Source organism: Carassius auratus, chromosome 45 (genome assembly GCF_003368295.1).
Source record: "Carassius auratus strain Wakin chromosome 45, ASM336829v1, whole genome shotgun sequence".
NCBI lineage: Eukaryota > Metazoa > Chordata > Actinopteri > Cypriniformes > Cyprinidae > Carassius > Carassius auratus.
In genome coordinates this window covers 7612854-7720718 of record NC_039287.1, presented here as the reverse complement: position 1 = coordinate 7720718, position 107865 = coordinate 7612854, and the positions used below count along the sequence as shown (strand labels likewise).

General features: G+C 37.0%; 3 protein-coding genes and 1 pseudogene across 7 annotated transcripts; 1 reads left to right on the top strand and 3 right to left on the bottom strand.

Moving 5' to 3' along the window:
* Window positions 1–3773: 3773 nt before the first annotated feature.
* On the bottom strand, window positions 3774–42317 carry LOC113062687 (androglobin-like; annotated as a pseudogene).
* Window positions 42318–47972: 5655 nt separating this feature from the next.
* On the bottom strand, window positions 47973–64374 carry LOC113063099 (ras-related protein Rab-32). The gene is made up of 3 exons (XM_026233274.1): window positions 63875–64374; window positions 52131–52408; window positions 47973–48918 (listed from the first exon to the last, which is right to left on the bottom strand). Exons 1-3 carry the CDS (start codon window positions 64086–64088, stop codon window positions 48769–48771), a joined length of 642 nt encoding a protein of 213 aa, XP_026089059.1. The 5' UTR covers window positions 64089–64374; the 3' UTR covers window positions 47973–48768.
* A 351-nt stretch (window positions 64375–64725) lies between these two features.
* Window positions 64726–90077, bottom strand: LOC113063098 (metabotropic glutamate receptor 1). 5 transcript variants are annotated; one of them, XM_026233269.1, is made up of 10 exons: window positions 89971–90077; window positions 87678–88534; window positions 83326–83575; window positions 75830–76065; window positions 75597–75605; window positions 72297–72543; window positions 70912–71083; window positions 70240–70366; window positions 68387–69329; window positions 64726–66917 (listed from the first exon to the last, which is right to left on the bottom strand). In XM_026233269.1, the coding sequence occupies exons 2-10, from the start codon at window positions 88411–88413 to the stop codon at window positions 66173–66175; spliced, it is 3465 nt and encodes a 1154-aa protein (XP_026089054.1). In that variant the 5' UTR covers window positions 88414–88534; window positions 89971–90077; the 3' UTR covers window positions 64726–66172. The 5 variants fall into 5 exon arrangements, with proteins under 5 accessions (XP_026089054.1, XP_026089055.1, XP_026089056.1 ...); XM_026233270.1 differs by having other exon boundaries at window positions 87678–88531; XM_026233271.1 differs by lacking the exon at window positions 89971–90077 and adding an exon at window positions 89533–89652.
* Window positions 90078–93518: 3441 nt separating this feature from the next.
* LOC113063097 (sialomucin core protein 24) lies at window positions 93519–107238 on the top strand. Its single transcript, XM_026233267.1, has 6 exons — window positions 93519–93720; window positions 95306–95377; window positions 102967–103038; window positions 103222–103263; window positions 103743–103799; window positions 103879–107238. The coding sequence occupies exons 1-6, from the start codon at window positions 93645–93647 to the stop codon at window positions 104037–104039; spliced, it is 480 nt and encodes a 159-aa protein (XP_026089052.1). The 5' UTR covers window positions 93519–93644; the 3' UTR covers window positions 104040–107238.
* Window positions 107239–107865: the final 627 nt, after the last annotated feature.

Below are 107865 nucleotides of genomic sequence, written 5' to 3'. Positions count from 1 at the left end.
TCCCAGCAATACTGGACCCCACTGAAATTCATTGTATGGACAAAAATGTTTTTTATATTCTACAGATGAAAGGAAGTCATACAGGTTTGGAACAACTATCCCTGGAAATATCAATTATATTTGTGTCTCATAGAGGCCCATGACTTGAACAGTTACAGAGACTGAATTTCTCCTCTAATACATTCTATTTCCAAGAAAGGAATTTCTGCTTTGGGTGGTTAAATTTTGTAAATGCAAGTATATAATTTAGATGGATTGAGTTTTCTTTAAAATCAAACCATATGTATTTAGAGACATCGAGGTGAAATCCACATTTGGGAAAATAAGTGTTATAATTAGCATTGCATGAAAACAACAGAAGACTACAGTATGGTAGAGTATGTCCTCACTTAGTTTACCAGGTAAATGTGTGTGGGTTTACACATTTGACAACTAAAAAAGTCAGTGCTATGAGCAGGAACATTAGTAGAGACGATGTCTGATTTGCACTCATTACAACACATCTGATGTGATAAGACACCCATCAACAATTCTCAGCACACACACACACACACACACACACATACAGATGAACTCACTGTGATGACTAAACTGCAGGCTGCAGGCAATGACTCTAAAACACCCATCTTTGAGCTCTGGGCAGGGGGTGGACCTGTAATGTAAATAGCACAATAAAATACAGAAGGACAGTAAAATTACGCTAAAAATAAAGGAGACTGTTTCGAATGACAGAGGAAATATAGACATATTATCATGTGCTTGATTAAATAAATAATAGAAGAAGTATTATTCATACACACTGGACTATAAATCCTGTGATTGACTGAAGGGTCAACCTGAACTGATAAGGTCAAATATGGAGTGTAAAATGTACATGTTTGAGGTGTTCAGAGTTCTTAATTTGAAAAATTTGGCCTGATATGGTCTAAAGTGAGTTAACTGTGAACTCCCGGGCCTGTATTACACAAACTTTCTAGAATCAGTCTGTCTTGATGACTTAATTTAGGATCTCATTTTAGACAAAAGCTATTACAGAAGTTTCTGTAATATGGCTCTGAAAGCAGTATCTGATTGTACACCATCTAAAGCACAAAAATGAAGAAAAGTGGAAAAGTGATTTCCAAAGGTTGAATGCCATGACTTGTGTGTTGTCAGGGTTTAAAATAATACCATTACAGTTTCCGCTTACAGCACATAAGGGCAGCCAGCGTGACCTCTGTTCTTTCAGCTCTCATCATTCTTGGCCAAGTCAGAAAACTATTTCAAAGTTTGCAGTCAGCAACTCTCGGAACAAGTATAAGGTGTTAAATGGCAGTATGTAAGGGCATTTTCTAACATCTTTACATATAATTGCCAGCAACCAGCCTGATCAAACACCTCCCTGGTTTAAGATAACTTTAAACGACAGCAATCAATCACTCAGTCTGATGGGAGAGACAACCTCTCCACCCTCTACCAATCTTTCTATGGTTTCTGTGGTTGAGACACACTTAAGGTTAATATTATATGACTGATCTTCTCAGACTGTATGCTTCAGCTAGAGATGAGAGGACAAGCAAGACAGCTGACATTAAATTTAGTTAGGGTTTAGCTAAGGTGAATCTGTCAATCACAGTGAACTGTAGGAGTCATTAAAAAACCTTGGCCATGTCTTCCATTCTGTTCCACTTAGGAAAAATAAATGGTTTTATAACCAAGGGTTAAAAATGCTAGCAATCCTTTCAAAATGATGAGAGCTTTGGGCCATTACTAATGCAGTTATGAAACCTTCTCAATTAAGTGCCGTCATTCAGATTGTGTTATCAGAGGCTATACATAACACACTTCATAACACACGTGCCCAAATGATGCACCATTCCAGATTGGGATTCTGTCTTATAGCTGTCAGCACACAATTATTTTCTCATTACATAAACAGCAGGGATTTATCTCATAAACCAATATTGATATAGGTTCACCTGAATATTTAGGTGTCAATTTACTGCTTTGGGAGTCTATGCACCACACACATAAATATTCCTGGTGTAAATTATCAGGGTTTAGTAGCAGATCTTCTTTAGTATAAAGTTATCATTTGATTTCATTATTAACTGAGAAAAAATATATTTTAACAATTAATTTTTGTGTCTCTTAGGATTCAAATGTAAAGTAGTGCTAATCTTACCTCCACTCCAACATGACACAAACCATTATAATGTCACTCACTGCCCTTGTCCTGTTCCTGTGATAGAGTTGAATTTGTGAGAAGACAAAGACATGGGGGAAAACATAGACACTACAATTAATATTTGTACTCTTTGTCTAATCTCCACAGTGTCATCAGAAAGAAGGCCACGTCTGGCTAATATGAGACATTAATGATTTTATGTTTTTTTTTTTATTTATTAATTCTAGTCCCTGAGTGCCAAACCACAATTTAAATAAATAAAACAAATATATTTAAGTTGTGGTGTGTGTGGCACTCAGGAACTAGAATGACATCTTCCTCAAACCTTATACTGAGCCGACTGGACTGCAGTGCAAGAAGAGAAGTCATGTTTTGTGAGTACATGTGGTTTAGTGGATTAGCTCCATCATATGATTTCTGGGGATGTGAGGGTTGGTATAGCTGGAGGAGAACAGATTGCAGACTGAGGAGAAAAGGGAACACACCTACACACACATCTCCCAGACCCTACATCACTTCAGATGTCTTGCTTCACAGACAGAGAGAAAAACACCCCAACTCAGGTTTGTGTGTGTGTGATTGTTTTAGGGATGAGAAAACAACAGAACAGTGAGATTTAACCTCAATTATTCTTATGAGCAGAGGCATTTTATGGGAGGCTGTGAGTAATGCTCTAACCGTCAACTGGAATGGAAGAATATCTTGTGGAGCAGGCCTCCCAAAACCTCTAGAAAAACAAAAATACAACTGCGACCTTAAAAACAACTGAGGTCACTTTGCTAAATGAAGGTGGCAGGAAATGTTCTTATTCAATGCAGCATTCCATTTAAAGATACACATTAGTGTATCACACATTAGTCTGAAGTTGAAGCAGAGACATCAATGGCATCAATCAATATATTGTCAAAGAAAAACCCTCCTTGACCAAATTAAAATAGGAGTTTTGCCATTTATATACACTTCATGTTTCTGGAAAATGATCTAAAAATGTTGATGACTCATCCTGCATATATGCACTTTTGTCCAATCGAATTTACATTGAGCTTTCACTTAATATCACCTCAAACTTACTAGCATGTCGTACAATGTTCATGGCTGTGACATAACTATAGTCGGTTAGCTTTGGTTTTAACGGAGGATTCCATTGTTATGCAATTCTCAAATATCAATAGAAAATGTCAACACGGGAAAAAGAAATGTGCTCATCAATGGATATCTCATGGTGGCTGTGTGGTAGAATATATAAGCTTTTTTCAACTAGTACGTAATAAATTGCCATTTAGAAATAAGTGTAAATGTAGGAACAATAATATTCCGGAACTACTCTTGCCGTGTCTTTTGAAAAACAATATCCACCACTCTGAGACAGGCTGTCCTTCAGAGCTGCTCAAATCAATCCTGACAGTAACCATTTAAATAAAAAAGCACAGAAGAAGACAACCTGACAGTAAAAGGTGACTCTGCATGCTAATCTTAAAAAACTGGAAGAAATTCTTATCTCAATATATTTTCAAAAAGGACAGACGATGCAATATTTGTAATAAAATGAAGAGCAATAGACTGAGTGACTGACTATTTTATTTCTATGAAGTTTTGGCCGTTCAGATCACTTCCTCTTGCCCCCACTCTTACATCCACTCAACTGGACCACAGGGATTTTCTCATGCTCAACCTGTTCAACTGTTAGGTGGATCTTCCATTTTCTTATGTGACAGCTCCTTTAGGATGTGTGAACAGAATGCCTCACGAGCCTGCAGCATCTTTCGCCAATATGCATCCATTGGGTCCTATATTGTGCTTTTTTTCCTTCAGCACAATATTTAATAAAATGACTGCACTATATGGTACAAATACCAACAATAAAAAAACAAAACAATTTTGTGTGGTGTAAACTGCAATTATAGTATCAACACGTCACAAGTTTCCAACTGTCGTTTCACCATTTTCCTTAAGTGCAATTTTTTCCTGTTTATGCTGTTCCAGAATATTGTCCCAGATCAGGCGGAAACTTTGGAATGTTTCAGAGCGTTCTCTCCTCTGCTGCTTCTTTAACACTTCATCCTTCAGACGAGCCTGTGGCAAAGACTCCCTTCAAACAAAAAGAGAGTGAGACAATGAGAGAAAGAGAGGAATATTTATTACCACTCAAACCTTTGTGGTCTGTATTTAAAAAACTTTTTTTTTTCATCAAGGAGGGATTAAATGTTATTAAGTATTTTGTATGTTGTTTGTTGTACATTGTTGCATTTTTTATTTAAACTAAATGCTCTTCTTTGATTCTTCAAAGAGTACTGAAAAAAAGAACGCATCACAGTTTCCACAAAATAATAAGCAGCACAACTGTTTTTAACACGTATAATAATAAGAATTCTTTCCTAAGCCCAAATCAGCATTAGAATCATATCTGAAGAATGATGTGACACTGAAGACTGGAGTAACCATCACAGGAAATAATTACATGTGTGTATGTGTTGTACCTGATAAATGGTGTATAATCAATAAAATCTTTGTCAGTGTTCTGCATGAACTCTTCACTGGTTGGGAATGAGGTTGAGTGTATACAAAATCCAAACATTAAAAATATCAGGCCGTGCACTAAACATGCCCATATAAACTGTATTAGTCTGACTTTGTGTTTTTTTCTGTGTAACCTGTCTCAGCCATACTGGGCTCTTTATTCTCTGCAAGTCCTTGCAGCTTTTTGAGATGGGCCTGATGAGCCTTTAAACCAAACCAATCACATGCAGGATTGTTTGAGCAAACAGAGCAGATTTACTTTTACCTTTCCAGTTATGTGGTACCTTTGCCTCTCTGCCAGGCTCAGCTGCTTCCCTGGCCAGTATCATGGCTCTGATCTCCTCTAGTTTCTCAGTGTATGTCCAGTGGGGCTTACTCACATCCAAACTCTGCTCACACACACAAACAAACAAGCTATCATTTACACTAAAAGTTTGGGGTCGGTTAAAATTTATTAAAAGAAGTGTCTTAAACAGCATTTTTTTGATCAGAAATAAAGTAAAAACAGTAATGTTGTAAAAATGACTTTAATTTGGTTCTTTTTTTATGATATGAAATAACATACAACATTGTTAATTTATTCCTCTGATGTCAAACCTGAATTTTCAGCAGGCATTACTCCAATCTTCAGTGTCCCGTAATCCTTCAAAATTATTTTAATATGACATTTTGGTGGTCAAGAAAACAGTTGGAAAACAATTATACATTTCTTTCAAAATTCAATTCAAGTTTATTTATACAGCGCTTTTTACGATACAAATCATTGCAAAGCAACTTTACAGAAAATTACGTTTCTACAATATTTACTAGTAGCTTATCAGTGGTGACTGTCAGTTTATGCATATGACAGCAATTTTCTGAAAAATGAATACAAGGCGTAGTCAGCCAGAAGATGAACACTAGTAACAGCAATTATTATATGATGCAATCACACTTGTAGCAATATTTGTTAGTTCTGTATTTTGTTACAGGGTTAGCATTCCTCAATTCTTTTATAAATATTAAGTTCAAAAGAACAGCATTTATTAAAAAGAAGAAGAAAAAAAAAACATTTTTTACAATATAACTGACTTTACTGTCACATTTGTCAATTTACTTGCTGAAACCAAAAAAACTAAAAAATGTCTTTAAAAAAAAGAAAAAATGACCTCAAACTTTTAAACAGTAGCGTATGCTTACAACTCATCCTATTACAATTTGCAAATATGAAGTCTCTTTCTGACAAAGAGAAACTGTAACAGAGCTTAACCTCAGAGACCTCAAATGTATAAATTAAAACATATCTTAATCCCTGCAAAAAAAAAAAACTTGTGGGAGAGAAATTTGTACTTCTGTGGAGCACAATGAACAATATTTCATGAGAGAAGCTCTTTCTGCAAATGAATTTGGGGGCAAATGTTAAACATATGGTGGGAGTCGATACTGACATTAAAATATATGCACAGACACATACTTACTTTTACTAACTTGCTCTATACTGGAGCTTGACTTAAGGTTGTTTTCTTCTCTCTCTTTGTCCTTTTCTGGTTCCTTGTGGGTTGATTTGGAGCAGATTTCTGGCTCTCTTTGTTTTGTTGGTCTGCACTCACAGATGTGGATGTGCCATCAAAAATATCCCCAAACACCGCTGATGAAAACTGAGATCAAACTGACAACATTATACAGAATGGAAAAATTAAATAAAAAAATGCTGAGGCTCAATCAAAAGTGTGCCAAAGTATGTCAAAAGATTATTACTAATAAAATGACTGTCATTTTGAATACATAATTAATACATTTATTTAAATACAATATTTATTTTTGTAATTTATTTTTGAAGGATAAGGCATGTCATTTGTCAATATTTATATTAACAATTAAGTTCATATTAATAGGTACATTTAAGTAGTTTTATAATAAGTACAAAAAGTATAATAAGAGTTTATATTAAGTTAATTTACATTAATAAGCAAGCCATTTTTAGGTTGATAAAAACTTTGCACTTGGCATTGATGTCAACAAGTGTTAAGCATCATAAAAACAGTACTTATAAAAAAAAATGTGAATGTAATAACAAAAATAATACTTCAAACGTTTAAATGAAAGTGTTTTTATACAAAGCCTCTCAAGGCTTTTAGAAATGTAAATGCAGATGTAAATCCTGCTAGGTGGCAGTGTTACTCTATTTAAAAATATATATATTCTCTTTCACCTTCTTCAGTTATTCTATGTGTAAGGGTACATCCTACTGGAAGGTTTATTTAGGGCACCCTCAGTTTCCATAAGTACACCATCATCGAACCCTGATCACTGATTTAATGACGCCATTCTGTACTGTATGTCTAGCAGAATGTTACTTATTCTACACTTACTCTCTGTATATCCCAGCTCACTGAGAATATGAGACTAAACAAATATAAAAGGAGCTATCATGGGTGTCTGAGTGTGGATAGTCTATTGCTTTTTAACAATCATGCTTTGATTAACTAAAAAAAATACAGTCATCAGCAGGGATTGAATCTGTACTTAATTTAAGAGAGGTTTTGCATTTAAGATATGAACATTCATCAATTATAATTAATTTTTACATATGTGAAAACAACAAAATCCAGCACAAATCACAGACACAGGGCATAGAAAGCAAACATGGAGGTCTTTCCAGTCAGAAGCCCAAAGGGCACCCATACTGTATGCCTCCCATATGTTCCTGATGAAGATCAGGCAGAGCTCAGTACACTGGGCCTTGTTTCCTTGTTCCCTTGTTCCCATGTGCATTTATTGATTGGTGTGTGTAGTAACTCTTCAGGGTGGCTCTTGCTCCACTGAGAGCCACTCAACTGAGTTAATTCAATTCTCTTTCCTCCAGAAATACTTCCCAGGGCACCAGAGGCCAAGAGCCAACTTCATTCGACTGACCCATTTACACAAGCTTATCAGGAAATTAAATGAGAGGCACGTGTGGATTGTGATGCACATGCTTGCGAATGTACAGTCACACACACAGGATCTACAACCACCTAGATTATTTTTAATTATGGCTTCACAGTCAAACAAAACCGAAAAAACACAAGGAATACATTTAATATCAAGAGATCATGAAGACAAAAGAATATTAATAGTATTACTGAAGCCAGGCCATCATGCAAACTAGTTCATCTCCACTACCACTTCACAATACACACACATTCAATAGAGTGTCTGTCTCATTTCCTCTCTGTCCATCTCAATTCTTCCCATTTATATGAGCTTCCTGCTTATTTATTTTTCCTCACTAAAAGCAAGGTTGTTTTCAGCTCTTCCACAGAGCTGACCCACAGCAAATGACCTTATATCCCCCATCCAAGGGCAAAGTAAATCCTTTTCCCTTTTTCCACAAGCAAATGAATTTAGTAGGTTTCCATTATATTTTTGATGGCCAGCTCCCGGTTAATCAAAAGAAGCACAGGTGGGACGAGAGTCAGCTTATTCAGTATGCTCCAGACTGAATGGGAAAACATGAGCAGAGATTCAAATCACACACAGCCAGAAGAGTCCAGGACAAGGTTTGAAAAAGAAAATCTATTATGAAGACAAAAACAAGCAGTGAAAAATGATGCCATTAAATATAAATAATTCAATTAAAAAAGTAAATAAAAAACAAATAAAAACAAGAGTTTCACATTATTAATACTAGAACTAAGACAGATCAAATTCATTCTTTTTTTTTCAAGCCTGGCTTCTACTACTAAAAAAATAACAAGACTTTAGAATCCTGTTTAGCTGATGCAAACAACCTCAAAAGCGTGAGATCTGACGACATGAACTTCACAAATTTCAGCAGGCAGTTGTTGGCTAAACTGAGTGGATCAAGTCTGAATCATCAGGGCTGGATCAACCAGCAAAGGCACATTTTTAGCACATTTCACTGTCAAAAAGTACTGCAGTATGCAGTATTGAAGTGCTTTAGCAAAAAGTGACTGAGTCAAATTTTTATTGTCATTTGGTATTATTCCATGACGCATTAATGAAGAAGTGTCACATCTGTCATTGGTACAATTTGAGTAGCTGTTATAATCAATGGAAACTAAATATAAATGCAAAAAGTAGTCACTAAAATAGAAACAAAATGTCGTTTTTTCTGAGTTTCTGGATGAATGAGGAGAGAGATTCATCTAAAATGTATATTATAAGTTTGACCCATACAATGTATTTTTGGCTATTGCTACAAATATACCCCAGCGACTTAAGACTGGTTTTGTGGTCCAGGGTCGCAAATATAAAAGAGATCAGCAATCCAAATACAAACAGACTGACTTCAATATATAAACAAAACCAGAAAAAATTTACTTATTCTTAGACCTATGTAACTAGAAGTTCAGAATGCTAGCACACACACACACACTAAAGTGACAGCAGAAGCTGTCTGTGATGACAGATACCAGTATGTCTGTAGGGTGTTGGTCACTCTCTTCCTTTCCTCCGCCTCCTCCTGTCACTCTTCCTTCTGCTGTAAGGCTGCCCTGATCCTGCCTCGCCCCTGACTGGGCCACAGAACCTCCTGCAACCAATACACACACACACAAGTGAACAGTGTTGTGGGTACTTTTTTCCTGAAATGTGTAACTTAACGCGTTAGTTTTGTGCGTAAGTAATCAGTAACTTCGTTATTTTTTAAAAAAAGTAATCCGTTATTTTAAGGAAAGGAAAATCCCGACTGCAGCCTGCTTTTTGTCAGACAGTAGGCCTAGGTCTAGTGTGCCACCTGCGGATGTATCAGCGGAGCTGAAGCTCTGTGATCGTAAAGTCAATGGCTTGTGATACGTCTGTGCCCTGCGCCTGACCCTGTGTGTGGGTTTTTTTTTTTTTTTCGAACTCCCGGCAAGATGGCAGAGAGGACATCGTTTGGTTTATGGAAGTACGCACATTATTTTCAGAAAAAGAAAAGAACATAACGGTAAAATGCACACTCTGTGAGTGACACTTTAATAATAATTAGTTCGGCTATTAAGCGATTTGTCATTTGCCTGTGTGGCAGTGAAGGATTTAATTCGGTTTGTTATCATTTTTGTCTGACAGGCAGCTGTTAATTTCTGTTAGATCGTTGGCTGGCTGGTTATTCAGTATTTCTAAATGGATTTAAATCTGCAAGCCTGTTTAAGGTTGTGTTTACAAGTAAGCATACTTGTACTTTGATAACTGCATTATTTAAAGTTAAAGAAAAATCAGGAGTTATCTTGTGGTGCTCATAATATACAGTAGCCTAGGCTACCCGGGCTGGGTAGGTGCGAATTTTGATTAATAATATGTTCTGTGATAATAAATAAATAAAACGCCATGTGGAATAGCCTGTTGCTGACTGTCTTTCCTGTTATTGTTATCCTGCAGTGTTCATTTAGTCGGATGACTGACGTTATTCATTGTCGGGAGTCACGACTTCTATGCATTTAAAGGGGCCGGGGGCTGTGTCTGTCATGCGTGAGCTGCTGCAAACGGATTTTAATTTTTGGTAATGCATGAGTACTCTAACGCGTTACTTTTATGAATAGGTAACGCTGTATCATAACTGATTACTTTTAATTGATGGTAACGTTGTAACCTAACTAACTACTTTCCAAAGTAACTATACCCAACACTGCAAGTGAACACCCTATAAATACACTCTAGAGCTGGCAGAGTCAGACTGTAGCTAAGTAACTGAGACAGCGACTTCATAAAGTGAATATGTATTAAGACAAAATGTGGAGTGGGTGGACAAGAAAGCTTGGACTAAAGGAAAAGAAAGGAGTACAAACTATACCTTAGTTTTTGTGAGTCTACAGGAACATCACAGTCTGTGGGTGACAGACTGTATCTGTGATTTATTCAAGTGTCGAAATATGTGCATATTTGAATGTGTATGTTTTAAAATGCCTGCACATCTACAGTTGCCCCAAAATTATTTGGACACTTAAGGCATACTGGTTTGCCAACAAGTATGTGTATGAATACTTTTTCTTGATTTTATCTTTGAATTATAATACATTTTACATTTAAGTTGATCTAAAATTAATTACTTTTTGGGGCCACTATATATACACCAATGGTCAAGTGTATTTGTTTGTTTTTTTTGTTTTTTTTTTAAGAAATGCATTTATTCAGCAAGGATGATCAAAAGTAAAAGCATTTAATCTGACAAAATTTAGCAGCATCTGCAAATACAGTATAACACCATACCAAAAACACCCATATATGTGTGGGTGTGTGGGTGTGTGTGTGTGTGTGTACAAACCATTGCTGGCTGAGAAGGAGCAGACTGGAATGATGACATGGCCTTTGCCCTGACTGCTGGCGACCTCTTTCTCATGGTCTAGGATACTGAGTTTTATGTAGACATCTGATTTTGAAGTCTGAAACTGCACAGTAGCACTCTGATCACTGGAAACCTTTACCACATGCCTGACAGGAAAAACACACAAAGTTAAGATCAGTCTTGATGCAACAACTGACTATCCAAAATATCTGTTTCACTGTAATAGTGTGCAAAGCTTAAACCTAAAATGTAACTTAGAGCTCTGCAGTGCTTACACTTCAACATAATATATACATATTAGCTATTACGCTTTATGTGTGTGCTAACCTGCAGATGATGCTCTTCTGATTAGGGATGTAGTAACTCTTTTACAGAAAAGTTGCCATTCGCCATTTTCCAAACCCACACTTAGTACTGGATAAAGATTCAAGCGGACAAAAACTGAACTACGATACCCAGATTGTCAAGAGTCGACTAGGTTAGGCTACAAGCGCTGAGAGAAGATACCATCCACCCACTGAGCCAGACACATGCCCCATTCACTCCCCAGGCCAAAGCTCACTCTCTACAGACTGTCCCTGCCCGCATCTAAAGCCAGACACACAGGCAGTAAACAGCAGATGGGACCACTGAGAGACACAATGGAGGAGAGAAATGATTCTTCAAAAAGAATAATTCACCTCAGTAAAGATACGGCATGTTTCTCTAGATCTGATTCCATGGGAGCCCACATCTGCTGCAGAGTTTTAGCAACGCTCAAATGTTCTTTGGTGCCTAAGAACACAAACAAACATGAGCGAACAGTAATAAGCACTCATAAAAGCCCACCACGTTCACCTTGGAGCTGTGAAACCGGATTGGATAACATGGTTAGATTTGTCCCAGTTTTAGATGAAAAGATGATGCAGAAAAGCCTCTGTGAAAGATAAATGAACTCAACAAATCTCTATCCCTCTGTTTCTATAATGCCAATCATTTTACCAGCTAGGTCTGGTTTTGTTCATTGAAAAATACTTCTCTCCTCTCACATAAAATTATATTTATTATATGTGCTCGTCTACTGTCAAATGGAGGCTAGAAAGAAGAATGCCCCTAAAATGAAATTAATTTCGCACTAGCAGGTAGGAGACAAACAGTTCTGAGACTCATTTGTGAATGGAAGTCATAATGACAGAAACGCTTATAGAGAACGATATACAGAATATCATCAGCCAAGGAGAAGACACGTTTTGAAGTAATTTAATGTGCTTTTGTTATTTATTTATTTAATTTTGCCATTTCATATTTGTAGTCATTTTAGTACTTTCGAAAAACAAAATAGTTAGATGATTAATGAGATAAATATTAAGACCAAAAAGATATAAAAGAATGCAGCTAGTTTTGTTTCATACACAACCAGCTCATAATACATAAAAATGTGGAATAAATTCATAGTTTACTGGCAAATCTTTTTAAATGCACTGGTTGAACATTTGCTTCAAACACACAATAAGCAACCAGTCAGTTTTTAGTTTTATTTCATGCAGTCTCTGTTCTGGATATGCACACAAATTGCATTGCAATAATTTCCCAAAATGTAAAATGTGTGAAGGATGTTAAAGGGGGGGGGGGGGGGGGGTGAAATGCTATTTCATGCATACTGAGTTTTTTACACTGTTAAAGAGTTGGATTCCCATGCTAAACATGGACAAAGTTTCAAAAATTAAGTTGTACATTTCAAGGAGTATTTCTGTTCCAAAAATACTCCTTCCGGTTTGTCACAAGTTTCGGAAAGTTTTTTTCGAGTATGGCTCTGTGTGACGTTAGATGGAGCAGAATTTCCTTATATGGGTCTTAAGGGCACTTCTCCCGGAAGAGTGCGCGCTCCTGTATAGCAGAGCAGAGAGAGGCTGAGCACAGAAAATCACTGATCAGAGCGAGAGCGTCGCGAAATGTCACAAAAGTAGTGTGTTTTTGGTTGCCAGGGCAAGACAACCCTGCACAGATTACCAAAGAAAAAACAGCATTAAGGGACCAGTGGATGGAGTTTATTTTTACAGAGCATCAACGGAGTTGTGCAAGTGTTTTTGTTTGTTTCCTGCATTTCTAAAATGCTTGTTTTACAAACATGGCCCAGTTTGACGATGGATTTGCGTATCGTTTATTTCTTAAGGATGTTGCAATCCCAACGAAAAAGGGTCACGATCGTGTGTTGGAACCACAGGTGGTGAGTAAAACTGCTTAAAATATCTCTGCCTCCTTGTTAGTGCGTCCGCCTCCCATCGGAGAACCAGGTTCGAGCCCCGCTCGGAGCGAGTCGTTGTTGCTGCTGCTCTCGTTCAGTTTCAGCCTCGGGATCTGATTCTGGATCATAAATAAACGGCTGAATCTGACTTTAAGCCATGGTTTGTTTTGGATGATGGTTTTTTCCTCAAGGTAATGTCAGAGCCGTTAAATATGTTTTTCAACGGCTCTGGGTAATGTCACAGCTTCCAAACGCTCTCAACGCAAAAGCCTACTGGCGCTCGTGATTCTTTAGCTCCGCCCACACATCACGCCTCCAGGCGCTCGTGTTTTTCCGGGAAAAATCGGTACAGACTATCTTTCTCTTATGAATATAATAAAACTAAATACTTTTTGGAGTTATGAAGGATGCAGTACTACTCTATAGGTACTCAAGATTAACATGATATTGCGTGAAAACGAGCATTTCACCCCCCCTTTAACAGAGGCCAGAGACTCACTGAAGATTGATGCAAAGAAGAGAGCAGATGCATCAGTAGAGAAAACTATGTACACAGGCAGTTACTGTTAGTAATGCTTGAAATATTGGACTGAAATTATAAATATTAAAATTAGTGGTGGACCGTTATCGTGCTGCGTTAACGCGAGACTCTCACCGGGCGATAAAAAAAATATCGCCGTTAATCTATTTCTTAAAGTTGGGTTGGGAGCTGGGTCAGCGACACTGAACCGAGCTCTCTTCTGCGAAGTTCTCCTCAAAGTCCCTCCTGCACCTGAACGAACAAATACAAATCGCAGTTTGAAACAAACAACAAGATGTGAAAGAGCCCGATTCAGTACTCGCGGTGTTTTGGTGTTCAGGGCTCACGCAGAGAAAGGCGTCTCGAGACGCTAAATATAAGCGTTTTCAAGTGTTTTGATCAAAACACTTGAACATCGAATTTGCTTATTTTTGCTCTAGTGCCGACAAATACATACGAAATATGTCAAAATATCCACCTTGGAAATTATGCTCGAAAAAACGGTCAGTTATTTCTTAACTGAAAGTAAACAGTTGAGGAAAAAAATGGGATGTGTATTATATTGGATGCATTCATCGTCTCTTAAAGTGACCGCGCCTAATTTAGCGACTGACTGCTGTAATGTTAATCCAAGAAAATGAAAATGTAAATCACTCACTGCTCTTGACTACTTTGTAGTTTTAACAGTCAAACCAAAAATTATTCAGACACCAGATATATTTTTTGATATATATAGCAAAACTGTAATAATGTGAGAAATGTTGAAGGTGTCTAAATAAATGTAGGTTTCATTGTATATTTGTATATAGATTAATCTAGATTTTAAAAATTAATCTATGCCCACCTCTAATTAAAATAGAGGTGGGGGTTTATATGAATGTTTCTCTGAAGGTAGTTTTGGCAGTTATGTTTTATGTAGCATAATTTCACAAAGGAAGACCATTGTGCTTTGGCCTTAAATCTTGGAATCACTCAATCTTATTAAAATAAACTGTTCATGCTGTATGTATAGAGCATCTTTGGTTTTCTCTAATTTCAAATGACTACAAATATTCATATTTAAGTCCAGTTCAACCTGTAATAGAGCAAAAACTTTTATGCATTCCTTTATTCATTCTTGTCTCTTGCTCAAACAATAAAAAAAAATGGCAACTATCAGAATCGGCCCATTTGCTTTGAAAAAAAAAAAAAGAAATCTGATTCAGCTATGGAAAATCATGATCCATCCATCCATCCGCACTTTCAAGTCTATTAAATAGAGTCCAGTTCATCTGTGTGTGACTGCTGGATCTACACTGTAATTTTCACACAATAAATGAGTTGTCTGAGGTAAATAGAGCTTGATGAGCAATACTTGGATCTTTAAAGACTGCTTGTTTTGACTCTTTGAGCTTCCCAGATGCTATTGCTTCCTGAAATATTCATTTTCTTGTTCATCTCACATTTTTCCTTCATCCTTTCCGACACTGCTGAATCATTCTTTCTCTCTCTATTTCTTTCTCTTTCGCTCTCTCTTTCTTTCATTCTTTCGCTCTCTCTTTCTTTCTTTCTTTCTTTCTCCCGGCCACTCTCCCTGTCACTCATGTTGTCAGGCTGAGGATGGAGTGATGCTTGGAGGTATTGAGCCAGATGGACAGAGAGAGATGAAGAGGCGGGTTGTTCTCTCTGCTGTCATACTCGCTTAGAATGACTAGAAGCTACATTGATAAGTATGAGCTCCAGGGTCTTGCAACTCTTTCTCTCTCAAGAACATAAAACCCCACAGAACAGATGTCAGACATTACTGACCACTAGAGAATGGTTATGAATCAGATCGCAAAGACAACTTGAATTCACGGTCTATACTCTTCCATCTACACCAGGTATCATTATATATATTTCAGGTAAAGCTGGACTTTACCTGGACTTGGTGCAGTGAGGATCTCTCTGACTTACATAGTCCTTTCCAAACTGCCTGCAACACTGTGGCTGCCTGCATTTCCTTGCCTCTGGCCTGCCTGCCATTCCAGCCCTCTGGAGTGTCATTTTTTAGAGGAAGAAAAAACCCATAAGTACATAAAGTCAGGATGAGCCACATGTTATGATGCTATAATAGGTGAAAGAGAGACTCCATAAGCCTAGCATTCACCTGATTGTGCATTTGAGACTTTATCATTGCTGCCATGTGGTGATGGGTCTCCTGTCAAAGTCTGAACCGCAGACAGCTCATCAGAGGTCAGTTTCTGCCCCAGAGCAGAGCAAAACATATGATACACATCCTCACTAAACACCTGTATGAGACAAATATAATAGATGATATACGGGTATGCATAATATGTATGAAAGCAATATAGAGTCAGAGCCAGGACAAATAATGCTTTGGAAAAGATTAGCAATGAAAATAATGAGTCATAAAGAGCTGAGCTTAAAATTCTGAAAGAATTAAAATAATGAAGGTATTTCAGTGGCTGTTAAGATTCAAAAGGAAATGCAAAATAGTTTGTTGATAAACTAAGTTTTGGTTACACAGTGGTATGGTGCAAGATGCTGTCCCATAGCACCAGGCCCAGTGTTGTGCCTGAACGCGTTCATTGAACGATAGTTCATGAACTCGTTCACATTTTGGGCCGAACGTGAACTGAACGTTCTGTATTAATGCCTGATGAACGTTACTGTGAACTCGTTCATTCTGGTGTCTGTGAACGGCACGCTCTCTCAGGTTAACTTCGTTCAATTGGGTGCCAGATTTCTATAGAGCCTTTCAGGCGAAAACCCGGCTAAAACACACCGTAAATGGGTCTTAATATGTAGTGGAAAAACACCCAATCTGGCAAACACCATCCCCCAGTGTCACACCGCCGTCCGCCGCATGTGTGACGCGTCATCAAAAAAAATAAAAATAAAAAAAAAAACATGCAGGCGACAGCAGCATTTAGCAAGAAGGCGTATGATCATTTAAAATAATTTTATGATGTTTATGACAAGGTCGGTGAGAATGGGAGACAAAGCATTAAAGCAACAATGGGGAAATGCTGTCCCCTCAATGCTAATGTAAACCCTGGTTGGATAAGGATTCAAAATTGGATATGAAGACGAAATCTGATGCATAGCTTCATTGTTAAAACTGATAAAATAATTGCTGTCTTTTGTGATTCTATATGGACTGTGGCAATAATTGTGAAAATATAATAATAGCTCGCAGCAACATATGAACTAGTTCATTTTTGGAACTTAGTGAACTTAGTTCAAAATTTGTATTTTGAACTATAAACTGAACTAGTTCATTTTAAAATTTGTGAATTGAACTTTGAACTAGTTCATGTAGAAAGTGAACTTTCCCAACACTGACCAGGCCTATGTGTATAACCCACCCTTTGTTGCTGTATGCCTACACCATGGGTCTTCTCAAGTTCTTTGGTGGTTGATGGTAGTTTCTCTGGACCTGAGAAGCAGCTAATCACTCGATCATAAAGCAAATGACACCCTGAATTTGTTTTGACAGAGGAATTATCATACAGTTGCCGCTATATAGAAAAGGTGCTACGTTGCAACTTAGAGTGTATGTACAGTATGTGTTAATTTATGCATGCCTTGTCAAGGTGTGGTATAACAGTCTCCTCATTACCAAACACAAAAGAAGACATGCTGAAGAGATGCAGGTGGACAGCCAATGAAGCACTTGTGTGCACATGAAGAACATGATGCCTAATGAGAAAAGAAAATAGATTAGAAAAGATCAGTGTGACATTTTATAATGCTTTTTAAATAGTTGATGCTCTGTAGTGTTACATTGTAAAACTGAATACAGTAAGTTTATCTCATTTTTATCTTATTTAATCTATATGAACTATTCATATCTGTTTTTATAGTCATGTCTTCACACTTATAACCAGGAGTAAATGCTGATGCTAATAGAATCATTTTTCTAGCATGTGATCATCATGTGGCTGAGAGTGAAGCACATATGGCCTCAGAATAAATCTAATTCACAAACTTCAAATTAGAATCTGCAAGCTCATGCACTGTTACTAGTGATGATGCAAGGATTTCGTACATGTACAGCAGGTTGCAGTCAGCAAAATCTCCTCTGCTTATAAAAGCTATTATTACAATTTCAACTGAAGTTGCTCATATGCATTTTAAGCACCCTCATAAACCCCCTCAGAACTGGGCCGGCTCTGCAATAACATATTAGCTTTACATAATTTGTTGATATAAATCAGGATTTCTCATCACTGAGGAGTTTAACAGAACCGTATGAGGTGGAGACAGAGGAAGAGAGAGCAAAAAGCAAGAGATAGCCTTTTGGTAAAATCCGATTCTTTTTCATTTTTTTCTGAATGTATGATCGTCAAAAATACATAAGTAAACATGTGTCTACACTTGACCCTCCTCTTCCCTCAGTGTGACTTCTGAATGTAGGCTTCCAGCTTTTAGGCCACTATGCTGCTAGAAATAGCAGACTGTTTCTTTCTATATCTCAACTCATCGTCTTATTCCTCTCCTCTGTTCTGAGCTCCTAAGTGAGAACGCAATACAATAAATGATCCTTGGAAGTAATTTTGAGAGCTTTTTGGTTGGATTTGAATTACTATAACAGTTCACATCACAATGTCAGCTAAAAACAATTCTGTTTTTCAATGTATATATATATATATATATATAACACATTACATAATATATCATTCAATATATTAGATTGCAAAATATATTAATATGTTCAATATCACTGCATGATTTGAAAATGCTCCAAATTGCACCTTGAGCTCCAACAGATGCAAGCACATCTGGCATAATATTTTATATGGATGGAAATGAGGATGTATTTGCAATGGTGAAGGTCCTAGATCACATGTCATTTTGACAAATCACAACTTCCAAAGATGTTTTATGGAGTTTTTGTCTACTGAAAATCTTCTGGAAAATGTTTTGTCAGCTGAGAAATTAGCATGTTGAACACACTATACTTCCATTCCTCACAACCTCATTTACATTGCTGTCAAAAATTAAAGATGGTGCTACCTTTACTAAGGTCTATTTGATCATATAGTAACCTGAAATAGTGCAATAGTTTTTTTGAAATAGTTTTAATTTTACATCACCACATTTTTTAACTATAACTTCCTCTAATTTTGAATCATTGATTTTATTGTGTCTCTTGGACATCTGAAGTATACTTACAAATACAAACTTTTTTTTTCTCTCTCAAAAGTAATGAATACTTTTTTTTTTTTCTTTTTTTTAGCAAGGATGCATTAAGGATGCATTAATTTCATAAAATGAAACTGAAAACACTGAAAACAAGTGTAATGGCTCCTGAAAGTTCAGCAAAATATATTCAGCAAATATAGTTATCCAGGAGGAAGCCAAAGCAACACAGCTTTACTAGCAGTAGTTTGAATCTGAACCACAGGGAGTTCAGAGACGATGCTGTCCCACGAGAAAGGCGTAGCTGTCAGAGAACCAGGCCTGGCTTATGACTCCTTTTCTGAACACAGAACAGACACACACTTTAGACACGATCCTTGTTGTTGTGAACAGACAAACTGAGTGTGTATAGCATGTCTATGTGTCCTTACTCTCTTCCACACTCTTTCCCCAGTGCACCAAAGCTGAGAATCAAATTACTGTGAGTAACAGACTATCAAAAAAAAGTGAGTACCTTTCCCATCTGCAGACTGAGAGAAGCAAGAACAATGGACAGAATGGGACAGCATAAGCACATTCATGCGTTTCAGTTTTGTATGCATCTCATAAGACAATAGAATACACAAACACTCACACACACCATTACATAAACTCTCACCTCACAGTAATTGCCAAATATTAAATCAAACCACATGTTCTCAGGGGATACCATTTGAAAATAAGTCCAGCTCACCAGCATTAGAGCAGAATGGGGAGAGAAGAGCAAAAACAGCACGGTAATCGAAAACCTCCCATTGTGTGTGTGTGTGTACCTGTGTGTGTACAATTCCAGTCAAATCAGGTTGTCTAGCAGGAGCGGGCACAGAGTGGGTGGAGGCCGAGCGTTGGACAATGCAGCAGCAGACAGTCGAGAGGAAATGGAGTTCTAACAGAGAATTGAGTCACTTTCATGTTCTTTCTTAACACAAAACATCCCTCCCACCACAGATACCATAATTATACCAAGCACCATTACAAATGCCACAACAACAGGTTTAGTTGATCTTTGCATTAAGTGTTTTTATGATAACATTTTCTGAATGTCATAGATACAGTCAGAAAAGAGGTCCAGCAACCCGTAGAGGAAAACAAATTATAGTTACCATAGCTACAGGCTCATGGGGAAAATTAAGGGTAATAGGTAAGTACACTCTAAAAACTGCTGGGTTGAAAACAACCCAATTTGGGTTATTTTGACAACCCAGCGCTGGGTCAAAAAGGGACGAACCCAGCGCTGGGTTGTTTTAACCCAACCAGTTGGGTTATTATATTTAACCCAGCCTGCTGGGTTGCCTTTTTATGGTTTAAAATGACTATATTGCAGGGTTTCAAAAACCAGAGCGGGTGTTTTTTTATCACTGTATTTCAGAAGGAAAACTACTGTATTTAGAAAATGTTCGATATCATTTCGCATATGCTTGATAAGGCAGCGTTTGTGAGCTCAGCACCGCTCTGCAGCCGTTACCGGAGAAACCTACCTCTCCTGCTCTTAGCGCCTCCTGCTGGCAGAAAATAAACTCGCAGAGTGCAGCCATGTGGGGAAACAATGCATTTCTACGTTAAAATTAACCCAAATTGAGCTAGGCATTAAACCTACAAATGTTGTTCATTTTAAATATCACTTTTACACACAAATAATAATTACCAAAAGGAAAATATTTATTAAAAACAAGAGAAAAGTCAAAAAGTAACATGTTAGAAGAAAAATGCAGAAAAGGATGGCATTAACAGCTACAGAGTTCATAAACAAAGCATTGAACATTTGATGAATATAACTTAAGATCAAATTGGACTTTGTTCAATTGTATAAAAATATACGAAAACACGTACAATAAATTTACAATTAGTTAGTTTTTTTTCCAACTATTCTGGCATGACAGTACACAAATAAATCACTACATTAACTTTGATATTATAACCTTTAACAGACGCATGTGTGTGTGTGTGTGTGTGAAAGAATGTGAGCAGGTGTATGAATGACAGAGTGTAAACTCTTCTACTAAACAACACAGAGAAAGCATTTAACTTTTTTTTTTTTTTAACTAATTATACACTTACAGTTTGTTTCATAGTCCATGAATACAGATCATGCATCACGGTCAATTTTCATGATGTCTTTAGCATAACTGATGTAATCATGAAGAAACCCCATCAGCACAGCATGTGACATCTTCTACATCATCCAGGGCAGCGTCCTCCTTTAAAACCACCGCTGCATCAGTTTAGGGGAAAGAAGATTCTCCTCTCTGACCAGCATTCATCCCAGTCACCGCCTGCTCTTCATCAGTGGCCTAAGAGAAACACATTTGAAAAAATTAAACATTTAAACTATCCATTTTCAGGTAGAGGTGTATTCACATCCGTAAGGATAGGTAAATAATCGGTTTTAAAGTTTCAACACTTTGTGCGGTTGTTTAATGTCTCAGTCCACCACAGCGCTCCAGGAGGCTATAATGGCAGCACTAGTGTGAGGACATGCGATATTGTTTGAATAAATATTGCTTTCAGAAAGCTTCTTTACTGAAACATTAAAACAGACATGACATTCACATACCTCACAATATTCACGTACATGGAGGGCTGCTCTTCAAACCGTTAGTTCACCAAATAATTAAAATGTTCATAATTTACTCTCCCCATGTTTTTCCAGACTTATACAAACTCTGTTCATTTTTTGGAAAACATATGAATATATTTAATATTCTCTTTTTGTGTCCTCCATTGCTGGTCTGGGAGACCAATATTTTATTTTGAACATACATGTTTGCTATAATATAATTTAAGATGTATTCATATATAAATATCAGAATTTACTTCTACAATAACTCTATATTTATGAAGCTTGAAAATACTGATTATCCAAACTATAAATGGATTAACAAATATTATGAGAAAACTAAAAATATATTAATTTATGTTTTAAAGACAGACAAAAGTCTTATAGGTTTGGAATGACTTGAGGGCAAGTAAATGATTTTTTGTGTGAACTTTACCTCTAAGAGCGAAGACCAAGAATAATGACTCTCCAAATCAGACAACTCCAAAGTTGGTTTGAGTTCTGTAATAAAAAACACAGACATCAATGGTCTTAATGAAATGAGCACGTAATCACACTGTTGTTGCATCAAAATGTGAAGTAAACTGGCAGGAGACAACAGAAAAATTTATTTTCTAAAAATAACTTACATAAAATCTCAAGGGAATGATGATCTCCCATGTCTCTTGCTTTTTACATCTACAAAAACAAAAAACAAACATTATTTTACTCTTAGTAAAACACAACAACAACTGATAACATGAAATTATGAAGTTTACTTGCCTTAAACTATCTTTCCCTCTCTTCAGAAGAAGCTGAGTAAACCACTTCCTCACACAAGCAGACTTCTGTGTCCTTAACTCCAGTTAGTTTGAGTTCTGCAAAGAGGGACATCAATGGTTTCAATAAAATATTAACATATACATACATACATATATAAAATCACACTGTTTTTGCATCAAAATGTGAAGTTAACAGGCAGGACACAACAGAAACATAAATTTTCTAAAAAAAAAAAAAGTAATAATAATTTAACTTACATCAGTCTCAAAAGAATGAAGTTATCTTGTCTCTGGATTTCAACATCTAAAAAAAACACACACATTATTTTAGTCTTAGTAAAAATAAAGATAACTTGATGTTATTCTGAAGTTTACTCTCCTTAAACCGTCTGTCCCTCTCTTCAGAAGAACACCTCCTCATCCTCACACAGGTCTGTGACTCCTCACACAAACAGCTTCTGTGTCTTTAACTCTCAGCGCGAGGACAATGAAGACAGGAGCTGGACAAGTCTAAAATATTACATGTAAAACATACTTTTAACAGTTACCACTTCAACAGCCTCAAAATAATTATGCTAGTCTTTACTACACAATGCCGTTTCCTTTAGGAGACAAACATACATTCAGTTTAACCGCGAAAAAAAAAAGACAAATTCACATGAGCGTAACCGTGACCATAACCGTCTGTTAACGCCTCAAAGAGAACAGATAATGTAAAATCTTATGTAAATATGACAAAATACATTCACAGACGTTATATTAAAAGTACATCCTCCGTTCAGTAACGTTACATGAGGCAGTTAAGACCTCCGTGTCCGAGGCGAAAACCGCGTCCGTTTTTTTTATATAACGTTAGATATAACGTTAAGCTCCTTTGTTTCCGCCTTTCATAAAACCTTCCGCCTTTCATACAACCGGGTAAACAATAAAAGATAACTTTACATTTTGAATATTTAACGTTACTTACCATAGTCTTTCACTCGCTTCTCGCTTCTATCACGCTGAGAAAATGGCGGCTGCCGGCTGCTCGCACTGGAGAGACGTACGATTTTGACGTGACGTGCGTGCTCTCCTTCACGTCCGCGTCCTCAACCCACCCCCGCTGGGTTAAAAAAGATAGTTATTTTCAACCCAAACTTGGGTTAAAACATCCCAAAATCCTATCCAACGGCCTCAATCCAGCAGTTGGGTTGAAAAAACAACCCAGCGTTTTTTAGAGTGTATGCATTTGATTTAGATAATTAAGTAAACCGTTTGTGTTTGGTTGTAGCACTTTAAATAAACAGTTTTTTAGCCAGTCAAAAAAATAAATTAAAAAAGCTAAAATAATAACTCTAGTTATCCCTAAATCTTGCCCCTTTTAAATGGCATGTTGCTTACTGCATCCATCTACAGAGGTTTATATTAGTGTAAACAAATACAGCAAGGGCACATTTACAGTATTGTTCAAAATAATAGCAGTACAATGTGACTAACCAGAATAATCAAGGTTTTTCGTATATTTTTTTTATTGCTACGTGGCAAACAAGTTACCAGTAGGTTCAGTAGATTCTCAGAAAACAAATGAGACCCAGCATTCATGATATGCACGCTCTTAAGGCTGTGCAATTGGGCAATTAGTTGAATTAGTTGAAAGGGGTGTGTTCAAAAAAATAGCAGTGTGGCATTCAATCACTGAGGTCATCAATTTTGTGAAGAAACAGGTGTGAATCAGGTGGCCCCTATTTAAGGATGAAGCCAACACTTGTTGAACATGCATTTGAAAGCTGAGGAAAATGGGTCGTTCAAGACATTTTTCAGAAGAACAGTGTACTTTGATTAAAAAGTTGATTAGAGAGGGGAAAACCTATAAAGAGGTGCAAAAAATGATAGGCTGTTCAGCTAAAATGATCTCCAATGCCTTAAAATGGAGAGCAAAACCAGAGAGACGTGGAAGAAAACGGAAGACAACCATCAAAATGGATAGAACAATAACCAGAATGGCAAAGGCTCAGCCAATGATCACCTCCAGGATGATCAAGGACAGTCTGGAGTTACCTGTAAGTACTGTGACAGTTAGAAGACGTCTGTGTGAAGCTAATCTATTTTCAAGAATCCCCCGCAAAGTCCCTCTGTTAAAAAAAAGGCATGTGCAGAAGAGGTTACAATTTGCCAAAGAACACATCAACTGGCCTAAAGAGAAATGGAGGAACATTTTTGTGGACTGATGAGAGTAAAATTGTTCTTTTTGGGTCCAAGGGCCACAGGCAGTTTGTGAGACGACCCCCAAACTCTGAATTCAAGCCACAGTACACAGTGAAGACAGTGAAGCATGGAGGTGCAAGCATCATGATATGGGCATGTTTCTCCTACTATGGTGTTGGGCCTATTTATCGCATACCAGGGATCATGGATCAGTTTGCATATGTTAAAATACTTGAAGAGGTCATGTTGCCCTATGCTGAAGAGGACATGCCCTTGAAATGGTTGTTTCAACAAGACAATGACCCAAAACACACTAGTAAACGGGCAAAGTCTTGGTTCCAAACCAACAAAATTAATGTTGTGGAGTGGCCAGCCCAATCTCCAGACCTTAATCCAATTGAGAACTTGTGGGGTGATATCAAAAATGCTGTTTCTGAAGCAAAACCAAGAAATGTGAATGAATTGTGGAATGTTGTTAAAGAATCATGGAGTGGAATAACAGCTGAGAGGTGCCACAAGTTGGTTGACTCCATGCCACACAGATGTCAAGCAGTTTTAAAAAACTGTGGTCATACAACTAAATATTAGTTTAGTGATTCACAGGATTGCTAAATCCCAGAAAAAAAAATGTTTGTACAAAATAGTTTTGAGTTTGTACAGTCAAAGGTAGACACTGCTATTTTTTTGAACACACCCCTTTCAACTAATTGCCCAATTGCACAGCCTTAAGAGCGTGCATATCATGAATGCTGGGTCTTGTTTGTTTTCTGACAATCTACTGAACCTACTGGTAACTTGTTTGCCACGTAGCAATAAAAAATATACGAAAAACCTTGATTATTCTGGTTAGTCACATTGTACTGCTATTATTTTGAACAAAACTGTAAATCGATCAAAAGTGATAGTAAAAGCATTTATAATGGCAAAAGATTTCAAATTTCAAATATTGTTCTTTTGAAGTTTCTAATCAATGGTGAATTCTGAAAAAAAAGTGCATCACATATTAAACAGCATACTTTTAATTATAATTGTAATAAGAAATGCTTATTGAGCACAAAATATGTATTAGAATGATTTCTGAAAGATCACATGAAGACACTGAAGACAGGAGTAATGGCTGCTGAAAAGGAATATTTATTATAGGAATATTTATTATAGAAATTAATTACATGTTAGGATATATTAAAATAGAAACTAGTTATTTAAATTCCAATAATAATTCACAATATTAATGTGTTTACCGCTTTTTTAAGTTGATTTTGCTAGTCAGATGATGTAATTATAATCAAATGTAATCCCAAATGTAAAAACACAAAGAATATTTATTAGTTTAAGTACACACTAGTAAAATATTACTATGCAGGCACATATAAATTTAGTATTTTCCTTAAAAAAAAACCCTACCTTAAAGCGTGATGTCTTACATTGATGTGCATACATATCTGGCTTGTGAGAAATCAGCAACATCCTGCAAAACACATGATTATTAGCATATTGTAGCCTGCAGCTTAAAAGGAATTTAAAAACGAGGAGTTAATGTGACAAAATAGCAAAGGATTTGCATAATATGGCTTATACCAGTAGTTCTCAATTCCAGTCCTCACGTACAGTACCACCGCTCTACATATTTTGCATGTCTCTCTTATTTAACACACCAGCTTGAGATAACCAGCTTGTTAGAAGAGAACTGTGTTTTCAGATTGACTTAGTCCCTACACAGTGTTTAATGCTCCCTACTCCCTGAGCACAGAAAAGTTTATTTCACTTCAGAAAATTCATTCATAGATTTGAGGTATGCCACTACCTTTAATGTCTCAACACAAACAGACAAAACACAGAATTGTGACATAATATATCTGTAAATAAATAAAAATTTCAAGTCTCGCACACTTTAATGCCATTTAAATATACGCTCCTTTCAAACTGGAATCTTGGCAGAATATCCAGCGATGTCCACTTCGCAGAACAATTACAGTCAACAGAACAAACATCTGAAATGACAGGAGAAACCTACAAAATGTGCAGAGAGGTGGTACACAAGGACTGAAATTGAGAACAACTGTAGACTATTGCAGGAGATGATTGAACCCTACTGGAAGCATTTAGTGAAGTTGAGCAGGTCCACCCAGGTCTCCAGAAGCAGAGGTTTGTCTGACACTAATGCATTCTGGGAAAGAAGCAATGCACCACTGGACTCTTTGGCTGTCTGCAGCCTCTCCTTATCTTTTCTGTCTGTCTCTTTGTCAGGGCCTAAAATTGACTCCACTTCTTCCTTATCTTGGAGATTGAAAAAAAAAATGTTATACAATAGTCTACTACAAAACAAGTAAGCAATGAAATGCTGGTAGGAATACACATTAGTGTTCTTGCCTTTGTCAGTGCTGAAATAGTAAGACTGTATTAAAATATCAAGTAATAAAGGTCTGAAGTGATATGTAAATTTCTAAGGAGATGTTTAAAATAAGATTCTCTAAATAAACTACGGACAAAAAAAAAGTATTTAACTTTTTACAGCACTTTCAAATAAATCAAGAACATTTTCTGTAAAATAAAATCTAGCTGTTATTATATTACTATACAATGCTTTTAGAAAACAGTGATTTTTTCATGTCATGACGACTGTATATATGTTGAAGTTTAGGCATTCAACTACTTTGAGAATAAAAATTAAACATTTTAAAACCAGCATAACTGTTTACTGAAAAATTTAGTTAAAGTTAGCAATAACTCTCAAACATTGCAAATGAGTCATAAAAAAGCCTTTTCAGGAAGATACCATGATTAACTCAGTGGTGCCGATCAGTAAAGCTCATTTAGCCAATCAGGCACTGTATTGAATTTATAAATGCTCTTTTATTGGTGTCACTCAATTCATAATGCCAATTTTGCAAAACACTGTTATATATTGCAGCTTGAACTCACTGCACTCAGTGTGCTATGCTGACGTACTAGACCATGATAATATAGATGCTATAGCAAAGCCATTCACTCCATTTACTTATCCACAGGTGTAACTAAGCAACACACTGGGCTCTCTGGGAAAGCACATAATTGGCCTGTCACGATGAGGGGCGAGCACATGATCATGATCACAGATATAGAGATGATGCCATGCGTCTATGTGTGTGTGCATTTGTATTTGTGCTGATGAAGAGAAGATGGATTGGATGGAGGAAGAGAGGGATAAATGAGAAAGGGCAATTGTGAAAGGCAGCCAGCTATCATTTTATTACAGCAACTATTAGCCTCACTGCTCTGATAGCTAAACAATGACTTGAGGGAGATAAGTGAGGCAAATTATCATCTGCCTTTACAAATTAATTCTTTTCACTTCACTTTTATTGTATTGCAGGTTGTTACAGAAGCACTCAATTGAAAATGAGTAATGCTTTCCCAATCTTCAACTGAAATTGTAAATGATGGCATGGATTATAAAAATTATTATTTTCTAGGACAGCTTTTAACCTCAAAATTACTGCTAACTGCGAAAGGTAACACATTTCCACCAAACATATCTGGTGAATATGAGCATTATACATATACAGTATAGTAAAGTGAATGTCATGTGTTTGAATGACAGGGCGGACTAAGGCATAGCATTGCTTACATGCCTCACCATTGGCGATGCTGTCGTCCTTTTTATTGTCCTCTGCTGTTACCTGGGGGGAAATGGAGGGATAAAAAGTGCACAGGGTTAGCTGGGAGAGACATGGCAGAGGAGGGCAAAGGAAAGCAGTGTAGACAGAGGATGTCCACATTCATCCAGTCAGCATGCACTGAGCACGCTCGGGCTCCAGAACCCGACGAAAAATCCTCTAATCTAACATCTGGAGTCGAACCAGAAAGGATTTTCTCTTTCAATTAACTGCTCACAGGAGAGTGAGTGCCATAAACATTAAGGACACCAAATGGTAACAGGGAAAGGCAACACAGGTTTGATAAAAAAAAAAAAAAAAAGAGCTGACAGGATAAGGGGACATGGGTTTGATTAGCATGGCAGTCTTTACTCGCTAACTGAGACACCTTTTTAGAAAACTATTTCAATTCTCATTGTGTTACTTTTTAAGTGACCTGTTGTGATTCTATGGAAACAATCCAGCTTAAGGCCTTAAAAATTTTCCAGTGTGCTTTTTTCTCCATGATTGAACCCAACCTTGTGTCACTTAGAAAGCCTTTTTGAAGCCCAAGGAGTCATCCGACTGTGCAATTTAAATGTGGAGGACAATTAGGGGCTCTCTCTATGCCATGTCTAACGAACGACAGCGCCAGTGATTCACAGATAGACTGTGACTCAACACAGATCTGAGGTGAAGAGAAGGGGAGAGAGGAATGGAGAGAGGAGGGAAGTGAGTGGGATAGGGAAAAGAGAAGAGAACCAGCAGTCTAGCAATTTTAATGTAATAGTAAACACCTCAGGATGCATTTCACACATTACTGCGGTAAACCAGCTGCTGTTCATACCTAATGCAGCTTACATTATCAAAAACACATTAAAGATCTAAAATATTTTTAGGTGACTTTCTTCTCTCTGTGAAACATAAAATAAATTTTGAGAAATGTTTGAATCTTGTATCCATACAATGGAAGTCAGTGGGCTCCAATGTTTGGTTGCCAAAGTTCTTTAAAATATTTTATTTTGTGTTCCCCAGAAGGAAGAAAGTCCTACAGTTTTAGAATGACACGAGGCTGTGTAAATAAGAAAGAGCATTCCTTTATTGTCCTCATTAACTGAAACTCATACTGTTCCAAACCCCTGAAACACAAATTAAAAAAAAGAAAAGAATATTTGGTCACTCTTGAACATCTATTTTTTTTGCTAAGGTTTAATTATTTTTATTTTATCATGTATTTTTGACATTTTTATTAATCTTTTGGGGGGTTTTTTTCACATTTTTCATTTAGTTTTTTAAAGTTCTTCATTTCAATTAACAAAAATTTTAATATAAAAAAATAAATAAAAAAGAATAAACACTGTAAATAGGCTGGGTGTCATAATTTATAAATAATGAGTAAGAAACAGACCAAAACTTATCCAATGGCTTCAGAAGACTTGAATAAGTGAACAGAAGTCGTATAGAACTATTTTTAATTTCTTACATGGTGTTACAGCCCCAATTCATTTATTTTCATTATATGGAAAAGAGAGGCCAGGATAAATAATCAGTCAATTTTGTTTGCCACAGAAAGACATAAGGGTTCGGAAACCACTGTAAATAATGTAAGCAAACGACATTAATGATTTTATTTTTTTGTGAACTATTCCTGTAAAGGTCCATCAATCCAGTCTGATCGCACAGGCATACATGGAAACTCTCTAAAAACTCACAGAAGCAATCTGTCTTAGTCCGATCTAAGCTGAACCACTTGTGAGACATCCACGCTGATGACTGACAGGATAATTGTGCTGCTTTTATATCATTCCAGTGACATGACACAGGTGTTTTACCATTCTCTCTCTCTCTTATTCCATATCTCTCTAATGCTGGATCTGCCAAAGGCGTTCTCTTGATTAGAGAGACAGGAAGAATGACATTAGAGCTAGAAAGAGAGAGGCGTTAGAGGATGTCATAGCCTGTCTCGGCCTTCCGGCCACCAGTCACACTACAGCCAGAGAGCAGAACTTTCTGATGCACACTGCTTGTACAGATGGCATAAACTGAAACACACAGCCACACACAGTGCCACCCCTGGAGTACGGTCGAACCCTCGACTGCATCTGTTCAGAGAGAGAGCAGTCACCATTCATTTTTTATTAGATTCTAAATGGTTATTTGAGATTGCAATAATATTCCACAACATTACTGTTTTTGATGTATTTTTAATTAAATAAATGCAGCCTAGGTGAGCATAGGATATTTTTTTTTAAAACATAAAACATTTGAATTGTGGTGCACTGATCACATAATACCTTAGGGGCTTGAGTGGCGTCCAGTGTAGCAAGACTGTTTTAGGTGTTCTTAGTGTTGTCATCTTCACTATCATCCATTTCAGAAAATGAGGCCAAATGTAGAAGTTATATATTTATATTTATATATATATATATATATATATATATATGTTTGTATCCTAAAAATATGTAAAACAAAACCACAAATTTTTAATCAATGAGAACCTCAGCAAAGTCTCTGTGGTTTGACTCTCCCACACAACCAATTACTGCTATTGGAACTCAGTGTGCCAATGTAATCACACGTGCAACTGAATACCTGGAAATAAAACAAACCTCATATTCAGACACTCTAAATAATTCATGTCTGGTGGGTAGAAGGCATGCCAATTTGGTTCAGTTTTGACATATCAAAACTTTTCCATTAGGTTCAGGTTTTCCACTGACAGATCTGTGAAATTGATTGATATGAAAAAGTACCATCTAGTGTACTGAGAAATTGACACATTCATACTTTATATACATACATACTGTTAAGAATCAGAACTAGCAATGTCTGATTTGCACATACATCACTCTTTTGAGTCAGTTCTTTCTAATGACTCACAAATTGGTTTGCAATTCAGTATTATGGTTTTAACTGAGTAGTTATGTTTGTTGAATGAAACAGAAAAAATATTTAGAAATTTTTATACAGATTTTAAAAAATATATAAAACAAAGTGAAACACTTTTGGAAAATCATGAGTGAGTAAATGGGTTTTTATTTTTAGGTGAACTTTTCCTTTGAGCTTCGTCACACACCAAGAGTTTCTGGTTGTCCTCCCCTGACAATGCCTACATTAAGTTCTGAAAACTATCCCCGAAAATGCATCCTATGATTTGACAGCAATAAAGGTGTTTATTAAGTTACATGTGAAGCCTGTAAATGATTCGATACTGCAAGTAAATACATTAACGACTTTCTCTAAGGGATAGTTTTCAGCTTAGCTTTGCTAATTTTTCTGTAATGTACTGTAATTGGTAGCACAGTCTGCAGTACACACACACACACACACACACACAGACAGACACACAGAGCTCACATGTCATGTGCAGACATTGTCATGAGTTTGATGTTGATAAAAGGGCTGGAAATTTCAATGAACTGCTCTGGCTTCTGAACTTGGGGTTCTGAAGAGCATAAACATTAGTTTGATCCAACCAGAGCAATTATAGATCATCATTTTTAACAATACTTATTATATGAATATCATAATATATATCATAATAATTACATGAGAAAATTAAAACATAAAAACAAACATCTTACCCTTGTGTAATGTTACTGATGAGTGTCATCAGCTGTGGCCTTATGGGTAGAGAGTTGATCTTGTAACCTGAAGGTCGCAGGTTCAAGTCTCGGTGCCAGTAGGAGTTGTCGATGGTGGGGAGCCAATGAACAGCACTCTCTTCCACCCTCAGTACCCATGGCTGAAGTGCCCTTGAGCAAGGCACTGAACCACCGGTTGCTCCCAGGGTGCTGGATATATAGCTGCCCACTGCTCCAGGTGTGTGTTCACTTCTCACTGCTGTGTGTGTGCACTTGGATGGGTTAAATGCAGAGCACAAATTCCAAGTATGGGCTACCATACTTGGGAAATGTCACGACTTTCACTTTCATGTTAGTCTGCTTGAGGGCTGGATGATTTTCCATTGAGGAACTGGGGGAGCTTTAGAAGGAGTCTCGAGTCCAGGTGAGCAGCACAGTGTGAATGAAGAGCTGAGAGACCCCATAATGCTTCAGACTCCCAGAAGAATCAACCTGGAGAACACACCACCCACCACCATTACATAAGAGAGACTTAATAACGGATTAGACAGCCAGCGCTGATCCAAACAGAGCCATATATTTCTTTAGAGTAAGATAAAAGGAGGGAGAGTAACATTTGGGGCAGGATTGCACATTAATGAGCTTTAATGCATGTGTGCTCAGTTGAGGCATATCAAACAGACAGATATTGGTTTAAAGCTAATTGTTGTAATGAGCACATCACATTAGGTGACTCAATTGTCATACTATTCAGTGATGATTGATATGATATGATATGATATGATATATGATAGTAACAACAAACAGTTTGTATTATATTACCGTTGAAATGTTTGGGTTCTGTAAGAATAGTTTGTGTCTTTTTCTCACCAAGGCTGCATTTCTTTAATAAAACATACATTGAAAACACTAATATTGTAAAACATTATTGCAACATAAAATAACATTTCTATTTTAACATTTTTATATTATGTATGTATATTATTCCTGTGATAGTAAAGCTGGATTTTCAGCAGTCATTACTCCAGTCTTCAGTGTCTCATGATCCTTTAGAAATCAATGTTACAAATCAGTTCTAATAACAGCATTTATTTGAAACAGAAACATTTTTAAACATTATAAATGTCTTTACTGTCACTTTTAGTCATTCTAACACATCCTTGCTAAATTGAAGTATGAATTTATAAAAAAAAAAAAAAAAAAAAACCTTGGAACTTGTAAAAACTAGTGTATATTCTATATATTCTAAACAGATGCTTACCGTCCTTGCAAGCACTGAGGTTCTTTTGTCCATCAGATGCAATGGATGGTAACTGGCACACTCTACCATCTGAGGAATAGGACCAGAGGCTAAAACAGAATATATATATATATATATATATATATATATATATATATATATATATATATATATATATATATATATTCATGCAACAGAATTATGCATGAAAGAGGTGTCATTTCTACTTTACATGCATGAAAAACTTTGCAGGCCCTCAAAATCAAAGTTTAACTTTTTTCCCATTGTCAGGTTTCCATCTCTTTAATATTTAAAAAGCATAACATAATGAATGGAGCACAGTCTATTTTGAATAAGAGTAAGAGAGAAGGAGTGGATTGATCAAGGCATGAGTTTCAAAGACGAAGGCGTGAACAGCTGAGAGGGCACTGTAATCTGTCAAACCATATTTTCCTAATTCACATAGCACACAAATTTCCAGTGTAGAGGAAGGAACAGAGGCACTGCAATATCAGTGTTTGATCTTCATCTCCCAAGGCCATCTCTGATCTCTTATCAGGCCATCAGTGCCCTGACTGTTACATGACCAAGCTCAAGGCCAAAAGAAAGAGAGGGAAAGAGAAAAGAAAGAGGCCACTCAGCTTGTGGGTTAAATTACAAAATTAATTTGACCACTTGCTCTTCATGTTAAGAAACAGAATATACTGCAAACATTTGAATACCACAAGGCACTATCCATAAAATAAAGTATAGTTGGTCACTGGGTTCCCCCATCTCTCTCTCTCTCTCTCTTTTAGCAATTGAGGAACAAGTTACTGTATTTGTATTTCATATATTTCTTTTTTCTTTTTTTAGCCGGCATCATCTTAATTAATCTCTTCAGCAATTTTATAAACACTAAAATGTTGACAGTCTAATAACAATAACTAACTAAATGTTTTATATCATTTTATATGTATAATCAATTTACTAACTAATTGAATAATTTTTTGCTTCATTTCAATGTTATTTTCTTAGTTGTATTCTTAGAAATCAGTATTTTGAGCCCAAACTAGCTAAATCCCACAGAGTGACAGCTTAATTTACATTGAAACTGCACTTTTTCTATGAATAATAATAAATAAAAAAATAATAAACCTTATTTAAGCTTGTCCTAAATTTGACAACGGGGTGAAAAACCTCAGAAAAAAAAAAAACACTGAAATTACAATAGATCATATAATATTGGCCCACGGATGTTGAAAGTGAACATTTTCTAAAGGTTAAGCACTTCCTTTCTGTTTGTTCAAAAAGAAATGAAAATGACTTTAAGAAGTGCAGGACCTATTTTGTGTCCTATTCATGGAAAATGCCATAAATAGAATGAACAGCGATCATGTGTGTATGTTTCAATAAAAGAGATACCGCTTTAGGCTCTGAAGATCTAGGGCATGGTACCAAGTGATATATGTCAAAGCATGTTATAATTTCCAACCCATTGATTAGTATCAACCACCCAGAGGGAGCGAGAGGTGGACAGAGGGGATGGATTCAGTAAATGGATTAAAGGACCTATAGATAAGGGGACAGAGCTAACAAAGGAAAGACGGAATGTTTACGCAGGATAACGAGAGAGAGTGAATTTCAGCAGCAAGCACTGCATTATCCCAGTGTAATCTGAACCACTCACTTGCAGAAGCCAATTATCCAAAACGGTCTATTTGAACTGCAAACCATTAGTCTCAATAGACTCATCAAATCATTAGTCTCCACAGACCTGTCGGAAATCCATGTTTACATGCATACTGACAATTACACCTGCTTGTCACAACAGCACTGAGCTTTTCAAAGCAGGTCGCTATAAAATGTATGCATACTGTGTGTGTGTGTGTGTGTGTGTGTGTGTAAATGTGTTTGCATGATAAACTGCTCTTTGCTCTCCTTGCATATTTCAGTAATTGTAGTAACTGCACAGTGACAGAATTGACAGTGCTCTACTGAGGTCATGCCAGATAATTAAATTCAGATCACACTACCTGAGAGAAAAACACTGGCGCACTGTTCAGTGTGACACTAGCACACACACACAGATTAACACTTCTGCACACTTCTTTGGGGTAAACACAAATACGGTTATGCACACACAAACACAGAAAGGGGGTTGTTTTATTTATTCATGCTCATGATACGCATCTGGCAGTGGCGGCTGTGGCACTGATTCCATAATACATGAACCTGCAGAAGAAGTGATGCATGAAGATGGAATAGGGTGCTACTTGAAGACAAGCAGGGAGACTAGACAGACTGATACATATGGGTGTTTTACCCTTAATCCGCTACTTAACAGATCTCCATTGTTTTACAGAAAGCTCAATTCCACATTGGCTGCAAATTATTAATAGCCGTTAGAGAGAGAGCATATAGAGTGTTTCCTGTATGAGGATCAAATATTCATACCTCAACTATATTTTTCAGAGTGAATAATGTACGGTTAGGAGATAGGAAAAAAGATCCAGAAATGAAAACGTCTATATGCACGCACACGTACAACACAAAAAAAGAGATTTCAAACTCACTGTCATTGCACGGATATAGCTGCATTGGGTTGAATGGTCTTTTTGTCTTGGTCCCCAACTTTATTTTAATCTTTGACAAGAAAAACAGAATTTTAATAGCAATCCGTAAGGAACTTCTTAAAAGACCATGATTTCCATGATTTTTTTGTGATGACCGAAAATGAATTTTCAAAAAGAGTTATCATACTCACAAAGAGTACTTTTTAATTTAAGAAATAATTTGAGCATTACAATTATTTATTTATTTTTGTCGATATCCATGACTTTTTAGGATATTATACATTTTACATGACTTTTTACATGACAATCACTATTGCAATTTACATGTCTTTTAGGGGTAACATTTTCATTATTTTCATAATATTACACATTTATTATATATATTTCCTTGACATTTTCGATGATATTCATGGGCAAATAATTAGTTTGAGCATTAAAACAAAAAATTTGTTTTTATCAATTTCCACGACTTTTCCAGGCCCTGAAATCGGATACTTCAAAAGTTTCATTTATATATCTGCTACAGAGATCATTTTTATCAACATTTAGGTGTGCACTAGCATGTAGATGATTAAAAAGCCAATATACTGTATACAAAATGAAAGGCTTCAGACTGATCATGTGAGGCCTTGAAGATTTTAAGCCTAAATGGCTAATAATCCCCCTTCTCTCACTGAATACTGCCATTGTACCTTCAGTATATGCACAAGGTCAAAATGTAACCACTGTACTGCTAAACCTCCACACTGCAACATTCAGAATAAAACATTTTGTGAATTTATCGTAGAGTGTTAACACAAGGTATCATAGACTGAGAAGACTCAGATACTTGTTAAACATTTGATATTTAACACAGTCAAACTTAAATGACTTTGAATCATGAAGCCCTCAGACCATTTTAAAGTTTAATCAGAAAACTCTCAAAAAAAGAGTCATTTACATGGAAGGTTGTCTTTGCATATTGATTCTCTCATTTACTCTCTCTGCTGGTGTCTTTTGATCAGACATGTCACATACTGTTAATAGACTGCAATGTGTGTGTCCGGGTCTGTGCCTTTGCTCTTAGGTATTGTGGGAGATTCGCTCTTGATCTCAGTAGGTCAAAAGTCAACAGTCCAAGCTCTCTTCTTCCATCTGGAACTGGGGAATATTGTCCCTCAGAAATTCCCAAATTTTCCCTGTATGCCAGGATTTAAAAATGACATTAACACATGGAAGATTACAGTCTGATGTGTTCATCCCCATTGCCTAATGAAAGTTTTACTGTGAATTTATCTAATAATCTCAATTGTATCAAAAGGCTTGTATCAATTTAATGACCAGTCACAGGATCAGTGGATAAAACTAATAAAGCTGAATAAACAAGCCTCTGCGCTTTGGACCAATCATTAAACAATTAACTAGTACTTGTGATCACTACAGCTTGAAAAAAGGTCTAAACATATCAAAACAAATGCACACAACATACTGACTCGCTTGTTTTAACTTGAGTCTTAAACATTTCACTTAGATACACTACTGTTCAAGTTTGAGGTAGGTAAGATTTTTTAACAGTTTTTATTTATTTATTTATTTTTAAGTCTCTTTAAGCTTACCTTGGTTACATTTCTTTAATAATAGACACAATAAAAACAGCAATATTGTGAAATATTATTATAATTAAAAATAATTGTTTTCTATTTAAACAGTAATGTATTCCTGTGATGGCAAAGCTGAATTTTCAGAATTACTCAGTCTTCAGTGTCACGAGATCCTTCAGAAATCATTCTAATTTACTGAAATGGAGCTCAAATAACATTTCTGTACTGTGATAATTTATATAGGATTCTTTGATGAATAGAAAGTAAAAAAAAAAAAAATCACTTTTGATTTAATGTTCCCTTGTTGAATAAAAGTATAAATTACTCAAATCTTTCTGACCTCAAACAATAAAAAAGTTATTATCCTTGGTAATCTTTGAAAAGTTTATTTTCTTATTATCTGCTCGCCCATGTTTTTCCAATTTCATACTGAAATGCTGACAAAATATTTGGGTGCTACGTGGATTTCTTGGAACTCTCTGATGTTCTGGCAAATATGTGAGCTGCAATGAGATATGACTACAAAATCCTGCAGGGCTGCAACATGGAGTAAATGACCACAAGAGACCCTACTTTGATACACACACAAGCCAAGCATTGAAAAAAAAGGATAGCCCTCTATTGCAAGATGTGTGGACTCATCTCACAGCAATTTATTTCTACAAAATACGAGCTTATACGTTCTCTGAATCTGTGTACTGGTCTCGGAGGAGTCTATGAAACATGGAAACTCATCAGAGCGGAAATTACAAGACACCACGCCGTGTTTTCCAAAACAGAGCAGATGTGAGAATTTTGCTGAGGAAGTGACAACAAACTAGAGACACTACAGAAGAGAAAGTTGCATGCACGCTTCACAACAACATTCCTGCAGTAACTTGATAAAGCCAGAACGGTGGTGATGACCAGCCATTTGTTTGCAGAACAACAACGTAGTGTCCGAGCCCATTTCCTCCTAATAAGGCTGGCATCGTTGCACACTGTGAGGAAAACAAGGACATTCTGTGGATCGCAGAGCACAGCTTAATGAATCTTGTTAACACAAACCACAGATATAGAGACAATAGGCTGAGAGAATGAATAACTATAAAACTGGTGAGAGACAATGTTAAACATTGAATGCATGAACTGAAACATATACAAGGATGAACTGTTCACAATTACATAAACATGCATTCAGAATCGGGTGAATTTCTTTTTCATGTCAGCATGTTGGTTGTTAAAAACAATGCACATTGTCTTATACCGTATAAACCATGTAAAAATGTACAGTGCAGAATAAACGTTTAGAAAAGTAAGTTTTTTGACAATATCAGTATAAATTCGTATCATTTGAAATAACTTTGCATTTATAAGGGACACCACAAACTTCATCCATACATTCTCCAAACTGCTTGTAGCTTTGTAGGGTCACAGGGAAGTTGTGTACAGACCTTAATTAGCAATCAAACTGTGAATCAATGAACGTATGCTGAATCATCCAAAAAAGAAACCTGGTAGCAGGAAGCAGCAGGTTATCAGCTTTGTCAAATGGTAACATGTCATGAACAGTAATCTTCCTCCAACTTCCCTAAGAAAGCGGAAGACAATTCTTGTAAAAAAATAAAATAATAAAATAAAATAATAATATAATAATAATATAATAATAACAGCACTGTTAACTATCTTGGTATAAGTCTGAACTGAACACAATTGTTGTGTGCTGCAGAAAAGTTCATGAAATAATAATGACACATTTCATCTGGACAGGCAGTTAATAAAGCAATTTGTGAGTCTCAGTTTTGTTAAATAATAATATTGATTCACTTATATACCACAGTAATACAAAATACAGCTTTTAATGATCTGCTCACTAACAAACTCATCGTAATATAAACAAAACTAAAGGTGCATCAAGTCCATGGTTCTAAAGGCTTTAAAGTCCATGGTTCATTGTCTGTTGTGCAGTGATAAACATCAACTCTAATGGAGTTTTATTAAAGAGAGTTATCTTAGAAGATCAGTCAGCAACAAAGTAACTACTGCCCAGCACACAGGCCTTATCTTAAATGCTCTTGTGCCTGAGAGAGTGCTAGTTTACTATTCTTTGACATCAGCTGTCAAACAAATCACTCTTAACAGTGTGTAGGTCAGTGTTTGCTCATTTAGTACTAGGAGCTGTTAAGGTAAATAATTGTTTATCAGTTTCTTGTGCCCAGAGGATAGATCAATCTGACAGTCATGGTTCTACCGACTCTCTTGGCTCACTGATAAGCATTGTGTTCTCACTTAATCACTGCCTAAAGGACACAGCGTCCTTCTAGAAGGAAAAGGAGAACATTTGCTACAATAGGTGTTGAGTGGCCTGTGTACATCTGTCCTGTAGCCAGTCCAAATATTTTTGGGTATATTTGTCAATTTGGTGAATCCAGAACCTCTTGTTCATTCAAGATTATTTTGTGTTCAACAGATCTAGAAGAGTTTTTTTTTTTTTTTTTACAAAACTCTTCTAGATAGTCACAAAAAATATTCAACATTTTAAAAAATCTATAGCTTGTCATTGTTTATATATGTGTGTGTGTATTTGTGTGTATGTGTGTGTGCTCTTGTTTTTGTGACATATCAGGACACAACTCTGTATAATGACATGGGTATGACACAGGTATTACAAGGAGAGGGTGACTTTGAGGACATAACCCATGTCCCAATTTTTCAAAATGCTTATAAATCATACAGAATTAGTTTTTTTTTTTTTTTGAGAAAGTAAAAATGCACAAAGTTTCCTGTGAGGGTTAGGGTTAGATATGGTTGGTGTAGGGCCATAGAATATACAGGTTGTACTGTATAAAAACCATTACGCCTATGGGATGTCCCCACTTTTCACAAAAATAAACGTGTGTGTGTGTGTGTGTGTGTGTGTGTAAATTTATCTACTTCGGTGTTACACAATACAAGTATTACGGTGTTGATGCTCAACCTGACTTACCATCTAGTAGAGTTTAATAACATACTTCCCATAGGCATTATAGAGGAGCATGTGATCCTTTGCTGCTTTACAAAGGGAGTAGATGTGTTCCCAGGGTATCCAATAGTTGGAAACTGTTTCTGTGGAGATGGTCTTGTCCTCTCCTGTGGTACAGACTTTCCACAGAAAGCAGAGCTCATTAATGACCCATTGCATGAGCTGTGAAATCGCCATGCAGAGTTAATGCCAACTAAAGTAATTATTGTTAGATCCAATCAGTAATGCAGGTCATCCAACATTATTTATTGACTCCCTTCACTTGAGAGTAAATGCTCATTTGCTGAGGTGAGCATGAATGCAGTTTCATTTTCCACCACAACAGGAGTCTGATTTAAAGGATGTGATACATATTATGTCAGTACTGTAATTCCATTTCTAGTTTCATCTCAACTCAAACAAACACAAAGTCAGTGTGAATTAATTTTATTGTTTATTTGTTTGTTGTTGTTGTTTAAAGAAATTAATACTTTACAGCATGACTAACAAGAAATATTTATTGAGCAGCAAATCAGCATATTAGAATAAATTCTGCAAGATCGTATGGCACTGAAAATTGGTGAAAATTCAGCTTTGCCATCACAAGAATAAATTTAATTTCAAAATAATTCAAAATAGAAAGCAGTTCCTTCAAACTGTAATATTGTTTGACAATTTTATGTTTTTTTTTCTGTAGTTTTGATCAAATAAATGCTGGATAATTTTTTTCATTTTTCTTTCCCACTAATATCACAGATCCTTTTGACGCTGTGAGGAACATGAATCCATGAATATTTGATAATGTTCTCTTAATGAAATTTGAATCAAATGTAAATTGAAAGCTCTTAGTAGCTCTCACAGACTTGGAGAGAAGAATCACAGCTATCATCTTTTTATCCCAATTGTTGCCATGGACATGACAACAGAACTGACCTTAATTCATTCTGTCAATTAAACATTTTAAATACAGCTAGTCAGATAGCAAAAATATTTGGTTTTAAAACTCTAGTGCCAAGCCTTGATTCCCTTGTGATTTTGCTGCTTGTTGTGACTTTTTAGCATCCCATGACTTACCTAGACTTATCAAAATAGAGGAATAAATGTAAAATGTTGTGCTGGGCATGAGGTAATTTAATCACAACCCAAACTTTTTTAAACCCTTTTTAAACCCTTACCTTACTGAGTATGAACTCTGGAGGATGTTTCCAAGTGTGTACTCTTAAGGAGGCAGGAAGTTCAACCTTCCCTTCTGTATCATCAAAGAGCTGTTGACAATGTTGTTACATAAAATGCTCAGCATGGTTTTAGATTCGTATTCAAAGGAAAGCAAATACAAAATACAAAACAAGAATAAAAGCAATTAAAAAAAATAGTGATCAAACTGCAAAGTGCCAACCGCTGACTCATCAACTGAAATTCTACATCTCTCAATCTAAGCAGTTTGCCTAAACAGATTTCTGCTCTCACCAGCTGACCAACAATGACATTGCTCTGTAAAGCTTTATTTTTTTCACCTCGCTATCCTTAGAGGCTTTGGCTGCATCCCATTTCTCAGCATTGACCTCAGTATCACTCCACTCCGGCCAGAGAGAGATCAGACCCTTCTTTGGCTCTTCAGGACTTTCTGATGCAATGGCCAATGAAGATGCTCTAGAGACAGTACATTCTTAATGTCATCTATTAAAAAATATGACTACTTAATATAATTTCATTTGCATAATATTTTGCGATTGTTCTTTTCTTTTTCCTTTTTTTTTTATAACTGAACTGCATATTACTATCAATCTCTCTCAATTCATTATTGTTTCATTGGCATGACTGTAAATAATACAATATTCCCAAAGCTTAGTATATATGTACAAAAAGATTACACATTTTTTTTAATATAAAATAAAAAAATAATAATAATAATATCTACCTATATATAGGCTTGAAACTTGTTTTTTTCTGGAATTGGGGTTGTAATTTATAAGATTGAAACATTCATTAATAGAAATTTGTAAACTATGGGCATTAACCTATGAATAACCACATATAAAAAGCAATTGCATGTTATTAGAAAAGTAGGCTCGTTATTGTTGTTAATACAAATATACACAACAATACACACACAAAAAAAATTGTGTAAGGCGCTCATAAAATATGCAAGGAAAATATAATACATAAATGTTTCATGTTGTTATATTCAAAACTGCCAATCTGCAATATTTGACTAAACATAAACCATTTTTGTAAGCTAATGACAAACATAACACAGTAAAGATAGAAGGTGAAATATGTTTTATTAATTATATTATCTGTTATTTATCAATATTATTTAAATACCATGAATGCATAAACACAGCGAGGTTGTATTCTTTAGCCAGATCTTACTCTTTTTCTGGGAGGGTGTGCAGTCTTTTTCTTGATTGACTTCGACATTGCGAGTGTACGTAGGCCTTGTTTCTAATCTAAGGGTTCATAGTTTGAAGCAGCATTTGTCTGACTAAAGCACGGAAGATAATGATAAATATGAAAAGATATCCAGGGTGAGACAGTAATGAAAGTTTGCCATGTTGCTAGGTGACAGGATCGCTTGGGATTGCCGACAGCGAGCGCAGGATGAGCCCTTTATCCAACCAACTCACGCCAGTGAACTCCCCCTGACCTCCTCAAAAAACCTTTAGTCTATCCACTGTCATTAAGTTGACAACTCATTTTCAGGGGAAGCTGCTAAAGGCAGATCGATTTGTTGCTCAAATTTGCTAAACGACGTTGTGATGTCATTGCGTGATTGCGTCATTGCCTTACTATGACACATAACAGATTTTTAACAGTTTTTACGTAGGATACATAAAAATATTATAAACATAAAAATTTAATTGTAAAAGTAATATAAATATCTTTATGATCTGATTTTTTACAACATTTAATTATTGAACAGTTAAACATTTTATGTATTTTCTTAGTAACGCTGCATATTCTGAACAATTATAGTTTTAAGCAGTGTACTACTGGTAGTTAGTTAGTGTGCTACAAAAAAAGTCTGTAAAAATAGGACACAAATGTACTATAAATATAAAGGAACAATCTGTATAAAAAATTTTTCACGGGTGTTTTACCTGTGTTTTAAATTCCACATTGCATTTTGTGTTTTACGGTTAATAGATAACATCCTGGCAGAAAAGGACTAGTACCTTTTCAGTTTTTCATGTATTTTTTCTTACAGTGTACCTGACTGAACAACAATTATATATACAAGCTAATAACACACTGTATCATAAATGTGCATTTATTATTGACCAATTGGAAATAGAAACCTAATACATATTTAATATTTGAATTGTTAAGCATCCTTCTCCAGGTTGGTGTGCTGCTTGGCTGCCTAGCTGTTCAATGGTTTCCTCTTTTTGTGTAATTTAGATGAAAAACTTTACAAAAGTTGCTAAAAACTATTTTAAAATAGCTAAATTTCTTGCTAGGTGTTTTAAAAGGAAAGAAAAAAAAGTGCTAGTCTGACAAAATTGCTAAGTTTGCAACACTGTATAATCATTTAGCAATGGGAAGAAAGCCTAGTGTCTTTTCTCCTCTTTCGAAACAGTTCGTTTCAAAAAACCTATTCCAAAAACTGAATCAGCTTAGTACCTTTTACGCCACCACGTAACTGCGTCATCAGGCGACAGCTGACATCTCATCATATCTTTTTTTTTTTTTCTCTTTAAGAAAAACGGTCTCAGGTTACGTATGTAACCATAGTTCCCTGAGTAGGGAACGAGACACTGCGTCCTCTAGGGGGCGCTTTGGGGAACACCTCGTCGTGACCCGTGTCTGAAGCATACAATGAAAAAACACCAACTTGTTGGCCGTCGACAGCCTCCGACGTCACTATCGGCGCGACTATAAATCAGCACCGGGAGAGCACGTCATTATCTTCTTCGTCTGAAGCTTGCGTCCGAAGCATGGCAAAGAGCTAGAGGACGCAGTGTCTCGTTCCCTACTCAGGGAACTATGGTTACATACGTAACCTGAGACCGTTCCCTTTCGAGGGAACTTCGAACTGCGTCCTCTAGGGGGCGCTTTGGGGAACAGTATACCCACGCCGCCATGCTGAGGGGAATGCAGGCCAGAATCATGGCGAGCACTAAGTACCAACTCTACCATTACTATGGGAGTTGCCCCTGGGACGTTTAGACGGCTGTCTGTGACAGTACCCCTTATGGCCAAAAAGGCCTAAGCTACATACCCAACTTAATTGTTAGGGCCTCGGCCCTGGGTAGAGCTGAAGGCTTGGAATCAGGAAAGATTCCTTTAAAGGGATACGGCTAAGAACCTAGCATTTGTACCAAGTCCTGCCTGTCACACAGGGGCTACCGCTAGCTTACGCATAAGCTTGCTGAAAGAGCTGTCTCAACAGTTCTCTAGTAGCAACACCCTGTTTAGATAGGTATCCGAGGATACATAGGGGGAGTGGCGCCCAAGATGAACGGGGCTTTTACCAACTCAAGAAAGGGCACGAAGCAACCGCGCGAAGCCCTCACCATATAGGATTTTAGAAAGAATGCAGAATACTAGCGTGCAAACTTACCACAGTGTGGATTTCAGAAAATGTGCAAAGACTACACGTGCACACTTACCATAGCATGGATTTTCAAATACTGTTCTAAGGAGGGGCTCTCGTGGCACTCTGATAGAGCAGCTCATAGATGGAATGTTGCATCTTAAAACAGTATGATTGAGAGTCATCAACTCGATCTATGGAAACAATACTGGAGCACTCTGGGAAAAAAACAGAGAACTCCGTCTCGTACGAGAGGAGAACTCCGAGCTCAGAGTAGCGCACTCATAGGTGACCCATTTTTTGGAAAAAGGGGAGCGCTGCTAAATTACCACGAGAATCAATAGCCCCTCATGTTGAGAAAAGCGATGCTTGAGGTGTATAAACAAATACACACTGGCTGAATGGAGCCCAAGGAACCAAGGTCTAATCATCTCAAGAAAGGGAACGAAGCGTTACCCCTCATCGTACAAGATTTCAGAAAGTTTGAAGGGTCTTGCATGCAAACTTACCACTTGTGGATTTTTAGCAAGTGTGTTCACATACACACTGACCACCATGTGGTTTTGAGAAAGTACACAAAGCTTAGCGTGTGTACTTAAAGGTTCCTAAGCATCGTAGAGGAGCTGAATCTCACGGGAGAGGCAAGCTCAATTTTACAAACCTCGGGTGAGGGGAGCATCACCTGAGGCAGCATATACAAGAAGACTTCTGTAACTGCCACCTCCACTTCCCGGTAGATACGACAGCACCCCTAAGCGGCCAGGAGACCCCTCGGAGTGACCTGGCCAGACATCCATGAAATTCCCTGCAGTGCTGTGCCAGGCCTGATGATCAAGGAGGCTCCCTCAGAAACCTGTGATCTCAGCCGAATGGCTGCTGCTGACGAATGTTTAGTAAACACTGTAACTGAGCACTGCAAAGGAAACTCAGACAGAGTTTATTAGTAGACACGTAACCACCAGCAATTAAATACACATAAGTATATACAGAGAGGGTTACATGTACTCACTCACCCTCCTACGCCGGAGCCCCGCTCAAGGGGTACCTCCTTTTAACCTGGACCATCAGTTTCAGGTTGGTTGCTATGGACATAGAACCATAAAAAAAATATTATAGGTCCAGCATAGGAGACTGTTATGCGAGAGGTTTCCACCTAACCTCGATCAGGTGGAGAGCTGATGGTTACAGGGGAATTAGGAAGGGGAGTATAAAAGCAGAAGTTAACCTTTCGAAGTCGATTAACGCATATACGCGTTTGTCTTTTCTTTTAGTAGATACCTCGGTATCATTCTGATTTGGACGAGAACGCTGCCTCGTCTAGATCATACCTCTTAGGTTCTGCTTACCTCCTCGTGACCCACGATTCCTCTAACCCCTGCCCGCAGGTGGGGGAGGAGCGTGAGTTGCGACACTAGCCTTCTGTGCCCATCTTTGATCCTCAGATCGAGACAGGCCAGGACCCCTATGTTGTTTGGGCTCAGACCTGGACCTTCGTGGGACGAAGGATCTGAAAGCAGCAGAGCGCGCCTTCGTCTCCCTGAACTTTTCAAATCGCCGCCTCAACGGAAATACCAAAAAGTTCAGAAGGCGAAACCTGAGCATCGGGCAGAAAGCATTTTCTTTCCTCCCGATGTCTGTTCATCCACAGATGTCTCTCCGCTGCCACCATGGCCGCCATAGTCCTGCCCCATGGCGGAGGCGGCCTGCTTGGTATCATGGAGAGAGATCCATGGTGTGGCGCAGCTCAGCTACCAGATCGGAAAAAGGCCCCAGCCTCTATCCAGGTCTCTTAGCAGATCAGTCTGATATGCTTGAAGCACCAGCATTGTGTGTAATAAAGCCTCAGCCTGACCTGCTACTGCGTATGCCTTGCCATTTAAGCGAGATGATTTTCTGAAGGGGCTTAGATGGCAAGGAGGGAGAATAAGAGAGGAGGTTTCCCCTGCTAAAGAAAACATTTTTCACATATAAAAATTTATAAATTATTTATAAAATTTTTTGCTCTTTCTACAGGGGCATTCCCTCCTAGCCGCTTTCACGCATCACCTCGATGTCGGCAGATTACTTTAATGCCGAAACCGATGGATGCAAAAAGAAAACGGCATCTTTCATTTCTTTTTAATCTCTGTATGGAGATCATGCACAAATGAAAGGCTCACCTGAGCTGGAGGGTTATGGTCAAAAGGTAATTTTCGCTCGATAACCTCCAACAGCTCTACATACGCAGGGCAGGAGAATTGAGAAGGCTCAGCCTCAGCTTCTTCACCATCCTCAAATATCTCCTGCTTTTCCTGGGTAAAAACCCAGCAGAGCACTAACCTCAGTATGAGAAAGTGTTAAAGATATAACATCATCCTCCCAAGGCTCTCTCTCGTCCGCCGCCCCTTTTTTTTACGATCTCGAAAGGGAAAGTCCCTCTTTAAACCATTCAGACAGATCCATATGTATTCTCACGAGCTCATTTTCTTTCCTGCCTCAGCGTGGACAGATCCTGAACCGCGGGAAGCAGATGGCTTGCCTTTTTTTTTTTTTTTTTTAGAAGAGAGACGAACGAGAGCGGAGCTTTTTCCATTGAAAAAACGCTCATAGTGCACGCAGATTGCCTCCTCAAAGACATCGCGTGCGTGCTCTTCACCCAAACAAATGACGCAAAGATCGCGTGTGTCATCGGGTGTCAAATAACGCCGACACGGATGCACACATCGTCTAAACGCTTGCTAGTTGTCGCCATGATAAACAGAGAAAGATCGCCCTTACCGGTTCTTTCAGATGCACGCTTCAAACAAAACAGTCAGTTGAAGATGAAGAAGATAATGACGTGCTCTCCCGGTGCTGATTTATAGTCGCGCCGATAGTGACGTCGGAGGCTGTCGACGGCCAACAAGTTGGTGTTTTTTCATTGTATGCTTCAGACACGGGTCACGACGAGGTGTTCCCCAAAGCGCCCCCTAGAGGACGCAGTTCGAAGTTCCCTCGAAAGGGAAGTCTCAGTTCAGTGGGTTCCATTCAAACAAAACAAATATTATTTTATATTTTACCTTAAAATGCTCAGTTTCCGACTTATTCATTCGGATACATTCGAATAATACAGATCTCAGTTCTATGAGTCAGTTGAGTTGTTGAATCAAGAATTGTTCAAAACGGCTTTGTGAACCCACATAATCAACATAATGACTTAATGACCCATTCTTAGTCCATCTACCGCCTGATACATGTATGGCAAGAACACTGCTTGTATGAATTGTTTTTTCTGAAATGTATGGGACTCTAGCAGTAGTACAACACCTGCAAATTAAAACATGTGTATTAACACAGCCAATCCTTAAGATAATGACCTAAGGCAATGTTTCAACTGCAATTAATACAGGATTTTAATAGCATTCTGAATTTTCATGCTGCTTTGAAAAGACAACCAATTACTACTGCATAGAAATCTTCATATTATCATAATTATAATATTGTTAGGTTTTCGTTAGAATTTAACATTTTAAGGCACATCCTCTCACATATTCTTTGAGATCATACAAGGAAAGAATATGAACGGTTTAAAAAGTTTTATTCTGTCATTATTACTGCAACAAACATTTATTTGCAAACTCGACAAATTCAATCCAGCATATTAAATTATGTTTGCCTTCAGGTAATTCTAGAATAAAGCCATGGACAGAGCAAGTGCTCAGATCCCTCATTAAGTACCAATTTAAAAAACAATTAATAAAACATATTTTAACATTAACATGTACAAGCCTGAAGAAACCCATGATCTTATTCTCTTTTTTTTCTTGATCCAATTATTTTGTGGTAAGAGCTTCAAGACTGATGGTTGAATCTTCACAACAGACTAAATGCCCTGGGAATATGTACTATTTTGCCATAAAGTGACATCTCGAGAACTGCGATTCCCAGCAGCAGATGCAAAAAGTCCATGATACATTAAAAACAGCTAACCCTCTGAGACAAAGGCATTCGTTTAATCTAATTTTGGCTAAGAACTTTTACTGTTATTTGCCTGGTCCTATGACACCCATTTAGTTTAATTTGTTTTGAGCAGTATTACAAGCACATACTGAAGTTACTTGCTTGACACTTTTAAAAAAGACAAACAAGGCACATAAAAGTGAGAGAGAAAAATTAAATGCATCAGATGATTTCATCTGATCTTCTGTTCTTTGGCAGTGATGTCTTCTCCCGTTTTAGAGCACAAAACTGTTGACCCCTGGTTATGTATGTGATCTGTGGCAGGGGTTTGGGATGAGGTGAGACTGGGGGATTTGTTGAGCTCGGTCCCTGGCTTCCTTTCCACAGCAGATGATGGGACGCACAAGAGCATCCACACTAGCAGCAACCTGACTTGGTCTCAGCAAGCATTGTTTGTTGGTCCAGTTTAATCTTGTCACCATTGTTGTCTTCATATGGAAGACCTTTATCGTTGTGAAGGATTTTCTCCACCAGAAACCGGGCAGCCTCCTCAACATTAATGTTTTCCTGCAGTGAAAAGAGACAAATGATAAAGGGATAGTTCACCAGAAAATCATTCCTCATGTTGTTTCCAACCTGTATGACTTTCTTTATTCTGCAGTACACAAGAGAAGATATCTTGAAATTTTTTCCTGAAGTGTATTTGCAAATGAAGTCAACTGCATCCAAACATCAATGGATCTCACTGATTTTCACTGTATCAACACACACAAACACACTAAGACATTCTTCAAAATATCTTCTTTTGTTGGAACAGCACTGGGACCTCTCAAGAATACTGACATCTTTTACCGAATTGTCAGTATAGATAACTTGTTAAGCTAAACTGAGTGCTTACTGAAGCTTTGAGAGGTACTTCAGCATGAAGCTGGATTGATGGCATCCGCCTACTTGATCTCTCTATTCTCATCTCCATTTACATGCATCTGTCCTTAAGCTGTCTGTGGCTTCAAAGCGGAAGAGAGTGAATGAGACCAAAGGGGAAAGAGGAAAATGGCAGAAAACCGAAAGGTTAAACAAAAGCCAACCATCAGTATTTGTCACTCACCCAGAGTTCTGAACACAATACAGCTGGCACGGCCATACTGAGAGACAATTACCATTTCTATGAGACAACTGATGTCCAGCAGTATGGAGAGCAAGAGAAACAAGATGGTTAAAAATGCAAATACATGGGCCTATGGAACACTACCTGCTTGCGGTGGCCATTGTAAATAACTTGAATTTTCAAGCTTGTTAAGAACACCATGAGACCGTTTTGAGGCATGTCAGAAAGTGTTCTTTGCCTTTGCTTGTTTTCAAGGGCAGTGACCTGTTGTGACCTCTTTTTGTAGAAAGGATGGTTTAAACTATTGCCATTTAGAGATCTACATGGGCCATTAAGAAGCTTGCCTAAAACTTAAAGGGTTGTTATGATATTATAATGATTGTCAATTAAAACTAAAGAGCTCACGGAAGCCCTGTAGGCTACTGGTCTGCCCACACACAGTGTAACAAAACTGCAGAAAATGTGCAAAATATTTGCCCTATTACCTGCTAAAAATGTCTACAAAATGTAAAAAGACATTTTCTTTAGAAGCAAAAATTCTGCATAAGACACTTTTTATTCAAAGAATATAAATTGAATTCAATTTAGTTTACTTGCTTAATTTGCACTTCTTTTAAATGTCTTCAGATTTATGCTTAAAAACAATTTGGTTTCTAAAATAAATTTATTTTTACAGATGTTTAGTCAACTTAAAAAACTTTTTAACTTTAAAAAAAAACCTTTAAAAAGTTTTTTTTTTTTTTCATCGGTCATCTCACAATCATTTTTTTATTTCTTTATTATTTTTTACTCGGAGGCAAAATGGTCTTCCATAATTTTACAGCACTATCATTTGTTCCAAAAAGTGGGACAAGGTGCATAAACAAAATACACATGCAGTCTCCTGGGAGAGGAGTGATAGTAGCGAGAGACAGAAACAATCTTTAGATCAGTTAGCATCAGAGGCTTGATTGAACACGCGGAGATCCCAATAGATGAGAGCTGACACATTTACCATACACAAACATGCATGTGTACAAATACACACACATTTACACACGACAGGTGCCTGAGCTCCCTGCCAGACATCTTTGTGCTCGAGTCCCTAATGGAGAGATGCATTTCAAATGTGCTTATGCAGACTGACGGAAACACCTTCTGTTAAACAGTTAAGACCAGACACTTTTACAGACAGAAACCGAACAAACACTTTTTAAGTAGCAAGACAAAATCAAGATATATTTAAAGCCAAAACATGCGATTTCAAGGGGTAACATTTAACAGGGAGTTAAATACCAAGACAGAATTAACAAACAAACATTTCCTTCTCCTCCTCTCTGTTCCTCTTTTCTTCTCTCATCCCAAAATATTTCTTTAGCCGACTTGATTAATCCAGACCCACCTAGCATCCCTCAAATGTGTGTTTGAAAGAGATTAATGTGCAAAATATATTGAAGAAACTGCTGATGTAAGACTCTAAACAACACACATATTTCATTACCTTTTGCAGAGTTTAAGTTTCAGCTGATACTGTAAAATATGAGACTATGAATCTTAGTCAGGAATGACAAACATTTGTAATAGAAACCGTGTGAAAGTCAGCATACTGCAGAAAAAACTTATCTAGACAGGGTGACTTCCATGTCACAAACACAATAATAATGGTTAAATAAATCATAAATATTAGTAGCATGAATATTCAAAATACATGTTTTTTGCTGATCTAGACTGCCGATCATATACTTCATTCCTATTAATGTCAAAAAGCAAAAATGCACTACTGTTCATTTTGCGCTCAGGTGTTTTAATGTTTTTAGATTCTAGTTTCTACTTTCCACAAAGGCTGCATTTATTTGATCAAAAATACAATAAAAACGTAATATTAAGAAATATTATTATAATTTGAAATGTAAATAATTTAGTGCTCAAGAAACATTTCTTATTATCACACTTGAAAAGGGTTGTGCGGCTTAATATCTTTTGATATTCTGGATTCTTTGATGAATACAAAGTTCAAAAATAAAGGATTTATTTGAAATTTTAAAATTTACATCTTTACTACCACTTTTGAGCAATTCAGTGCATCTTTGCTGAATAAAGTATTAAATTCTTTCTAATAGAAATCTTAAATGACTCCAAAGTTTTGAATGGCAGTATAATTTAAAAACTAAAACTAACTCCTTTTAATAAAAGTAAATTATAAAAACAATAAAATAATATATGTATTGCAATTTGCACTCGGTCAATCTGTAAACATAGCTGTATCAATAAAATCTGATGTTCAAGTTTTGGTAAATGTACTAAACGTTGTGCCACTATCAGCCTTTTAAATAAGCGGGCGAAGTTTCAGCAGTTCAAGCTGCAAAATCCCATACATCCTGCAGCTTCACGTGATGAGTTGCACACTGCGCATTTGACATATGTCTGGTGATTCAGCCATGAGGAGTGGCTAATGTTCTTAAGACTGCCGCAGTGGTGCCGTTTTGGCCCTAATACTTTGGAGAATGTCAACCATCTTAAATACTTGATCTAATATGGCAGCTTTCATGGTCGTCTGAGCTGATTAGAGAGGAAAGGTAGTAACAAGCTTCTATTCTTAGCAAAAATGTCTCGTGACAAGTTCTCCTTCGGTCTGACCCAGCACAAACAAACATTTAAGTGGCTAAGTGAACACAGAACGAGCTTATATTACCTTAGCTGATGTTTCAAACCAACCCAAAAAGCCAGCCTCCTTGCAGAAGTTGTCCATAGTTGTGGAATTGTTGGATCCATCTTTATTCTGGTCACATTTGTTGGCGAGAAGGACAGAAGGGATAGGGTTGCCATTGGCCAGTTTCACCTTGCTGTCCAAATCATGCTTCCATTTTGAAACAGCTTCAAATGTAGAGCCTCGAGTAATGTCAAAAACAACAAATGCACCCACTGCCTCCTTATAGTAAACTCTGGTCATGTTCCCAAAGCGTTCTTGACCTAAACATGAGACAAACATATGATAAAAGCAAAATTATCTGGAGTCATAGAGAGGTCAAAGAAATATGTAACAAACAAAATATGACAATCACAGCTTTTAAGCCAAATTAAATGGTTTATTTTATAACATATAACAAAAAAGATAATACAATAAGTAATACTTATACAAGAAATACAATTGAAATTTAATTTAATAAAAAAATTGATTAAATAAGGGAAGATTTATTTAATAATTAATTTTGTTGTTGTAATAAATAATCAGGTGTACCAAACGATCAGACTGACAAACTTGATTTCAAAATGGATTGGAAAATGGCCAGTGATTGGCTTATGATATGGAAATAAAACAAAAAATATATTGCCTTTTCATTGTTTTTGTCAGCAACAGTTCTTGAGTGCTTTTTTCAGCAAATATTGATATATTGATCAGTTGTGCTTAATCAGCATGTGTATGTGTGTGTGCGCATTTTCTTTCTTTTTTTTCAAAATTGTAATTCAACCAAGTGAAATTCAGCATGTTCCATACATTTTTATACTGGGAGTTAGTGAGAGCATGTGGTTGCTTATTAAAGCAGGTTTATGTTAATCGCTCCAATACTGTGCTCTTGCGTGCCAGCCCAGAGAACATAAAGTCTGAGTGATTCTGGTCACAATCAGCCTGAGATGTGCTGCTCGGTCTCATAGTTCATCTTGCCTGGGGAGGGATAAAGCCTAGCACAACGCAAAATCTTTGAAAGCTAGATGGACAGAAAAAAGGAAGAGTGGAGCGAAAGATTCGCCCAGCAGTAGTTGCTAATAACACATCAAAGAACTGACTCAGTGCACACCTAAATTCACCACACTCGCTTTTGCCATTTCATATACTGCTTTGATATGTAAAAATCAAGAGAATACACCAAGCTTTTATATTCAAGTATACATTTCTAAATGAACTAAACAGCACATTGTGGAAAGCAGTTATGGAAGAGATCAAATGAGATATTATGAATGGAGAAAAACTGCTGTTAATTCTGACTAGCTTAAAAGAAAAATGAAACTTGACTTCCCTTTTGACACAACACATTAAAAAGAGATGGTGACAAGAAGGGAAGACAACAAGAGGGTGACAAGAAATAGGCAATTAGAGAAAGAGAAAATGGTAGAAAGAGACTTGCTTTACTAGATACCAGATTGGTTCTTATACTGAACTAAAGAGACACGCTATGCCTGTCACGATTAATTGAACTTATAATTTACAATTACTGTGATTAGGGATAGTTCACTTGTAATGAGAAGTGCTTATGAACCAAATGTTGTCCACAAAAGATAAGCTTTAAAGACTCCCTGTGGTTTTCTGTCAAAACAGTAAAAATGAATATATATATATATATAGACACAAACACACACACACAATCACTTACAGGGAAGAGTAACCTAAATAATGATGCATTTCTACAATAGCAAGATTAACTAAAGTTTTTTGCATAATGCTGCATTAAATTGGTATATTTTAATAGTATGCAAAGCTAAAAGCTATTTTGTGAACAACTAGTGTCAAGTCACTTAGGCCCATTAGAATGATATCAGTGACTTGTGGCAGTGTGCCGTTTCCCACAGGAACAAAAAGACTACAGAGCAGTTTCATGAGTCTAGAACGTTGTAGTCTAGTGTTTATGCAGCATTTAAGCCAGAGCCCAAACCACTCTCTCAGATCAGAGTTCAGACAGAGGAAGACTGTGATCACAGGGCTGTCTGTAATGCCTGACATCGCTTTGTTCTTCACTCTCTCGCTCTTTCTTCGTCGTGTGAGAGAAACTGGGGAAGTGCAGCGAGGCAGTGCGTGTGTGCTTGTGATAAGAGAGAGATAGATAGAAGATTCAAATCTTTCGCTTCTATGACAACAAGCTGAAGGATATTGACATTTCTGTGTACAAACAGAACTGAGAATGTAAAATTCATTTAATCAGTATTGTAGGCAAGCAATATTATGCAAATGAGAATGCTGTTTTTGCAAAAATCATGGCTGGTCATCACATCCTGTTATGGTAATATTAGCAACCAACAGTATGATTGTAAGTGTGTTGTCCTTTTTAGAGCTGTTCAATAAACAGCAAGTAGTTAATATTGAATCCTTGCTACTGTTTATTTTTGTTTTGGCAAAGAAAAAAATGGAGAAAGTTAAGTGAAGGATTCAATTGCTCGCCCATAATATCAGTCATATGATTAGGCCTAATTACTGAATGAATCAGTGTTGTTGAATTAATTGGTTGAATTAATGACTTACTCATAAAGACAATCACTTGTCGCCATCTACTGGCATAATTATATAACTTACAGAAAGAGTCTGAACGAATCCCCACTCCTAACGTACAAACTGACAAAAAATTTTTTTTAATGAATTCAATAATTAAGATGAATTAAGTCTGACAGAATGCAGCAGTCCATAAATTCCATGTTTTACCCTTTTTTATTATTATTGCAGTAAATCTAGTTATTGCATCCCGACTCAAAATCAATGCTTTACTGTCAATTGTGGATTTATATGCAACAAAATAAGCAATATCAATATAGCTAACCATATCTGAGAATTAGAAATAATGTTTTGATAAATATATTATAAATTTGTGCAGAGGCGGACAGAAATGAAGTATTTTTACTCCGCTTTAAAAGTATTTGAAAACTTTACTTTACAACATTCCAAAGCATAATATTGTACTTTTTACTGCACTACATTTCATATTAAATATCATTTAATACTTAAATACATTAGAAATATATTATTTTCTTTCTTTCACTCAAGTACAAGTAATTCAAAGATTTACTTGAGTACAAGAAAGTACTACATTTTTAATGTTCTCAAGTATTAAAGGTAAAACAAACAACAACTTTTATTTATTTATGTAGTACAGTAAAATTATGACATTATGCTTTGGAATGTAGTGAAGTAAAGTTTAACAAAGAAAAACACTGATAAACTACAGATACTTTTTAAATTTACTTGAGTAAAGTAAAATGACTTCACTAGTGTCCGCCTCTGGATTTGTGTTGTTTGTTTCAGATGTAAAGGCCCTAATCAAGCCCTCAAAACATGGGCCACAATGACTGGATTTTAACAGCTAAATTAAGTCTAAAAATTTAAGGCTAAATTTTTGCTCCCTGCCATTCATTTCAATAAAGTAGGTTTATAGCGTGTAGACCTTCAGATGTACAGTATGTACCGTAATTCCTCAAATAAAAACCGGGGCCTTTATTTACCTGAACTGCAGAAGGTAACAGGCTGTTATTTGAAGCAGGCTTTTATTAGAGGCGGGCCTTTATTTCTAATTCCATCTTTTTGATAAATAATTGTTTTAAATAAACAGTTTTATATTAAAAGTGATAGCGTTCCAGGACAGAGATCATAACATTACCACAGAATCAGTTCAGAATCAATCACTAAAAGAACAAGTTCGGTTCCCACACGCTGTGTGTCAGTCTGCTTTCCGCTGAATCACACATGCGCCGTATCATCAGATCCTCAGTTCTCAAATCGGATGCATCCGACAGAAACGGTTCTCAGTTCAGTGTACTGGTGATCCGAAAACCGATGCAACCGGTTCTTGACTCGAGAACAAGGACCGCTCCAGCAGTGGGCGTCTGGCTCTTATCTGGCTCTGATGATTATCCACATCAGATAACATATTTGTCCGTGTTGACCACGCCCCTGGCCGCTATTAGAGGCCCGGCGTTTATTTGACTACCGGTTTTTATTTGAGGAATTACGGTATTTGGTTTCCAGTGATCAGCACTGAAACAGAGTAGGTCTCTCAGCAGCTAATTGCTCTTGATTGCTGGTCTAAATTTAGACCATTTAACCTCAGGTGAACACATCAGAGGGCTGACACAAAAGACGACAGAACCTAATTTTTGGGTCCCAGTCCATTTTTGGCACAAAACCCTAAAAATCTTTCTTTTTTAAAAAACATTGATAAATTAAAGATACTGATTACCCAGAGATCAGACACATCTGAACTTGTGAACACATTTGGTGCGCTGGGCCAGCTGTCACAGAGCAAGTCAAGAAAGAAAATCTCAGAACCGCTTTTAATTCAACACCATACCAAGGGCCAGAATCGTACAGCTGATCAATACTTTTCGCCACAATTTGCTGCGCATGCTGTTGAGAACTGGCATTTTCTCAGAATTAACGGTTCTCTGTGTGTGGCGCTTTTATAGAAAAATAGAAGACTAGAGAAATCTGACTGAGCAAGACAACAGTCCCTGCAGTGCTTCACAGAAAGTCAGCTACAATCGAAAGAGAAAATGAGAACTGCAGAGAGAATAGTGTGAAAGCTGAGGCTTAGCCTGACATGAAAAAGGCAAATGGAGTAGTAAGCCCTTTTATTAATGGAGAAAAAGTCACAGTGTGATTTAAGAGTTTCTCAATGAAAGGTGCTTTCCCTGGTCCATGGCTCCCTGAGGGGTATAAAATGAAGACACCAAGAAAATACATTTTTTGAGGTCATCTAGTTCGTGCAATTCAAAGAAATGCACCTTTTCTTTGATTGTGAAAATTATTTGTAGTGAAGTTATGCTTTTAAGACTTTTACTTTCTCTATAGGGAAGTAGTCCTGATTGGCCTGATCTGAGGACACATATCCAACTTGTTCGGTTGGTTTATTTACTGTATGTGTGTGTGTGTATGTGTCTGTGTGTGTGTGTGTGTGTGTGTGTGTGTGTGTGTGTGTGCGCGCATGCATTTGTAAAAAATGTTGCTGCAATAAGTTATAATTTAAAATTTGTTAAAATCCATTTGTTAAAATAAATTTAACTAAACTAAAGGTTAACTAATTTAGAATTTTAAATCAAGAGCAGAACACTTTAAGCTGAAACAACACATTATTAATTAATGCTGAATTTTAAGTTATATTATAGTAAGTTAAATATAGATTGATAGACAGACAGACAACTAGAACACACTCACACACACACACACACACATATATATACATATATATATATATAAACATTCAAATTAATTCCAGACCATGTTAATATCATTTTGTACCACTTTATGAACACATTTTCTGGAAATGTTTACAGAAATATCCAGTTAATTCCATGTTCTGTAAACTTTTCTTGAGGTAGCAACAATAATCAAGGGCAGCTCAGGATAGAGTCAACTGTCAAAAGTTTGTCCTTCTCCTACAGTATGTGATCAAACCTTTACAACACTAAAATTCATGATCCTTACAATGGTTGACAAAACAGGGCTTATTATGCAGCACAACCACAATAGATCTTTTTGACAGGCTAGGTACAGTGATGGTGAGGTTTTAGGTAATTTGTATTATTTTTCATAATTTTCTGAGTGCTTCTGATCAATAATGTAGACGCCCCAAACTGGCCATGCAGGGAATGAGAGAGTCAGAAATGATGGTGTCGATAATTGTGCAGTGGGAGACCTTATTCTCCCCTCTGGGGAAGCAATGTCAAGAATCAATCTCCATTTATCACCAATCCATGGACTTGTCTTTACAACTCACAAAAGAATCGATGGGATGTAAACCCGCCTGTAGCATGTGCAAATATAGCACAACACAAACTGACAGTTTCTCAACAGTAAAAAGGGACCCGAGGTAAACAAAAACTTTGACTGCATGATGGCAATAGAGATGGGCCAATCAACATTTTGAGAGCTCAATAGCAGTTAATGATTTACAATAAATATGATTAACAATGAACAGTTTTGACAACACTGAGTGAGTCTTAATGAAAGTGAAGGTTAATTCAGTTTCTAGTACTGATAGCAGTTTCTATTGCTTCCTTTTAAAACCACAACAAGTGGAACTGGCTTTATAAAATGCACTATATTAGTTGAATGAGGAATAATTGCATTCGCATTATGTGGAACAGAAATTCTGTTAGACTCTACAGACAACTGATCTTTGCATCTTTAGGAAATGGTGTGCAATGTGAGTAAAACTGATCATTTAAAAAATAATAATAATAAAGTAAACAATTTTGAAATTCAGAAATTAAAAACATGCCTATCATAAAAAATATTTATTAAAGTCACTGTATAATTACATTTTAATGCATTTTTCAATAAATTAATGTATAGTATAGTTATAGTAACCTGACTATTGTTTCATTTCTTGGTCAGACATCACAACTAATCTGCATGCTTAAGACAGTGAGAGGAAAGAGGGGGTTGTGGCATATACAGGGAGACAAGGATACTCGCTGTCCATAGCCATGGCAACCTGAAGTTTCTCCTGCACGGCCTTTATCAAGATAACAATCTTGTGGGTGTGTTGCTATGGCAACAATCCAAGCCAGACAAGCCAGCTGCATATTTATTTTTTATTTTTTGGCACTCAGTGGAACATCAACACACTTCAGACGCTTTGGCCCACCATTACTTCCCCAACCAACAGTACAGCTAATGACCAGAGACAGGCTTCACGGCACTGGGGCAAAGGCTGTCTGCAATCAGCACCACCAAAGAACCCAGTACTGACAGAGACCACTGTAGCTGTATTTTAGAAAAGTTCTTGACCAAAATAAATAAACTAAAATAAAACTAATAAATTAATTTGACTGACTTGACTGATTTCTGGATGAATATGTGACAGTGTGGAGTAACGGCAGCTGAAAACTCAGTTTTTCCTTTACAGTAATAAATTATATTTTAAGATATAATATTATTTTACAATATTACTGTTTTTTTACGGTAATTTTGGTGAAATAAACGCAGCCTTGGTGAGCATAAGACATTCCTTTCAAAAACAATTCAAACATCAATACATATTTAAAAGACAAGTTAACAACATGTAAAGCGAAGATTAAATTAATTAATTCAATACTTTTATGGATATATAAAGAAAGGTTTTAATAGATAGCACGCTAGATAGAATGATAGATAAATAGAATGAAAGAATAACAGACTGATAAATGATGATGGACAGACAGACAGAACGACAGACACAACGACACACAGACAGACGTTCTAAAACATCTAGGTTAAGAGTTTCTTTAAAGCTCCATGTCTGTAATAAGCATGACAGACAGACAGACTAGGGGATTGAACCACCAACCTTTTGGTTTGTAGACAACCTACATGAACCACTGAGCCACTGCCGTCTAATAAGCGTGTCCCTTTCAGACAGCCCCACTGGAGCACTGCTATTCTAGGCCAAGGTAGGTGGGTGAGCCCCTGGCATCAGTCAGGGTCCGACACATATGTATTTGCAGAAGGCCTTGATTACAGTCATCCAGTTCAGGGTCATTATCGTAATCGCTAGTCGGTGCGGGTATAGAAAAACAGCGTACTTGATAAGTACCACTGAGCTACCAATTATGTGCATGATTAACAGGGTTAATTATCAGTGTAGAAGTAAATGCGTAAATGGGGCAGACTCTGATCAACTTTATCCAGGATCATACAGGTCTGGACTAGTTTTGGGAACTGGGCCAGTATGTCACAGTGAGCAGTTGAGAGGCCTGTGTTTTTTAATTGTACATCAGTGATATGGTACACCACACAGTAAAGTACAGTATTCCAGCTTTTCTCCAGACACATTCACACATGCACCCACATACAGACTGAAAGAATGCAACCTGTGTAATTCACACATCGTTGACGTTTTCCTTGACTGGTGTGAGAGAATACAAGGCTGAGAGGGAAAGAAATGAAGAAGAGGAGAACATAATCTCTATTTTAAAAGAATGTTGCGACTATATGAAGGTCAATACATGGCTAATGAAACACTGCACTCAATCCCCTTAAATGCATTTTTATATCTCTTTGGCTAGAGACACTGTATATTTGAAATTATATGAAAAACTCGAACTATTAAAACAAAAGTGTCTTGTTTACAATTACTTTGCCTCCATATATGAGATCTACAGAAATTAAACTAGACAGGTCAATGTATTTCAAAGGCTAAAAACAAAGTTTATAGCTCATTGGCTGAGGACTGTAATATTTGTTTGTCACTCTATGATTTACAATTTTGTTTTATACTTTTTACAAATATATATCCATGCTCTATATATGTTTTTTATTTGACATAAAATATACCTAATCTTATTTATTTGATCTCCACTTCCTGTAACATAACGAGTTGTTTTTCCCAGGCTGTTGGGACTTTACTAATTGTTCATAATTGCCTGGACGTTGTCCTCAAAATGTCCAAATGCTTAGTGAATAACCAGAATGTCCATGTAATTGTCCCAGTAGCAATGTCTATTCAAACCATCTATTAAAGAAACATGGATACAAAGAGCACATCAAGGATATATTTCAACTTGAAAATACTTGTATCATGCCAAAGTACAGATTTTAGAGCGCAGTTTAGATAAGGTGTTATATCATTATTAAGACCTATAAACCATCCCAGCCTTACAAATCCTCATGATTCAATTTCACAGGAGGCTGATGCACATGACACTGAAATTAGTTGTCCATTAGTTTGCTGTGGACAGTTGGTACATTATATTGAATTACACATGCCTCCATGGTCCTATTGTACTCAGTGAATACTGCAGTGGAAAGACATAATCTGTCTTTGGGGAAATATAGAGATCGCAGTGTGGGTCTACCAATGGGAAGAGAGAGAGTGTGAAGACATTACAGACAGACAGCTCTCCAACGTCTCACAGTCACTTAAGTGTGAAAATGTTATTGTGTTATTGTGAATTTAGTATATTATTAAGCCTATAAAGCTAGATCATATCTGATACATTAATTTCTAAGGCCTCACAATTATAAACATGATCAAACCTTTGCTGAAAATCTTGTTGTAATCAATCTTTTACATGCCATTCACCTTCTGATTGATATTCCGTATTATGAGCAAAAGTCCTTCTAGTATAATTCAGTACTAGAATCCTATCCACCTTTTTACTGGGAATCCTTTAATGATTTGTATAAGTTTTATATTGTAATACATTTTTTTAAATGAACATTTACTGGACTGAATAAACTTAGGTTTACTTGCTAATCCATTTATGGATGGAATAAAATTGTATTGCAATGTATTTATTTTTTGTCTATAGGTTAAAATATTTCAGAAATATTACTATTATTATTATTATTATTATGTATGACACTGTATTGTATGGGTGGGGAAAATATTGCATAGTAACATATTAAACAGATTTGTGGTATATCTTTTATGGTATATCTCAGATTTGTAGAGACCTGTGTGTAAAGTGCATAAAGAGTCCACAAGCAGTGTTACAAGAGCGGTGTTCCTTTTTCATGTGGTGTGCGAGGCAATCTGCAGAATGTGGTTTCATAAGCAACTGAAGGCTATGCAGTTACACAATTCTCTCATTATCTGTCATCTCACATGAAAGAAAGAATGAAAGAAAGAGAGAATTCTTGTTTTATGACTTGCTTGCATTCCATAAGGTCAAACAATGCATTCTTGTTTTATGACTTGCTTGCATTCCATAACATCATGTCAAGGTTTTGGTCTACACTTGATTTTACTTCCCTTTTCACTCTTTAGTTACACAGCACTGGTGCGACTGTGGGTCTGTTTGTACCATCAAATCAACAAAGATAACACATATGTGGAATTTGATAACTTGCAGACTGGTAAACTTGTGCACATTTAGGCTGCGTCTCAAAACCCAGTAAGTTAAAACAGCATTTTAAGTACGTTCTTGGCCCTGATGGTCTAGATAGGCAGCTCACAAAGTCTTAGTAGTGGTATGAAGAATATTGCTCCCCTCACTTCTCTCTAGTGTCACAACATGACCTACATTGCGTTAGTAATTATTTGCGCTGTAGTGATCACAGCAAGCTAGAGCTCTAACTTATTCTGGGCTTTAAGAAAAGGTTTAGTGCATTCTTCCCAAACTGAATTTTTTTTGTTTTTTCCTGGTCATATAGCCAGGATTTAATTTTTTGCATTTTAAGTAGCTTTGGAGTATCTGACTGGGAGCAGATCTTGATTCTGGAATCAAGGCAATGTCCGAATTGATCTTCGATTGGGATCTTTTCAATGATACAACTGAACCTGTTCATTAATGTGGTCTGAACGATTCATTGAATCTGTCCAAGCGGGTTTTTTTTTGTTAAGAATTATACATTTACAGAGCCCCGCACATGACATGCAGGAAAAAAATAAATAGTAGGCTAAATCGTGTGCACGATTTACTAATTTGTTCCCTCAATGTACTAAAACGTGCACACGATTACTATTGCGTTCCCTCGATTTACTATTTCGTTCACTCGAATTAGTCAATCGTGCACACTATTTATTTATTTTTTCTTGCATGTCACGTGGCTCCGTATAAATTAAATATAAGATTTTTTTTTATTTTTGAAGTGGTTTGAGTCACTTGAATGATTCTAATTAACGGATAATCTTTTTAACATTATTTTGAACATAATGATTCGAGAACCGGTGAGTGGGCTGATAGTAAGAGGATTAGTCTTAAAATGTTGTGGTAAAATGTCACAAATGATATTACCTGGAAATATGTTTACAACTAAGTAAAAGATTTAGAAAATTTCCAAATGAGAGATAACTATCATAGTACATGTTGAGCTTAATTTTTTTTTTTTTTTTACATTTTACATTAAATGCTTTACATTTTCGGCTTTGAATAAAATGTAACTGTAAAATAACAAACTCAAACTATGCTAAAGACTTTATATTGTCTTTATTGGAACGGTTAAAGCTGCGGTCTGTAACTTTTGACGCTCTAGTGGTTAATAAACAGAACTGCTTGCGTTTTGCGGAAGAACATTGTAGCCGAATCTACTTCTCTGTTTATGTCTATGAAGAATCACAAAGGTACTGGGTTACTCCGCCGCGGTACCCCCGAAGCAATCTAAAATAGTCTGAATATAAACACTTATTATAGGTGTACCCTAGTGATTCAGGACAGGCTAAAAACACGGTTTGGAAAATGGATTCATGGTGTACTCGCTTATTATATACATTTTGTAAATTTTGAACACATAAAAAAGTTACAGACCGCAGCTCTGATTGGTTGTTTCTTAACGGGAGCGATGTATTCCTGCAAATGGCAATACGACCACTGGGAGGAGCCAGAGGAGCTTGATTTTTTTCACAGATTATCTGTCTCATATTCTACTGTCAGGACATAATGACAGGTTTAACAGATATGTAAAAATACATTTTTACAAAAAGTTACCTACTGCAGCTTTAATGTTAATCACATGTGCTACGTCAGGATTTAGGAGACAACGCGTCGACCCAAATTCCGTCATAATTTATAAGAGAAGTTGAACTGTTCAAAGGAACCGAATCTCGGAATGAACTCGGACTATCCATCATTAGTCTCTCAAGCCCAACATTCCATCAGGAGTCATGTGCTACGTGTGCGTGCCTGAAGACTTATTTAATTTTTGTCGAGACAAGTAACAAACCGTAGAACTTTTATAAGGCTCTAACACTTTAAACTGCATCTGTGTATTAAATGAAACCTATTTTGAAGACATATCCATTTACACGTCCTTACCTGCGATGTCCCACAGCTGTAGCCGCACTAGTGTTTTGCTGTCCCAGTGGATGACTTTGAGCGCAAAATCCACTCCTATGGTCGCTCTGTAGTGTTGCGAGAAGAGTTGATGCACGTATCGCTTGATGATGCTCGTCTTTCCCACACCAAGTTCCCCGATTACCAAAACTTTAAACAAATACTCCTTACACTCCGACACGGATCCGCCTGCCATGCTGCCTAAAGTCAGTTATGAGAGAGGAAAGTTTTAGCAACCTTGAACAAACACTTCCCCTCTACTCATTCACTCAGAAGTGTTTTGGATTCAGGGACGAGAGTAAGGAAAGTATTCAAACAGAAAGCACACGCTCCCTCTCCCTCTCCTCCCACCGGACAACCACCTGATAAGTCATAGGACCCGGAAATATCACGCCTCGATTGGATTGCTTTGCTTTTCACCCGCTAGGGCTTTAAGGGCAAAGGAAATAAAGAACACACACATACTCATGCGCTGCGGTCTAGTGAGTTGTAAAAGTACAACAAAAGAGGTTGAATTTCATCATGTACGGTTCCTGAGCGGGAGATACGACTGCAAAGATTGCGCAACATCATACGCAGACGGAAACGAAGAAGATAGAATAAAAACGTGATGTGGCATTTAGAGTGCTTACAATGTGAATAAACCACATTTATGGTGATGTGGGGTTAGAGAATGATGCTTTTATGAAGTAACACATTCGAATCTAATTTCAGAGATATTAAAGATAATGATACCATGACATCATAAAACTAAACTCATACTAAACTGTCTTTAATAGTGTATTAAACACCACTTGCATTTGTAATTTGTAAGACAAAAGAGCATAAACATTTTGAAGCCATAAACCCATCAAGTTCTAAAACTGAAACTGGTGAAAACCAAAATACAGTTTTAGATATAAAATATTTATTTTACAGCATGATTTGTCCTGGCAAAAAGAGCATTTTCCTCATTTTTAAGTTTGACCATTTAAACATATGATCTGTCAATTCATTTATATTAAATAAATGATTCAGTTCCAAACAATTAACACTAAAAGACCTAATATCACAATCCATTCTAACAATTACAATATGTAAGATATTCAAGAATATTCTTTTGAGAGTTGCATTCTAATAGTCCTGCGAAACTTAAAGCGTAACAGTTGCAAATTCATGTGATAATCCTATGCGAGATTGGCAGTAAATGCTACAAGTTACCACTAGAAGCAACTACTCATAGATACAGTTTAAAAATGGAACACTTAAAAGTGTGTAAAAGTTGCTGAAATAATACTCCAGCTTCCGTTCCACCATGTACGGTACATCCCTTTATCACAAAGAGCAAGTTATAAGACATTGTTTTTAAAACTTACAAATATCTCACATTCTAATCATAGAAACATAGAGCAGAAATACAAAGACACCATCTCTGTGGAAAACAATAGATGGCGGAACGGTATACAAACCGTTGGAAAACAGCACTCCCTTTTTCAAAGGTTCAAAAGTTCATGCATGAGACAAAGTAAAAAAAAAAAAAAAAAACCTGTTTCTTTTATTTACCATGGCTCCACATTTCAGGTAAAATAGTATTCTATACCTAAAATTACAATCAGCATTCTTGCCTTTGCCTCACAAAGCCAAAACACTGAAACATTTGGGAGCCACAAGGAAATTGGAAAGCATTTTAGAGGGAAATTCCAGATTTACTCACTCAGTTAACCAAATGAGATTTATTGTGTGCAGATGGATTCCATGTTTCACTCTGACTTGTGCACAGATGCTGAAAAAAAAAGGAAATCACATAAAAAAAACAGATACACAGCAGCCCAATATGAGATATGATTCACTTGTATGCACTTATACACTTATGTGTCTGTGCCGTCGACATCCAAAACACTCATTTTTTCCATGGTTGTTTTTCTGCTAGCAATAGTAACTAAACTGCTTAATCAGAACCAAATCCAGCTACATAGTTCAAAAGCACATACAATCCCAGAAAGTGTGTCAAGAGTGAAATTTTAAAGCAGCAAGCTGGCATTATCACTCCTGGACAGTTGTGATGTTACTAGCCAGTGGATTTTGGGCACAGCAACACAATAATTTTTGTCACTCCAACTTTCTGCAGCATTTTGGAAAACGGATGCTGCCAGTGCTACCTCGGAGAAAAATATTACCAACAGGATGTTCCATTTGTTCATTTTACAGTTCTTCCTGCTTTCCAAAACATTTTGAAAGATGGAAGCAAGTGAAATCTTGCAGAGTTCGATTAACAAACAGCGCCGTCCTGAGCATGTACTTTTATAGCGTAAAAGAGCTCTGTTTTGGGGTGTAGTTCATATTTTGGGTGAAGGGAGGGTTGTTGTCAGAGCCGGGGGATCCGGGAATGGACCCCCCTGACTGAAGTGAGTCCCTGAAGGGAGAAGGTGGAGTGAGCAGAGTCAGCTTACTCTGTGCCAACTCTTCCTCCACACATTCCTCTTCCTCCTCCTCTTCTTGTGTGGCACTATCACACAGAAACCCCTGAATGAGATTGAGAGCTTCCATTTCTGAACCTACCTCAGGGGACGCCTCAACTTGCAGGGGAAGAGGCAGCTGATTGGCAGATGATTTATAGGCGACGGGGCTTGACTTGTTCCCTTTGCCGATAACAAATTGGTCAAAATCAGGAACCGTAGAGCTCAGAGTGTCCACTGGCCCCTCTTGAGGATAATCAGTGCTGTGGTCTATTAAATTAGGAGGGGAATAGGAAAGTGGTACCCCTCTCTCGTGGGTTGTAGGATGTTGGGGACCCCCATCCTGCCCCTCTCTGAGATTGTAGAGATCCTTGTCGTCGGGGTGAGAGCCATTGGGGGCTGTGTTGAGACCAGCATCATGTTCAGACTCGGGGGGTTGTGAGGCATTAGTTAGGGGTCGTATGACCGCCGTCTGACTCTGGCCGACCGCTTGCCTCCTCACATGCACAGACAGTCTGTGGAACACGCTCGACCCCTTCCCCTGGGGCCTGGCACCTGATTCAGACCATGACACAGACTTTCCATTAGGACTATGAATGAAACAGAGACCCCACGGTATTCCCACGAAGAAACGCCAGAATAACCACACCGAGACAGAGAAGAACATCACAGAAAAATTATCATTATGCGTGTTATCATTCATACAAGTCATACAGTTATCAGCCATAAAACTCTCATGATTAGGGTTAGCATACGATGCATTACTCAACATTGTTAATTCATGAAGTCTCTGACAGAGATCTCTCAAGCATGCTGATTGTGTATCTCATAATGACCTGCTTACAGAGCATTATGAAAGCCACGATGGCTCTTTCTCTGCCATCCCTTCTCTGCACTGGTCTGCTCAAACTGAATGTCATGCAGTATGAATAAGAGCTTTACGGAATTCCACTCAGTATCAGATGAACATGGCATTAGCTGTCCGCTCTAAGTGTAATTAAGTTAACCGGACAGAGAGGCCTCAGGGCTGAAATCTGCATCAGAATCAAGGGGTGTTCACACTGACAGCGATTTGCAAAGGCAAAATATTCCACATTCAATGTGCCAACTATCGATGGGAGCCAAGTTTCTTCAAACGTTTACATCTATGCAAGTAAATAGCAAATCAATGTAGTAACCAGTGAATTCCAACAGGAGTGAAGTTTTTGCAGACATTTACTTTGATGCAAATAAGCAGCGACTTGACATGAAAGTGAAAACTGCTACAAAATTTTACATTTATGCAAATAATTATTAACTTAGTGAGGCATCCAGTAACATGTCAACCTTAAGAGTTGGTTATGCTTTTGCAAATGGGCAGCGACGAGTCTGATTCATGCAAAATCGTTCAACTTGTTCACAATGCACTATGACTTGCTGTGATCTACCAACAAATATTACTTGAAAGTTATTTTAATGGTTTAATGTTACTTTTTAGCAGCCAGATTCCTCATCAAAATCTTATTTTTGCCTGGAAAGAATCTCATTTGTAATCAGATTTTCTGAAGCCCACCATCAGCACTGAGGCATCCAGTAGTATGAACGTAAACGAGAAAATTGCTATCAGTGTGAACAGGGCAGTAGAAGGGAACTGGATATGGTAGCTACAGCCTCTGCAAGAACTGGGTTAAAGTTTTAGTCAGGAGAAGATTTGGCATGGGGGGAGGAGGCACACTGAAAAGTGGGTTAATACTGAGGAGGAGAGAGGGACTAAGTGGATGGGTAGTTAGATGAAAATTAGGTTAAATTTTAGATGAAGATTCAGCACAGATAAAGGACGGCCGGATAGCGTCTGGCTCTAGCTACATACATACACTTGGTTTTGCAGCAGGTAGAAAAACATAGGAGAGACTCAAATACACACACATCCTAGAAATAACTCTTTTATTGCTATCGCTGCAGTCCAAAATGTTTGTGTGCTACTGAGAAAGAAACACTATTATTTTATTTCCATACGTTTCATAGCCTATGTGCATTAAAACAGAAATGTGACTCAAACCTATAATTATCTGTCACTCACTTGGTACTGGCAGTTGCGTTGTTGTTCTTCTTCTTCCTTCGAAACATGTTGAGGATGCTGTTGCTCTGGCAAGGAGCTGCCTTCCCGTCGCCCACGTGCATACGAACCACGTCTGAGGTTGTAAAGGCACTGCGTACGTTGCGCTCGGGCTTGGAGATGATGATGTACATCTTAGGTGTGAACATGCAGCCCAGTGCTACAGTAACACTGAGACTGACGGAGAAGGAGGTGGTGATGATCTTGTAGTTGGAGCCGAAGTAGATGGGCACAAAAGCCAGCCAGATAATGCAGGTGGTGTACATGGTAAATGCAATGTACTTGGCTTCATTGAAGTTGGCAGGCACGTTGCGGGTTTTGAAGGCATAGTAGGTGCAGCTCATGATGAGCAGGCCGTTGTAACCCAACGGAGCCACTACGCCTACATTACTTGTGTTGCAGATAAGGTACACCTCACTGATGCTGGGGTAGCTCTTCACCGGCTCAGGGGGTTCCAGCACAATTAGTGTAACCACCACAGCCAGCTGGAAACTAATCAGGATGAAGGCGATAACCACTTGGGCCCAGGCGCTCATGAAGCGGGGCTTGCGAGTGCAGATTTTCTTCTTGCTTCCAGCCAGGATGCGTGCAATGCGGTTGGTTTTGGTTGCCAGGGCGGAGTAGCACATGGCGGACGACAAGCCCACTAGAAGGCGCTGCAGATAGCAGGAGATCACAGTGGGACGTGCAATGAGAGTGAAGGGGCAGATGTAGCCAAGGAAGATACCCGCCAGGATGATGTAGCAAAGTTCACGACTGGAGGACTTCACCACTGGCGTGTCACGGAACTGGATGAAGACAAAGGTGACGAATAGTGTTACCAGGATGCCGAGGCAGGAGAACACCACTGCGATGATGGACTCCACACTGCTCCACTCCAGGTATTTGAGTGGAAGAGGCTTACATTCTGGAATAAAACAAGCAGATAGGAAGTCAATAAATGAAGAACAGGACAAAAACAAATACAGAATTTCAGGATTGTTGGACTTCTGAATATCGTTGTAATTAAGTTCAAATGAAATTATGGTATAACTGTATTTTCAGCTTTGCCATCATATGAACAGCTTATGTTTTAAAATATATTAAAATAGGAAACTTTTTTAAATTGTAATAATACTGCACATTGATGATGCATTTTTGATCAAATACATCTTTCAAAAACATGAAAAAAAAAAAAAATCTTCCTGACCTCAAACTTTTCAACAGTGAAGTATGAATTGCATTTTTACATTTTTTTTTATGAATGAATAGAAGAACGTCACATCATTGTCCCTTAAGCATCATATGCCCCACTTTTGTGTGCATTTCTTTCTATGCATTCTGAAAACTCATATTCTTTATGACAGAGCCTTCTATACATCCTCGAAGTGTCTCTTTCTCTCATTCACTATGACAGAGCTTTTTCTCTATCTCAGATCAGTCTGTCTCTCTGGTAATCAGAATTCCCTGTTGCTCCTCAGGTTCCATGGTGAAACTGTTGAGCCTGACACACGGCTGCTGAGTACTAATGGGATTCCAACCTCACCGTTATCCAGCTCTGCTCGCTGCTGCAAAGAGCTGTCAAAATAATGTGCAACTCACAGCCCAGAGGAAGAGAAAGTGTTTGGTAAGGAGGATGCGAAGGGTATAGAGAGGAGTGATAGGAGAGAAGCCGAAAGGAGATATGGGCTGAACAGAATCTAAAGCATAAATGTTGGTGGAATACAGCAAATATTTTTTCTGCTATTCTCAATGAAATAGTAGTGTAAGTGTTTAAATGAAGAGATATTTTAATTGATAATTAGGAGGATGAAGGAAATGTAAACAAAGTCTCTTACCTGCCAGTTCATCATCAGGCCACCAGCCCAGGTCACAAGCTCTGCACGTGAACTCATCCTGAACATATTCATTATCTTTACATGTAGTGCAGATCCAGCAACAACTCACTTCACCTTTACGGATCACCTACAATCAAAATATTTATGTTGATGCCAGCTACAGAAACACTTCACAACTGTACAAGTTTCACAAGTTAACATCAGTTAATTCATGTCACAACAACAAAAAATGTAAATAAATAAATTAGTATAGAGTTACAATTATATATATAAAATTTTTGCCAATGCTTTAAATATAAGAAATATGTATCTTGCAATAACCCATCAGTCTATCAATGTATAGATGTAAAATAACTTCTTAACGAGTTATTTTAGTAAAAAAACTTTTTCTAAAAAAATGTTGTATCTAAAATTCTTAAATTGATACATTCCTTCAGATGTTAATTTACACTCATTAATAACCATTAGGGGGTATTTTATCTTACTGTACTGGTAGCTTTTTCCATTTGTTTTGTGAACTTTATACTTAAAACACGTGGAATAAATCAGTGAAAAAAAACTGTTTGTATACTAATCTGAGACATTAGAAAGCATTTTTTTTTAAATCACACTTCAACTGTAAATAGTTTCATCTGCCAATACAATGAATACATGAATATGCTATATACACACCTTGATCTGTCCCTTAGAGCACGGTTCGCTGCAGACGGATCTGACCATACCAGTGCGGTTCGTCATGAGTTTGTAATCACTGATGCTCAGAAGACCTTCGTGCCACGACCCCACATTAATGTAATGATAGCGGCCAAGCTCCTCCACATACTGAAGATTCATAATATCATACCTAAGAGCATAGAAAAGGCGAGAGAGGGGTAATGATATGGGTAATGAAAAAAAGAGAAAGAATAAGAGCAAGTCTGCCATAATTAGTAGTTCGGCACTGCAGAAACCTCGGGACTTGCAAGAGGCAGAGTTCACACTTTTACTATGTTCACACATCCAAGTCTCTCAACTTCGCATCTTCCACCTGGGATATGAATCCACAACCTCCTGAGTGCTGTCCACTCATCCATACTAATGACACTCCCTAGCTTACAGATGAGGCAAAGTGTCACAAGCACACATGTGTACACAAGTCGGTGGCAGTCTTGGCAGAAGTGGAGCTGTCATCTTTTGTTGGTGTATAGCCAGGGTGACAGGAGCTGGCCGCATCAGGGTATTGGGGTGGAGAGGACTGAAGCATCTCCTTGAGACAGGCAATCTGTTCCACTCCAAGTCCATTACCCTCTGACACGCATGTTTTTGCACATGTTGGCTAGGGTACGAATGCCAAATCTAACCGGAGAGAATGTGCGATCAGTTGTTGCCGCAGAGAATAGGTATTCAAAATGGTCCTTGTCACACTGGCCATTCAGGTGTGAGTTGTCATATTGACATTAAACTAGTTCTGTTTCAAAACCTGGTGGGCTGACTTGGTACACTAGTAGTTTCCTTCTTTTGCACCTCCCTAACGCTCTCCCTCATTTAGAATGTGCTACATATAGACACATTAGACAGCAATTCCAATGGCAATTGTTTGATGTTTAGGGTGAACATAGGTCCTCTTTTTTCCATACAAGTTATGGACAGGATTTTAAAATTGCCTATAATGTCAGGACTTTACCTTTGTTTTCATACTTCCCTGAAGGTAAGGAATAAAAATAGTGTGTATAGGCACTGAACATAATTGACCAGTCTTGGTGTTGGATATACAGATAGCAATCAGCAAAGCAAATATGTGTACATATAATTTCTGATGATTATACAGAGCATGTTATTAGGAAAGCAACATAAAAACCTGGATTTAGAAATCCTATTCACGAACATACGGCCACCCTAGTAGCATGTTGCTAAGATAACAGTGTGATCTAATCTTAGCTGGTATCCCAACCTGTGGTGGGGTTTGTTTTACAGTGGTTTTTGGGCACATTGACAGTTATGATGCTTCTATAGGTAGATAACTAGGTTTTGAAATAAGACACTAGTTCTTGCACATACAAAGTATTCTTATCATTTACCTCCCAGGGGAGTCTCCATTTACATCAAAGTAGATTTCCTCCCCAGAGACGCCAGTAAAAGAGGTCTTGAGAAGATAGTCCAGCAGTTTACTGCCATCAATGGGATCCATTGCCTCGCACAGGCCGACGTGGTCTGGGCACAGCTCTTGATGCATGTCATGAAGACCATGAGCCATTGCATAAATCGCATTGATCACGAAACCCATCTTGCTATCCTGGACATAGTTGTCTTTCAAGCTCTCATTTCCTGTCAAGAAAACATTTTAAACCAATGTAAGCAAGATTAAAGTGAGGACAACAGTCGTATTTGTGCCACTCTGCCTCCATCCATCCAGGATTTGTCTTTTTTATATTTGTTTATTCATTGAATTTGTTAGCAATTTAACAAATAAAAAATATGGATGCTAAATGAATTAAATTAGCCTGAAAAACTAAGGCCTACAGCGAAAGGCTCTGTGCTTTTTAAAAAATATATAAACAAATTTATCTGCAAATTTCTGATTACTATAGAGTACTAAAGGGCAGAACTTTCTCTTTTCTCTTAATGTAATATATAATTTTATGCCCCAACATTAAAATGAGATGACATTAATCACACTGAAGAGGCTGAATAAAAGGAAGGAGAGTCCTGCTGGCAGGCTGGCAAACTTCATTGAATTTCATATCTTACGAAGCACTGGCAAGCCACTGGACAAATGCCATACTCATAAGCCAGCCGATGGAAAAGCCATTCCAGTGCTACGTATACATTCAAGAATAATCAGAGTCAATAAATATACAAAAAAATCAGAAGTTTCTGCACAAGCTTTTTTTCAGTATAAAAAAAAAACCTTCCATCCTTAAAACAGAATTATTTCACCTAAAAAGAAGAACTGCTAGTTTTGGGGTTTTTTTAAGCTTAAATGATCAAATGTTAGTAAGATTTAAGCATAAAACAAGAACAAACTTGCCAATGGGGTGAGATTTTAATCAGTTTAATTAAAAATGTTATTCATGCAGTTTTGCTTCTCATGTAATGGTTTTTGTGTTAAGCATGTGCAGATATTTGTACAGAAAAAAAAAGAGAAAAATATTGACTCAGAAAATTATATTTGCAGTGTCTAAATCAACCAGGTGAACTCTTCAATCTCACACACATGCAAACAGTGCGGGTAACTCGTTACACTGTGATTGTGTCTTCTCTTTGTGCATTCACACAGTTTCACTCACTCACAAACACACACACACACACACACTTTGTGACGGCTTATTTCCTCTTGTGCAACAAGATTCTCTTGTGCTCTCAGTGCCATCAAGCCTGCCCTACAAGCAACACAGGAAAGTTGGACTGATATTTTATCTAGGCAGCATAGTGTCTGACTTTGCTTGACTTTTAGACTAAACTGAAGTCTTCTAGAGATACAGCTCATCAAAAGTTTATGATCAATATCAATCTGATGCTTTTCCAAGTGCATGGTCAGGATACAACTATAAAATATGAGACAAAGAAGCCTTGAGATAAATGTTCATAGTGTTCTGGAGGATAAATATATTTTGCAGAGCTTTTTATAATGACAATGATGAAACTAGCTGATTTTCACTGTATGTGATGCCTTTCTGGACTGCACATCATCTTCAGAGAATAGCTCTGCTAGTCAAAGAAGCCAAACACAGTCCAACTTACTGTGCTGACTGTTGCCATAGTGAAGTGCTTCTTCAGTGCAGGTATCATAACATCATAACTTCTCACTTACCACCATGAGGGTCTTTCAGAAGAAGAGAACAATAACAAACTATAAGCTCTTGTAATTTATTAAAACACCAAAAATTAACCTACATTACTACCAGTGTTGGGTATAGTTACTTTGGAAAGTAGTTAGTTAGGTTACAACGTTACCATCAATTAAAAGTAATCAGTTATGATACAGCGTTACCTATTCATAAAAGTAACGCGTTAGAGTACTCATGCGTTACCAAAAATTAAAAGCCGTTTGCAGCGGCTCACATATGACAGACACAGCCCCCGGCCCCTTTAAATGCACCTAGAAGTCGTGACTCCCGACAATGAATAACGTAAGTCATCCGACTAAATTAACACTGCAGAATAACAATAACAGGAAAGACAGTCAGCAATCGGCTATTCCACATGGCGTTTTATTTATTTATCACAGAACATATTATTAATCAAAATTCGCACCTAACGTTACCCAGCCCGGGTAGCCTAGGCTACTGTATATTATGAGCACCACAAGATAACTCCTGATTTTTCTTTAACTTTAAATAATGCAATTATCAAAGTACAAGTATGCTTACTTGTAAACACAACCTTAAACATGCTTGCAGATTTAAATCCATTTAGAAATGATGAACAACCAGCCAGCCAATGATCTAACAGAAATTAACAGCTGCCTGTCAGACAAAAATGATAACAAACCGAATTAAATCCTTCACTGCCACACAGGCAAATGACAAATCGCTTAATAGCCGAACTAATTATTATTAAAGTGTCACTCACAGTCACAAGCCTAAATTCGCTTTAACACAGTCCTCTTACATTTACTCTTCAAAGTAGTGATTAAAACGTAGCGTTAAATTTGAGGTAGAATTTTTGGCGGTCGACAGAAGCTTTTCACCAAAGCAGAGTGTGCATTTTACCGTTATGTTCTTTTCTTTTTCGTTGACAAATTGAAAATAATGTGCGTACTTCCATAAACCAAACGCTGTCCTCTCTGCTATCTTGCCGGGAGTTCGAAAAAAAAAAAAAAAAAAAAAACACACACACACACAGGGTCAGGCGCAGGGCACAGACGCATCACAGCCATTGACTTTACGATCACAGAGCTTCGGCTCCGCTGATACATCCGCAGGTGGCACAATAGACCTAGGACTACTGTCTGACAAAAAGCAGGCTGCAGTCGGGATTTTCCTTTTCTTAAAATAACGGATTACTTTTTTAAAAAAATAACGAAGTTACTGATTACTAACGCACGAAACTAACGCGTTAAGTTACAGATTTCAGGAAAAAAGTAATTAGAGTACTCTAACGCGTTACTTTGTAACGCGTTACCCACAACACTGATTACTACACAGACTTAGATATTAGGCTTTGTTGATCCGGTTGCATTATGCAGAATTACATTTGTAAAAATATATACTGTAGTAGAAGCTGCATTTTTTTCCTTTCAAGTGCTGTCTGAATAAAATAATAAGTACTACTAATATAATGTTTTAGGACAAAAGATGTTAATATTTCTATGTGGAAAGGCAAAGAGAACAATTATTTAAAAAGCACAAAAGACAAGGGGACACATCTCAGATTACCTAGATCACCTTTTAAAGCGCCGACCAGATGATAATTACATGGGGGAAAAAATGGAGGGAAAATATACAGAGATACCATTAATCATTCAATGAAGTATCATGCATAAAATAATATTCCTAAAAAATTATTCATTCAATCAGACTTTATTTTAATTAGAGTTAATATTAAATGTTACTGATTTCTTACATGTTCATGTTGATATAATTTGAAGATCTTCTGGTTCTTTGTTTACCTGTGCAGATTTTCTGGTAGTTATGGTTCTCCTGAGGATGACCAGGAATGCGGCACTGGAAGCGGTACTGCCAGAACTCAGCAAACCACGGGTTCCTTGTGTTGGTGTCCAAACGCAGCTTCAGAAAGTATTCATTAAATGACTGAACTTCTTCCGTTTGCAGCTTCATTGTGATCCCCCCATCTGCTTCCTCCTCATATCCTTCTACCACCTCGTCACGATCTGCCCAGCCATCACTTTATAAGAAGAGAGAGAACATAACATGTCAGATGATGAGGAATTTGTGTCATAAAGATCCAGCTTCTTTGCATAAACATGGCTTCCATATTACTGCATGCATACAAATGAGATTCGGTTTCTCTTAAATCACCAGTGTGCACCAAAGCATTTCAGTGTTGGGCTGTGAGTGCTTCTGTTTAGCTGATATAATGTAATCCTGAAAGAAGACTCAACATTTTAGGATTTTGTAAATGTATGGAACCTTTGAACAATTTAATCGATTTAAAAGATATATTTCATATTCTACACTATTACTAACTAGAATCCTGGTGTCATTAAAGTAAAAGAAAGACATGATGTCTATGACATTTTCATTTTCCAAGCTATTTTAACTTAAACTCTTATGCTGATTTTCTACATTTATTTATAATATAATACAGTTATTATTAAATTTGAAAAATTTCAAATAGAAGCATTTTTATTAGTCACTGCAGACTTCAGGACCTCCATTTTCTTTCTTACTCATTATTCTCTGACATATTTCTCCCAGTCAGCATGTTTTGCTTATTATGTTTCATTATACAGTTAAATATCTCATGAATCCATTTCTTCATCATTTTCTACTTGCCAAGCTTCCCTTCTTCCGTGCACACCGCAGTATTGTGGTGTCATAGGCAAGTTTTATTTATTTTATTATAGAGCGAATTAGACAAAATTATACATCTCCCTAAACAGCTTTGCACCCCACAGTGGAGCAGAAAATGGCAGAGATTAGATAGAGCAGAGCTCTATAGAGAGTTTTATTACCTCTATGAATAATGAAGGAGCTGAAGCACAGGTAGACTGTGCTGCTATGATAGGCAGATATGGCAGTGTCCTGAGGCTGAAGACAGGTTAACTACAGCAGCGATGGCACATAAGGTAGGAGAACAGGATCTTATTGATTTCATCCCTAATTCTCTGCTTAGATTCATCTCAAAATGTTCACCTTCCCCACATCATTTAGGATTTTCTCGCTTCTCACCTCATCTCAGTGCACACTTATTACTGTGCCCGGTTTTTTTTACCATTCCTAATCTTGTTTTCCTTTCTTCTCCCTTCTCTCCTCACCTTCCCTCCCTTTTTGCCCTTTCATTTAAATATATACAAAATAATTGTTATTTTCAAAATATATTACAGTAAATCACAGCAAAGACATTTATGTTACTATACATATATATATATATATATATATATATATATATACACACAGTACAGACCAAAAGTTTGGAAACATTACTATTTTTAATGTTTTTGAAAGTTTTTGAAAGTTTCTTCTGCTCATCAAGCTTGCATTTATTTGATCAAAAATACAGAAAAAAATTAATATTGTGATATATTATTACAATTTAAAATAATTGTTTTTATATTTATTATAATTTAAATTATCATTTATTTCTGTGATGCAAAGCTGAGTTTTTAGGATTTTTAGGAAAAAATATTAATGTTCCAAACTTTTGGTCTGTAGTGTATATATATATATATATATATATATATATATATATATATATATATATATATATATATATATATATATATATATATATGTGTGTATGTATATATGTATATATGTATCTATATATCAATCTATATATATAACAAAGCTGTTCTTGAACTTTCAAAAGTTAGAATCAAAGAAAGGTCCACAAAAATATTAAGCAGCACAATGTTTTTAACATTTATAATAAGAAGGAATGTTTCATGAGCACCAATGCAGCAAATTAGAAAGAGTTCTGATGGATCAAGTGACACTAAAGACTAGCGTAATGGCTGCTGAAACTTCAGTTTTGTCATCACAGGAATCAATTAAACTTTAAAATATTAAAATAGAAAAATAAAAAAACATTAAATTGTAATAATATTTCATGATATTGCTGTTTTTACTTTAGATGTTTTGTTTTTAGATATTTTATGTTTATATAGTTCTAGTTTGCAGGAAGCCATGTAAATAATTTATTCTCCTGCATCCTGCACACACATGAGTGTCTATCAGCCGCATCCGCATTCACCCATCAAGCCTCGTCCCACGCCAAACGAATCATTAAAAAGAAACGGTTCATAAGAATCAATTTTGTTTAAGAATTGAACCTCACAGCTTGTGCTGTGTTTGTTGTTGTGTGCAGAAAACACTAAAGATCTAAATATGTACTCAGTTAACCTCACCAGATGATAAAACAGCATATGGATGAATAATACTAGACACCCCATTTGGTCATCCTCTTTTTTTTCTATCCATTCTGTCATTACTCATTCAAATCCAGTATATTGTGGATGTGTGCTCTGGTTGACTGTTGCTCGATCCTCTCTAGAGGACTGAGTAAGACAGTGCAGGCTTAGGCTGAGGGCCATTAGAACTCATCCAGAAGCCTTTACTAATTCATGGTGCTCCAGTTAGCAGCAGCCTGGCTCTGTGTTTCACAAGCACCATTGCTGCTGGGAGCCCCCATCACGCCTGCTCTCGCTCGCCCCGCACCAGCTTTCATCTGCCTCTATTACTCTCTCTCTCCATCTCACATTCACATACACACATGACGAGACTTTGTCATGTCCTCTCTACATGTCCTTTTTTCCCCCTCCTAAACACCCCAAATCAGTCCATTCATACCCCAAACCTTTCAATGCCAGCGTCTCTTAAATATTCTTTGAATTCACACGGGACAAAACTTGAAAACATGTATAGTGACATGAAGTAAACAGTGTAGAATCAACCTCTTACACATTACAACAGCAGTCTGAGCACAAACAGATGTGCCTCAAGTCCCATGGGACGTGGTGTAATACAGCTCCAATGACAGGGCTGCTGGGATGCCTGCAGGCTTTCCTTGATCTAATGTAGTTTTGCTGTAGCTGTTTGAATCTTAAAGACTTGAAAGTGACCTCAGAGCGCTTGTTAAGTGCTGCAATAGACTGGCAGGTCAAAACAAACAGGTTTATATCTGCAGCTTCCCAGAGTATATTATGCTAATGCCGATTCAACCCAGCTACCTTGTTTTCTAGGCTTGTTTTTGTGTCAAACTCTCACTCTCACAAAATTTTTTTTTCTCATTTCTTGCATCTTTTTTCTCTTTTTACATATCCACATTAGGTTTTATTCTAATGAACTGATTGTACAGCCAAATGTTGAAACTTCCTGTATGCAGCCATTTGGAAAGCCTGTTAAAGTCAACCTTTCTCACTCTCTGCTCAGCCTCATGACTAATAAATCTTGTAATAAATTTAAAATAGAGGGCCAATGAGAAAGAGATCCTGATTTCCTAAGAATCAGCCTCCGCAGGCTTTACAAGAGTGGCCCTCTTACAAATCCGCAATATCTGCAGATGATAACTTTTACAAGGAGGTCCCAGGCAATCATGCAGTACTAAATGCACTGAAGAATGCTGAATGCAATTCTCCACATTACTTGAAGAGAAAATAACCTCAGAAGAAAAGCTATTTGGAGTGTTCAAGCGCACCTACAAGTAAATGACCCACTTAAATACAAACGTGGTAAAGAATTGTTCTTGTGTTAGCCTTTATGAAACCATAAAGGGTAACACAAGAAGCAGAAGTGAATCCAGGACTGAGCTCGAAAAAACACTATGCTTTATTAAAAACACTGATTAAACCCTGTTAAACTCCGACAAAATGAGGTCAAGCACTTTTAAGTCATTTTATCATTAGCGGTGGTTACAGGGTCATAAACAGACATCCTTTTCCAGTTTGAGTGATTTTTAAAATGTATTGAGAATTTTTTACAAATAAATGAAATGTAAAATGTGGGCATATAATTATGCCTTTAGAAACAGAATTGTAATCTTATATTTCTACACATAATTACTTCTTAATTATCAGTTGTTTATCTTACAATACCATGGTAACAGTGTTGACATTTTAAGGTTGCCCTCTACTGACAAAGACAAAACAAAAAATAACAACATAATAATTTTTGAAAGAATGATGCGTGTGTCTGTGTGTGTGTGTGTGTGTGTGTGTGTGTTTGTGTTTAGACCCACCATCAATAAATGCATACATGTATGCATACACACACATTGATAACAAGATAATGATAATAATGTTTCTTGAACACCAAATCGATATATTAGAATGATTTCTGAAGATTATGATCACAGACAGGCCATCATATTCAGAGAACAGGCTTTCTAGGTCAGAAATTTGTGTCTGGAATCTGGATATTTGTCTGTTTTCATATTTCCATGACCCCATCTCATTCAGTTTTCTGCTGGGTTTAAGTATATAATAATTGCATGAATGTGATATAAAACAATAACCATCACCATAAAAAACTTTAACTGGTGAACTTTAATTTGGAGCAAGAGAAAAACAGGGAGTGACTTGTGAAATGTGCCAGAGGTGTGCCACTTTGCTCACAGTTGATTGGTCCAAAACATAACCTGCCCCGCTGATGAAAAGCCGAGCCACTAATGGGACACACTGACAAGACTACTAATTTCCATCCATGACAAGACACATCTCAGAAAACAATGACAAGATGACAAGCTGATTATAGAAAATAAAATCTGCTATATAAAGAGACGGGGCATCTCAGGGACGTAGTTGCAAGGAAAAACTTAAAGAATGTACAATAATAACACAAAAATGTGTATATACTGTACTAATTTATATATCACCTACCAAGTGAAAGCATAAATAATTGTGAGAGTATATATCCACCACCTATATTACCAACCACCTAGCAACCACTTAGATCATTCATAAACTGCCCACATTAATCTATCACCATGGTACTGAGTTTGACTGAAGAAACAGTCATATACTCTTTTCTGAATTTTCCTTTTCTTTCTTCTTTATCTGAATGTGTAATGAGAGGCGAAAATTAGTTTTTGGAGGAAAGCGCAAAAGGATTATTGGGACTGGGAACACAGAAGGCACTAGGGGAAGAGAGTGCTGCTGTTTAAACATTTAATTTGGATTCCTGTCAGTGCTTGAAACACAGCTGAAATACTGAGGAGCTGATGTTGTTTTTCCTGTCCTGACAGCAATAACATGTGACTATGAAAATATCTATGGGGAACATGCTGTATGGGACTCTAAATAAGGAGTAAAAAACATAGTGGGAATGAAGCATGATCATTAAGAGGCAGAGGCAAACACAGTTCCCAGTATAGTCTGACAACTTCTGAGGAATCCAATGTAATAAGCGTTTAAGAGAAGCTGCCTGTGAGACTGTTGATGTTGATTAAAACATTTTAATTCAATGTTTTTCTTCTCTGGAAAATGACATAGATTTGGCTGGCTAAGACCAAAGCAGAGGAAAAGAACACCTGGACCTCATCCTCTTTTCACAGAAGAGCTCTCCAAACATACTCCCTCTGTTTCTCTCTCTCTCTCTCTCTCTCTCTCTCTCTCTTCTTAATCACTCTCTCATTCATTGTCTATCTCAGACACACATCATCAACTGTCTTGGCTTGAAGGCTTGGACTCAGATTATCATGACAATGCATGACGTGTTTTAATGAATAAATCTCCATCAGTACCCAGAAGCAGTTTTGCTCTCTGTCTCTCCTATTTTCCCATTTCCTCTCCAACATCTACTGTTAAAAACACACATGTTCAATTCTATTACCCAGCTTAATGAGATAGGGTCATGCAAATATGAAAACAGAAAAAAATCCAGATTCCAGACACAAAGTTTTGACCTAGAAAGTCTGTTAACTGAATATGGTGGCCTGCCTGTGATCATACGTGGGTGGGCTATAGATGTTGCCTTGATATAGATTAAACAAGATAGCTGCTACAGTTCATTTCCAGATCTTCAAGTCTGCAAGGATGCCATCTGAGAATGTTATCCAGTGTTGCTCTGATTTCACTATCAGAGAGTTTGACTGATCAGAGAATAGCCTTTGTAAAACAAACTGTGTATGACAGATTGATATGATATGATGATAGATATCTTAATACACTGGTTACCCATTTGTCTATCCCCTTAAAGATACCCGGTGGTGGGGAGTGGATGGGTGTCTTGTATCATCATGAGGGTGTCTCTTTTTTGTGATTGACTGACTGACTGTACATTATTCACCTTAATTACTCAGCAATCAAATTGGGCGATAAATTAGGAAACACTGGACTGCTTGACCACATTGTCATGTCTGCCTAATTATTATTCTCATGAGGCTTGATAAGTAGCAAAAAAAAGAACTAAATATTTTATGAGGGTACGCCTAATGATGACTAGTGTCTTTTTAGTATCTTAATATGGTATTTATACAATTATTTTCAGTTTTCATGTTTAATTTTAGTAATTTTGTTATGTGCTTTGGCCCTTTTTCTATATTTTTATATTTCTATTTAGCTTAAATGTATTTTTGTTTAAGCTTTAGTTATTTAGTTATTTCAGTAGTTCAAATTTTTCATCTAATATTTATAATTTAATTTACTCAAATTACTATTTGATGTGCTTTCTTATCAGGTGTGCTTACTAATATAGTAGACAGAATATAGAGTAGCAGAATCAAATATGGGACCCTAGCTGTATTGTTGCAGCATATGGCACATTCTTAATTTCCAAGTCATAAGCAATTGCATGATGCATTCACTATTGGGAGACCAAGGATCATCTTTTGCTTGCCTACTGCTTATTTGGCATCAAATACATTTCCTGTGAGAGGCTGTGAGATTGAATATTTAATACCCAGCCCACAGCACTTTTCCATCCCTATCTAAAAACAAGTGACCACCCTCTCTCACCCAAACATAAACTCAAACACTCACATCACATAACACAATGGCAGGAGGCAGTTTCCAGGGATTTGTGAGCCAGCTACTGAATCACAAAATATTCATTAGTGGTGAAAAGTGTGAAAAGCGCCTCTGTTCACAATGTCCATATTTAATCTCATCTGGATTCCCTAGGAAACTTGTCTATTCCGTAGCAACACTTATTTCCAATTCCGATGTCTCTTCTTCTTTCACAATAATAAGAAACACATGCCTAGGCACTTAAAGCAACACATAAATTGTACTAATAATTATTACAATCATTAGAATCATATTTGCTTATTTTGCACACAAAATGCAAAAGCATCAAAGATGGTGCAGTTGTGATATAACCATGAGCAAGACAATGTGGGTGTCATTTTGACTTCTTTGCCCTCTGTGTCTCATTTCAAAGCTTGCAATTTATTCCTCTGACATGATCAAACATGATCAAATTATATCTAAGCATCATTAGTGATGTAGTTTCTCCTGCCTTGAAACGGAATGGTTTTCAGCCTTACCTTCCAATTAGCTGGAACTCTCCAGAAACCCCACGGCGCCGCATGGCCATCAGCAGGCCACGAACAGTCATTCCCTCACAGAAGCAGAGGACCACGCGGGCTTTGGGGAGACGCTCCCGCAGTTTCTTAAGCAGACGGTCAAAGTGCTTTTCGCCAGCATTACTGTATATCTTATCAGAGTGGGCAATACATAGACCTTCCTCTGCGGCCAACTCCTTAAAGGCCTCCATGCCACTCTCTCCATAGTTACCTGCGTTCAGATAGAAAATGTTGGACAATTAATAAAGGATACGCTAAAACACGTAGGAAACTAATCAAAGACACAGAATGGAGGATAGATTACCACTACTGATCCAACACCTGTCAGACCAGTCAGAGCCCAGGATAACAAATGGATGACAGTTGACTATAGAGGACACAAAATGACAGGCAGACAGGCAACTGAAAAACATGAAATGGAGAAATGGTCACCACCATTTTGGATACAAATGGTGTCATACATTTAGAATGAAAAACACATAAATAAAAAAACTCTCACATAAATGCCATTTTGGAATACCTGATTCTGACTGGTTGAGCAAAGCATTCTATAATCAAATATTTTTTGTATCATCACTGATAAACTGCAACAGATTACATAGCTAGTCTTAAAGAGATAGCATTTATTCACCATGATAAATCCTTTATTATTATTATTTTTTTATTTTTAATCTCAGTGCCCCCCTCAGTGTTTATTTATTGTGTAAGAAGGCAAAGCAACAAATGCCTTAATAGTGATTCAAGACCTGATCACCACGTCTGGGTTTCTTTTTCAGTAAGGACCAGCTGACTGAACATTATCCTTTAATTATATTCCACTGGCATTGTACTGTAACTAAACAAGTAGGACACCAATAATAGTTTGTAGTGCTCTGGAGAATTACTGCAAATTACCATAATAGGTCACCTGAACACTCTGTGTCCTTTTCAAAATATTGTATGAATCAGAAACGGGTCCGTACAGAACTTAAAACATCTTCTGTTCCATCCAACGTCTGGGCTGCCAGGCGAAATTTCCATCTCATTGTGCAGGCAGCAGAGGTCACTGCTGTTGACTGTGCTCAGAAGAACAGTGCTTCTGTCTAATCAGGAAAGATGAGTGGTGTGTGGTCACTGATGACTGTCTGGAGGTCAGTCTCTGTAGTGTGGGTGTGCGGGTAACAATTCCAGCACATTCACAGTTCTGTGGCTCTCTAACAATTCCTTTTTACTCTGTTTACCTCTTTCTTTATGTTGTCTGGAACAACTGTATTTGCAGGTTTGGGTTTCTCTCTTACTAGCTTACTCCCTTTTTCTCTTTCTGACAAAACCATTGTGTTTTAACACTTTGTCATTTTTAAAGGTGTCTCATTTGAGCTTTTTTGCTTACTTTCATAAAACTCGGACTTGAAAAAAATCAGTCTTGTGAGTTAAGATACTGATTTCAAATGATTGTATCCCAAACACTCAGTCCTTTCAATCTTTGTTAGATTATGTGAGCCTGCTTTGAAACAAATAGTTCAGCTAAAAAGGAAGCTAGTCTGATTTTAGTGATGTCATCCTGATGTCATATTAAATAGCATTTGATCCATATAGTTCAAATATATGAATATCCTACAAAAGAGAGGTACCAGAGGTAGAGTGTTAAATAAACATTTTAATCTAATACTCAGAGTTCACTGCTCTGTTGTATTGGCGATAACTAGTGTTTGTTTTTTTGTTTTTGTTTTTTGGCACTTTTCAGCTGCTCACACTGGGATATCAGCCAAACTAACTGAAGACCAGGCTGGATGACCAGTTAAAACCAGCAAGCAGGCTTTAATTTTAGACTTTTCAGAATGATTTACATCAATAGAAATATATATTTTTTATATAAAGATAACCATGGAAGCTTGTTTCAAATGGGTGCCTGTTTAAATATGGCCATTAAAATGGCAAGAAATTTAACTGAATTTATATTTGGCCGCGTAATTATTGTAATCAAAGATCTCTACTGTTACTATGAGCAACAGGCAGCGATGTACGAGTTGCTGATGTTGTGTTTGTGAATCTAGTTCATGCCAGCTAAACCATTACAGAGTATCTCCTGAGAAGGAAAAGTCATCTTACTAATTATTTATGACCAAAACCAACAGAGCAGTGAATTTAGAATTAGCATTTTATTGCTTATTTAAGTCTGTCTAAAGGTGTCCCTTTATAAAATATTCAGATTTTAAACAAATGCTTGTTAGAAGTATGTTGAGGGGTCAAAGTATATTAATATGAAACAAGGAGGACATCACTAACAAAAAACTTAGTTACACTGCATTTAATTCACTGAAGTATGCTGATAGTAACCTAAAGGGCGGGGTTTTTTTTACCTTGTTTACTTTGAAATCCATCAGCTATAATTGAACAGAATTAATACACAGAAAAAAAGTGATGTGGCCCATGAGGACATTAATCATCTCAATGTGTAGTTTAACAGACAAGCTTTCCACCTTTGGATATTTTATATCACCTACTGAATTGAAAGTGAGACACACAACAATGCTAGAGGGAGCAACAAAAACTGTGTGTGTTGTGGGAAGGGAAAGGAAAAATACATTATCACCCTCATTATGTATGGAGAAACTGAGTCATTAATGCATGCTTCCATATGCAAATAATAAAAGGTCTTTGGTCCACTCACACTACAACTGGGAGTGAATTACCATTTAGGTATTTAAAGAGTGGTGCAATCATTACCTTTAAATGACAGTTTTTCCAATTGTTTTCACTTAATTAAAAATGTTAACACTTAAAACCTGTCTGTTATGTGTTCATGCTTTTATATTCAAAGTCAGACTTGCACAACCTTATCATTCTGTCAATAGTCAAAGTAAGAAAAACTAGAGAGTGTTATAACACGGAGTCTAATCAATCAGAAATTAGCTACAGTGGTGAAATTGCTATCATACCAGCACCCTCTTAATATACAGTAATAGAAGTTGTAGAATTTTAAGTCAGATTTCATGTCTGGCTTATAAATTTAAATTTATGCATTTTGCAGACGCTTTTATCCAAAGCGACTTACAGTGCATTCAGGCTATCAATTTTTACCTATCATCTGTTCCCTGGGAATCGAACCACCAACCTTGCACATACCACAATGCTCTACCAATTGAGCTACAGGAACACTATAGTTTATAGTTTGTAAACTTTATAGTTTATAGTTTATTGGCTTATAGTTTGATTTGTGATCATGTTAAAGAATGTTAAATGACAGAACATCAACATGATCTCCATGTTGAAAAAAAAAATAGAAATCTGTAACAATGTGCTTCCACTGGACTCACAAATATTGCACATAATGGTACACTGTTATCCTCACTGAATGTTATATACAGTAGTTACCCTGTGCATTTATTATACTGTTTAGAAATAAAACGTTTCAAATGCAATTATAGGTGAAATAATTATTATTTTTTAGTTAATTTTAAAGATTTTTATGTTAATTTTTTAAAAGTAGATTGGAAGCAGATTTTGAAGTATTTTAAAGTAAATTAAATGACCACAACATATTAAAGCAGGAGTCGCCATTGTCAGTCCTGGAGAGCCAAAGTCCTGCAGAGTTTACTCCAGCATTGTTAAAAACTCACCTGCCTGTAGTTAATTAACCCTTAGAGTTTGATTAGTTGGTCCAGGAGTGTTTGATTAGGGTTGGAGCTGAACTTTGCAAGATTATTGTGGCTGTCGCGGCCACCCCTGAATTAAAGGCACAGTCCACCTAAAAAGATCTGTCACCATTTACTCACCCTTATGTTGCTCTAAACACTTTTTAAACTATTTTTGGGTGGACTATCACTTCATGACAAAAAAATTATCCATCCTTTAAAGACTGTACAGAACTTCAGTAGTCTTTGTTCTTGGTATTTATACAATTTTTGAATAAGTTATATCTCTCTATACTACTTTGAGTTAAAGACTTTCTTTAAGTGTTAAAAAACACAAACACAAAAGTGCTAAAACACTCCCCTGCCTCCTTAACAAGACACCTTCCCAGTTCTCACATTAATTCATTAATTTGCAAAGTTTAGGGATAATTTCTAAACTATACAACCATTTTGGACAAACAAATATGTGAATATTATATAGAAGTTTGAGTCAGTGAGACAAAAAATGTAATTAAATTAAAATTAAAATAAAACAAAACTTGTTTTAATTAATATGCTACTCAGTGCAAAACATATAGGTTACCTGTATTCACATGACAGGCTTTAACATTGTTAAGAAAAGTTTATTAAAGGTCTCATACATCTCATACATACATTAATCTTCATAAAAGAAACAGAACGTGTGACTTAGTGACTTACCCTCTGTGTGAATGGCAGACACGTAAGTCCAGTTATAGTGCTTGACTATGTCGAGCATGGCGCGCGCCTGCAACGTGTCAGAGGGCACGACACGGAGGAAGTATTTGAAGAGAGTTTTGTCGCTCAGGTCTATGCTGGTGGCCGAATAAGCGATCTGGGGGATGTTAAACAGCTGGAGGAGATTCTGCACCTGGATGGCCACCGAGCTGGAGCCAGGACCTATGACTCCTGCGATGGGCTTCTTGGTGGGAGGAGGCTGGTTGAAAGGCGTCCCGTCGATGCACCACTTAGATCCGTCTTTGTCGTCCCGAATAGAGATGAGAGAGTCTCGGATGAACTCGATGCTTTGCTCTAGAGCCACTGAAGAGTGCCAGCATGAGTCCCGGATCTCGCAGCCCAGGGTGATGTTGGGCAGCAGGTTCTGGTCGGCGTTGATACGGTCCAGCGTATAAAACATCGCTTCCACTCGTTGGATGCCGTATTGCTCGCGCACGTCCCCGCATTTTCTGTCGGCCACACGCTCGGCGGACGGCTGGTGGTGCACGGAGAACAGCGCGCCGATGATCACGTCGCCATCCATGCGGGCGACAGAACGGGCCGCCGCGCGCTGGACCACCGAACGCTTGTATATGTTCCCAAGTGCATGAGATGAGAGTGTCGGTAGAAACAGACATAGGAACAGTGGAAAGTGTCTGCACGAGACACAGGGCATCTTTAAGCGTGCCATGTTCCACATTATGTGACGGGCATAGCGTGAGAGCTGCTCGTGCCCGCGGTGCTTGTTTCTCTGCAGTCCTAGATTCAATTAAGGGACCATGATGCGCACGTGAGACAACAGGAATGCGCCCTGACACCTGCTGAGAAAACATAACACAGAGTTACTTAGAGAAGACAAGTGCATCTATTATAAAAATCATTTTTAAAGAATGCATTCATTAAAGGTCAGTTCAACCTATGGAGAAACGGCGCATCATTTAACACCATGAAATAGAGCGCTGTTAGACTGGTTGATTTGTGACAGTTTAACCAATTATAAATGAGCTACAGGGGTAAAAGCACTATGCCTAAGGGGTGAAACCACCAGCAAAAATACTGAGATGACAATTGTAAGATTTAAAATAAAATATAAAAGATTTACAGGACAAATAAAATGGGATATAAAAATTTTAAAATATTATGCTTTATTTTGAATACCAGTGTGATCGATCAAAGAAGATGTATATAATCAGTTTTCGTTTAATGTGACATAAAATCCACAAATGTTTTTCATCAGTCTAAAACTAGAAACCCTACGTCTGAGGGTTGAAGATTGCCCAAAAGATTGCCCAAAATAGGACAGTGTATAGGCCAGTGTCTGTTATGCTTTTAGCAAATGTTTTATGCGTTTTACATTTGTTTTATAATTGTATTTGCCTTTGCGAATTAAAATATTCAAATTATAGGCCTACTGTTTAAAATAATAAGGGGTGGCATAACAATTATTTGAACAAGCACATTTGATACCCCCAAAAAGTGCATAAAATATTGAATATTTTTGTTGTTAGCTCACCTAATGAGGTAAGTTGTAACAACAACAACCTTTCTAACACCCTTTCTAAACTATTTGACATTATTTTGCATAGTTTAATGATAAGCTGTAGGTTTACAAACTAATTTAAGTTGCAGACAAATGCCTGAACATTATATTGAAGTTTCAGACGCATAGCGTAAAGTTACCTCCAAAAATCTAGATGCGTAATACAAAATACGCGCCGGTCTCTGTTAGACGACACTTCAGAAGCTTTCTGTTTACTATGGAGGCAAACGTACGTCATTATTCAGTATTTACTAAATAGCTGGCGAACGAGAGACTCACTGGTCGAAGAAACATATGATGACAGAGTGAGCATCATTCACGGTTTGATGGCGAGGTCGTCGTTTTTTGTCCTTGCAGGAACGATTTCAGCACCGCGGACAGCGCAGACAACCAACCATATAAAAGACAGTGAAAGAAACAATAAGACGCGCCTTTGTAGCCAAAGCAGAACTACTGGAAGCAATGTGTTTAAACACAAAACCTCAGGTACTGTATGACCCTTATATTTAGTGCGACTAAATATACTTGTTTTCAGACAGAGATCAGTTGCGCTCATCTCACAAAAATCTCAATGACAAATGAGCCATAATTACGATGCATTGCCTCCTGTACTCTCATTGACTGACATTGCCGCACATCTGTCTGTACCTGCAGTCACCAGGAAATGCAAACAACAACAACAAAAACATCTGCACAGGATTTCGATCGTATACGCACCTGAGCCAATGACACATCGCTTTACCTCCTTCTGAGACAGCTGCTGGACTGATGATATAGCTACTTTCAGTTATCAGTGTATAGCCCAGCCAGATGATCTCTCTCTCCCTCCCTCTCTCTAACATTTTGATAATGTTAGTGGGCGGACCAACTAGACTTGTGGATTGTCTTGTCAGTTCAGGTCGTCAAATAAGTACTGATGTGAATGTAAATATCAAATGGCACTGGAGTGATTGATAACCAAATGCCAACTAATTTATACAAAACATTATGTTTGTGATAAACATGTTATATATATCTAAAAATCTTTAATAAGTTTAAAAAGTGATAAATAATGACTAATTATATTTACGTACAGACCACAAAGATCCCGAACGGAAAACAATCAAGCAGGTTTCAGTTGTTGTGGCTATAGTAAAATGCTAAAACAGAAAAATCATGTAAAAGGAATGGTTACTTTTAAGACAGCTTGTCCAGGCTAGCAGGCCAGACAGAAGAGCTAAAACAAACTTGGTCAAGCTGGAAGACCATCTGAAATCAAACCATTTTATGATGCAGGTTTTATCTAGGTAGTTCAAAATTACTAATAAGGATTTTAGAATAGTGGACGAAGGAACACTAGAAATAGGCTATATATTGCGATATGGATCTCATGTGAAGCAACATGACTGGCTGATTTTTCTCTACATTCTATTCAGAAATATTAAGCCTAGTAATTGCAGTATGATAGTGAATTGCATGTGAAAGTATACAGCGCCATCTGCTGACAGAACGACTCTTCTAGTGTAGTGGTTCCCAATCTTGGTCTTGGAGCAGGGGTAGGTAAGTTCGGTCATAGAGAGCCGCAGTCCTGCAGAGTCCAGCTTCAACCCTAATCAAACACACCCGAACAAGCTCGTCGATGTCTTCATTATCAATAAGTCTAGGGAGGTGAGGGTTTTTTCAGGGTTGGAACCGAACTCTGCAGGACTGCGGCTCTCCAGGACCGAACTTGCAAACCCCTGTCTTGGAGTCTTCACTAAATGAGCTGATTAGTTGAATCAGGTGTGTTTGAATAGGGAGACATCTAAAATGTGCAGTGTTGGGGCTTCTCCAGGACCAGGATTGGTAACCACTGATCTACTTGACCATGTTAAATTACAGACTATAGGTTTAGGCTGTGCCAATGCATCTAATGGCAAAAAATGTTCAGGGCTAAAAATACTGATACTGATTTCCAGGCAGTTAAGCAATTTTAAAGTATAAAAAGCTATGTCACAACTGTATTCTCCCGAGAAATAAAACGCCGTTCGATATTTATTACAATGCTGCTCTCTGGTGATGGAAGATTGATATTACAATACAGTTAATAAAATTACGTATTGTGAAGTCAAGGTAGAAATTTCCCACCCATTACGTTTTGTTTTATGTTGTTTTTCTGTGTATTTTTTATTTATCTTAAGCCAAAGATGATAACATCCTGTTGAAAAAAAAAGGCATATGCTGTATGTTTTGAAGCATGGCTGCTGGTTTGAGCTGGTTTAAGCTGGTCATGTGCTGATCCGAAGCAACTAGCTCCTGCAACATACCTGACCAGCATATGGTGTTTATTATCTAGTTTATTATCTATCTATCTATCTATCTATCTATCTATCTATCTATCTATCTATCTATCTATCTATCTATCTATCTATCTATCTATCTATCTATCTATCTATCTATCTATCTATCTATCTATTTCAACATGACACTTTTAGGTTTAACATTACATTTGGTTTTCGTTTTTTATTACATTATTCTTTTTCGGTTTAGCCCTGCTCTTTTCCCTTATATGGATAGATTTGTCAAAATGTCGAACATTTTGAAATATCAATGTATTGTTTCTGTATTTTGAAATGTGAACACAAAAAAAGATTTGCAGAATATTTTTGTCCAGTTATATTTTTGTATTTATATTTTTTGCTATGTTACGTGCATATCAATTTTATTCTTTTTCATGTAATAAGTTATCTGGAGTCTGGACACTATACGTTTAAAAGGTTTAACACTTGGTTTCGTGTCAACAGAATTTTTATTTTAATGGTCTCGTCCACTGGGTGGCAGCCTTGCAAAGAGTTCATGATCCTATATATGCCATGTTATAAACTAAATTCATAGTTTACGGTTTCTTTTGTACTAACACCAGTTCTGACAAATATATATATATATATATATAATAAATATATATATATATATATAATAAATATATATATAATAAATATATATATATATATATATATATATATATATATATATATATATATATATATATATATATATATATGTATATATATATATATATATATATATATATATATATATATATATATATATATATATATATATATATGTATATATATAATAAATAACATGATTATTTATTATTTATTATATTCAATTTACATGACTTTGTATTTATAATATTTACTTATGCATTGATATTCCACCAGCAGCAACTGCTGCTGGTGGAATATCAATGCATAAGTAAATATTTTAACAAAAATATATTATTTTAATAGTTTCAGTGCACTAGTTCGCTTGAATACAAAATCATGTAAACTGACACAAGGAATTATTTTGAATTAATCTCTTCGATATGGTCAGAGGCGTTCGCCTGCTTCTGTTTCTTAGAAAATGTTTTTCTTTTCGTGCCTGCCACTGCTCAGTATGGGCCAACACGGTCAGATACAAAACAAAATTGTCAAATCTTTTATAAAAATAAATGAATGTATTGAAATAACAGAATTGCTTCAAAAATCAAATAAACATTTGCATATCACATATTTGGGTTTTGGTATAGGGTTTTGGCATCTAGAACTGCAGCCTTCTTAAAACCAAAGGCACGTGAAGTTGTGTACAAAGCTGTCTTTTTCTCAAAAATCAGAGACTGGTTGTTTGCTCCCTAAATGCCGTTGCGAAATAAACTCTGTAGATATGGACCTGTGTGCACGTCATTTAAATTACTCCAAGGTATTTTTGTTGGGAGGGCTAGCTAATAAGGTAAAAGTACTTTAGTGGGTGAAAAGGTCGCTCAACAAATTTAATGTGCCCAACAAATATTACATGGTTTCGCCAACTGAGCTATATTTTTATACATTATGGCAACATTTGAAGGAAGTGTGAGGCAAACACGTGGCAATAAGAGAGTGGAATAGGTATCAGCATGAAACAAGTCGGAAATGAGGCGGGGCTTAGCGGGGCCCAAATGGTTAGATATGATGAGGTCTAAATAATATTCTTCATATTTAAACTTTTCCTATGCGTGGTTTCGATTCAAATTATATTAAAGTTTCACAGTGTCATTTTGAGTGTAAAATATATGCGGTTAAAGTAGCACTGTGTTACCACGTGGTACACGTTACTTTTCTCGGCGTCCGTCAAGATGAGCCAATCACGGCTGTTTGATGATGCAGGTTTCTGTTTAATGCTGCTCAATGGGAGACTTATCTTTCTGAGCCGCCAAGCGCCCCCTGCAGGAAAGATATTGCCTATCGGGTTTAAGCCACATTTGCTATCCAATGATGAAAAGAACCAGTCACGTGATGCAGAAAGCAGGAAGCGCAGCCACATCCACACAACAGCAACGCTAAAGTGAGGTTGCAGACAGCTCGACCTGAACGCCCGAACGGGGACTGAGAATAAACCAATTACACACCATGTTTTGGAGACTTTTCTTCGTGACAACATTAATAGCCCTCCTCGGATCGTTGACAAGCCACGGATTTGCACAGGGTGAGTGGATTTATCATCTTAAATGTAACAGTGAAGCAGCGAGTCCTGTTGGGACAACGCATACCTCTATCACGCCATCTGCTACACCTTAACTGTGATTTTTAATCAGGAGTGGTTTCGATTCCGGTTCCATTAAGTATTCTTTTTTCGTACTTTTGAGGAATACATGTTGGGTAATGATTCAGCTCGTATTACATCAACTGCCATCGACACTCTGTTGCCAAATGACGAGGTAATTCAGATTTCAAAAGAACGGATAACACTCTTAAGAAATACTTTTTTTTTTTTTTTTTTTAAAGTAGACTATATGTATAATGTATACAATTTTAAATGAACCGACTTCTAAGAATCATTCGCACAGTAATGTGACTACACTGACCACCCTGCATGTTTTGTTCCACTAAAAAGAACCGGTTCCCAAGAGTCGTTTATTCAGGAATCGAACTACTCTGGTGGCTTTGTACGTGTTTGATTCAACCAAAATACCTGATTCTCCAGGGTCACCCTGGTCGTGCTGTATGTTTTGCGTTACAGATTCAGTGTGGTGTAGTTACGGGAATCCACGTCGCTCCTTCCACACCGACGAAGGAAGGTTCTAGAACTAAAACCTTCTTTTTCGTTATTTTTGAATGAATCATTCTAAATAACCGGCTTTTGATTCCGAAACTTAGTTTTAATATTAATATTGTTAAACGCAGGTTCCGGTGGGTTTTTTTTTTATCTGTATTTTCGATTTTGCCTAGTTCTGAAACCAAACTGGTAAACGTTAGGTTATGAACTAATTAATCACTGACTATCCTGTGTCTCGCAGTGATCGTTGGCTTGCCGCTGTTATGTAATCCCAAACATCAACGTTTCTATTTTGTTGTCTTGTGGCTCTGCCTCCATTAAGATCTATATTTATCCAGAGAATCACATGTTGGGCTGTAAAATAAACCGGAGAACTCTCTCTCTCTCTCTCTCTCTCTCTCTCTCTCTCTCTCTGTTGGGAAAAAGGCACTTGGGATCAAAATATCATAACTGGACCTTCTGGTGTAAATGACCAGTTTCTTTCTGGAGACTTAGACAGGGCTTTCTTTTGTGTTTGTTACAACTCACAATGTGAAGAAAAAAAGATCTTCTGTCCACTTCATTTCACATCAGCCTGTCACTGTTTTTAAATGACCTGGGTTTGTGTGTGAGACATCAGATCATGTTCACTTGGTCACAAGATTCATTGGTCCTCTTGCCAGTTTTCTGTTCAGCCACTCCACATCTACACAATAAATGTGTTGATCTACTAGAAAAAAAAAAGATTCTTGATTGTCATATAGTGGGCATGGCTCCGTTATCTTTCAGCTAGAGACTTGGAGAATGTTTAACTAATTGTAATAGCCTATTTTGTGGTTACTCAGTGTTCCTTGTTTTCTGGATAAAAGACCGAGAGATAACACTGACACAAACTGTGGCAACATAATAGGTCAACAATACAAGAAACCCAATGCCAATGTGTTGCTTGAATATGACATGCTTGCTGGAATTCTCAATGATATTTTTTTAGGCATGCACAATAATGTTATTTAATGGGTGGTTTCTTTTTTTGCAGATGAAGACTGTGGTTCATTGGGTTGTGATTCATGTGGGAATGTGACTCACTGCCAGTGGATGAACTGCTCAGGTCAGTCCCTCCTACATGTCAAATTCAAAGCTCATATGACAACAATCAGCTGTCCTCAAAAAAGTATACATGCATGTGTATATATATGTATATGAATGAACCTTGGTTATACGCACATGACATTTTTCTGTTAAGCTTTTACTATATATTTTTCCAGGGCAACATTTTGATCTATTTGGTATGATGCACACATGCTTCACCTGACTTATTAGTCACAGTGAATTGTCTGTCTTAGCATAGTACTTGTTTCATTAATGGTAAATGGATTTGGCCTTTCAGTAGCATGTGATTTTTAAAGTTTGAATATATAGCTTTGTTTTTGCTTCAGTGGTGTTTATATCCAGTTAAGTTTAATATCCAGTTGCTTTTCCCCTTTACATAAAGAGAAAATGAAAAGCATGACCTTTTAGTTTTCTTTTCCCCAGATTATAATGGCATATTTTGCTACCAAATCGTCTCAGATTAGCATGGGTTTGCACATTGTTGCTTCTTAACACAGATCCTGTAACTTTCGAAAGCATTCCTAATGTGGTGTAGAAATAATAGATTATTGTAAACCAGGGTTTGTGTGTTAGCCGGTTCATTGACTGCATTATGCTGGCTTCGGTCACTGTGAGCCTGAAGTAACTGCCCTTTTCTCCCTGGAGTCCTTCTCCATGCCTCTTTGCTGATGGATGACGTGTAATGAATCATAGAGAGTAAACATACTAATGAAACGCACACACTGTTGCTATGGTGCTCGAGGCCCTTCAGAAAAAAAAAAAAAGGGAGCGAATGTAAGCAGAAAGAAAGTGTCCGTATCATGGGTGAAAGGAGTGTAAAATTAAAATTTTAATAGAAATGAGTAAATAATAATGAAATATGTCTGATATCTTGTTTTAAATAAAATTAAAGACGCCTTTACTCTCGTGTGCGTTTTTTTTTTTTTTTTTCTTTCTTTACTCAAGTGACAATGTGACACGTAGACCAAGTATGGTTAACCATACTTGAACATTTTTCCTCTGCATTTAACCCAAGTGCATACACACACATCATGAACATAGCAGTCTGGGAGCAACTGGGGGTTCGGTGCCTTGCTCAGTAGAGTACTGTTCATTCACCCCCCACAAAACCTAAAATTCTTTCCAGTAATTACAATCATACCCTTGACCTTCAAGTTAGTTACAACTCTTCAACCATTAGGCCACAACAGCCCACTTCCATTTTGAGCGTGCCATCAAGCTGAGTGTCGATAACCTTGATGCATTCAGATTAGAGCAGTATTATCAGAACAAACTGATGGTGGTCAAGGCAGACTGGAAGCAGAGGCATTTCCAAAGAAAGAAGAGCGCTTGACACGTGTACACCCCAGCACATGGTAGTTGTGGTGTAGTGGTTAGAGAATCTGACTTTTAACCCAAAGATTTTTGGTTTGATTCTCAGTACCGGCAGGAAATGTAAGTAAGGCAAGTGAATGAACAGCGCTCATGGACTCCATACATTCTTCCACCCTCAATACCCACACCAACACTCTGCATAGTCATTCATGACTAAATGGAGGTGGCAGTGGGTAAATAAGGAAAGAATAGTGAAGTACATAAATAAATTAATAAAAGATGAGCTAGGCAATGGACCTCTAATTGCTGCAGGGCACTGCAGCAAAACTGTCCCTACTTACTGCTCAATATACAATGTAATATATATATATTAAATTTTTAATATTTATTTAATATTAATATTTATTACTTGCTATGGCATGCATGAGATATAGGGTCGAAACATAAACATAGGTATATAAATTGGTAAAGCATAATTTATAGTTTTGTCTCAACTATATTTGTATTGAAGCATTATGACATATGTTTTAATATTTAGAATGTAGTTAGCATGTGAGCTTGTTGTTTGTTTTTGTGTAATTTTGTTTATTTAATTTTCATTTATTTTGAAATCTGTCTTCTGGTTAGTAGTTAAAAAGATTATATTACACTGTCTACAACAATACAGTTATAAACCACTTCCTTCGTTCTTTCACAGGTTTTGTTCTCGATCTCAAATTAAATGTCAGCTGCCATTCTCCACATTTAGAGAGTCTGTGTTGTGTCTCTAAGTACGAGAGTATGCTTGACAGCAAGGAGAAGTGGTCTGACTGGCCTGAGCAGGTGTAAAATCTGTAACCGCACCTCCCGCTGTAACAAAGCCAGTAGCGTTAGCATTGTGCTATCAGCTCCCCAGAGATGACGCGATCGGTTTACACCCAATTTCTTATTGTGTCTATGTAGAAAATATGGGGTCAGTGCTGGTGTTGTGTTTTAGGACACTTTTTTTATTTATTTTGAAGACGTTTCTGTAAAGGCCTGGTTAAAACAATGTTCAGGCTAAATCAGCGTGCTGTGACATGAGCTGTAAATATGCTCATGTGAATTATTGATGTACTGTACGGCTCTGTGTGGGTGTAGGAGGAAGATGAGACGACCTAGTACAATGTTTGCAAAACAAATATTTAAACGTTTAACTACATCAGTTGCATTAGGTATTAATACCTGTTTGTTAACTTTATCTGATATAATCATAATGTGTAAGCATGCTGTGTAGATTGATGTATGTAGTGATTCCCTTACAGATTTGTTCCACAAAGATTCATAGACTTGAATCTGTGTGTGTGTGTGTGTGTCTGTGTGTGTGTATATAGGGTTTTTCCTCATTGGTACTCATGTACTGAGACAGAGGCACAGATGTTCACTCTGTTCTGTTAAGAATAGAATCTCAATGGCAGGTTTTGCGGTCTAATCTGTGAAAGCTGGATTGGCATCATATTCATTCATCTGATTGCTCTAGAAAGTGCTTGTGCAGTCCTTTTAATGTAATGAACATGTATGCATTTGGCTTCAATCTTTTTTTGAGAGTGGGTAGCTGAATTTATTTTGCCGGCTGTATGAACTGCTGAGGGCTGAGAAGTGGTGTGGAATGCATGGACATTTTTGCTAGTGAAGCACTTATTCAGAAAGCAAGGAATTGAAAACATCTGGGTGTTGTCGTAGTATGGAATTTCAACATGGGAGTTGTACCTTTCACAAAAGCATGTGACATTTCTTTTCTCAGTGTATGCTGTGTATTTCCCAAAACCTGTCTATAGTTTAACCTATTGTTGTAAAAAGACCTGGTACTTCGGTACTAAGTCGGTACTAAAAAAAATGAAAATGTCATGGTACCAGGTTTCTTTTAAGTACAGGTGGTACAGAGTACCTGGTCAACCCGGTTCTTGACGCATACAGCGCTATGATTTCCGCAAATGAAACTTACATTTTAATATGGACAGTCAAGGAATTTGTCAAAGTTAGCATAAATTAATCAAATCAAATCTCCATAATATGGACCAATATCTGTAAATGTTAAGCTACAAAAGTTGGTTGAAATATGAATCCTGCATGTTCTGCGTGTCTCAGTTTTAATGAATGAATGGCATGGCGTGCAAGTTTGTTTACTACATACATAGTACATAGACTGAAACCTATTTTACAGTTTCATTTGAGCAAAACCATTGTCAGTTTAAAGCTATTCACAGTAACCCTGCTGACGACTTTGCAACGTTTTTCATTAATAAGATTAAACACATTAGTGCACAATTTTCCACACCACAATCAGTCAAGCTCAAATCACCAGCAAACTTACACTCATTTACATCATTCTCTTCACTCTCTGAGGCAGAAGTGTCAAAACTCATCCTTTCTAATCACCCTACAACTTGCCCGCTTGATCCAATTCCATCTCATCTCCTTCAAGCCATTTCTCCTGAAGTTGTACCTGCACTCACTCACATCATCAACACTTCCCTCCACACTGGTGTTTTTCCCTCATCATTTAGACAGGCACGTATAACTCCACTACTTAAGAAACCCAACCTCAACCCATCTCTTTTAGAGAACTACAGACCAGTTTCCCTTCTTCCTTTTATTGCAAAAACACTTGAACGAGTTGTGTTCAAACAAGTCTCTATATTTCTCACACACAACAATCTCCTTGACAGCAACCAATCTGGCTTCAGAAGTGGACATTCAACTAGGACGGCCTTGCTCTCAGTTGTTGAAGCTCTAAGACTGGCAAGAGCAGAATCCAAATCTTCAGTACTTATCCTGCTTGTTCTGTCCACTGCTTTTGACATGGTTAACCACCAGATCCTCCTATCAACGCTACTGGCGAAAGGCATCTCAGGAACAACACTTCAATGGTTTGAGTCTTGCCTATCAGATAGTTCCTTCAAAGTATCTTGGAGAGGTGAGGTGTCCAAGTCTCAGCATCTAACTACTGGGGTGCTTCAGGGCTCAGTTCTTGGACCACTTCTCTTCTCTGTCTACATGGCATCATTAGGTTCTGTCATTCAGAAACATGGCTTTTCATACCACTGCTATGCTGATGACACTCAACTCTACCTCTCATTCCATCCTGATGATCCGACGGTAGCTATTCGCATCTCAGCTTGTCTAACTGACATTTTTTCCTGGATGATGGACCATCACCTTCAACTCAACCTTGCCAAGACAGAACTGCTTGTGATTCCAGCAAACCCATCGTTCCATCACAATTTCCCCATCAAGTTAGGCTCATCAGCTATAACTCCTTCAAAAACAGCTAAAAGCCTTGGAGTTATGATTGATGATCAGCTGACTTTCTCAGAGCACATTGCTAAAACTGTCCGATCGTGCAGATTTGCTTTATTCAGCATCAAGAAGATCAAGCCCTTTCTTTCGGAACATGCTGCATAACTCCTTGTTCAAGCTCTTGTTCTGTCCAGGCTGTACTATTGCAATGCCCTCTTGACAGGTCTTCCAGCCAATTCTATCAAACCTTTACAATTAATTAAATAATTTTTAATGAGCCAAAAAGAATACACGTCACACCTCTGTTTATCAATTTGCACTGGCTTCCAATAGCTGCTCGTATAAAATTCAAGGCATTGATGTTTGCCTACAAAACTACCACTGGCTCTGCACCCATTTACCTGAATTCGTTACTTCAGACTTATGTGCCCTCTAGAAGCTTGCGTTCTGCAAGTGAACGTCGCTTGATTGTGCCATCCCAAAGAAGCACAAAGTCACTTTTAAGGACTTTTAAATTAAATGTTCCCTTCTGGTGGAATGAACTCCCCAACTCAATCCGAGCAGCTGAGTCCTTAGCCATCTTCAAGAATCGGCTTAAAACACATCTCTTCCATCTTTATTTGACCCTCTAACTTTAACACTCACTATTCTAATTCTATTCTTTAAAAAATCTAACTACCTTTCTAATCTTTTTGTATTATATTTTCTTTTCATTTATTTTGCAATTGTATGTGTGTGTGTGTGTGTGTGTGTGTGTAAAGACCTCTAACTAGCTTGCTCTATTCTTTTATTTTTTTATTCTATCGGTTTTCTTTTTATTTATTATATTAGTTAAAATCCCATGCTACGTGTACTGTGTTAACCTAACTGAGACTTGTTATAGCACATATCATTGCTCTTTTTGTTGTTTTTGATTGCTTCCACTGTCTTCATCTGTAAGTCGCTTTGGATAAAAGCGTCTGCTAAATGAATAAATGTAAATGTAACCCATCAAAATAAGTTCATTTTTAATACACTGTAAAAAATTATCTGTAAAATATAGAGTAAAAAAATGGCAGCTGTGGTTGCCAGAATTATACCATAAAAAACACCGGTTATACCATAGTAACACCGTTTAAGGTGTAACAGTTTTGTCTTAAATGAACAGTTTAATAATGTAATTTAACTGATATAACATTAATATACCAACTTATTGAAGTGCTGAAATCTGTTTTGTACATTTGTAATACACTGGTAACCACCAGAAGCAGGTGGTGATGAGAAAGTCACGTGACGTGATGATACAAAGCCCATCACAAGCAGTTTTTAAACTATAAGATACATGGAAGGTGCACAGTGTCATTCACACAAGCACTAAACACCATCATGGTGAGACTCATTAAACGGAAATATGCATTTAACAACATTATATGTAACATACAACCTTTATAAACATAACAGATAAGAAAAAAAATAAGAAGAAACAGTTATTTCAAAGAAAAAACATAAAATTCAAACAGAATTTGAAATGCATCGCAGAGAATTCTGGGAACGTCAGTTTACGATTTTACGATTTTACTGTGGATTTTCACTGGTATCGGTACCGAATACTGAAATTTTGGTACCGTGACAACACTAGTTTAACCAACCTGTTAAGGCTTTTGCTTGAGGCTCAGTTCTCTGAGAAGCTCTTCTTTTGACATAAAATACTCAAAGCCCATCTGGGTTCAGTTCAGGTCACTCCTATTGGGGAAAAAAGTCTGTTATGGTTGATTCAATGTATTGTAGAGTCACAAAACAGCACAAGTTGTAGCAGCAGCCATATGTCTTTTATACAGGCCTAGACAATGTTATTTCTCAAACCTTGAGAACCTAGCTATTTGATATCTAGTAATGTAAATAATATAATTTTATTTATCATTTTTAAAATCTTCACAAATACTGTATGTATTGAGATGTATATATTTAGCTTGATTTGAATTTCTATATTCTACATTTTTTCTATATTTTAAAAGTATTTTATTTCTAAATAATTTTAACTCATGAAGTAATTGAATATGTTGTTTTCTGTGTGACAAGGCTTTAAGCACATATATGTGCATACACACAGTTAGTGAATTAGTCTGTTGTGACTCAGGGTTTGTGAACTTAAGTCAACGACAAAAAATGAGGAAGAAAACCGTGTTGGTAAAGTGTATTACGAAACAATGTGTAAAAATTGAATTATTGCTATCAGTAGGAATTTCTGCACTGAGCTGTCTGTCGTATTTGCGCACAATGCTATCATGTGTGACGGGAGGATACTCTAAATGGAAACCAGCTGATTGTGACACAGAGGTTTCTGGAAAGTCTTCCTTGATTCCTTCTACTCCTATTTTTTTTATTATCTCTTTCTTATATAAATATATGACACACTGTCAGTTCCTCTTATTTCTGGGTGTAAAACCTTTTTGTAAGTCAAGGGAGTGTTTGTGACTTTATTCTTAAAACTGATGGTATGTAAGGTTGAGTGAAGAGTCGATGCAATTGCTCAGTTCTTACTACATTTGTATTATTTATTATCATTTTTTTATTATATGCGGTTTATAATAATTTATTATATGTGTGTATATATATATATATGTGTATGTATATGTGTGTGTGTGTGTATGTATATAATATATAATAGTGTTGAATTAATTTCATGTACTTCATGTTTCATATTTCATGTACTACTGGTTATTATGACAAGTTGATTTTGCATAACCTGTTTCAGAGATATTTTTTCCCCACCTCCGGTGCACAGCAAGATAATTTGCACCAGTTTGCAATATTTGAGAAAAGCAGGGAGAAAAAAAAGCTAACTTCTGAAATCTTTAGACAGTGCAGCTATACATCATTTCAGTCAATCCATCAAAATTTAGATAATCATATTTGAGTAGCAAATTCCACCTTTTTGCATTTCAAATGCACAGTGACTTTGCTTGGTCTTGTCTTTTCTTTTTTCTTTTTTCTTTTTTCTTTAGAATAATTAGTTTTGCCTTCACTATGTTTCAGATGGTGAACCTAAGTGTCATAACGTCAGTGCTATGAACCAAACAATCAACTGCGTCATTGTGAACTGCACAGGTACGTCCTGTCCTACTATCTCAAGCTCCTTTTTATAATGGCTGAAAATAGTTTGGCTGTAGCATTCATTATCTGCCAAAAATGAGCAATTGAGTCATTAGCTATAAATGTTCTGTGACATGACCAATTGTATTTTGGGATAATGATTTTGGTGATAATCTGTGCGTTTTCTCTGTACTGCAGAACCATCACCGAACACGACAGTGAGCCCTACCCCCACAAACGGTACCATCCAGACTCATCTCATTTGCATTCATACACACCTTGGAATGCATACCTCTTTAATTTAAAGTCTAATGCCAAAGTCATTCCAATGTCAGTTTTATTTATTAAGTTATACCCATATTAAAAACTCATATTGGTTGACCATAAAATATAAATAAAGAGCCATAAAATACATTGACTTAAAAATAACAATAATAAAAAGAAAAACATTGAAATTATAAAACAATATTTGAAATTAAAAAGGTACATTTAATAAAAAGTTATTATCGATACGTGTTACTGCTAATAGATTAAAAAAAAAAAAAGTAAAATAGCAGATTATATTAAATCTTACAGCTTGCTCTGTGTTAGAAACTATATATATCAGTTCATAACATAGAACAGGCTGTAAGATTTAATGTATCAGCTGTTTATTGTTGATGTAAAAAAAAAAAAAAAAATTCTGAACAGCACTTTTTTCTCTCTCTCTCTCTTTTCAGCTTCCACAATAGTCCCTACCACAGCAGATTCCCCGACTCAAAACGCCACAGTCACAAGTAAGTATAGCTCTCTCGTACAGAGTGAAACACTTCCTTTATCCTTTTAAGTTTAACTGAAAATGTGGCCTTTCCACAGGCACCACGACCATGTCACCTACTACTTCTCCATCTAAATCATCCACATTTGATGCCGCCAGTTTCATCGGGGGAATTGTGTTAGTCCTTGGGCTTCAAGCGGTCATCTTTTTCCTTTACAAGTTCTGCAAATCCAAGGATCGCAACTACCACACCCTGTAACCCGCTACCACCTGGAGGCACCACAAAACCCACACTCCAACCCAAAACTGAGAGGGCACATTCTACTCACAGATTCATTGATATTTCTTAAACCCTCCCCATGTTCAGCCTCATATTTGTTCTAATTTGAATTCCTGTGATTTGAGCTTTATTTTTCGTTAATGTTAGAGCTCTCACAATCACTCAAGGTTGTTAACACAAATACACCCCACACACAAAGTAATGCCCCAAGCCTTTTTGGGCAGTGGCATTATGGGCTATGTGAAATGTGTCCTGCTTTCGTGTACAACCACAAACTTCAAAGTTATGTCCATAAATGTTTTTCATGGTGTTTCCCCTAAAAGTCATTGGAGGGGGCACCTTCTTATCATACTTGCTACAATACTTCCCAATTCCAGTGTTAATTTCAGGTATCTTCACTAGAACAGTGTTTTTTATACAGTCACCATGAATGATGGTTCTCAATATTCCATCAACATAATCACCATGTTCACAAATAATGTTTATAGTTCAGTACTGAATGAACAAAGTTTTCCCCCTTCATTTTTAAATCTGTTCTGCATTTTCATCAAATAGTCCTTTGGAGTGTATCCATCTGTGTGTGGTGTTTGATTTCAAGCCCTTTTTTGGCTATTCCTTTCTTTTACATCAACTAAGAGAACCAAAATGTTTGCAATAAATTACATTCCCCACCTTAGTCCCTCACTGTTAACTATCAGTAGTTAGAGAACCAGTAGACATCAGTTCTCAAAATGAGTTAAAGCCGGAATCTCGCTCCTTTTTTCTTCCCCAAATGTGACAGTGGAGTGCTGGGTAATATCGGAGATGCATTATATACACTTAGTTAGCATCCTATCATTGTAGGGGACTTACCAGCATATCGGCCATTTAAAATTGTACTTTTGGAGAGTTGGTGGATTTGAAACCGTAGGAGTTCATCCAATCCAGTTCTAATAACAGCAGAAATGAGTCTTCATTAAAATGAGTCTATTCTGGCGGACATGCGAATAGATTGAGGCGCTATGAGAGCGGAGGATCAATGATCCCATTCAGAATGATTGACAGTTGAGTCAAAGTGCCTTTAGGTGGAGGCAGTGGCTTGCTGCCTTTAAAGTGAGCCTTAAAAGTGTGAATGTGTTCATGTTGGGCCTCCATCGAGGCCAGGCTCTGTTTTAGTGTGTCTGCCTGTATTTCAGTGTGTTTAAAGACGCGCATGCGTGCTTGTTTCATTGAAGTAGATCTAGTGTCTATCTGCCAGCTGGACTGATCGCTATATTATACAGAGTAGATAATTACAAGTTAATTCATTTGTTGGATTAATATGTCATGTTTCCAAAATGCTTCTCTCAGTTCTTGAGGTTCATTTTTTATTATCTTTTTTTTTGCTAGCGCAGAAATGTCAGTTAGATTCTAGCACTCCCAATCAAAAACAGATCGATATTTATACATAATCTGAACTCTTTGACCATAAACTGAATCAATAAACTGAGGTTTACATACTTCAGGCTTGTACATAGAGCCTAATGTTTTTTTTAGGAGCTTTTGTGTTAATTACCCTTAAGAGAACTGAAATGTACTCTAGAAAAGTGCATTCAGGATATGATTTGCTTATTCTGTCGTTTCTGTCCATCGCTACAATCATCTGCCGATTTTGAGTCTTAGATCTGTGACGGACTCATCGTTTAATGCTTTGGTTTGATTTCTTGAAATATAATTATTGAGTTTGGGTGAATTTATTTTGAATAGATCTACACTATGCCTAATTCCTGCCTTGCTGAGCTAATTTTATTTGGTACTATGTTCATAAAATCATTTGACTGGCTAGTGTTGGCACGTTTCTTGTCAGAGGAATTTTTTTCCTTCATTCCTTTGTGAAATTTTAAATATAATAATCTTGATTAGCTTGCTGCTAATAACTTCCTCTGCGAGTTGTAAAGGTGTTGGCTCGGGAAGTGATTCATGTTATTTGGTTTGCAAATTTTGTAATGGCAGAATCGTTTTGTTTGCTGTGTGCTTTCATTTTCATCTGCTTTCTTGATACACTAGTGTTGATAATGTTCCATTCCCACCTTTGTGTTAATTGCATGTTACTCAGCCTCACTTTCTTTATTGAACCACTTAATTGCGTGTCCATTGTCTTATCACAGTGCTTAAATGCCAAAGGTGTCTGTTTTAGCATGAGTCGATGAAAAGCTGCTATGATGCTTCACAAGCTTCATCATGCCCATAGTGTAGTCAGAAGAAATCCTGTTGTTTTCCATTTTGCTTCAGCTTTGCCAAATTAAAAACACTGTTTACTTTAAAAAAAAAATTCAGACTACAGTGTTTCCATTGTAATTTATTATAATCGTTATCATAAATGCACAATTTCACAACTCATCATAGTATTGTCTGTTTAGCATCAGGCTACATCCAAAGATCCCACATAGTTGCAACTGGATTTTAGCTGTGCATGCAAAGGGCTATAAAAGATATTCTACATTTAATTCCAAATTCAGAGCTCAGTCAAGGATGCTAATGTTTGAGAATGTAAACCGCTCCAAATCCTCTCACACTCATAGAATTCAACCTAACTTCGAGTAGTTTGTGGCCTTGATTTCTTATGCCATTATGTTTGTGTGCATGCATCAGATTTCCACAGAAACAGATATAAAATAGCCATATTCTGTCATTGCTCTGAGCTAGTGTTCATTCTTTGCTGCACCTTTTGAATATAAAGTGCCTTAATTAAGATTACATGATGAGAATTACTATTGTCATGAAGAGATGCACTCAAAGGGACTTGGACATTTTAGAGTCAAGGTTTGATCCATTGAAGTTGTGAGCAGATAATGAGAGGTACATGGACTATAGCATCTCGCTTGTGCTACCATTTTGTTACCTAAATACTAATACATGAGTTAAGATTTTATTTTTAGTTTCTAATAACTGTAATTACCTATGGCCTGTTGTCCAGTAGTGCATTTTTTTTTTTTTTTTGCTTCACATAAACATGGACATGCTGCACATCCGCTCTTGTCAATTAGAAGACCCTTAACATTGCATCTGTATCCAGAAAGTCTGCCTTAATAGTTTTATGCTCTATTGTGTTGGTTTTATTTCTTTGGAACTCTTTTCTTTTGTTCTTGTGTTTCAGATCTGCATTCACAATTAGGTTAAAAATGTGATTAATGAATTAAAGTTTGAGTATTGTAAAACAGTTGTGGTTGTTTTATGTTGCCTTTTTTTTAAAGAAACCTTTATGACTGTCACTTTTTCAGTACCATATATGATTACAGTCACAAGAGGTTAATTCCCACCTAAAAATAGTTAAAGTTAATTGTGACTCTATCTCTCGATGCACCATTAAATCAACTTTTTTTTCACAGTTGTGACTACCATATATATGTCCCAAGTGTGACTTCTCATTATCTAACAGTTGCAACTTTGTATCTCACATGACATGATTTATTTGAAAGTCTGAGATGGAAATGGGCTTCCATCGGCCACAGGTTTAAGAATTTCTGATATTTTTTAGAATAAAGAGCCCTGAGATGATATAAATTAACAGAAGTCCAGTTCGAATTCATTAAAACGTCTTCTAATCCCTGGACTATATATTTTTCAATGTCACTATGTCCTAGAAAACAGTCCTTTAAAACACACTCTGTAATGTTTAACTTACAGGATATGTGCTCACCCTGAGCGTCAACTCCGTTCTTGCTTACTCTGCATCAAATGCTTGGATTTCTTCTCTGGACAGGATGTGCATATGCTGGGATTCAGTGTTTCCCCCTCATACCATACTACTGAAAGCACGACCATTAGAGTCATGAATCATTTTAGA

Bases quoted from the DNA above. Each gene is read 5' to 3' on its own strand.
- LOC113063099 (XM_026233274.1), bottom strand. From the start codon at position 64,088: ATGGCAGGCGGATCCGTGTCGGAGTGTAAGGAGTATTTGTTTAAAGTT. The intron at 52,409-63,874 runs GTAAGGACGTGT...TCTCATGTTTAG, and splicing joins ACAGCTGTGGGACATCGCAG to GTCAAGAACGCTTTGGGAAC. The intron at 48,919-52,130 runs GTAATATAAGCT...TTTTCACTGCAG, and splicing joins GGTTTGAAACATCAGCTAAG to GAAAACATTAATGTTGAGGA.
- LOC113063098 (XM_026233269.1), bottom strand. From the start codon at position 88,413: ATGTGGAACATGGCACGCTTAAAGATGCCCTGTGTCTCGTGCAGACAC. The intron at 70,367-70,911 runs GTGTGTATATAG...TTTTGATTGTAG, and splicing joins GCTCTAAGGGACAGATCAAG to GTGATCCGTAAAGGTGAAGT. The intron at 69,330-70,239 runs GTAAGAGACTTT...GTTTTATTCCAG, and splicing joins GCCTGATGATGAACTGGCAG to AATGTAAGCCTCTTCCACTC.
- LOC113063097 (XM_026233267.1), top strand. From the start codon at position 93,645: ATGTTTTGGAGACTTTTCTTCGTGACAACATTAATAGCCCTCCTCGGA. The intron at 95,378-102,966 runs GTCAGTCCCTCC...ACTATGTTTCAG, and splicing joins CCAGTGGATGAACTGCTCAG to ATGGTGAACCTAAGTGTCAT. The intron at 103,800-103,878 runs GTAAGTATAGCT...GCCTTTCCACAG, and splicing joins TCAAAACGCCACAGTCACAA to GCACCACGACCATGTCACCT.